Source organism: Pectinophora gossypiella, chromosome 17 (assembly GCF_024362695.1).
Source record: "Pectinophora gossypiella chromosome 17, ilPecGoss1.1, whole genome shotgun sequence".
Lineage (NCBI taxonomy): Eukaryota > Metazoa > Arthropoda > Insecta > Lepidoptera > Gelechiidae > Pectinophora > Pectinophora gossypiella.
In genome coordinates, this window is record NC_065420.1 from 7,986,388 (window position 1) to 8,130,566 (window position 144,179).

At 36.4% G+C, this 144,179-nt stretch overlaps 4 protein-coding genes and 2 long non-coding RNA genes across 6 annotated transcripts; 3 read left to right on the forward strand and 3 right to left on the reverse strand.

The window, feature by feature from the left end:
• Window positions 1–19,912: 19,912 nt before the first annotated feature.
• LOC126374279 (uncharacterized) lies at window positions 19,913–20,667 on the forward strand. The gene is made up of 2 exons (XR_007567424.1): window positions 19,913–20,061; window positions 20,316–20,667. It is a non-coding gene; the product is annotated as an uncharacterized LOC126374279 (long non-coding RNA).
• Window positions 20,668–46,578: 25,911 nt separating this feature from the next.
• On the reverse strand, window positions 46,579–61,091 carry LOC126374271 (uncharacterized). The gene is made up of 5 exons (XM_050020789.1): window positions 59,735–61,091; window positions 55,157–55,258; window positions 48,651–48,872; window positions 47,562–47,718; window positions 46,579–46,896 (listed from the first exon to the last, which is right to left on the reverse strand). Exons 1-5 carry the CDS (start codon window positions 60,705–60,707, stop codon window positions 46,797–46,799), a joined length of 1,554 nt encoding a protein of 517 aa, XP_049876746.1. The 5' UTR covers window positions 60,708–61,091; the 3' UTR covers window positions 46,579–46,796.
• A 3,404-nt stretch (window positions 61,092–64,495) lies between these two features.
• On the reverse strand, window positions 64,496–71,915 carry LOC126374269 (proton-coupled folate transporter-like). Its single transcript, XM_050020787.1, has 5 exons — window positions 70,797–71,915; window positions 70,506–70,607; window positions 69,292–69,513; window positions 66,048–66,204; window positions 64,496–64,642 (listed from the first exon to the last, which is right to left on the reverse strand). The coding sequence occupies exons 1-5, from the start codon at window positions 71,773–71,775 to the stop codon at window positions 64,543–64,545; spliced, it is 1,560 nt and encodes a 519-aa protein (XP_049876744.1). The 5' UTR covers window positions 71,776–71,915; the 3' UTR covers window positions 64,496–64,542.
• Window positions 71,916–82,953: 11,038 nt separating this feature from the next.
• LOC126374270 (proton-coupled folate transporter-like) lies at window positions 82,954–109,919 on the forward strand. Its single transcript, XM_050020788.1, has 5 exons — window positions 82,954–84,160; window positions 97,089–97,190; window positions 99,965–100,186; window positions 105,242–105,398; window positions 109,740–109,919. The coding sequence occupies exons 1-5, from the start codon at window positions 83,176–83,178 to the stop codon at window positions 109,828–109,830; spliced, it is 1,557 nt and encodes a 518-aa protein (XP_049876745.1). The 5' UTR covers window positions 82,954–83,175; the 3' UTR covers window positions 109,831–109,919.
• Window positions 109,920–116,911: 6,992 nt separating this feature from the next.
• LOC126374280 (uncharacterized) lies at window positions 116,912–118,586 on the forward strand. Its single transcript, XR_007567425.1, has 3 exons — window positions 116,912–117,340; window positions 117,973–118,012; window positions 118,181–118,586. It is a non-coding gene; the product is annotated as an uncharacterized LOC126374280 (long non-coding RNA).
• Window positions 118,587–129,707: 11,121 nt separating this feature from the next.
• On the reverse strand, window positions 129,708–133,924 carry LOC126374272 (uncharacterized). The gene is made up of 3 exons (XM_050020791.1): window positions 132,864–133,924; window positions 132,393–132,529; window positions 129,708–130,933 (listed from the first exon to the last, which is right to left on the reverse strand). Exons 1-3 carry the CDS (start codon window positions 133,676–133,678, stop codon window positions 130,758–130,760), a joined length of 1,128 nt encoding a protein of 375 aa, XP_049876748.1. The 5' UTR covers window positions 133,679–133,924; the 3' UTR covers window positions 129,708–130,757.
• Window positions 133,925–144,179: the final 10,255 nt, after the last annotated feature.

The following is a 144,179-nucleotide window of genomic DNA, read 5'->3' on the forward strand; positions in this document are numbered from 1 at the left end:
ATAGGTAAGTATATTTTTCGTTGAATTTATATAAAAAATATAAATAATTATTTATGTTCCCATTTATATTTATCAATATTATATTTACTTTGTATGTAGCTACCTATTTTATTTAGCTAGTATATATATAAATAAAAATGAATTGCAATTTTTATTTATATTATATATCAAAATATAAAATTATAACTAATTGATATTGTTCTTGTATCAATGCCATTTCCGTGTTCTTAGTCATTTTGTTTATAATTAAATATTATCTATTATATTTCTATGAATAGATAATGAAAACAAGTTACAGTCACTTTTGATTTTAAATAATGATGCACTGATTGTAAGTAGTAAGTTAAAATGATAATTAACTGACGGATATGATCAGTTTTTTATTTTTACGACGATATACGTTTATCAGTAGGTACACATAATACAGGATGTTAGTGACATCGTAACGAAAACTTTGAGGGATGATTCAGAGATGAAAATAATTGAAAAGAAACACAAAAAAATAATGAATTGTCCGACAGGAAATTTCACTTGATATCAACTCAGAATCATGGTCTGAACCATCCCCCTCAGTATTCGTTACGATGCCTCTAACACTTATATCTTGTAACTGTCACTTATATTTTGTAACAAGTACATATTGTACGAGGTGTAAGTGACATCGTAACGAATACTGAATAAATTTAAAAAATATAAAATCTCATTAATTTTGCGACGAAAAATTCCACTTGATATTACCTCAGAATTATGGTCTGAAACATCCCTCTCAGTATTCGTTACCATGCCATTAACATTCATTATATAATTATGACACGTAGAATAGGAAACCAACGTGCCTATACATAATTTTAGATTGGTAAATAAGAGTCACAGCCTGTCTATGTAGGTTCTGGGTAGTTTCCAATTAGCTAACAGTCCTGCAAAACCTGCAGAATACGAGTAATCAAACAAAAATCAAAGCCTACATGATTGATTGAATGATTACCCGATTCTGATGACGTCTTGGCTTATGGGAAGCTAACATATGCGGTTCAGTGGACGACAATCGATTTTTCATTTTTTAAATCAATGGGTTTGGAACGCATTTCACTTTCGGTGAAATAATTTAAAGCGGTTTTTGGATTTGAAAGATAGTTTTTCTTATTACAGGACGCCACAGTAACAATATTTAAATAATTAGGGAACAAAATACAAAAAAAAAAAACTTACATGAAACCGTTTGCCATTACTTACATGTTTCCGTAAGATGTTTTCGGAAGGGTTTAGCGGCTATTGTGTGTTAGATATTGCCATCAATTATGTACTTCCATTCACTGCCTTTTCCGTTCATTCTAAAATGGTACAGTTATGAATGCATAAAATGCACCTCAGACATATTATTCACACATAATAGCTATTATACCTGTCATTTTCTTATCTGCAAAAAAAGAAAGGTATTATACCGAACCAGAAAACTGCTTAAACATTTCTACCACAAAATATTATGATATTATTAATGATGTAACATACATCGTGAGCGTTTTTGCGCAAGATGGAAAATGTTCATACGACCATTAAAAACGGTTTACTCATAAGTAGGGTAACTGATGGGCACGACCTACGCCTATAGTCGGATACAAATCCTTCCTTAATGACATTTCGTTATAGCTACGACTGTGGTTTTGTAGGTCGGTATTTAATGCTATTACGTACGTAAGATCACGCTTATTACGATCTTGACAACACTTTCCACCTTCGCCAAAATCTTCATGCATGCTCGCTGGTTTCGAGTCTTTTGCCCTGGCCTTTGTTAAAAACGTCCTGAATTTAATCACTGTATGACTGTACGCCTAGAGCTTCTTTTTCCGATTGTACCACTAATTTATATCAACTTTTTGGCTATATTCATACTACGGGTATTTTGTAGTATATCGAATCAAAGTGTCAGGTGTGATTATTTAACTATATGAACAAGCAATGGGTGCTTTCAAAGGCTGTTCAGTGGTTTGAGCACGAACTTTGATAACTAACTACATAGATACAGATCGTTATGTCTGTTGTTTCTGCCTTGTTTATTATTGCTTTTATGTAAAGTTCGAACGTCTGTTTGCCGGGAAGATAGAGTGTTCCTTATTATGTAAAATATTTGTTACTATCCTTATGGTTAAGGATACTGTGGGTGCCAATAGCATACAATATATATAATTTTCTTGACAAAGAAGGCAGTACATATTTATTTTTGTTTTACGTTTTACTATTTTTCACTGCTAGGCCTGTTATATTTTTCCTTAGATCGTTGTAGCATTTTCCATGCTACTTTATGCTTTTTTTGTAGGTATATTTTAAAATCATGCTACTAATTATTCCCGCGCGCCCATAGATTTCGTTTTAGGTTTTTTCTTCCTTGTAAAGAAGACACGAGTAAGTATATCGTAAAGTCTATAATATTACCTAATATTATTTTTGTTTTTATCTACATACCTAATTTCGTACATAAGTATGATGTGTAATTTATATCAGATTATATTTGTTTCATAATATATTCAATTTTACAAATTCTATTGCGGAAATTTGTCTTATGTTGTGAAAGGAATCGCGTTACCGTATTTGAGTTATTTTTGTTTGCATATGCTCTTTCTGCATATTTACCTTTTCAACGTAATGAAAATTATATTTATTTACTTAGGGCCCGGCTGTTGACGTGTGTCTTCTAGAGGCTCAAAACTCTGGCATGTGGAGTTTCTACGTCCACCAACCCGCAGTGGAGCAATGTCTCGCAAGCCTGTGCCCAGCAGTGGGACATATTATATTATTCGTGTTCTTCTCTACTCATAGAAAAAACAAGTCTTCCTTGCAATCCACGCAAATTATGCGAAAAGCGATTCTAAAACGATACCGTTAAATAAAATATGAAATAAAAATTTACGTACGTGGCCCTGTTATTAAAAGCATTCCTCAGTGTTCGAAGTTACAAGTAGATACGCGTGTAGGTACAAAAGAATAATATTATAGAGAGTGAGTATACAAAGTATAGTTAATCATGTATATATGCATATACGAGTCGAACGTTCAGTCTCCCCTCCACAACGTTATTAGATTTTACCCACCTTTGTGCATTTTATCACATTCAGAATTTTCTAATTTAATTTTCCAATGTTGTCAGCAAAAGCGAATATCAGATTGCTTTTTTATAAAAGTCGTTGTAACTTGATTAAATAAGAAGTAAAACGAAATAAGTCACTTCTCGCCAGGTATGTTTAAGTCCATGTAATAGGGACTTATTGCCATCAACCGGGCACGAATCTTAGAAATCACGTGACAACCAACATCATCATCTTTTTGAGAAAAAATAATGTAATTAGGTACCTTCCTATTATTTTAGGCACCATATTTATTTTTATTGTATGCCGTGTGACCGGATATTCAAGTCGAAGTTCGGTTTCGCCAGCCACATCAGAGCCCACCACATCAAAAACCCGGAATAGATATTTAGGAGTCCCCGTAGCCGGATACGGTTTAGACGACATGATGATTATTGTAGAGTTCGATAGAGAAATCATTAGAAAAAATTAATAACACAAAAGTAATCAAAGTTTAAAACGCGAAATGTAAAAACTATAGTGAATCCATAATACGGCCTATAATCCGTTGGTATTTTTGTTTGAGCAATCGTGAATATAGGTTGAAGAGTAGCAACCGGTCGGTTGAAAATAAATAATGAATATGCGACATAGCGACGGATATACAATTACAAAGAAGTTATTTTATATTTACTAACTTTGAAAGATCTTATTGCATAAGAAAGGACATAGCTCTAGTTTGTATGAGCTTTGGTGCAAATACATCAGGCTAAGTAGTTAATATAATTTGCGGAAAATCTCAAAAATGGTGCAAATTTTAATGCTGCCCATACAGGAATGTGAATACCTGTATTGGATTGCTTGCATTAATGTATGTCAGTATGCCAAATATATTTTTTTACATCCTGCCCGGGTTATAGTCCTAAGCAGACCAGAGGGACATGAAAACGCTGGATCTCAAGGAATACGATGTTTGTAAGCGGATGGCGCCGCATGATTGGGAAAATTGACCCCGCGAAACGGGAAACGGCGAGGCCAAATAAGGGTTTCTGGAAAGAAACATAGTTATATAACTCACTTTGGTATTTAGATTCATGACTTTATACGACATTGTTTTACTATTAGTACCTTTAATATCAAAGGCTAGGTATAAGAACTTATTTATTGTTAACAAAAATATTATAAAAATTGACAAATAGTAATAGATATAAATACATAATATAAAAAGCAGTAAAAGTTACTATTACTTATAAAGTACTTTTTGATGACCTCAGTACTTTTGTAAGAACATAGTAATATTAAGAGCTGGTGCTTATGACCTTTTGTATCATCTCGTTATATCTCCCCAACTTTCGTGGTCCTTATGCGGGTATTTCAACACTCAGACCTCCTGAAAGTTTACTATGTGTATATATACCGGCGAACACTTGAAGATCTTCAGATCAGGGAAGGATGAGGGCCCTTGGAATTCCAAAGCTGAGATGAGATTCCTTGTGTTTGTGCGTAGGTTTGTATACGAAATATTTTATTACTTTTTTATTATTAAATTGTAATAACAGAGTTTCAAACAAAATCATCTAATACGGTGTCTCATAAACAGGAGTAGGTTTTTCTGTACACCGCGGATCGTCTTTTCACTAGCAAGCACTACTTATAACATCTCTAAATATCATCGAATACGCTCACTCATTCAAACTTCTAAGTGTAAGGATATAATAGGATAATTATATAGCTACCAAACTACAACATAAATGAATGGTTCCTAGAAAGCAGTCAACAACAAATTATGTACGATAAGGTGCAAAAGTTCTATCAGTTTCTTGCAAAGTAATAAATTAACTGGTTACACTTAAGAACAAAACCACCTTTACCAAATTTTATAATTATGACAACTAATGGTTCATAATTTCATGTTTACAAATAATTCGCTTGGGTTAGTGACTGCACTTTTACTCTTTGATTGTACCTACTACCGATTTATTTTTAATGTTAGGTAATTATTATATTTCTGTAATATAAGCTTCATTTTTAGATATTTTTATTAACCTAGAAAATAATTAGTTAAGAACAAATACTACTTACAATATTAATAAATTAAATTAAGTTTGCTTTACTTAAGAACTGTATTCACTATTCAAAAATGCGTATAGTTTACGGATGAACTTGGTATTTGAATTGGGAGATACCTAACTTTAGGAAAGCAAGTATCAAGCAAGTAAGTAGCAAGTGTCCAGGAGGACATAAATATACATCAGTTACGATTTGTAAAACACACGAAGTAACTTATTTGTGGCGAGGGATAAAATCACCCCCTAAAAACTTACCACTTACTCCTGAAATAAAGTGTCAACAATCTTGAGATAAAGCTGTTAGGCGCGTGCCCTCCCTCGCCTCTTCCGAGTTACTTACTCTACAAATTAAACCATCCTGTCCTGTTTGCTTTTGAGGACTTTATTTTATTTTTCTGCCTCTCAAGATACAGGTTCCCTAGTTTGAGAGACAGGGTTACCGTCTGCTTTTAAATATAATTTATAAAAATTATTATTATCAATAATAGGAAATTATTGTGTGTGGAAATAAAAGTTTTTTTTATTTATTTATTTTGTTTTTCGAAGACAGAGCTGGTCAGTGTTACGATGGAACTCATAATTATGTTACATGATTAATTTTACATGATTAATTTTACAAACGTTGTTATAATAATAATATTCACACAACTACACACAAATTATATCGGATTAGTATGTAATAGTCGATATAGCTTGTATTTATTACGTAATAAAAACATTAGCCAATATAGTCCTAGACTAACCACTTAATTCGTGATAAACACACACAAACGTACAAAATACAAAAGAACGCTATTAAAATAAATAATTTAAAAATACCTATGAATTAAAGAGTCTTTCTAAGACAGTAGTTTGCGTTTTTAAATTATTATACCCAGGCATAATACATCTTCCATTAATTATTATTCTGATCAAAATAAAGAGAAGCAATATAGGTAGCAACAGAATCTTATACATAATCTGATGCAAATATGAAGCAACATTTATTTTGATATATGCTTCTGCCATTATTTTTGAATAATTATGTACCCGAATAATGAAAAATGTAGGTAAGTGTCACGTTAAATCTGGACAGCGCCATCTATATTGGTTTAGGGAATGTAGCCTGGAAAGTTCCTCATTGAAAAAGTAAGTAAACGTGACTGTGACTCCTACAGTCCTACTCTATGTCCGTCCGACCGTGAGTCCTACTTTTACAAGAACACATAATTAGTATGTCTGTTATTGGGACGGTTATTGGTGTTGTGAACATCGCCGTTGTAAATATCAAAAGCGACTTCTGTGTTTTTTTTATCCTTTTGTCTTAGAAGATCCGAATTCCGCCCACTGTGCCTACACCCATAAAGCCACACAGTAATTGCTCTGCTAACTTGTTTGGCCTACATTGTGAAACGTGCCTGTGGATGGGATCGTGTCCTTTAGAGCCTTCAGGCTTTCAGGTTGCGAGTTTACAAGTCTAAAGCGATTACCAGCCTAGATCTAGACCCAGAGTCAGTATTCCACAACGTATAGAGAATACTTCATAAATTAGTTAGGTTAGAAATAAGGTTAGATTAACAAGGTCTACAATTATTACTTCAAGGAAGTAAATAAAAATTGGCTATAACAGTTATTTATCTATCTTATGTTTTTGTGTTCATCATCATCTCCATTTCGTGTTCATCATCATTTCGTGTCCGCTTACCTAACCTGAAGATTTGACAGGTCCGGTTTTTTACAGAAGCGACTGCCTGTCTGACCTCGCGACCGCGAAGGGAAATCAGCCCAATACAGGTTAGGTCACATACCTTCGAAAATGCATTTCTCGGGAATGTGGGTTTCGTCACGATGTTTTCCTTCATCGCCGAGCACGTGATAATCATTTATGATCCAAACATGAATTCGAAAACAAATTCGACAATCATTGGTTTAGGCCTGTGCTGAATTCGAACCCGCGACCTCAAAGTGAGAGGCAAGCGTTCTACCAACTGGGCTACCACGGCTCTCTCTTATGTTTTCGTATTAAAAGTGCAAATTGTCTTATGATTACAATAGCACTGCCTACTTCGTTATGGATTACGTGGGCGGATAATACATGTACTTATGTTATATTCTACTCTACTGTTGTGTGGGTTGTGAAATCAATCAATTACCTAGGTACCTCATCAGCCCTGCTGTCAGGGTTGCTATTGAGCCGTCAAAGACCTCTGACGTGGCACATCTAACGACTACACACTTACTCACTTAGTAAATTAGTAGCCAGGACTCCGAAGCACGGATCGTCTTACTTTCGGAAAATTTCGGAAAAACTAGGGATCAGAAAGTGATTTTAACGTTATTATATTAATAACTGTATACGCTCGTCTTTAGATCAACGAACGTACTTACATCAGTAAGTAGTAACCGGAATCAACGGCTTATCGTTCCTTCTGAAGCACGGATCGTCTTACTTTCGGACAATCAGGTGATCAGCCTGTAATGTCCTAACCAAACTAGGGTTTGTGATACGTCCTCACCGGGATTCGAACCCAGAATCTCCGGATCGTGAACCCAACGCTCACCCACTGGACCACGGAGGCCGCTCTATACTCCCGATATGGAATGTACATAACAATAATAATAATTCTTCTCGACAAGTTTCAATATCTAGTTAATGTTCATGTTGTTCATTATGTTCTATCTAGTTTATAGTTTCAGTTATATACGAGTAGAATAATGTCTGTTATCCTTCTTCACACACTATCGCGATCGTATCTTCCGTAAATCCTGATAATCCTGGTAATCCTTTTTTGATATAATGTATATTTAAGATCTTTTGTACCACTCTAGAGCGAATAAATTTTATTTAATTTCATTTCATTTCCTTTCTAAATATCCCAGATAAGTTAGATTGCTCATTTTCTGTCGGAAACATCCTAAACCACTATTTAGATACGGAGTTAAACAAACAATAAGCCTATCGAACAATAGTGCGGCGAATGTCGATAACAGGAAAATAGAGTGGATCATTAGTGTTGTCTAAATGTCAATTAACTACATAGTCGATACTTTTGTCGTTGTAACTATTACATAACCTAAGCTTTAACACGCGCGGCACATTTTTTGTCCACCCTACTTTTCATCTCCATAAAGAGTGATTTCCTAGCATAGCGAATAATAGCGATGAAAGTCGTGGGAGTAAACCAATGATTTCCGAATTCATGTTTGGATCATAATAATTGATTATCACGTGCACAATGGTGAAAAGACCTACATTTCCGAGAAATGCGTTTTCAGAGGTATGTGATCTAATCTTTACAGAATTTTCCATCGAAAAGTATAAAATTGAAATTATTAAAATAAATAAAAAACTAATCATTAATTTTGCGACGGAAAATTCCTTTTGATGTTAACTCAGAATCATGTTCCAGTTAGTAATTTCCTTCAGTGTTTGTTACGATGTCACTAACAACCTGTATCTTACAACCCGCACCGATGTTAACCGGCAAAATGAAACAATAACTGGTTTCAGAGACATAGTACTACTACTTGGCCGGACAAATGGGGAGCGCTGAGGGTTCTCACCCGGTACAAAATTTAAGACAACAGGCCTGAGGGTGCCCAGTTGGGCGCGAACTTCGGCTCAGCGAACTTCGGCTCAGGGCGCCGTCTTAGAGGAAGAATATTTGAAAGAATCAATCGACCCTAGTGGGTCGATAGCGATAAGCGCTGCATGACGGAAATCGTCGACTACGCCGGTGGGGTCGGTATCGAGTTTCTGAAGTGTTTGGTGTCGCGAGCTGATTGGCCGCCTCTATGGCTAGAGTAATCGGGTCGTCGGGGTCGTTTATTTCATCCTTCGGACGCCGATACTTTTCAATACCGTCCCTGAATTCGGATGTAAGTTACCTACATAATTAGTTTATGAAGTTGGAGAGTGTAACTTGCTAAACACGTGTTGTTAATGTTACCGGCACAAGCATATAATAATTTTGTTAATTCATCCCCTAGAAATAAGGTCCATAAGGTTCATTATATCCAGCTTACGACATCGTATCAACAGGGGCTGCAAGTTGTCTTTGATTACTTGTGACTCTGCCCACCCCATTAGGGATTACGGGCGTGAGTTTATGTATGTATGTATGCATCCCCTAGAACAGGGGTGACCAACTTGATTAGACGCAAGATTTCTTGTTTACTAACGAAACCCAGTGTCATCTTTATTACATACTTATTGAAACCTGAAATGCAACAGCGTACTCGTAGGTCAGTACCCAATCATGTATATATATTGTGTTAAGAGAGAAGAGTGCAGCAGTATGTGATTGCGTTGCGCAGTTTAGTCTACATAGGCATTTATATTTTTTGCCTCGCCACGACACTGGACTGACAGTAGCGATCGACCGGTTGACCACCCCTGCCCTAGAGGCACCAGCTATTATACTTATCTATGGTTAATTTGATAACGATACATTGTTTACTTTAATTTAGTTCCGGGAAATGGTAATTGATATTGGAAAAGTTGTCAATACTGAATCGTTGGTCGAACAGAAAGCTTGGGGTGTGGGTACTTAGTACCTACTTTATTTTGCGATGAATGTAGTTCTTGACTGCCCCAATTGGGATATAGTCGTGAGCGTATGTTATTATGTGTTTTTTTTTCTGTAGCCTAATTAATGTCCCACTGCTGGGCAAAGGTCTCCCCCTTCTTATTCCAACCCTCCCTGTCTTGGGCATCGTTCCGCCAGGTGTGCCGGAAGGCGTCCAGCTGGTCCCTCCACCGTCGACGTGGTCTACCTCGACGTCAACGACCCTGTGGGGACCAATCAGTTGTAATTTTGGCCCACTTTTCCGGATGCATACGGCAGCCATGTCCCCCAATTATTATGTGTTATCAAATTCAAAAATATCTTTATTCAGTAGGTAACATAGTTACACTTTGAATCGTCAATTTTTACATAACGAACGTCTCATCCGCCTAAAACTACTGCAGCTTCTCACAACCTGTATAGCCGGGGAAAAGAAGCTGCAAGAAAAACCTCGGCACAGGGCCCTAGACGTTCTTTAAAAAAATAAACATAAAATATTGGTATACAATTGAGTAATTTAGCTGCCTAATATCAGTTCTCAGACAGTTAATCCCATGCATTCATATCTTCTAAATAATCACTAACTTTATAATAACGTTTTTTGTAAAGTTTTTGTTTAACTACTGTCTTAAAACAGTTGAAAGGCAAATCTGAATGTCAATGAAAATCTTATTGTATCATTATCAATACTAATATATATTATAGATAGTGTAAATGTACGTTTTTCATAAAGGTAGTTTTTTTAATTATTTATAATTATGTTAGAATGCACTACTAACCCGCTGCTACTATTATATTTGCAACCCTCTTAAAGTTAGTTCTACATCAAACCTCGCTATGGAACGGCATTGAACTAAATAAATAGTAGTATAAAATATTCCAATCTAGATTCCAATACAAACGCCAAACGAAAGGTTTTATTGGTTTTCAGTCCCCAACGACTATTAATTACAAAAAGAGAATAAATTTCCAGTGAAAAGGCAACTTTTTACTTTTACACAAAGAACTTTTGACAATTAAGTGCGTCTCGGTTCACTCTGATTGAATTGTTTTCGTGTCAACCTTTTGCTTTTAATTTGTCGTTTGAAAGACTTTGGACTTAAGATTTAGGCTTTTTACATACTGCTACTTTTAGCAGCTCACAGTCACGATACAATCTCGATGCGACATCAAAACGTCACCCTTTACACGCATCACTATAAAAATTGATCGCAGTGCAGTTTTTCGTCCCCAATAAAAAAAAAAAAAAATAAAATAAAAAGTCACAGTACAGTAACTGGTCGTCTACTTGTAGTGATACAGTGTCGCCAGTGTCGCCACTGCAGATGCGATACAAATTTCGTGCCGCAGTCGCGTCGGCTTTCAAACGCGCGTTTGCATGGCTGCATAAAATTTCAGTGTATAAATAGCCTTAGTCATAAAAAATAATTCTTCAGAGTAATAGGTTTCGTGAAAACGTCTGAGAACAGATTTAAACGCTGTAAGAAGCGATTTATTTTAAGGACTAATTAACGGGTCTACTTAGCCCCTTGCTAGGCTTCGTGTAAATGATGTTTAAATACTGCAAAACAATTTGGACTTAGTTTGTGATTTTATTTCATCAAGAAGTCAATTAGCATTTTTACACGATATACTATTAATACCCCGGTTGGCCCCCGGCTGTTGCGGGAAAATACCTTAATCAAACCGTAATGGAGTATCGTGGTGGAGTATGCTACGCACTCCCTGCAGTTGATAGAGGGGAGGCATGGGCCCAACATTGAGACGAATGTAGACTGTAACATTACCTTTATGTACCTTGCCTGTACCTTTTGTACCATAATAATATTTGTCTAAAGATGCGAATACCAAATGTAAATGCAGACTTTTTTTCAGAGGAATATCATATTTTGTTTTTGTGTCAAAATATCGGGAGTCTCATATTCCTACTTCAAACGCGGTAAAAACCCGTTATTATGTGTTTTAATTATGATAATAACCGCGTAAACTTAAAATAATGTATAAAATCCAACCATTTGAACGTAAGTTCACTAAACTACCAAAATCTCACATTCTCATTCATTGATCTTTATATACATAATTATATATATATATTCACATAAAGGTGCTTCACGTGGACCCTTTCCCAATAATTCCATGCTCTCATGACATATCACATCCTATTATGGCATACTTGACCTTAGAGGTCCGATATTGCGTTTAATGTCCAAAGCAGACCCCTGAAAGTGGGTGCTGATCCAATCCATCTCTGACATACTTAATGAGTATTTTATGCCGTATGGGTATTTTATTTAAATACTTATATTATTATAAATAAATAATTAAACTATTATACACGCACGAAAATTCACACACACACACGCACACACACACACACACACATACACACACACACACACACGCTCACACACACACACACACACACACACACACACACACTCACAAACAATTTTAAAATGTCTGTCTTATGTATCATCAAATCTCATCTCTTCTAATTTGTGTTATATGAACATAAAATAAGTAGCTATAGACACTAATCATCCGAGGGGGGAGCCTGAGGTTCTGTACTACAAGCTAACGCTTCTCACATTTTTTTTTATAACTTTATAAATTACACATAGATTGTTTTACAAACATCGCTAAACCTAAACAGGTTTGTCTCGATGCCTTCTTCTTCGTCCCAGTCTCTCTCACCAACCACTGTATCATAATCTTGTTTTATTGTTAATTACCAATTATCGTGTTGATGTGAGAGTAATAAACATATTTTTATTTTTTATTTTTTTATTTATCAACTAAATAAATACTTCCGTATAATATTAGTGTAGGTATAAAAGATTAAGCGGCCTAGATTAAGTGGCACCACTTCAATTTAAAGACGTGCATTTTATTGTGATTTTTCGCTGATGACATTCACTAATTGGCCGCGCAGAACAGGAAGGGTTAAAAAGGTCGAAGCAATTCATCTAAAAAACAATATTGCAATTTGACATTTGCTCATATAAAAGAAAGTGCGCAATGCAAGCAAATGTCAAAGCAACATTAGTTTTTTAGATGAACTGAATCGAATCGAAGCAATTCATCTAAGAAAGCAATATTGCAATTTGACATTTGCGCATATAAAAGTAACTTGTCATTTTAAACCCCCTGATAACTAAACAAAGACCTACAGGTGACAAAAACATTTTCCTTTTTCTATTTATTTCTATTTTATGATTTTTATTAAGAAAAATTGAATAATAGGTGCGACATTATGTCACTTTTTTCTATTACGTGTAATTTCGTGTTTTGACGTTTATTAAAAAGTAACTGATTTGACTAGTTGGAAACTATCTTATTGCTTTGATGAGGCCTTTTTAACGCTCCTGACGTTGCCACACCTCCGGCCGATAGCCGCGCATCCAATATGTACCTTCCAGGGTATATAAAATAATCGAATTAGTTACAATGTAGACCACCTACGGTGTATAACGTAGAACCCTTGCCCAAGGATACGGGTGAAGACCTTAACGTTTACAGAGGCAGAGATGGGAACCATCGGTACGGTAATGCAGGACGGAAGAGGCAAGTCATAGGGACATTAACCTGGAAGCTGACAGAGGGCAGCAGTAACTGTCAGTACTATTCAGAGGCGGAGCACAGGAGTCCTAGTATGGCTTTGAAATAGACTACTTTGGGCGCTAACCCACTCGCTTCAGACAGAGTACTGCGGGGCGGAAGGCAAGAGGTTTCCTTCTTGCCACTAAAAGCACTGCTCTATTTTTCCTTAAATAAGTAGAATAGAGAATGTTAAACCGCTAAGAGCGTGGCTCTTAAATTAGTGAGTGCCAATGTAAAAAAATACATACATACATAAGATGACACCTATTTCCTGTTGAGGAATTCCACTTCTTACCATACAATTTTCACTTCCTCCACAATCATCCAAATCTCCATGCATGCTGGACGCTTTAGGGTATCTTACCTACTCTAGACCTGGCCTTATAAGTAGATAAAGTTATTAAAAAATACGGAAATACGTATATTTGGTATAGCGGTAGATTTTTACGCACGTTGTTATTATGTATAATAAGTGTTGTATTTTCTATGTGTGTACGTGTGTTGTGTATAAGATGAGTCATTTCGCCAACTACAATATTTAGATAACGATGTCATTTATCACAAAGGCTATAATCAGAAAGTCGAGCTCTTAACACTTACTTATTATGTGTTCGCCTTAAATTTCACAACAATTTGCTAAAATCACACCAAAACGTCACATGACTACGTACTTTGTGGCAATAATTTGTCTGCTAGCTTTTCTATGACACGCGGTACATACCTACACTGTGTCATAGAAAATACTACAATATTTGGAACTTTAGAAAAGAAAATCACATATTAAGCCAATATTTTTATTCTAAATAACAAAAGATATACAAAAGTGTGTAGAAAGGGGTACGGATAATATTCCATGCTGCTGGGGAGCCAGATAAACGTGTCGCTGCAGGCTCGTTTTTTAGAAAATTAGTTTTCCTATAGTGATTTGGGAATCAAACCGGGAACTATAGCTTTAGAAGCCTTTGCGTCAAAGTCTTGCTGGCACAATATAAAGAATAATACAACGTACAGGACGATATCTCTTTGCCTGTACAACTGGGTCGTGTACTAGTTTAAGATAAATTATGAAATTCTCATTACTAAATAAAGATAGATTTAAAACTGTCGAAAAACATTTTCTTTTTTCTATTACACTTATTTATGAATTTTAATCAAGAAAAATGTAATTCAACATTTTATCACGTTTTTCCATATCAGTGTGATTTTTCATACAAATTCCGTAGTAATTTCGTGTTTTGAGGTTTGTAAAAGTGACTGATTTGACTAGTTGGAAACTAGCCTATTCATATCGAGCGTTCACTCCTGGGTTTTACTTTAGTTTTTAATGGCGCTAAGCCGCAAGGAATTACTGAGACTATAGTATGGATTCTGTCTCGCTCACACTTACGCGTTAGGTGAGGTTTTTGTATAGAATGTCCGGGGTAAGCCGCTAAGAAGACTTTCCTCCAATATTCCACAACCCTGTCGTCAGTCCTTCTTCCGTTCAGCCTAACTAGGAAGCATCTAATTGGTAGCACCATCACTGTCATATTTGCATCTGTATCTATTCGGGGACTATTACCACAGTGGTCGTCTATAAACTGAATATACGTATACATAAACACACACGTATACACACATACGTATCCGGTTGATTGAGGGGAGGCCTGTGCCCAGCAGTGGGACGTATATAGGCAGTTTATACGTATACATTTGGAGGTATTGCGATAACTTTGTGCTCTATTTCCACAGTAGTACATGATTTTTTATCTGCACATAAAAAACCGGATCCGACCGTGTGTCCCGTTTATAGCCCGCATCGTGTCAGTTACCCTTTCAAATGCCATTAAATAGATTGCCCACTGATGTGACTGGTACACGGACGAGAGGATTGTACTTATTAGGGTTTTCGAATTCCCGACATAATATTTAGTTTCTCGAGTTTTGAGAATTTTTGAGAGCAATGCTCGACTTCTTCGAGAAAACAATTATCCATGTAAAATACAACATGAAACATAACATAAACAGCCTATTCACGTCGCGGTTCCGGCCTCTCTAAACTCAAATTTAACCAGTATGGAGCGTACTCCACCACACTCTTACTCGAGATCTTGAGAAGATATTTGTCGACTTTATTTGGAGCGGATTTCGTTTTTTTGTCTCCAGAAATCTCGAGCGAAAACCCTAGTGTAGTAAAGTATATAATGCGTAAGTGTAGTAAGTAGTATAGTATATAAGTAGCTGAAAAACGTAACGATAATACTGTATACCTAAAATACTTAATATATTGTTAATAGTCGCAAAAAAGCCTATAAAATATTTTCTAAAAAATAAAAATTTCGCTACGTTGGTAGCGAATAGGAGAAATAGGAAATAATAAATCAATAATAGTTAATATATATTTCCATACACTTGCCAACAATCCAGTCGACGTTTGATCTTATAAATGATTATATCAGATAATATAAGTCCCATCAGTACTCAGAATAGGTTATAAGTTATAACTTCTAAAAGCCCAAGGGACTCCAACTAAGTTAACTACTAATGGCAGATAAATTGTTACACATTTTATTTCAATAGTGATGGGTCACTAGACACCCGACCTGAATAAATGTAGTGATAATATATAAATAAATTTAAAAAAATATTTATTGGTTTTTGAATCATAAATACGATCCATAAAATGAGGTTTGCTCTCAAAATATCGTCATCGCTAGTCCACAAACTGAGATTTTGACGACAGGAACATAATAAAATGAAAAAGGTTCCCAATTATACCGCCCAAATTAAAACTGGCAATAGACGGCGAACATGATCTGTTATCGATTAATAAATAATAATATCATCTGTTATCGTTTATTTAATAACGATAATTGTTGAGGAAAAATGGTGGAAATGGGATACCTTACCTTAGTAACAATTTCAAAAATAAGAAGGAATCTTTTTTTGACAGTTACGTTTATTCTCCCGGCAGACTCAAAACGAAGAAATGTTTGTTTCTTAATCCATTGTCCATTACGGCTTTCAAAAACACTGAACCCCTGTTGTTCGGAAAGAATAATCGCGTCAATCTATAAACGCCAGGAGTGTCACGATGGAGGGCTACATCACACGCACTGGATTTATTTGGGTCAAAAGACAAATAGGGTGGACGCGCGGCCCTTGTCACCGCAATTAGAGTTTCCATCAGGGATATGATGAAGCAATAGTGGTGTGTTAATGCTTGGCTTAGATGAGATAGATTTGGGCATAGTTTGTTGGTGTACATTTACTGGGGATATATAATCTATTCTAACATAACAGAACCTCACGACAATGAATCAGACATACTCACTTCAAACCGATCTTTCTTAATAGAAAGCTCACCGTCTATCATGTTGGTCAGACCGACGTTGACAATATTTATAAGGGTTGAGCCAACTGTGCTTGTGAAAACTGCATTCAAGATAAGTTAATAACTCATTGGTGCAAGTCCGGTAGATACCTGGTTGCGAACCAGCGTTCCCTTTTTGATAAGCAAACCGGTGAATCACACGATCATAGTGACTATAATCTATTCTGATTGATTTAGGGGAGGCCTGTGCCTTACAATGGGATGTATATAGCTATTTATGGTTCAAATTATAATATGATAATATCTAAGTAAACGTTTGAAATGTGTTTATGAAATTTAGAGGACATAATATATCTCGCAAGTCTCAATATAAAAGCCAAATTTGACACGTGTATGTGAAATAGTTTTAGAATTATCGGGGGTCAAACGCTATCGCGTGTCTGGATAAATAATACCTCATTTTTATTAGAAATAAGAAAGCAAGGTGCATCAACCACATCAGTAAAATAAAGTAATGAGATTCAAAACACAACACCCATTTGATTGACGAATACATAGGGCTTACTACGTCGTGTCAAATGCCTCTAGCAATTCCAACGGGGATTAATTCATTGAAATGCCTCTGAGTCCGTAGTGCCAATCACAGAATTGTGGGATTAACAGGTGGCAAAGGCATTGGTATTCGGTGAGAGAGCAACCGCCGGAATAGTTATATGCTAATGTTAGAAGGAAATCGAAAACAGCGTATTTGAACATTCACCCAAGTTAAAAGGTTAGTAAACAATCTGTAACATTGTCGCCCTAGTTTTCGTCCTATCAATTCATTGTTTGTTCCTCGCACCTTATTTGAGTAATTAATAACATAGCTTCACGCCTGTATTCCTGAAGAGGTAGGCAGAAGTGTATAGTGCAATGCACAAATCCTGGAAACCACGTGATTTTAGTTAACATGAATTCAAACTCATAAAGTTGAATTCAGTGGTTTATGGAAAAAGCGTGGCTCAAAAATCACACAAACAGAGCTATCACGGGTTCATCAATGCAAACTTGAGTTTGTAGCGTGGACAGCGATTCCCCGCACGGCGACTGCTTGACATCACATCTGTCATTTACATGTACAGTTCAAAACACAATTTTAATCACGCTACATACAATATTTTTTTCCACTGTTATAATTGCATTTTTGGTTCATTTTTGTTTCATATTTTTGGAAACCTTCCTGCCTGTTTTATAAATGCAGTAATCTTATGGGATTAAATATGTGATACAAAGCTACTAGGTATTTATACTTACATCTTATCTCGATATTTTTTTCGGATGGCTGGTTACTGGCGCCTACTTTCAATTATCAATACAATCTAACCTAATGTAGCCTACAAGATCCGACTGCTGCGCAAAGGCCTCCTCTTCCTCTTCCCATTATCGCGATCCTGAGCGCACTCCGGCCAGTCCCTCCGGCAAGCGTCCATGTCGTTGCGCCATCATAAGACACAACGCGTGACGATCCGTGCGTACCGCTCAGCGTGCATGCGACAAACATGTCCGGCCCAAACTCATTTAAGTCTGTCATTAATACAATACGAAGTGCTTATTGGATACTGAAGAAACACATTATTTAAACAGTTTCAGAGTAATAGTTGTTACAAAAGCGGCCTTATTGCGTAGGTAGAACTTTATACTGTTAGGTATAATTAAGAATATAATTAAGTTTATCAAATAATATATAAATGATAGTTTTAGTAGCAGCAATGATGGATGATGATGTGATAACTTTTAAGAACCGATGTGGAGAGGTTTAAACTAATAAAACACATTGTCACCAATAGACTCTTATTTATACATATAACGTTTTATGTTTTTAATAATTCTTAGTACAATATCTGTGTCTATAGAACAGGCGCACACACATAAGCTTCGACGTCCTTTCGCGTTCTTCTCGTACACTGTGTGGCGTGTTCTCATATCTCTCTAGTACTCGAAGAACCTATAAACTCTGCAGCGGGTTCGCTGGGAGAACATCACCTCGTTAATTACTTATACACGTAAAAATAGATGAATCCCACCTGAAGCACTCCTCAAACAGACGGCTTTACCGTACTTGTTAGGTGCTTGCTGCTATAGGTCCACTCAGGCCCGATATCGCTTCAACATCATCCTGCGCCCACGTGGTTACTCTCAGGCATTGCCTAAATTCTTATCCCGGACTAAGACTTTTCACCTCACTACCTCAGCATACAAGTAAGTTCGCACTAAGTTGGATCATGAGCAATCTTGGTGGCTTTTAACAGATCAATAGCAACTTGTGTTACTAGGGAAGAGTGACACTCTTTATGATACATAACGATGATAAGCAGCAATGATTCGATTATTCGAGTATTTTTATGTAAAAATAAATGAAACTGGATACCTAGGTATTTACATATATTTTAATAGCAAAGGTAAGTATAGCCGAATTACCTTGTTGACAAACCTTTCCTTCTGATCAACTCTGAAATTGGTAAACGGTATTCGTTGTCTTCCAACTTTCGAAAATGTTTGAAAAACTGTTTTATGTACCTATAGGTAACTTTCACATCAGAGAGTAACGTTCTATGAATTTCGTTCAACCTTAGCCTATAGGTAACTCGACCAGTATCGACCAATCTTTTTCTTGATTATTTGGCAAAATTTATCAACGAATAATTCCAAACACTGATAACCAGACAATAGGAGTACTTTGTTTCATCCTTGTTTCACAATTTTTTGACACTTTTATTGAATTTTTACAATGAAATTGAAATTTATTCTATAAAAATAACAATAGACATGACAAATGCTTGACATGACTTGGACATGACAGGAACATTATTTATTATTTCTAATTTTATTACTTATAATATACTAAACAGTCCAAACATACATACCAAAAACTGTAAATTAAATTGAAAGAAGATTACATGATATGATAATTTATTAAAATTGTTCAATTTTATTTGATCCTAACTAATAAATATAACAGAATAAATTCGAAAGTGAGTTTGATTGTGTGTTACGTTACAGCACAGCAATAACTAATAAATAGTACTACCTATAGAAGAAACACTCTCCACGCGTTTGGAGCCAGGGACAAATATTTTAGGTACTTACTTACTTATTAGGTATTACTTATCTAAATCAAAATTCATTTTATATTATTCAGGCAACGGGTTTAATGATTATAATCACGGTACCTACTTAAACATAATAGTTATGTTTGGTATTCTTGTAACACCTGTTTTTAGATTTCCGACAAGGCTGAATCGCATGCGAGTGTGTGCCTCCGCGCTTGGAAAAAGTTGTGTCAAATTAACATTATCGAATGACGATGGCAACTTAAAAAAGATTAAGATGACCAAAGACTAGGCTGTATGGGTTAAGTTCCCTTTGCATGCCTTATGTTTTAAAGTGGTGTATAGGCCACGTCAATGATATTGAAATGATGTTCAGATCTTCTGGTGAGTTTTTTTGTATTTATTATCTCTGAACTTTGGCTAAAAATAAGTTCCACATGTCCATGACAATGGCTTAACCTCACTATCTTTCTTTCAGTGTAAAACCCTCAGAATAATAAGTGTAAAACCACCTAAAAACAATGGCTTAGTACATTGACTATCGATTATGCTGTTATACCGTCACACGTAATGTGGTTTACCTATGTTTCCGCGACTTAACGGGGTAGACAGATCTGTAATATGTCGTTTTGTTCCAGGGTTCAAAGTCCAACTTGGATGTCTATCTTCAAGGGCTACCTGGGGATTTCCCCATTAAGATCATGTTGTGTTTACACTCGGAGTAATTGTCTTCTACATCTACATCATGCTTTTCGTCTAGGACCTGCTATCCAGCGGTTTGCTTCATGATTTTGCCTAAGACCTGCCGTCCAGGCACTTAATATATCACTTTTTGGGTGAAACTTTAGCGTTTAAGTGGTTTGACTAATCTTTGCTTGATTGTAATAACAGGATTATTCCTAAATTTGTGTTATCATGAAATAACCTAGACGTGCTAAACTCTTTCCTGTACTTATAAGAAGAAGTAATGTTAATATACATTTTTTAAAAGTGAAATTTTTAATTCCATCCCCTTTGCTTTGCTTGCAATAGGAGAGTATCCTGTTCAAGGCGCCCAATCCTACTCTCTATTTTTTTGCACTCTATTAAGATCCCTTTTATTCTCTGAGTTCGGCAACTAACACCCATGCCCTGGGACCAACCCTTTCTCAATGCCCTGCCGACGGCGTCCTAGAGGTAGGGTGGGCTCATCCCCACACATAGGCTACGCAGGAAGTTTCATCCTTCGAAATATCCATTACAAGATTTTTAAAGCAGAATTTAACTTAACGAGGCCTATGTTTACGCCGGCCTGTATTTACATGATAAATGTACTTAATTTTTTTTTTCAATATTCTACCCCTTCTATGAAACAGACGTGATGCTATGTTATGTCCTTTATTACCTGTAGTTCTAACTGATCAGTTCTACCGTGGAACTATTGTATTATTTCACAATATAAAGAAGGTATTGGTCTTTTTAAAACAATGTTTATAAAAATATAATTATTATAATCAAAATGGATTTCATTAGTTGCAGCCATTTTCTCCACATACCTATAATTATTTTGTTTCTTAAAAGGTAAGTAACTAGGAAAATAATAAGATGAAAAATAATTGTAAGTATTTGTCTATTTAAACCAAATTATAAATAAAAAGAATAGGTCTAACACTACTACTTATATAAAAACAACAAACTGAAAAGTATAAGAAAACAGCAAAACAGTTTTTACCATAACTGTACAATAACGTCAAAACTCGCTCGACGTAAAGGGAAAACAAGGCCACTCGCCGTAAAGAGAGTCGCCGTAGCGCGGGTCGCCGTTCGGAAAGTCGCTGTCAACGCTACAATTCGTTTCTACACACAGATAGAACGCAATCCCTAAATCAAAAACTGTCAGGTCTACAATCAAACTATTAGACAACTGAATTCTGTCAGAAATCCAAATCGAATTATTTTTTCGTTTGCTCGATTTCTGACGGAAATTATTTATCCTCTGAAGCTGTAATAGGACTGCGGGTCATTCCCATGTTATGTTAAATGTAAAAATAAACTTTTTTCTTTTCAACTAGACAAGACGATGTGAAGTCATGTCATGTACGAATAATAATTATAGTAGCACACCACGGAAGCCGTCATGAACTACTTGTCATCAATTGTAATGAAGTCAATATAACAATGACCACTTACTGTTCAATAAAATTTTATGGTGGTAATATTGTGCCTTCGATAACAGTAATGTACTGGAGACATGCAATACAATTATCTTTAGTACTTGTAAGTTTGTACGTAGTTATTAGTTGCGTAGTGTTGGCATGATACCGACGACTTCGTGATTCAAGTGATTTTAATTGGTAAATTGTTGTGTTGGTAATAATGATAGGATAGGGGACAGCTGATAATGACACATGTTTAAAATGAATCTAGTGCGATAACATAATCAATTCCACTATGTCGATGCAACTATACTTGCTTAAGGGGTGTACATACAAAACTTCACTTTATATACGTATTTTTTAGTAGCTACATTGATTTTGATTTTTTTTTATGCATACCCCATCAAGGGTTTGCTCTTGGCCCCAGACATGCTCGAAGACATTGACGAGGCCTAAGATGGAACGAGCTCGCCCGGAAGGTGTCTGTTCACTCTGGCCTTGAAAACACCCGGGTAATATGCATTCGAAAATGCAGAAGACGGCAGAGAATAATGCAATTATTTGCGTTAAACAACTAGTTGTATAGCTGTTTCTTTTCAGTAAGAATTTGTTAACTTAACGTGAAATAATTTTGATTATTCGATACTGGCAGTTACATAAATATATTTATGTACTTAATATAAATCAACTCCTCTTGCCTAATTTTAAGAAGAGAGTCAAAGAGCACTTTTTATCCATAGAGTATTCGTAGTCTAAGTATATTGTTATATATATAATAGGTATGTATGTAGGTATATTTATATGTGTATATATTTATAGAGGCTTAGGCATATGGTTGTATATATATATATATATATATATATTTAAACGGTTTTATATGTAGATATTATTATTATAATGTATTTAATATATTGCACCTCTTTTTATTCTTCCGCAGTTACTCTAATACTACCTCTGGGTTGGCTGGAAGAGATCTGTCTTAGAGATAAGTCCACCCTTGTAAACGTCCAATTCTTGTTTGTGATGTAACTAGTTGTTAAGTGCAATAAAGTATATTATCAACTCCTCCAAACTAGAGTGTTTGTTTGGTTAACATAATGATTGTTCTAGAGCTCAAACACTGTTATGTATTCTCAATAAAACCTATCAAACACCTTGTTAGCAATAGTACAGTTATGAGCAGGGCAATATATATTGATTTCGGGTCACTTGTCTTATTGGTCTGACACTTACTGCGCGATCTTGACCCCACTTTAGATCAATCGTAATGGAAAGGACATTACGTGTTCATAGGTGAATACTGGCAGGGATTGATCTTAAGTAAAGATACCTAAACGAACAAACGATTTTTTTTTATATTGGCTAAGTATGTTGGCTCAACTATGCCTGATGGTAAACATAGAGAAGCCCTAATTGCAGTAGCAACTGAAAAGCAATGAGTCAGTTTCGAATCAGTTGCGACTACTAGATTTTGATAAACAGTATAACTTGAACTATGACGTCATACGTAAATAAAAGAAGACAAATGTGAACTTAATGTTCTTGATGAGTCGTAGCAACTCGGGAGTTCATAATGATTACATCTACATAATCCGATATCACTGTTCGATGTGGGTGTTATTGATACACTTACAATAACTCTATATCACACACGACAGAAACACATTACAGACAAACATTCAGTACAAAAGACGGCATTACAATTTTCATAGGTACGCTCACGAGTAATAATATGTATACTTACACTTTGAAACCATGTCACATTTACTTTTTTGACAAAGTTACATTTACAGTAACTCTATACGAAAGAAACACATTACATACCTACACAATTACTTACAGACAAACATTTAATACAAAATATGGTCACGAGTACTAATATGTATACACTTTGAAACCCTGTGACATAAACTTTTTTGACAAATTAAACCATAAGTGATATGATAATGCGACAGGGTTCTAAAGTGGGTACATGATATTGCTCATCAAGACTGTACTTTCAATCTTCTTGCAAAGAAAATCAATTAAATTATCTTCGACAAATTAAAGCTCTTATTCGTGGAATGACCTTTTGAGTGCCAGGATTGCTAACGGATCGCGTTGATTGGTCGGATTGTTTGTCGTAGCCTCTGTTTACTAACTCCAGTCAAATAAAATTGAACTCCATTGACGACACAATTAGCCGTACTTCAGTAGACATCCAATTAAAAACAAGGCCGGACTTAATGCGTTTCTATTAGATTTTTGACGAGATTTCTTCTACCTCCTGTTCACCTGATTTTGAGTATTAGGAAATATAGAAAATTTAATTGAACGAAACTTTGATTTAGGAACACTTTTGGAAATGTTGAGTTTTTATTCTTGTTTGGAACTCACTGAAACCCATGTAGGGTTTGGGTTAAACTTCAATATAATTAAAACAGAACCGCAGAACTAACTGGAACTACTGAAAGTACCTAAGTTTTTATGGGTGGATGAAGAGTTGCTGTTTTATCTATCTATCTATCTATATCAACCTAAATTCATATCCAATTTTGGAGGTAGGCCAAGAGGCAACATGGAAGACCATGTTCCGACGATCTTGGTCTTGGGCTACCGACATCCAGCCATATCCGGCGTGCCGCACATTGTCGTCCTTCCATCTCATTGGTGGTCTTCCTCTCGGTCTTGTGAATGCTCGTGGGAGCCACTCTAACAATCGCCGGGTCCATCTTTCTTCGCTCATTCAAGCAATGTATCCCGCCCATCTCCACTTGACGCAATTACTTTAACCACACCACTTTACCACTTTTTTGCCGTTTTATACATACCTATTATTCCTTATTCTACGCCAGAAGTCCTCCCGCAGGAAGGTGTCCAACTTGTTCGTCGGCGATTACACTACGAAAACAATGATGTCTCTGTCGCGACGTAACTCCGGCTGCTACACGTTCAAGAGAAGATTAGCCTTCATCTCGATGTAGGCACAGACGCGACAAGTTCATAACTGTGATCCCGATCATGGTTCTGAGTTGATATCAAGTGGAAATTTCCTGTCGGAAAACTCATGAAAGTTTTAGTGTCTTTTCTAATTATTTTCAGTCCCATATTGTGTTCTAATATCGTAAGACCGAATGTCCTTTTAAAATCCAAACCCCATTGTTTAACTATTGTGTCTGGAAATCTCGGCCGCGACATGTTAAGCTACATAAGATAAAAAAATTAAATAAAAATGAGACATTATTAATAACCATCACTGTAAATCGTGTACGTATAGGTAGTCTAGCGACTGTTCGCGTTACTCGATTTACATTGAAAACTTAAGATCTTAATTAAAAATTTCCGACAAGAAAAACACTAACCATCGTTTTTAGTACAATCAAATAGACGTTCTATTTTTTTCATAACGGTGTCACTAACATCCTGTATAAAAGTATGGAGACTTAAGTATGTGTGTATTTGTTAGATGAACATATTGTGATCTACGGTCTGTGCTCGCTTAGACGACCTCAGGCATGATATTTTAAAAGTACTGTGTATATAAAATTCCATCACAAAGTGAATTTCTAAAGAAAATATTATCATAGAAAGATGTGACGGATAGAATTTCCTGTCATATTTTAGGGTTGCTTTGATTGTTACGAGTACGTTGTGTGCTACGGCTTTACCAACAGGGTTTTCTCAAATAAAGACATGTTTATTTGCGTTTCGTAGATAGCAATAAAATATTCGAACTTGAAGACGGATTTACGATCTCAACGCTATATACGAAGAAGCGGGTTTTGCCTTTATAACAACATTAGCATCTGTATACTGCACAATAAACTCTTACTACCCTGTTTTAAATATAGTATTTCTATCGGACCTTCGATTTGTAATTTTACATATTGCGTGCGTCATTATCTCATTCGAAGAATGGTGTTTCATTCGAGGTAACATTTTATGTGAAATGTAATAATTTATTAATACCTCATAGTTTTTCACGGAAATCTACTAGCATTCTGAAATAGTATGTTTGCTTCACAAAATATATAAAAGTACTTACTGTTTTGAAAGCAAATACTACTATTAATCACGTCAATATCTAAAACAAAATCAAAGCAAATGAGGTAATAGGTGTGTACCGTACATACAACAGCAAGATTATCTAAAACATTTAAGTAGCTTTTTTCATAACATATTACGCAATATAAATTATGAGGTTTTATCATCATCTCCCTTGCAGTATCCCGCTTTTTACAGGGTCCGCTTACCTAACCTGAAGATTTGACAGGTCCGGCTTTTTTACAGAAGCGACTGCCTGTCTATGAAGGGAAAACAAGCCCAACACACATACCTCCGAAAATGCATTTCTCGGGAATGAAGGAAAATATGTGTTGTATAATTTTAAATACCTAAGTCAATCCAAGACATGAGTTGGTTATCAGACACAATATGTCTTGGAACCGCCTAACCGAACGAGTCTCGGCTCAAGTTTTTTATTCTCTCCAATTGATGGGCTTGTTTCTTACGAAGATTTATTACTGGATAAGCTTGATATATCGCCACCATATGAGGATTCTCTTGATGGACATTAGAAGATTTTCTCATTGTTTCGTGAAGTGGTTCCGTCTGAGCGGATTAGGTACCGTCTTTATATCTTCAGACTGTGGATAATGAAATATTTGAACGACTGTTATTGCAGAGCGTGTGTGGGCGAACAAGTTAGGACTTTGTTCTTTCAAAAATACTCAGACAGGAACATAATATTATATTACATAAGGAGTTATGAGAATGTTAAAAAGAGTTAATTGGCGTTACTTGTAATGATATATCTCATTCTAAAAGTGTTTTTGATAGAGATCTCATCATCAGCCTCTTAAGTAGGTGTTTTTTTTATGTATAGGTATAAGACGTGTACATACATACATACATAAACTCACGCCCGTAATCCCTAATGGGGTGGGCAGAGCCACAAGTAATCAAAGACAACTTGTAGCCACTGTTGATACGAAGTCCAAAGATGGATATGATGAACCTTATGGTGATAAGGGATCAGCCTATCGCCCATAACATTAGTCCATCATGTTAGAGGACACAAGACGTGTGTTTGTATTATTTTTAAATATTGTGCGAAAAAATATATTTTTATTGAAAATTCAATTAGGCGACCTCGGTCATTTTCTATGGTTGTCATAATATAGTCATATGATCGAATGTTCGTTTAAAATCTGGAAATCTCGTAACACCCTAGAAAGGTTAAATGAACTTGTTTTGTATATACGTACCTACATCTATAAGTAAATAAAAATATATTATTAACGTTTATAAACACAATTTACAAACCCACTGTAAGCTCATGTTTACAAAAACATACAATCAAATTATCTCACTATTCGATAAAATAATTACTTATGAATTATAATCATGTTTGATTTTACCGAGTAACTCGATTTATTTCAGTAGGTAAATTAACATTTATATGAAATGCTACTAGCAATAAGGTACTGATAACACAAATTGATTTCAATGTTTGTTCAGTCGAATAAAGTAATTGGTTTTTATCTTATATTATAAGGTGTGGTGACAGTTTCATATAAAATAGGTTATGTAATGTATAAGAACAGGAGCTTATTATTCAGTAAATTACATATTTGCGCTACTCATCTACCGCCATCAAGTCAGATAATTTTAAAGAAACGTGACTTATACGAGTACGACTAATTTAGAACTAATAATCCCCATACAATAGCCTTTAGAGATACAGATAATATGGATATACTGTTCGATGACTTTTAAGGAACCCAACGGGATTAATTTTTCGGTCTTGGGACAAGGCGGCCCAGGTAAGTTATGTTAAAATAAAGATAGGCTGTGTACGGGATGTAAGGGGAACCAATATCGGGATGATGCCAAGTGGAAAATGGAGGAAAGCCTGTCAGATCCCTTACGTGTTATTACGGAATATGTTATAGGTCAAGTTTTATAAAGAACATGAGGATTGTCAGATGGAGTTGATTAATTTTATAGTGGACAGCAAAGTCAAAGTATAACAAGCTCTTACCAAGCTCTTAACAAGTTCTTACCTGTAGTCGTTACATGAGCCATGTCAGGGGCCTCAGTAATAACCCTGGCACCGGGGTTGATGAGGTTGATATTCCACCTCTAAACCCACACGATAAGAAGAAGACAAGCTCTTAGATAAAGAAGCCAGCTTAATCAGAATCAGAATCATTTATTCAGCGTAATTATCATGGAAAAACTTGTTGAAGGTCAATGTAAGATTTTTGAATCATTACTTTGCGCTATTTAACATGTATTTGTATTTTTAAAAGTCGTCAAAATTTAGGACTGATAACCAATCACACAACATAACATAGAATCAAGCCTATATCGCCGAAAGGCTAGCTTCCAACTACGTGCAAGTCTCGTGTAATAGGATCCTGTAAACAACATGATAATTATCTATGATCCAAACATTCATTCAAATGACGAAGTGGGATTAGGATTGATACATACATACATTAACTCACGCTTATTTCCCACCGGCAGAGACTATAGAATTCCATTTGCTTCGATCCTGACACACTTATCTTGCTTCCTCCACATTCATCAATCGCTTTATACACGCACGCCGCCGGTTCAGAGTAGATCGCATTAAACCTTTTCACATTAAACATCTCCAATTTGGTCAATGTAAGTCCTTCTAGCTGTATGTCTAGGTATATTAGGATTGATGTAGATAAAGAACAGCGTTTCAGCGTTCCGTTTTCATGGAAAGCTTAATTTTCCGTTATTACTTAAGGCAGCTAATTCGTAGACTACTAAGGTAGTCTGTTCGAAAATTGGAATCCGAATAGACTAATCTTTCCCAGCGGAAGACTTTATAGTTGCTGTGTTTAATGAAGACCACGATCCTTTCGCCACATCACTTAAGCCCGTGGAATCTCTCAGCTATCTCGTGCCGCTGAAATCGTTAAGCTTTGAACTATTTTTAGACTTTTAATTATTTTAAAGAAACACAATAGGAGCAAAAAATAAAGAAAAATCAGAGGGATTTCCCGAGCAATCACAATAAAACAAGCGTTCCGGGGTTTCTAATCTAATCGTTAATCTAAATAATATGGCTGGGTTTGTATAGTGCGCTCTCCGTCTTGCGGCTGTGATAAATGCTGGTTTTGGTCGCTATTGTGCTTAAAATGGACCGGATTGCGGGTGACAGGCCTTTTTATTTTCAGTAGTGAACCCCGTAGCCTAGTTATACCTACTTGTTGAGTAATATCGGAAGCGGTCAGTCACTAGATGGGTACCCTAGCCATAGAGGCGGCCAATCAGCTCTCGACACCAAACACTTCAGAACCCCGATACCGATCCCGCCGGCGGCGTGGTAGACGATTCCCCTCATTCAGCGCTTTATCGCTATCGACCGATATCGGGTCGATTAATATTTTCAAATATTCTTCCTCTCTGACGACACCCTGAGCCGACGATCGCGCCCAACTGGGCACCCTCAGGCCTGTTGTCTTAAATATTGTGCCGGTAGAGAGCCCTCCCGCGCTCCCCATTTGTCCAAGTAATGCCATCTGCGGCAAAATCAACAATAAGTCACGTAAAAAAAAGAAAAAAAACTAGATGGGTACTGCTCAGAACCTTCAATTTCGGGTTCTTCGTGCTTAGGTAGGCACGTAAACATGTTACCATGCGTACCACGTGATTTTGTTCGTATTTTTACAGAACGACATGACTTATTTGGGTTCACAAATTAGGACCAATCGACAAAACGGCATAATTATATCGACAAAATTTTATCATGTTGCGCATATTAGCCCTACTGGGCGTATCGCACTTATTTATATTTTCACTCAGAACCGTAATTTGCAAAAGCGAGATAATGCGACTCAGCAGGATCGACGAGGCGGTCGCGTGCGGTTGCATGGTGCCACGCGCTTTTGCACGCACACTATACTTACTGTGGGAAACCAAATGCCAAGAAATAAAAGTTTAAAAACTAAACTCGACTATAGAAAAATCACGCTCTAAAAAGTATGAAACAACAAAATAGGTATATTTCACTGAAATTTTTCCATTGTTCACATTGAATTTAGCGTCACCTCATTTGTTAAATTCTGACAGGTGGTTTAAAAGTTACGTTAGTACAGACGTGCACACACACTTACATACATGCATACATAGCGGTTAAATACATTAACCTCCTTTTTGTTTCGGCGAAGTCGGGTAAAAAGAACAGCGTACTTACAGCACAGGCGAAGGAGTTAGAACAAATACAGTTCCATGTTGCCCTGTGATTCAACCCTTAATGGCAATAAAATCTCATTGCGTGTCTGTAGTACTGTGCATTTAGTTTCAGCCTGCCACAGGTTGATTTATTTTTATAGGCCAGGCTAATTCATCCGCATTACTCGAAATAGAACAAATAACAGCCTTCGTGTTCGTGGTTGTGAAAAACTAAGATGTTCTCCCCAATTTATATTTACTTGGGAAAGTGTACCTCATTTGTAAAATGATCCGACGATCTTTTGTCTTCGAATTGGCGTTATTTTTGTTCCAAATACGAAAAGACAGTATGCCCAATATGCTGCGTCCTTGACTATAAGTTTTACACAATCATTATAATTATTTTTTTCAAAGAATGTTCATTTTCTTTTTACATCTAATTTTTTTTTAGGCTACAAACTTTATTAGGCTATCGATGAACAATAATAAGCTAAATTAATTTCAATTAATTATAGTTTGAAATAACGTTTAGTATTTTTTTTTTATGAGGAGCTCGGTGGCGCAGCGGTTAACGCGCTCGGTCTGTGATTGTTGAAGTTAAGCAACTTTCGCAAAGGCCGGTCATAGGATGGGTGACAACAAAAAAAAGTTTTCATCTCGAACTCCTCCGTGCTTCGGAAGGCACGTTAAGCCATTGGTCCCGGCTGCATTAGCAGTCGTTAAATAACCACCAATCAGCACTGGGCCCGCGTGGTGGTTTAAGGCCCGATCTCCCTATCCATGCATAGGGAAGGCTCGTGCCCCTGCAGTGGGGACGTTAATGGGCTGGTGATGATGATTTATTTTTATAACACTTCAGCTATACAGCATATTATAAAGCATATTATACATCAATACTCATTGATGTATACTATTGAATATATCGACATTTATTGACATAATTATACGGGTTTTCTTCACTACTTACTGTGTATGTGTGTTTTACTGTGGGTGTATGACTAAATAATACATCAATGGTATGTAAATTCCTCACATAATATCACTTTTTCATTTAATAAATCGAAATGCCTTTCTGACACGTACTTACATTTTTAAAAGAGTAAAGTTCATTTTCCTACACGTAATCCCTTTGCAATTTCCTCCTTTTATTTTACTGGATTTTGCCTGTGACTTTCTTTGCATGAATTTTGTTTATTTAATCATTTTATTTAAGTATATTTAATATAATGGATTTCAGCTAGACTCTGAATGATGAATCGACACTTTCCTTACCTACCGCCACGTGCTACTGCCTAACCAAATCAAAGGTAAATAAAAAATGTAAAATACTAAGTAATTATTGTGATATAAATATTTCTATTAGATGTACATGTTACTATTACATACTCATTCCTACAGACAAACTGTTTAAACAGTTTTGCAGGGTATTGATAAATTGTATATTTAGTATTAAGATTTAAAAAATAATTCTTCTATCGTGTGGGTTCTGAGGTGAATTACCAACCTCATCAACCCTGGTTATTATTGAGCCGCCAAAGCCCCGACAAGGCTCATGTAACGACTACTTACTTACATCAGTAAGTAGTAACCGGGACCAACGGCTTAACGTGCCTTCCGAAGCACGGATCATCTTACTTTTTGGATAATCAGACGATCAGCCTGTAATGACCTAACCAAACTAGGGATCACGAAGTGATGTTTGTGATATGTCCCCACCGGGATTCGAACCCGGGACCTCCGGATCGTGAGCCCAATGCTCAACCATACCACGGAGGTCGTATTTACAGTAATCCTTGCTTAATGTAAAAAAATAAAGGTGATTTTCTCTTGAAGTTTTTCATTTATCATTGTGGCAGGTAAGTGGAGGAAAAAATACGTCTAAAGAAATGGTCCACTATTAAATGTTATAAATAGCTATGAGAAATTTGTTTTTATTTCTCATTTGTCATTCTTCCTATCTCGTACAAGCTAAACAAGCTTTTTTTGAAAAGTATTTGTTGAAAATATAGACATGGACAAATTAATCTCGCGGGCCTCCACATAATGATGTAAGTAAGTACTTGTAATAATCTTCAGGAACTATTTCCTTTCTTGCCCTTGTCCTTTTCTAAAAGAGATGTGAGTTCTTTTGATATTGACCACATGGCTTGGAAGAAGCTCGCCGATGATTAAAATTTGAGGCGTCAAGCTCGCGACGACACCCGGGGCCTATTTTGTAAAACTTACAATTGTAAATTACAATGACAATTTGATGTACATTGCGGAGTTTGTGATCACGAATATTTTACAGTTTCATATTAGCTACGTACTGAACATCAAATTGTCGTTGTAATTTACAATTGTAAGTTTTATAAAACAGGCCCCTGGTTATTGACTCTGCCGAGTAGGAGAATGATACGACATCAAGCTGATAACATTCAACTGTCGGAGGCTTGTCCTGTGGAGGGTGCACGAGACAAGCATCCGACAGTTTAATGTGGGCAGGTGCCCACAGGCCTGTTGTCTTAAACGTTGTACCGAGTGAGAGCCTTCAGCACTCCCCATTTGTCCGGCCAAGTAGTTAATGTCATCTGCGGCAAATCTACTATAAGTCACATCATAATATATATATATATATATATATATATATATATATATATATATATATAATATATATATATAAATATATTGATGTGACCACCTGATATTAACTCAGAATAATGGTCTGAATCATTCCCCTCAGTATTCGTTACTACGACGTCACTTACACCCCGCACAAGTACATGCGGTAGCCATACAAGTAGGTCTGGGTGTTAGTGATACCGTAACGAATACTGAGGGGGATGGCTCAGACCATGATTCTGAGTTAATATCAAGTGGAATTTTCAGTCTGAATATTCATGAAAATTTTTGTGTTTTTTTTAATTATTTTCAGTTCCATACTTTTGCGACGGAAAATTCCACTTGATATCATCTCAGGATCATGGCCTCAATCACCCCTCAAAGTTTTCGTTACGATGTCACTAACACCCTATATATATATATATATTGCTCCTCCAGAATAGGCTTGCAATGAAAAAAAGTTCACAACTTCAAGACAATGATGTCATACTCGTCTACGTCTGAAGCAGACGTTTAAGGCCTATGATTTCCTTTCTTATTACAATCATACATTCACACACACATAATGTGTGAATCAGTATCTAATGACAAGATTTAAGTCATTAGCTCTGGTGGCAAGCGCCTAAGTATAAGTAAGTAGGTAACAATCCAAACTCAATTAATCTTTCGTACAACTTTCTCTGAACTTATTGTTAGGCGCAAGTAAGATCGGCGAACATGACTAAATTCAGACTTTTGGGCAAATTTAATATTACTTCGCCACTTAGAAGTGAGGCACAAAGCCGTTCCTTTTTGCTGTGATGTAGTTTCGAAATAGTAAACTTTTTTACAAAAAATAATTAAATAGAAATAATTGTACATTACGAACATACAAAGAACGAATAAAATTATTGCTATTTTAAAATATCAGGAGAGGCAGTGAACGATAACATCATCTCTAATATTGGGGATGGACTAATATAGAGGTATAGTTCAGGTTAATTATGACACCGAATTTCCACATACATACATACATACATAAACTCACGCCCGTAATCCCTAATGGGGTGGGCAGAGCCACAAGTAATCAAAGACAACTTGCAGCCACTGTTGATACGATGTCGTAAGCTGGATATGATGAACCTTATGGTGATAAGGGATCAGCCTATCGCCCATAACATTAGTCCATCATGTTATAGGACACAGTCCCTCTGTCGGTTTTTACGACATGCCCGGGAAGACAAGCAGCTGAACGTTTTCTATGCTTTTTTTTTACCGAATTTCCAGCCTATAGATATATAATTAAATACAAATGGTTGGCATCTCACTAGACGTGTTATACTCGCTTAATCCTCCGGAACCAAATTATTAATCAAATTGATTATTAACTTTGGGAGCCGTGTCGATGTCTGTCAAGAGTTAGTCCCGTATTATGTTCCGGTATTTATGTCCTGTGAGAGTAGAGCGCGGTATACGGGCTTAGACTTCCGAGAATGAGTTTGGAAATACAAGTTTATGCGAAGTTTACTCACGTTTTAAGTGATTTTAGACATGGTTAAGGATTATAATGAACAAGAGTTCTGTAATTAGTCCCTGCGCAGTAAAGTATTACGGTCAATGGGTACTTAACAGAAGATTTCTGTCAAGGGAAGTGCAATAACTCTTAAAGCAAGAAATGCGTACAGTAACCTAGCTATATTATAACCTATCATCTGTCAGCCGATGCAAGTCGTTTTTGCTAATTATTTTATACAGGAGGTGATAAAAAATATATTTAAAAACTTGTTTAGAATCCGTCTCTTCTTCTATCGCGTGGATTGTGAGGTGGGGAACCAACCTCATCAACCCTGGTGTCAGGGTTAGTATTGAGCCGCCAAAGGCCCCTGTCATCTCATGTAACGACTACTTACTTACATTAGTAGTAACCGGGACTAAGGGCTTAACGTACCTTCCGAAGCACGGATCATTTTACTTTCGGACAATCAGGCGATCAGCGTGTAATGTCCTAACCAAACTAGGGACCACAAAGTATTTTTTGGTGGGGACATCCCCACCGGGAATCGAACCCAGGGCCTCCGTGAGATCGTGAGCATTCAACGACTGGACCATGGAGGTCGTTTAGAATCCGTGATAGCTCTCTGTTTGCTTATCAAAACAATGATGATGTCACTAGAAGCGACTTGATTTTCCTTTGGTTATAGACTAAGTGACATCACACTAAATTCAAAGTAGCGCATTCTAGAGGACATAAACTGATGAAGTTCAAAGAACTATCCAAGAGTATTGTGTTGGGTATTAATCAAATCATGCAAGAACTTAATTAGCAAATTCAAGTAGTAGTAAAATCAAGTAATTTACATATTACTTGATTTTACCCCGCGGGTTTGATTGTTTTTTTGACTAAAAACTACGTAATCATCAGTCGATGACTCAGCTCAGACCTGATCCAAATAGGTTTTGTATCCAAACCTTAATTAAAATACGTAATGCAATCACGTTATCTCAATACATAAGACCCCCAAGAAAGTTTAAAAATAAAGACCGGACTATGGAGAAATTAAGTTTTTTCACGACAATTTGTTTATTTTATAACCTATCCAATAGGTAGGTATTGGTTATAGTAATTTTCAGATGATAGCTGAAATCGTATGCTATTTAACATAATATCACTACTATAGCTATGTCCGTGGCCTCACTCAGCAGGGTCCGCAGAATATCAGCGTCGTGGCTCACGCTGCGACTTATGCTGAACGAGGTCCTTTTATTCCGGCCGGACGCCACCGCACCGCAGGCGATCGGGCTGTCAGTAGTTTAAAAAAAAGGAAAAAAAAAGATTGTATCTCAATTGGGGTAGTCAGAGATACGTCCACAGCAAGAACTATTTACCTGCACCTATGTTTAATACGATCTCTTTAAATTTAAAATATATCATTATGTTCATATTATGTTTTAATTCAATGTACATACCTGAAACTCCACCGAACTTCGTATTTTTAATCTTTACGAAAAAAATTGTCTTATCATAGGGCTACTGCAATACAGGGGAAACCCTAGTGCAGGGCCCGCTTTTAATTTGTGTTAATTTTACATTATTTGGTAAATAAATATTTTTTACTTTTTTTACCTCACTTCGCCTTCTGTTAAACTAAGGTGATAGAGATCGCTTGCTCAACTCGCATGCGAAAGTATATACCTGTCTCATCTTGCAAATGATAGTGCTTCGTGAAATGGGTATATATTTTCGAACGCGAGTTAAGGCAAGCGATTTAAAAATAATGCTCGTGTCCTGCAACGAAGTGTGTAACAGCGATCGATGCGATAACGAAGTTGCTACTCGGATATTGCATCCCGCATAGCTCCGTAAATCAAACCCCGAACCACACGGTACGATTTCTTAACATAATAATAAATAATGTCACGACCATGGTGTAAGAAGACCTATCTAAGAAAGAAACGTTGCTATTTGACATTTGTTTGCATTACGCACTTACTTTTATGTGCGCAAATGTCGCGATTCGCGATGTCTGTGGCCTCACTCGGCAGGATACCAGCGTCATGGTTCACGCCGCGACTTAGGCTGAACGACGTCCTTTTATTCCGAACGCTACCGCAGATTATCGGGCTATCAGTAGTTTAAAAAAAAAAGAAAAAAAAACTATATCTCAATTGAGGTAGTCAGTGGTACGCCCATAGCAACATGAACTACGTAAAAACTCACTGAGCATTCTGTTAAACCAAGCTGATAGATGGTAAGCCGTATCGCCGCCGTCTATGATGATCGAAGCAACTATGATAGTGAAGATTGCACTTAGTACACAGATTAATAATACAAAGTAAGTAATACTATCTGTTTCCTATAATATAATATGTCTTCTATACACCTTTGTGCGCTTAATAAAGAGCTTTGTATTGTGTATCCAATGCTAGACTTATTCGATGTTTCTTAAAAGACATCACTTGCCTTTAGACACTAAAACATGTGACTGCAATTTTATTTTGTAGTGACTTTTAGTCCTAGACTAACTGTTAGTTTTTGTATGTTAAATAACTCACTGCTTTTAAAGTGCCTGTTCAAAGCACCTGTTGAGTTCCAACTTGCAAATGCCTCCGTGTGTGCGTATCGCGACAATCAAGTTATATCTAGGAATTTTATTGGACTAGAAAGTTAATAAGTGACTTGTGAGTGACTGGTTACGTTACTCTGATGCAGGCGATTATAGCCAATTATCGATCGATAAATTCAATTTGCTGGTATTATCCCTTATCCGCGATGAAGAGGTTCCATGATTAATTGGAGGATACCGAGATAACACCGTTAGACAGGGATTAATGAATAATAAACACTGCTGATAAATACGTTTTAAGAACCAAGTTTAATATTGGAACCCGCCGATTATTTATACTTCTATTGCTATTTTGTATATGTCATTTTTGTTGAAATTATGTGTAAGTACTTAATAAAGTGTTTTGTATTGCATTGTACAGACGTAAATTAGGGATTAGGAAACTGGTTTTTATATATGAATACAAGTATTTGTCGGTTCTTATTTTATAATTCCGAAAATTTAGATTGTTGGTAGAAACTAGCGATCGAACATAATAGTTCGTTGGTAGGTTTAGGCTACAATACATTATCTTATGTTCTAAGATGATATTTTATACTGTTACTTATAAATAAATTTCAGGACTGACCATTGAACTTGGCACCCATTTCAATATCACTTCTTTTGTAGTTGAAGTCAACAACCAAGGCATTTATCATAATATTGAACTTGGCTCTCATTTCACATTTATGTTTTTGAATGGTAATATTTTTACAGAATACTATTTTATGTAGATCGTTTTAAGTTATATTGCATTATTAACTTATAACTGTATTGCACCGTCCCCGACTCCACTATGTAGCAAGTTCTTTCACTGTAAGGTTGCCTGGAAGAAGTTGCTATTTATCGATAAGGCCGATTGTGCTTCTCTTGTCACTTTTGTAATTGTTTTAGTGTTGTGTTTATATGTGCAATAAAGCGTTTTTGTATAGTATACTTTTGAATTGATGATATTAGTACCCACGATATTGTTCTAGCTGCCATTAAAAAGCTCCATAGGCATTTACCCATTCTCATTTAGTTATCCACTACCTTTGATAAAATATTCAACTGGTACAAAGATAAATAATAGAGAGATCATTTCAGCATTGGAGTTTACGTAGGAAACAAAATACGAGTAGAACCAAAATAATATTTACTTACTTACTTTTGGGATTCTGTTAAAATCATATTAGATTGAAATATCCTGTATATTATCTCCCTTTGTGAAAGGCATTTCGTTATTTTAGCAGTAGCTATGAATATAATTATATTACGTACAAAATAAGGTTTTAATAATTTCCCTATCACCGTAGAATAAAGAATAATACGATGTGTAGAACGGTAACTCTTCGCCCCCCGCTTCGCCAACCAATTCGTATCGAGAGACGACGTCACTTCCTCTGGGTCTTACTAAAGTTTTAAATGGCTGTAAGCCGCTAAGGAGTTAAGAAGCGCACATACGCGTTAGGCAGCGTGCGATGAGAATGAAATTTTTGTATGCAGTGTCCGGGGTGTGCTACTACTATTTATTTCGATTTCTGTGATACTGAAAACCTCTGCAGGCCTAGCACGCTATGTAAGCGGGACGCGACGCGAAATAAACAAGGTCCTTGATACCGCGACTATCGGAACATCGACGATTTTTTTCAAGATATCGGAATATCTTATTATTATAGTTTTTTGAGGAGCTCGGTGGCGCAGCGGTTAACGCGCTCGGTGACCGAGCCTCGGTCTGCGATTGTTGAAGTAAAGCAACAAGCGACCACAAAAAAAAAAGTTTCCATCTCGAGCTCCTCCGTGCTGCAGAAGGCACGTTAAGCCGTTAGTCCCGGCTGCATTAGCAGTCGTTAATAACCATCAATCCGCACTGGGCCCGCGTGATGGTTTAAGGCCCGATCTCCCTACCCATCCATAGGGAATGCCCGTGCCCCAGCAGTGGGGACGTTAATGGGCTGATGATGACGATGATGATGATGATTTTTTTTAACATCATTTGTGTGACAAACTTTTCATATTTAAGTCGCGAGCAAGTCAATGCGTGAGTGTGGAACCTTAACTCGTCTGTCAAATTTGACAACTCGCGTTGTGACATTTACTCTTAGACGTTCAACTTTGACATTAGCGTGCTAGGCCTACTGTTGTGTGGACAGATGTGGACAGGAAAAGATTATTTTAATTGTTTATTTACAAAAGCAAAATTTACGGGTCACGGAATACTTGTTATTCATAATAATCAACCATCAAGTCACATTACCTCCAAGTTTAAGGGTAAACAAATGAATCTGAATTGCAAATTATATGTAACTAAACACGTAATGCTATTTTATCATAATATAATATAATTATTATCTTTACAAAGCCGTGGTAGCCCAGTTGGTAGAACGCTTGTTTCTCACTTTGAGGTCGCAGGTTCGAATTCAGCACAGGCCTAAACCAATGATTGTCGAATTTGTTTTCGAATTAATATAATAATGTTTGGATCATAAATGATTATCACGTGCTCAGCGGTAAAGGAAAACATCGTGAGGAAACTCACATTCCCAAGAAATGCATTTCCAGAGGTATGTGAACTAAAATGTATTGGGCTGGTTTTCTCTTCGCGGGTTGGGAGGTCAGACAGGCCGGACCAAACGCAAACCGGACCTATCAAATCGTCAGGTAAGCGGACCCTGTGAAAACGGGATAATGCTAGGGGGAGTTCACAAAGCATCTACTTACTTACCTTGTTTAAAAGTATATATAAATCCAGCTTAACAATGTTTCATTCATCGAATTTCTTTGAATCTTGATCGTTCTAGAATATAATTGAGAGCTTTTAGTCCTTTTATGTGTTGTTACCTTTATGACGCGAGACATTGAAGTTCTGATAGCGTATTTATAACATAAATAACGATATTTTCCACGTTCCACCTATAACCATTCAGGTGTAGGCTGGCGCAAGGGTGCTAATGGAAGAGCTAAATTGAACGGAAATGCAATTTCGAATCCCTCTCGACGTCGGTATGAGTACCCTTTCAATAGCTTACACCTCCAACGTCACGATGAAGTAGGGGCAAAAATATGAGAACATTTTTCTATTTATTTTGTTTTTATTGATTGTGTCCTTGTTTTCTGACGAATACGTAATACCTACGTGTATCAGACAAACATCACCACCTATCACGTTGGTCTAACAGAAAGTTCGTTGGTGTTTTACTTAGTTTACCTTGCAATGGATGTACCTCTGACTACCCCAATTGAAATATAGCCGTGAGCATATGCATGTATTAGATAAAAAAGAATCATATTTCTATGCTAGATGCAGTCCAAGGGCGAGGAAAATAATAGAACAAAAGCGCTGCAGTTAAATAGCAATAACATAATATAACATCACGCCTGCTTCCCAAAACGGGTAGGCAGAGGTGTGTAGTATATATAGCCACTTCTCGCCGGCTATGTTTAAGTCCCATGTAATAGTGGTCGAGCCTATTGCCATTAACCGGGCACCAATCCTGGAAACTACGTGATAATATATTATCTAAACATGAATTCAAACTCATAAAGTCTAATTCAATGGTTTAGTCAGGCGATGTAAGGCTTCACGTTCTGTGAACAAGGCTATCACGGTTTCTGAGTATGGGTGATGAGTAGTATTTTTTTTTATAAACATTTCAGTAACGCTCACTAAAATAACGTTCGACTATACTATAATGAATCCTTTTAAATACAAACTTTAGAATTTCTTTAGTACTTGCAATCAGTCCAATCAGTTTCTTACAAAGTAATAAATTAACTGGTTGCACTTCAGACCATCTGGTTACATGTCGTTTCTGTAATATACCAAAAACACCTACAAAGACATAAATTTTATAATTATGACAACTTATGGTTCATAATTTCACCACTGTTTACAAATAATTCGCTGGGCTCAGTGACTGAACTTTTGCTCTTTGATTGTGCATTGTTCTCAGATGTAGTCAGCATCTGTGTAAACTGAAAATTAACGACTAAGCATAATATAAAGTTATGCTCTACTCGTTAGAAGTTGAGAACAGAATTGGGTAAGGACAAAGTTTTAAGTTACAAAGTCACACCGAATTTTAGTTTGAAACAAAGTACCCCTAATGACATATTGAAAGTTATTATCTTCCGCTTCCTTGTTATTGCGTGGTTTCTGCCACGTGCGGATTCAAACTCAAACTCAAAAATACCTATGTTTTTAATTTAAAAATTCACATTTGGAATCGTAAAATTTTAAATACTTTTTCGAACGTCTGATCCGCCTAAAACTACTTAAACTACTACTTCTCGCAGCCTGTAAAGCCGAAGGAAAATAGTTGTATGAAAAACCTCGCCATAGGGCTCTAGACGTTCATAAAATAAACGTTCATTAAATTAGTGGCCTGACTAATAGTTGCAATGCCCTTACCGGGTCCATGTTGATACTGTAATACCATTTTGTACGAACACATGGTCACAATGAAACATTTCTATTTCTACTTGTATTATTTTCACGTGGAAAAGGTTTGAGCTCGTGTAGATTTTGGAAACAATCAAATTTATTTTTTTCAGTGTAATATGTTAGAACGTTGCCTGGCATTGTTTCAAAAAAGTGTTTTCGATAGCCACATATATTTTTACTTACAAGTTTTTTTTTTTGAAAAGTAGTTCTACTACCATAATTTTATGCCATCGCCATGGGCAACAAATTTATTGGCTATTCATTGCCATTCTGTTATATAATTCTTGTAGTAACGAAACGAACAAGCCTCAAATTCTACCTAATACGTAGAGTTTGTAACTTTAGAGTTTGTATAGTTAGGGCGTGTAGAGTTTGGCTCTTGGCTCTACATGAGATCTGATAACTTTTTGACACTGCAATCGATATGACCTCGTTTTGGTAACATATTACAGGAAAATGATAGGTAGTAGGAACTTTTACATGCCTAACATAGCCTAACATATACGCAAGCTTGGATAAATAAGCGGTAAAATGATTATATAAACTTCATTTCACTCCGCCAAAATGTTACGGCTAAGTCAGTTTTAAAGCGACATATTTCCTCTTCAAGGAAGATATCAGTGAAGTTTTTGGACAGAAATATCTCTTGTGCAGAAGTACGATTTATATTGTTTCGTTTGTGAGAGTTTTGTATTTGCAAATTTATTTTCTTCAAACATGAGTCACATTTAACTGCGTTTTTGGCGAGCCTACCACAAAAAGACAAGCAAGATCAAGCCACTGGAAAAGCTTTAAATGTAAGTACCTACCTTATTTGTCTCTTAACCCATTTAATGAAATATTTCGTTACATGCTTGTAATATTTTACATTCGAACCAGTGTCCGTAACGTTTTATCTAAAAAATTCGGTACTAAAATGGATATTATGATTGATAGACGGCTAGAGGACTTCCCGACTTGTAATATCGGGGATTGATGAAGCGCATTTATGTGTCTCTTTTTATAAACTGCGGTCATAGTCGCTTGATCGACCAACTTTCCTTTTTCCATAATATCATATAATATGTCACTGTGTGAAAACCTTCAGAGGGTTAGAGTGAATAAACATTTTATTTTTTTTGTTTGCGTGCATACATCTCTTTTTTGGAGATAAAGGCGCGATTTTATGTTATGTTAAGGCATAGATGTGTTGCTTATTAACAAATAGTCTTTAAATATAAATTAATTAATATAATCTTCTTCTTCTGTCGTGTGGGTTGTGAGGTGGATTACCAACCCCATACTTGGTGTCAGGGTTATTATTGAGCCAAAGGCCCCTGACATGGCTCATGTAACAACTACTAACTTATATCAGTTAGTAGTAACCGGCACCAATGGCTTAACGTGCATTCCGATGCACCGATCAAACTTTCGGACAATCAGGTGATCAGCCTGAAATGTCCTAACCAAACTAAGGATCACAGACGATTTTTGTGATATGTCCCCACCGGTATTCGAACCCCAACCCACGGATCGTGAGCCCAATGCCCTACCATTGGACCACTGAGGCCGTAAAATTAATATAAAAAATAAAAATTGTAACGTACAGTCGTGAGCTATATAATGTACCCACTTTAGGACTCTGTCGCACTAACATATTTGACATGGTACCAAAGTGTATCCATATTAATGCTCGTGACCGTACATGGAAGATCAGGAATCGCAACGGACAACGATGTAAAACTGATTAGCAATTTTATTACTAGGCAATATATTTTTATTTTAGCCCAAGCCTTATACGATTCCGTTTACAAAACTGTCATTCTTAGACGTAGATTGAGTACTAAGTTGAATTGGAATAGCGTAATTCATCAAAGTTTTGTGAAGGTTCCCTCCATCCATCACAATATCTTATGTGGCCTCGGATAACTTCATTATAACATAATTATATATGATACGTTAAAGTTTCGGCCTATTTCACTAGGGCAACATGGTTCCGCCACCAGAAAAATGAATGCAGTTTTTTATTGTGGAACTGTACTTTGTTGCACATTTCACAACCAATTTGTTGCTGGCAACTATGGCGCAATCATGGTGCGTCCGCCAACTGCGTCGGTGCGCGGTGTCATGTCGCCAAGTATCGCTCACGCCCACACAGTTGTTGCTTTAGTAACTAATCCTATCAACACCTTTTTTATATTCAAACTGAATCCAATTCCCACGACTACTTAAGTGCACTATAAATTCGAAGTTATAAATTCATTCCGCCTTATTACAAAATGAAGTTTAAAGATAAACTGGGTTTAAAATAATAATCCCGAAAAAATACGACGGAATTTAATGAAACTAATTGACAAGTCGTAATAATTATTATTCTATGCAGGATCTGCGACAGTAGAGCCGCGCGCCGGCTTCTTTCGTGACACGGGCTAACCTAGTTTTATCTTTTTTCGAGGTTTTGTTAATAACACTGTCGATGTTGAGCGAAGTTTAATCTGTCTAATGCCTTATTTAATTTTCAGATCATTACTTACATCATAGTACCATCACAATAGTAGGTAGTAAAAAAAATAGCTGATGTTAGTTTTCTAGCCAGGATTGCTCAAGCTAAGATAGATTGTCCGGATCTCCCCTGCAGTATCAAGTTACAGGTACCAAATAAACAACTTCGTCGGAATTGCTTGCTTCACGTTCCTCGTTGTCGCACGAACTACAGAAGTAATAGCTATCTGCATCAGTGCATGAGTTTATTTAATAGCATCAATGCTGAGTGTGATCTGTTTTGCGGTACCAGTAGATCTATTAAATCATTGTCTGCCAGTGGTCATTACAGCTCCTAGTTAGGTTTGGTTTAGGTACTTTAGGTTATTTGGTTTAGGTACTTATATTATATTTATTTTTTTAGGTTTGCTTATGTTTTGTTTTTAGTTTTGTTTTATGTTTTTTCTTTTGTTTATATAATTATTATGTAGTGTTCTTACTTCCGTAAACTGTTTTTTTCTATTTGTGGTAGCTTGTAATTAGCCCTTATTTTTTACTAAGATTTAGTCTGAGTAAATAATATATGCTGTAAGCTCTCCGAATAAAATAAAATACTAAAATTTTAACATTCTGTTTGGTTTTTTCTTTGTCACGTGTTTATTACTTAGTAACTTTCTTGTTTTACCTTTGCAAATACCGCTGTTATTATTATTTTATAACACGTTTTTACAGACAAATATTTTACCCTAGTGTCAGTTACTCGTAATTTAAAACGTCATAACTCCATTCGTTTTATTTAAACAAAGATTGTCGTACATTGAACTTAGAAAAGACGCAAACACCATTATAATAAGTACGTCTGTAGATAAAGAGGAGCTCGGTGGCGCAGCGGTTAACGCGCTCGGTCTGCGATTGTTGAAGTTAAGCAACTTTCGCAAAGGCCGGTTATAGGATGGGTGACCACAAAAAGAAGTTTTCACCTCGAGCTCCACCGTGCTTCGGAAGGCACGTTAAGCCGTTGGTCCCGGCTGCATTAGCAGTCGTTAATAAACATCAATCCGCACTGGGCCCGCGTGATGGTTTAAAACCCGATCTCCCTATCCATCCATAGGAAAGGCCCGTGCCCCAGCAGTTGGGACGTTAATAGGTTGATGATGATGATGATGAGATAAAGAGGTGAAATGCGTATAGCAATCCATCTTATACAATTTTTTTGCATTAATTTTATTTGTTCTTCATATTGATAGCTTCCACCCAGACTATTCTACAAGATTGTAGATAGCTGTCAACATTGTCAAACCTAGTCTTTCGACTATCTCTTATCAATCAATCTGCTTTGTAAAACACTGAAGGGAGCGGTTCAGTGGCTGCATGGCGCGGGTAATGCTATCTTACGGTGAAAAGTTGTACAATCTTGTCGCATAGATATAATACAAGCTCACGACTATAGGTAATCCATTGGGTCACTAACAAGTAACACCCTCTATACGTCCCACTCCTGGGCACAGGCCTCCCCTCAATCAACCGTAGGAGGTATGGAGCATACTCCACCACGCTGCTCCACTGCGGGTTGGTGGAGGTATTTTTACGGCTAATAGCCGATACCAACGGCTTAACGTGCCCTCCGAAGCACGGAGTCAACTTATTTTTTCAGACAATCAGGTGATTCAAGCCTGTAATGTCCTTAGAAAACAAAGGACAGTCTCACAAAGTGATTTCGACAATGTCCCCATCAGGAATCGAACCCGGACCTCCAGATCGTGAGCCTCACGCTCTAACCACTAGACCACGGAGGCTGTTCATCCATTGGGGAAGTCAGGTACATTCATCGCAAGATAAACCTCCCGAGCTTTCGACTCAGTTACTATTACAGCATAGAATAAACAATAATACTTCATAATTGTAGAGTGTGTGTGAGAAACAGCTTTCGTGGTCTAGTGGTGCGAGAGTTAGGCTCACCATCTGGAGGTCCGGGTTCGATTTCCGATGGGGACATTGTCGAAATCACTTTGTGAGACTGTCCTTTCTTTGGAAATTGATTGTATGAAAAAGTAAAACTTATGATTCCGTGATTCAGAGGGCACGTTGGTCCCGGCTATTAACCGTAAACTCACATCTACCAACCCGGAGTGGAGCAGCGTGGTGGAATATGCTCCATACCCCATCCGATTCATTGAGGCGAGGCCTGTGCCCAGCAGTGGGACGTATATAGGCTGTTTATGATTATGATAATTGTAGAGTAAAGGCAACATCTTCTATGGTCCAGTGGTTGAGCATTAAGCTCATAATCCAGAGACTCACTTCCTGGTCCCTAGTTTGGTTAGGACATTACAGGCTGATCACCTTATTGTCCGAAAGTAAGATGATCCATGCCTCGGCAGGTACGTTAAGCCGTTGGGAGTAACTTACACTGGGCGATAGAATAAACAAGTTTTAGTACGTAGAAGTTTGTAGAACTTTCCAGCATAAGTTGGTCTGACCCTGCACAGATCCGCTTAACGTTGTGGCGACCCTAAAGGATTAGTGGTATCTCATATTAGTTAGGCTGTTCCGGGACGCTGAAACGCCTATGAAATCACGTTCGTTTGTTTAAACAAAAATACAGCAAGGATACTTTTCGGTAGTCGGGAACCTGATGAAAAAACATAATAAGTATCGCCGCTTTGAAAATGGTTTGTCAATAGATTTTTTGTAGTTAAATACGAGGGACCTATAATGTAGGTAGTAGGTCAATACCACAGGTCAATACTAATGCTTGGTGGGTGCGGCTTGAAACTTGCTACTTACGGAAAAAGAACTGCCCTTTAAAAGACTAAGTATAATATAATTAAAACACATAATAACGGGTTCTTACCGCGTTTAAAATAGGGATATGAGACTCCCGATATTTCGACACTGTTGCAAGTGTCATGATCACGGGATGACTAATGAGATTGGAGTGGAGTAGGAAGAAACCGTTATTATGTGTTTTATTATGATAATAACTGCGTGATCTTAAAACAATGTATAATATTTTGAACAATGTAAAGGTTAAATCAGTTTAATTTCTCATTAAGTACACTTAACTTAAATATGTTAAAAAATCTCAATATAGCAATAGATTCATAAAATATATTGTATACATTCTTAAAATGGTATTTTTATATTTATATAGGACGGCTAAATCTAGATAAATAAATATGAAGTCTTGCGAGACTAGCAAAAATACTATAAACGCGAATGTACCTAAAATCTTGCTACTTCATTGGATCTTGCAAATTCTTCTTTTCTCGCAGGATCCTTAACACAGTCTCTGTCTCTTCTCCTCACTAAAATGTAGACAAATCTGTAAAAGAAGGTTTTTTTTTGAAGGGTTTAGTCAAACCTAAGATAAAAAAAAACGTCGTAAATTCAGTTTTATTAGGCCTGCTACAAAATTGCGGGCAACTACACACAGCTGAGAATTCGGAACACGCGAACGCGGGATTTAATATGACTTTTGTATGAGAGACAAAATTCCACGTTTCAGTCCATTTGACACGTTTTCCTAGCTCTGTGTGAATAAAGCTGCTCGAGTATTAGTTACTTTGTAATAAAAAATATCAAACTTTATTAAGGAGAAGTATTATAAATTAGATATCGAAATTAAAATAGAATAGGCAATAGACTCGCCTCGTGGGATTTAAACAGCTGGCCAGGAGTAGGTGTTAGATACTACTATATACACCTATGTCGACGTTATATTATATTATTATATTAGATAACCTGTAAACTTTCTTCGTTCTTTTTTCTTTAGAGCTATATTTATTTTTTATATACCTACTACTTAGTAGGTACTTACCTAACATAATATTTACAGTAAGTATTAGGTAAAAAAAATGCTATTTCAATGACACTCTACAGACAATAACACTGCCTTAGGTAAATAGGTAACAAAGACCACTGTACATTATAAAAGACAAAGAGTAACTTTATCAACATTATAAGGCAAAGTAAGAAGTTGTAACTTACGCGAACAGCCCCAGGGCAACCAGCGTGAGGGCTGCGTCGAACAAGTAGAACGCCCCGGGCAAGTAGTCTATCGTGGACACGTAGATATAGCTGGAAGTAGGCATGTAGATCGAAGGAGCTAGCGCTTCTGTTACCCCAATTACCGCGTTCAGTTTCGCTGGAAAATACAATACAGTACGGTCACGAGCATTAATATGTAACATACACTTTGGTACCATGTCACATTAACTTTTTTGACAAATTGAACTGTAAGTCTCACTAAATGTCAAATATGTTAGTGCGACAGAGTCCTAAAGTGGGTACATTATATTGCTCATGGCTGTACATCGATATGAGATTTTGAATTTGAATTTCATTCTCCATCCGTTTCCGTGACTGCGTATTAGCCCTGTTCGCGCTTGACTTACATCTTTGTGTCACGTTAACCATTAATTTCGACTTTGTGAGTTTGATTTCCTGTTTGGATCATAGATAATTGATATCACGTGGTTTCCAAGAGTTGTGCCCGGATAGTGGCAATAGGCTCGCCCCTAATTACATGGGACATGAACATAACTTTCGGCTTAGCACCGTAAGCGTGCGACTCTTTCTCGCCTCGACATACGTCCCGTCACTCTCTCACAGAACTGCACAGAAAGAGACAGATGATCTCTGTCGCGGCGAGAAAGAGTCGCGTGCTTACGGTGCTAAGTCCACTGGTGGGGAGTGTCTGTGTATACTACACCTCTAGGAGTGATGCTGATGTTATGTTTTCGAGTGATATCCGAACAAAAGACGATTTTTAGATGACACCCTATACTTATATATATTTTACAACGTAATTATCAAAACGTGTCTATGAAATTTTAGTGCAATAATGAGCAATGACGTCGTCAAATAATCATCAAATGTTTATTATTGTTCTGCTCCAAACCTACAATTGCACATAAGATATCCCATGGCGTCATGATCAACCTTCCTCCGTAAGAAAGCCTAAAACAGATAATAATAAATTGTAAGATCTCCCCGGTGGGAAATAGGCGTCAGTTTCTGTACCTATGTGTATGTATAGGATGACAGACTATAAGGTGTAAAATTGTTTGTGCTTACCAACTTCTTCTGGAAGTACACTCTTAGTAGCCATAGAACGGATGGCAGTCAAGCTGCAATGGCTGAAGATGTTAAACAGAGGGGCCGAATAGAACCAGGGTCGCGTTGGAGCAAACGCAAACACGAAACATGCTGCTATCCTGCTCACACCTGCTAGAGCACCTATTACGCTGTCCTGTACTTGCATTCTCTTGCTCAGGAATGATATGCAGAAGAATGTACCTGAAATGAAAACAGTTCTCATTTAATAATCTTTATCTTTTCTCTCTGTTTCTACCATGTGGGTTGTTAGGTGAATTACCAACCTCATCAACCCTGGTGTCAGGGTTACTATTGAGCTGCCAAAAGCCGACATAAGCTGACAGCCAAAAGCTGACATAGTTCATGTACTTAACGACTAATTACTTACAATAGTAAGTAGTAACCGGGACCAACGGCTTAACGTGTCTTCGGATGATCCTTACGGACAATTAGGTGATCAGCCTGTAATGTCCTAACCAAACTAGAGACCACGAAGTAATTTTTGTGATATGTCCCCACCGGGAATCGAACCCAGGACCTCCGGATCGTGAGCACAACGCTCAACCACTGGACCACGGAGATCGTTCAATTTAAAAAAAGAAGTTTTCAGCATCTATAGATCATCTATAGAAAAAAATATTGGTTACTCTCAGCTGTTTAACGTCCCGCACATGTTGTAAAAACGGACTATGCTGAAAGTTGATCGAAATTCTTCCGCATAGTACACACTGACAGAAATTTCAGTTTTATATGGAACCATAATCAAGAAGAACAAAAAAGGTCGACTTTTGTTCGGTTAATCTGAAAAACAAGTAAATGAATTTTTCAGATAACGTACCATCTAATGAAATGACGCGTCGAATTCTTCTGATAATTTTACGTGTCCATAAATGGCTATAACAAAGAAGGCTTCTGCAGTTCACCACTATAAGTAATAGATGCATAAGTATCATCTCTGTCATGATGTCGAGTTTGTGATGACGTCATAATTACGACATGAGAGAAGCCCCAAAAAGAAGAATAGATTTGATATTCTAGCATGTATTAATATTTGTATCCGAACGTCCAATATTGTACGTACTTACTTAATAACCAACTGCTTCTGACGTAAAAGGTAGGTACTACTAATCGATACTGAAATTAGTTATTGTTTTCTAATGACTTCCATGTCTTTCTAATTTCTCAAAAGAAGGGCCATTTGTGTAGGTACTTATAGTTTGATTTCTAATTACTGAGTGGTACAATGTACACGTGGTTAAAATTGTCAGGTTGGGTATTTTCGTCTGATAGTCAAAGTTATTTTAATTACCTTCACCTCAGGAATGTTACGGATATAAAGTTTCGGATATGAATATTTTGTTTACTTGTAGTGAATACTTATACTTAATAATTCCGCACTATTCATTGGTTTCAGAGGTTCGGTTAGGTAGGAATATTACATTTTTAAAACAATGTAGGTTACATTTGACTTTATTTATGAAATATAGAAGTAAAGTGTACTGTAAGCAATCCCGTAATAACTGACAAATAATGAACAACAAAGCAATAGAAAAAAAAACAATGTATATATATATACGTGTCTCATTTATAATTCCGCCCTAATCCGAAATTATCTGAAACCTTTATTTCGGTTACGGTTTCGGATAGGTTTTTATTTCGGATATCCGATAGTTTTGAATTTCATTTTTCTCTTTAACATCCCTGTTAAATTCCAGAAAACCTAAATAAAATCACATTAAAAAGATTTCTGGTTTGTGGTACCTTCTACTTATGCATTTTTGGAGGAATGTGACCTAACTTGAACTGGGCAGGTTTTTCCTTTACGGGTTGGAAGGTCAGACAGGCAGTCGCTTCTGTAAAAAACTGGACCTGTAAAATCTTCAGGTTAGGTAAGCGGACCTTGTGTTAAACGGGATAATGCTAGGGAGATGATGGTATCTTCTACTTATAACCGTTGGAATAATATGTGCAGTGTTGTATAATAATATTCATTGTAGATAAATGTCGACTTATACAAGAATTCATTTCAAGTTTGGCTACAATACCCAATATCTAAAGTCTTCTACTAGGCAAAACCTGTCGCTATTATCTAGAAAATTGAGCGCAGTAGGTTAATATTTGTAAACTAGTTTGAATTACACTAGTCGCTTAGTAGGTTCTAAGGACCAGCAAGTAGGTAATAAGTGATTTAGTAATTTATGCTACTTGTTTGTTAAGGTCGCACGCACATGTATCAAGTATTGATAGAAAAGCTTAATTACAAAATAATTGCTTTTTCTGTATTTAATATTGGTTCCTACACAGTGTCATCTGTTGGTAGGTTAACGATGTGGCCCAAGATGGGGCACGCGTATCTACCCAGCAAATGCCTATTCACTCTACTATTAGTTGATAATTAAACAATGAAACCATGCGACTAAGGCTGCTTCCTCACGACCTAATTGGATGTCGCATGGGTGTACGATAGGGTCAGGATGCCTGTAAAAGACGTTTGTCAACTATTCGATGACGTCATACATAACTTATTATTTCATAAAAGTTTCATAGACATACATTGATAATTTTGTAAAACTTACATTTTTTTCAAATCGTCGTTTCTTTGGATATGACATGAATTGCATTATGTCATAAACTCGCTAAGGGCATTTGGCATTTTATAAATTAATTTACAGCGCCATCTGTACTCCATAATGGTAAACGATGCGTATTTTGCACATTTTCTGTAGTCTTACATTATACATACATAAACGCACGCCTATTTCCCGCCGGGGTAAGCAGGGACCATGGAATTCAATTTTCTGATTTCAACACTTAGTTTTATTTTTTATGATGGATGCGTGTCCCTATAAATATAAAATTACACTATTGCATGTGTTAGCTTCGTAGGTATGTACTGATCCTTAAAAGGTGTGTAACAAGTATTGAGCTGTTTGATCGTTCTAAACGTATAATCAAATGCTGTTTCTAAGATTTCGTAATCTTTTCAAAGACTTGTATCGGCGTGATCTGGGAAATTACTGATTCTAAGATTGGTACTTAACTGTATAAATCAAGTCATAGAATAAACAATATTACTACGTGTAGAAGAGACAATCTCTGCTCCGCACCAATACGAGCTAGGGGCGAGCTTTATTTACCTCACCCCCGATGGAGGTCACTTTAATGCTGGTTGGTTACTTTAGTAGTATGAGATTAGGTCAGACACATCATCTGACCTCTCCTTCAGTCGTATCGGTTTTCCGTTCCACTGAAGCAAGGAGGGGTAAGACGAGTGTGTGCGCCTGCGTTTTCCGCGAACGTCTGCGCACCTTAATATATCCTGCGTACCTGACCGCTTCCGAGAGGGAGTATGAGATTAGCATTTAGCTGTTTTAAGTTTACGCGGTTATTATCATAATTAAAACACATAATAACGGGTTCTTACCGCGTTTAAATGGAGATATGAGACTCCCGATATTTCGACACTGTTGCAAGTGCCATGATCACGGGATGACTGATGAGAATGGAGTGGAGTAGGTAGATCCATAATTTTCTACGGGCAGACATATCTGTCTACCCTCTTTCTTTGCCGCTTGTTTATGTTTTTGATATCGGTTTTTTGGTTTAAACGCGGTAAGAACCCGTTATTATGTGTTTTAATTATAGCGTTTAGCTGACTGTTAAAAAACATTACCCATTAGCATTAGCGAATGAATTAAAATACTTTAAAAAATATGCGATATTAAATTTTAATCTTTGTATTGTAACGTAATGAGATAGTCAAAAGAGTAAACAATGTACAATATCATTCAGATTGATTCTTATGAATGCAACTGCATCCTTGACCCCTGTTGATAAACTGACTTCACGCTTCAATAGCTAAGGCGGTTAATAGATTCTGCGTATATTTTATGATGTTATTTAAATTAGCTTCAATGGAAAATAATGTACTTAACAATACCATACACCACATTGTCTTTTAGCCGAGTCGGATCCTATTTGGTAAATTATGACAAAACTTAAAAATATTTTCGTAAAATCGTCAGAACAAGCCGGCAGAATAAAATTTCACAGTATATTATGCTGTCTGTTTTTAGGTATTAGTTGATTTCGCTGGATACCTATCGAGTGATAATTATCCAAGAAAAAACCTTCATTGACTCTGTAAGTATTATTTTTTTTTTTATCTTCAGAAGTTATGGCGCACGATTTGCATTTAAATGTTTATTACGAAGATTAAATTATATTGATACCTATACAATATATTTGTGGCGTCTTAAAATAAAACCCACTGATGCATAATTCGAGTAGAATGGTGTGTTAAAGTCGTATCTCGGTCTTGGTATAATAATAGAAAGATTTTGTGTTAGTGCAGTTTTCACTAATACAGTTGGCTCGAACATTATAGACGACGATACGGCTCACTACCACGTTGGTCTAACTGAAAGCTTGGTGAAGCGTGGGTACTCAGTTCATCTTGTGACGGATGTACTTCTGGCTACCCCAATTGGGAAAAAATCGTTTATATATCTTGTGTTAAAGATTCTTTTGTGTGCACAATAGAGATTAGACTACACCTTTTAGGTTCAAACGAGTAATTCGATTTCGAAATAATCGATTTAGTAGTTTTTATGTATTTGTATACGATATACTCTGAACCGTCGTACGTGTATGAAGCGATTGATGAATGTGGAGGAAGCAAAAGAAGTGTGTCAGGATCGAAGCAAATGGAATTCTATAGTTTCTGCTTACCCCGGTGGGAAATAGGTGTGAGTTTATGTATGTATGTGTTATGTATTGGTCGCTTTGTGTTCTGCTAACCTATAAGATCGTAATCTATCGGAAACAATTATTGTAGTTGTAGTAATGTCTATAGAACGACACAGAAGATTAAGTAGCATGGTATGCCCAAAAATAGATACATAAATCTTGGAAGATAGAGTCAAATGTTGTCAAAAACTTTGACAACCACTCTTGGTACCGACAAACGTATAATTGCACTGGGGATTGTACCCTGCCTGTGCTTACTATATTTGTTGTTACTCTGTGATTACTTATACTTATTTATACTGTAAAGACTCAAACTCGGACACAATCGCTAAATACGATTAAGTATACAAAGTATGTTTTAAATCCGTCTCTTTATTATATTCTTGTGGAAACTTAATGGCAATACCAAAAGTCGTATCTTGATTCTCGTTTTTAAAAATACCTTTTGCATATCATTATGAACTGAAGGCATCGCCATCGTTATGTCTGAGAATAATAAGTACCTACAGTAACCAGGTGTGACTAACCAGGCTTTGGAAATTCCTTTACAAAGCTAAGTAACTCTTGTCGACGTCTAATTGTTACCTTGTTTTTTTTTTTCAATATGTCGTATGTTCTTGATGCCTGTGTCATTAAGGAAAGTGTTATTCGTAATACAAGGTGACTGTGTCAAACCTTGTCACAGCCAACTTACCCAGGGTTTAAGACTACATGGAGACATTCGACAGACGACATTGCAAATGACTTTTGTGTGTTTTTTGTTCTTTTTATTCGATCTTGTTACGTTAAATGATTAAAATTTTTCCAATGTCCGTTTATTCGTGGATACCTGACCGCAGATTAGACCTTTAACTTTTTTTGTTTTTTCCTCATACTTTTCGTTTTTCCGTCCATTTAGTTAATTAATAAATAGGCGATGCGATGGTAACCTGTCAATTAACATATAACGGCCTCCTTGGTTCAGTGGTTGAGCTTTAGAGTAACGATCTCGAAGTCCTAGGTTCGAATCCCAGGGGAGACACACTTATCACAAAAATAACTTTGTGATCCCTAAATTTGTTATCACATTACAGGCCTGATTGTTCGTAATTACGATGATCCGTGCTTCGGAAGGCACGTGAAGCCGTAGGTCCCCGCTACAACTTACTGATGTAAATATGTAGTCGTTACATAAGCCATGTCAGAGGTCTTTGGAGGCTTAGTACAATAAATTACTATGGAATTTGTATGAAAAAGCAACCTGTGACGTCATAGAAAAACGTGACAAAATGTCGCACTTATTCTTACATTTTTCTTTATTCTATTTATAAATAATTTAAGTACTTACTTAAATAGAATAAAGAAAACGTTGTTTGACAGTTTTAAATCTGTCTTTATTTAGCAATCAGAATTTCATAATTTATCTTTGACCTAGGAAATTATCCAGTTATCATTATTTATTTACTTACATACATAAACATAAATAGCCTATATACGTCCCACTGCTGGGCACAGGCCTCCTCTCAATCAACCGGAGAGGGTATGGAGCATACTCCACCACGCTGCTCCACTGCGGGTTGGTGATTACTTAAATGCACTCGTCTTTTAAACTTGTACGTATTTTCGCACTTTACACAATGTCAAATAGTATACCTAATTTTTAAGATTTTTAAAGACACCAAAATGCCAAAACAGGACCATTTTGAATGATACCTTATTATATTAATTAGCAGGTTTATCAAATACAAACAACTTACCAATCAACCCGAGGACGATATTGATAGCACCATAAACGCTGTATTCAACTTCATTGAAGCTAAATTTGCGAATTGCATACAAATACCCCACCTGGGAATCACCTGTAACAGAAATATAATATTTACTGTTTAGAAGTAAAAAATGTATCTACTCAAAAAAGTATGAGAGATAATGAATAGGTAAGCAGTGTGTCGTGTAAAACGCCGATGTACATAGAAGTATATAATATACTTAATATATTTCTAGTTTCGTGAATGAGTTTAGTCGGATTATCTTAAGTAATAAGTAATAAAGTTATATTAAGATAATGAGGGACCATCCAGGCTAAAAATAATATTATAGATGTGATAATTACCTATTTTCTCATGATATTTTATTATTACATCATTATTCCAAAATACAATGTAATGGCAAAAGAATAATATATTATATAAAAATAATCGTTGCTTTATATTTGGATCACATTACCTACTTATATTGCTTCCCTTTATTTTGATCAGAATAATAATGGATGGAAGACGTAATTGTACCTGGGTGTAATAAAAACGGTCATCATTTATACCCAAAAACAAAGATAAAAGATGCATAAAATGTCTGTTATCCATGAAATTAGAAGGTTAAACGAAGATGTTTGAGGAACATAGCCTGGAAAGTTCGTCGTTGCTTTGCAAACAGGATCGAGTGAGAAAGAATAACACCACTCTCTCGTACTCGTGCATACTTTAAGATAATATAATTATAATCACCATCATCATGTCTCAACTGCTTTATTTACGTACGTATTTAACAGTTCATTTATACTAGGGACCGCAAATCTAGTATTTACAACAGATTCAGAATGTTCCTCCAAATATTATTTCTTACTCTGTTGGACACTCTTATTTTAATATTATGGAATCGATTTATATTGACACTAAATAATACGGGTACCTACTTATATGTATACAAATGTCTGTATGTTGACAATGAAATATTACTGTACTACTTAATATTTTGTCTGTATTATAAATAAAATTTAAAATAATACAAAATATTTTAGTTTTATTAACTTGATTTTTACTTTATCGAAGTTTATTATTTTAATTATTTATGACTAGGTTTATCCTCACTTTGTTTTTATTTTCCTTCAGATGTTGGTATGGTTAAAGGTAAACCACAAAAGGAACGTGTCGTTTGACGTTTGTAGTCTGTAGTTCAACTTATCAGCGTCTTGTGAATTTTGAAGAGTAGGTTATATTTATATGAAGAAATAATGTGAAAATACAAAATTGGGTTCCGTTGCTTTTATTTTATATTAATAATTTTATACCTGCTTACTTCTTATTTTTTTTCCTTTTTTTTGATGTGAAAATTTTGAACCATTGCCTATTACGTATGATAATTAAATATAGTCATAAAACAATTGTATTATCCGATGTGTAAGATCAGATTTTTTAAGTGTATATCTACACTGAAAAAAGTTTCTCCATCAACTTCATTTTTTTTAATGTTATGGCTTTATCACGTCATACCTACGGATCTCTAACATACAGCCTGTTTACTATAAGGTCATTATTTTTTTATGTCAATGACAATTGATGCGGTCGCCTCGGTCATGGCAACACATTGCTTTTGTTATTAATACGTGTGAATATTTGTGTTAATTCTATAGAATAATCTTTGACCAAAGTGGATGAAATAACCACTTAAAGTAACTACACATTATCAGTTTTTACCTGGTTTTAACAAACATAATACGTCACCGGATTTATAACAAGATATTAAAAGGATCACTTTCTTTTTCTTTTTAATCAATAACAGTCATTTAAAAGCCTTTTTCAAAACCACTTTCACGAAATAAACCGCTATAATATCTTCTGTCCTGTTCTTTTCTGTGTTTAAAGGTATCGATAATTTCTTGATATAACTATTTTTTTTTTATACATGATGCTATTTCTTACCCGTTAGGAATTCCACTAACTAACGATCATAGCTCACAACTTTGGCCATTTTTCACTTTATTATATTTCTTAAATTCAGTAAAGTCATCGTTATTCATTATAATATTTTAAACCTAATAGGTATCTATTCTTAATTCCATATTTAGTTGGAGTTTCCAGCTCGGTGACAAGTTTATATCATAGCTGATACCTAAACAAATTAGAATATTTTTTTGTTTTTATAGGACTTATCCGTACTTAGGGAAACTCACAAAGAGAAAATTTAAATGGAATGAATTTCGAATGCACAGGAGGAGGACCCGGTAGTGTAACAGTTAACACGCTCGTCCCGGCTTGCCAAGAACTGCGAGTTCAGGTGCCGTCCGAGTTAATTTTTTTTTTCTAAATTAGAATTATCTAGAGACGAAAATAAAACCCCGGAAGCGTTATTATCCCAGAAGTACAATCTGGCTATTTCGCAATGTATTCTTTAACAAATTCTTATGATATTTTACGAATTCACGGAAGAGTGGATTTTCCGATTCCACGTTAAGACGTAATTACTAGGAAAATCTTACTAGATACGTTACTATGCATAGTAACCATCAAGTAGGTATTATGTAAGCAAAATCGAATTGACAGTTTGTCACAGTAACTTACGTAAACTTATTTCTATACAGGGTGATACCGTCAGGGGTGTCACCGTAACGAAAACTTTAGGGGATGATTCAGCCGTTATTCGATATCACGTGGAATTTCCTGTCGAAAAATTCCTGAAAATGTAAGTGATTTTTCAATTATTTTCCGTCCCATAATGTTCTTTAAGTTGCGTAGAATCTATATTAAAAAAAAGATAAAGGTGTTAAAAATCAATAATGTACAACACGTAATTGCACGTTGTAGGTTGCATTGCATTGTTCGATTTGCATTGCGGCGCAACAAAATCTCAAAAACTTAATTTAAACATTTCCGACAACAAAACACCAGCCATCGTTGTTAGTACAATTAAGTAGACGTGCGAATGTTTTTTTTTCGTTACGGTGTCACTAAACACCTAAAAAAAAAAGAAAACAAATCAGTATGTTTGTTTTTCGTGTCACTAACGCCCTATATAAGTAGGTAGGTACCTACTTAAATATATTGAGCAATATATATCCATTACATGTGAAGTCCGCAGCTATATGGTATGGAGGCCAATGGTCTAGTTTCTTAGTCCAGTCACATTAATTTATTACGTGATTTTAGAACGCAACCTCGATGGCCTGCGCTGTAGAGCACCGCGGTGAAGTATGGTTTATTAGGTAAGGCAATGTGCTCGTAAGTGCGACGTAATGTAAGGTTAATTTTTAACTACCCAAAAATTTATATTTCTTTTTTTTTTGGATTTTTTTTATTTTTAAAAACCCGTTTTTATGTGTTTTAATTATAATTTTTAACTGTCGCCTCAAGCACTAATTCAGAATATGTTCATTCTAATCCAGTAAATATTGAGCGATCATTTACTGGAGGATTTATTTTAAGATTCGCCTAATTAAAGCTGAGGGATAAAAAGGCCACATCAAAGCACTTGCCTGCATTGCGCACTTACCTTTGTATGCGCAAAAATCAAATTGCAATATTGCTTTTTTTAGATGACTTGCTACGATGTGGCCTTTATACGTTTTACTAAGTAGTGTCATAACAAAAACAAGTAAAAATATAGGTATAACTTAACAGTTACCAGTATACATTGTTTTAAGTTTACGCGGTTATTATCATAATTAAAGCACATAATAACGGGTTCTTACCGCGTTTAAATGGGGATATCGGATATCGGGAGTCTCATTTCCCCATTTAAACGCGGTAAGAACCCGTTATTTTGTGCTTTAGTTACCAATATTCTTTATATAAGTGCATTTGAACTAGGATTATCTGCAACGATGCACCTATTCCACATTGATGTAAGTATTAAAGTAACCTAAAACATAATTAATTCTGCCAGTGTAGGTACTTAACAGTCGTCTGTCAATTATAAATAATTGGCAAGAAATGCGCCCTTACAAGACGAAGGTCCTAAAGAGGTTTACCTTGTATCACGCGAATAGTTTAAAGAGACAATTCATTAGTTAGCTTGATATACGTATATATAAAAATCAATTGCTGTTCATTTGTTTCGCTAAAACTCGATGACGATTGGGCCGATTTTGAAATTTTTGTCATAGTCCATGGAAGGTTTAACCGGTGAGAAAATATGTAAAAGGGTGTTACAAAGTTCACTAGGTTATCTAGTTTTAAAAAATGTAACTTGACACGTACCTGTCACGAAGGTCAACCTAAATGCAAAGTTTTGTAGGTTCTTACCTACCTATTTCTTAATAGGAAACCAGTCGACCTTCATAAGGACGCCAATTACTTTAATAATGTTAACAGTGAGTACTTAATTTTATTACCAGCCTGCAGACTGGATTTATTTTTATTTATTTATTTATCTGTGCATTGTTCACAGGACAGAACATAAAGAAAAAAATCAGCTGAACACTAAAATGTTGTAACTGTCTAAATTATTGTTCTATTCGCATGCCATTTTCTTATGCTGAGATATCTATTTCGAAGTTAAAATAACACCTATTTGTGAAGTCATGTTAAATAATTTGCTCAAGATTAGTAAAACAAACTTACCGTAAAGTGGCCCAACCATGATAAGATAAAGGGCGAGCACGGCGAATATCTGCACCCTTCCTCTAAATGGACGGGGCTTCAGTATCACCAACACAGTTTTCGCCACAAGACCAAAAACTTCACGCAACTTGCTTCTTAGTTCACACCCTGATTTGTTTACACTCGTCTCGTTCTCTACTGGACATACATCTTCAAGTCTAAACATGCCGTAGGTAAAACTTAAACAATGTAATGCTAATATCAAAGAGAACATCCCATAGTACCCAAGAATCCGCAAGAGCGGTCCACTGAGAGCCGTGCCAGCAGGTGTTCCCAAATTGACACAAATAGCAACAATACCCAAACGAAAAGTCCGATTTTTTACCGAAGTCCTGTCGGTCATGAAACTGTACATTCCCATGAACACGAATATGTAGCTTCCAGTGAACGCAGCAGGCAGTGCTTCTATAAGTGCTGTTCCAATCAAAGACAGCTCGTAAAAGTAATATGTAGCAAGCAATAGTCCAATATTAGTACATATTTCTCCTGTCATGGGCAGCAGTATGCAAAATTTTCGCCTTCTGTATTTATCGCTCCAGGCTCCCACAAACAACACCATCACAGCGGGAATAGCCGTCTGAAGCGGGAACTTCCAGGCGACAACCTTAGCAACCAGTGAATGAACTGCGTTCAGTTGTTCCTCAAGTCCAGTTGTATTCCGATCTCTTATGCGATCGCATATTTCATCTCCAAATTGAAAATTTACTCTGCAGGACTTCTCCAAGTGCATATTTTGCACAGCTATTGAAGACAGCGCGATGCATAGTTGGTAAATAAACAAACACGGCTCCACAGTCGTCTCCCGGAAAAAACTCTTGATTTGTTTCAGGACGTTTTTCGAATTTTCCCTCCATGATGTATCAGGTTTGCCGGCGAGGCGTATGTTCGAATTGGTAAGTACGTTAGCACTGATGCATTCAGTGCTCGATGTCATGATCCGCACAAAAAGTGAGAGTCAGAAAAAGTAGCACTTAGGTTACGTTCGTATTACGACACACGCACTGAACTAATACTCGTAAGCATCGCTGGCGCCGGATACTGACTAAAATCTTTCTTTTCGAATGTTACCAAATGAAGTCAGGTAGAGTTGTAAATGTCAGGCTGTAAAATGACGAGCGATATGAGTGCGCGGGCGCATACGAGGCGCTCGCATCTCGGCTGCGACGATAACAGAGGTCTCTGCCTCGACGACACTACTTTTAATAAATGACTTATTTATCTTGAGCAACTTGAGTTACGCGGGTTACTTTACAAAATACTTAAAACAATAATAATTGCTAGAACAGCTGTGTGCACTATAAGAGCGACTCGTTTGAGAAGCAGAATGATACTGTTATCAAGCTAAGTACGTCACTAGAACTACAATGTCTTTGCGGAAAATATTTTTTTTCTGCATAAATACCTACGCATATATTATGCCTGTGCAATTTATGTCGTGGCTACAGATATAGATATATATTAGACATGGCATAAATCATACGGTTAATGACACAGCAATTCTGTTCAAAATTCAGCAAACAAAAGGATTGGTTATCTTTCAAAGATGATTTCAGTTAGGTGTGACGTCTGTTGGTACTCAGTTTAATATTGCTTGATTAATTTGGCTCTTAAACTGTATGTCTCTTTCGCACTAGGTTGCACCATTTCTGTAATGTTGTTCAATAAAAATACGCTATTATTATTTATTTAATATCGTGTATGTATCGTGTTAATAATATCTTTTTCTATCGTGTGGGTTGTGAGGTGGATTACCAACCTCATCATCCCTGGAGTCAGGGCTATTATTGAGTCAAAGGCCCCTGACATGGCTCATGTAACGACTACTTACTTACATCAGTAAGTAGTAACCTAAATTTGATATATCCTTTTACAACTGAAGGAACAAAATCTTTGCTAGGTCTTTAAAATGTTAGTGGTATCTTTTCTTACTATGTATGTAGACCTTCAGAAAAATACGGATAAAAATCCTAGCTTAGCTGGTATCAGCAATCAGACCCTCACAATCGTGTTATCTCGGGTGTATAGGGATAAATAAAACAGCATGAAATCATGGCTGTCTGTTTAAAATATGAATGTAAATGGGCAATATACCCAGTAATTTTGGATAAAGACCCATTTATGGCTGAACCATAAATATTTACTTCCTTCATTATGTATGACCACATTTACTACAATAAAAATTTCATTTAATTACATAATGTTTACCTTCCTTGCCCATCTAAGATGGACAATCTATATACTTTTTAATACAGATTTTTTTTTTCAAAATTCCAGGTAGATTGTCGTTCTATAGTTATGAATCAATGACGCTGATATTTTTCATTATCAGACTATCAATAAATAAATACATAGAAAGTGGTTTTGAAGAGCGAGGCCATCTGATACAGGTCTGGTATAACATATCCCTAGTCTATAGATCTACTTTTGTAAATTATTGAAAAAACATGTTTTAATTTTTCTTTTATTTTTGAACGTTGAGTGACTATCATTCAGGACATGTCGTAGTAGTCAACTAAGGATTGTTTCTTCTCCAACACATGTCATCATACCTATCCGTAATTAGGAATTCAATGACTTTAATAAATGTTTACGGTATACCTACCGATGTTACATAATTCATCATTATAGCGTTATCCCGTTTTATTTGACAGTCCAGTTTTTTACAGAAGCGACTACCTATCTGACCTTCCGATCATAAGATGACACCAGTGCGCAATTACATTAGGTCACATACCTCCACATATTTCTCGGGTATGTGGGTTTCCGATGTGATGAGATGTTCTTTACACGTGGTGTGTGTAAAGAATAGCACATCATAGATACAAAAAAAGGTTTACGAATTTAGACGTAACATAAACAGTGAGATGTGGTGTAAAAGACGATATAATGACTAAGATTGAGAAGAGAATGTTAAGTTGGTTTGCACGCGTAGAGCGGATGAAGGGTAATAAAATAAAGGATTACAAAAGAAGTGTAAAGCTAAGGTTGGTGGTAGGGCTGGCTGAGGAAGACCTAGAAGGACGTACGTCGACCATGGAGATGTCCTTAGAAAAGGTTCAGTACGATCTATACTGAGCCGGCGCGGCGTGCGTGTATGAAACGATAGATGAATATGAAGGAAAAAGAGAAGTGTGTCAGGATCGAAGCAAATGGAATTCCATAGTATCTGCTTAACCTGGGTTAATAGGCGTGAGTTATGTGTGTATAAACAGTGTTGAATACCCTGTATTATGTACCACTGCTGGGCTTCCCTGAAGCCAAGAAGTTAGTGCCTATGTGGCAAATCTACTATAAGTGAGGGGGAAGAATGGAGCATATTTCACGACGCTGCTCAATAACAACCATGGAAATGGTAAGTTCTGGTCCATTTGTCATGGCAGTCAAAATTCCAAAGATTCCAAAGGTGCTGCAGGAAGAATAGAATATAAAAAAAGTTTACCTAATTGAGAAAAGTTTTTACACACTACAAGAGTTTTTCTCATCATAAATAGGCTGTTTAATTTAATCTTTTATGTAATTTTTTCATGTTTTTTTCTATACCTTCCCGGGTTCATAATATATGTGGCATTATAATATTTTTTATAATGTCGCGTTTACCTCAAATATGCAATAAACAGGTACTTTGACTTTGTAGAATGATAGAGGTGTTTAGGCCAACCAAGTCAGTAAGTAAGTAGTCGACCTATAAAACAATTCTTTGTGTGTACTGAACCACAGACCTGACGCGCTCTTGACCGGTTTTATCATTATTGGTCGCACATTAACGTCAGAGGAGTGAAAGTGCCGGTTACGTAAGCTTTCCAATTTCGGGTAATTTTGAGCTCACACATTGAGCAATGGGGTCAACGGTTTATAAAATGGTGTCCAAGAAATTTCAAAATTATGCCCGTAATCCCTATCGAGATGGAGAGAGCAGATGATAAGCCATCAATAGGACAATGCAGCCTCTACTGACATTCGCTTTACGATGGATATGATGAATCTAGTCATTAGTATTGCCCGATAAACGACTGTATGTCGATTAATAATCGATTAGGTATTTTCTAATTCCCTAAATAATCTAAATATCGCTATGCCTATCATTAGTATCGATACTATCGATATTGAAAATTCTACAATTATATCGATTATAGGTAAGTATATACCTATGTACGTAAAGAGATTATTTTTATCCCAAGTTGGCCTGACCATTATCGACGGCGATATGGCGCACCACCTATCACGTTGGTCTAACATAAAGCTCGATGAGGAGATACTTAGTTCATTTTGCGATGGATATAATGTTATGGCCCAACTCCCAACCCAGGTAGATACATGTCTCATTAAATATGCGGGAAGTAGAGGTCTATAGTTTATACCTGGTCAGTTCATGCCTACAGCAAACTCGGCAAAGTACGATTACAGATAGATGAGTAGGTAAACATACAGGTAATCCACCGTTCTGCCCACGTAAAAAATAGCCCATCCTATGTGTTGTGTTTATATGTAATAAATGCCATCCAAGGTAAATCTACGACAAACACCGTTTTATTCCTATTAATGGAACTTTTTTCGCGCCTGCTATGCTAAGAAATACAACTAAAAATTACATTGCTAATATAAATTAGTAGGCACTTTGAAACAATTTTGACGGAACTAGGTTTTACTATTGACGATCAATGTTCTCTCGTTTAACGTGGTTATTGATTAAATATTTACTTATTTATTTAAGATACACCATCGTTAATTATCTATATATTATTTATTGATGTATATAAAAATGACGTAATTTATAATGACGTAACAGCATTTTCATGGGCGTGTTTCTCCTTTTCCTCTGGATTTTTGACCACGTCTCTCTGTTGTCTTTTGTACAAGACGTATAAGATTCTGAAAATAGAAAAAAACTATGGTAAGTTAGGTTACTTAGACTGGTGAAATTGTTATAAGCAATTGCAGGTAGGTGAAATAGGGTTCGTTTCTAAAAATAAACGCACATCCTACATGCGGAAATACTTCTATGTCTCCGTCCCTACTATGAAATAATAATTTTATTAAAGATAGATTGGGGTAGGCAGAGCAAGTTTTCTATACGATTAATTATGAAACTTTTTTTTGGGCTATTAGCCCAAGCGCCTCCACCAGCCCGCACTGGAACAGCGTAGTGTAGTACGGACCAAACCCTTCGCCAGTTGATTGAGGGGAGGCCTGTGCCCAGCAGTGGGACTTATACAGGCTACTAGCTTTTGCCCGCGACTTCGTCCGTGTGGCGTGTTATAAAAGAAAGATCTTTGTGTGTGTGTGGGAGTGCATATCAAATTTCAAGCGTCTAACTTAAGCGATTTAGATTTTTCATACAAAAGGATTTTCACGCTAATTCCCGTTCCCGTGGGAACTCCGGGAATCCCTTTCTTAGTGCATCTCTCCGGTACCTATGCTACGTCCCTTCCAAATTTCAAGTGCCTACGTTTAGCCGTTTAGGCTGTGCGTTGATATGTCAGTCAGTCAGTTTCTCCTTTTATATATTTAGATTTCATATTTAATTATTTACTTAACAACGAGAAAAATTCAGAATGACATAGTGTAGACAAAATTGGAGTCGTAACCGGAAATGTACATACTGAGCTAATATCACTCTGTGGTCTCAGAAGAGCCTTTTATTTCAGACTTTCATTTCTTTAGTTCTACTTCTTTCATTTCATAAACCAAGTCGCATATTCATGTATGAGCTTTTAGGTTTATCCTTTCGGTTGTAAAATTATTGTGAACACAGTGCATGGGTAGCCATTTTTTATGAAAAAAGCATAATAATGAGAGTACACTTTTGTTTTTCATTCCTTTAGTGGTTATAGAAAGTTTAAACGTAATAAAGTTTATAAAAACATCATGGTTTTCATTGAAATATCCCAATTTATGTTTGTATGTAGAGGAGCTCGGTGGCGCAGCGGTTAACGCGCTCGGCCTGCGATTGTTGAAGTAAAGCAACTTTCGCAAAGGCCGGTCATAGGATGGGTGACCACAAAAAAAAAAGTTTTCAGATCGAGCTCCTCCGCGCTTCGGAAGGCACGTTAAACCGTTGGTCCCAGCTGCATTAGCAGTCGTTAATAACCATCAATCCGCACTGGGCCCGCGTGATGGTTTAAAACCCGATCTCCCTATCCATAGGGATGGCCCGTGCCCCAGCAGTGGGGACGTTAATGGGCTGATGATGATGATGATGAATAAAATAGTTTTGGGTGCTTACGTACGAATACCAGAGAGACATAAACAAATGGTTACCTATTTAATAACTTACATGAATATAAAGAAGGCAGGTATGGTCATGGCCCCACCAACTATGTAGAAAGTTCCTGGGAACGTCTCGATCGTTTTGGCATATATTTTGCTGTATATTGGCGTATAAATCACTGGAACTATCGCCTCGATAAATCCGATCAACGAACACATTTTTCCTGTAAAAATAAAACGGTTGGTTTAAGTACAATACTGTTACAACCGTACAATTAGGCTATGTACATCGTACACCTAACATCTTCGAATGAAGTTTATAAAGTGCTTTGATAATATCGATTCGCTTGCGATGCTCATTTGGTTTTCATCCGGGTCTGCATGACAACCGCGCCGCTCGCAGCGTGAACCAATAAACGTGTCGAGCGCTTGGACCAATAAACGATACGAATGCCTTCTACGTAGATGGACGTCAAACGGCTATTGGTCGAAGCGCTTAATATAATTCGCAGTTGTCATACAGACCCGGCTGGATAAGTATTCGATGGTTAGTCTTGTCCTCTTTTGAATATTATGTTAAGTATACAGTTCAGACTAAGAATTAACGTTATATTGGTGCTAATTCCTGTAAATACCATCTAATTTTATTTTAAGTTATATCTGTCATTTTCTTATCCGCCGAAAAGGAAAGGGACGGGTAATTGACAAGCATAAAATTTATGGAACACACGTCAATTTTAAGCACAAATCTAAACCAACCGTCTAAAAATTTTACATCAGTCAATAACCCGACACATTCATTTACTCATTCTTCCTAAAATTAAGAGCTGTGAATCATCCGTCCCTTTCCTTTTCGACGGATATGAAAATGACGGATATAACTTAAAATAAAATTAGGCGGTGTTTGCAGGAATCGGGGCCAATATCCGTTAACGTTATACCGTTGTTCTTCCTACTAGTCCTACATCTACTAATAATATAAATGTGCGTATGTATAATGTTTGTGGGATTATAATGTATATGTTTATTTTTCCTGTTTCTGATTGCTTTTTTGTATAGCACCATCGCCCGCTCCAATGCGTAAACTTCTTTGAAAAGGTTGCCTGGCAGAAATTAGATAAAAGCAATAAGACCAAGAGAAGATTGTGCTTACTTCCGGCCAAGTAGTTGATGCCATATGCGGCAAATCTACAATAAGTCACGACAAAAAATGTGCTTTTTTTATTCGTCTGTATAGTCATGAGCAATATCATCTAACCACTTTAGAATCCTGTCGCACTATCATATTTGACATTTAATGAGACTTACGGTTTATTTTTTCAAAAATGTTAATGTGACATGGTTTCAAAGTGTATACGTATTAGTACTCGTGACCGTACATGTTCTGAGTTTATATTTTTTTTGGGCAATTTACAATTATTGATTGATTCACTGATATGTTTGTATGCGTGTGTGTGTGTGTGTGTGTGTGTGTGTGTATATTCACAGTAAGTAAGTAATGTAGCTGATACATCAAAATAACACATCGGTTATAGTTGTAATGTATGTGGGTATCTTTCTGTTGTTGATTATTATGATTGTTATGAGGGTAGTTTTCACTTGCTCTCTCTCCGAATATATGGACGTATTTCATTGTGTTCTCCTGTAACCCAAACTTGCAGACTTTACAATAGTTTATGACCGTTCGGAAGAACGCTGGTTTGATACAGTTCTAGTGTGGTTTTGGTAAAAATGTACATCCTGGCTGGAACTCTGATATGGATAGTTATTCTGCCATCACCATCAGTCAAAACGGAAGATTAATGTTTAATCATTAGATGGGTTCACCCTTCCACAAAAACCTAAAGGGTGAAAGCCCTCAGCCGCGGGTGAGAGCCGGCCAAGTAGTCAATGCTATTTTCCGCAAATCTACAAATAAGTCACGCCAAAAAACAAAAAGTAGGTATAATCATCCAGCCAACACAACAGCAGCCTCCGTGGTCTAGTGGTTAGAGCGTTAGGCTCACGATCTGGAGGTCCGGGTTCGATTCCCGATGGGGACATTGTCGAAATTGGTAAGGACTTTTCAGGCTTGAATGACCTGATTGTCCGAAAAAGTAAGATGATTCCGTGCTTTGGAGGGCACGTTAAGTCGTTGGTCCCGGCTATTACCCGTAAAAAACACCTCCACGAACCCGCATTGGAGCAGCGTGGTGCAGTATGCTCGATACCCCCTCCGGTTGATTTAGGGGAGGCCTGTGCTCAGCAGTGGGAAGTATATAGGCTAGTTATGTTATGTTATAATCATCACGTTTTTTCAACTAGTGCGGCTTCATAGATCCGGTTCCATACAGTATTCGTAAGAAATCCTAAGGCGAGGTTGATTACATCAGTTAATGATAAAAAATAAGGTAAACTACATGGTTACGATTTGATGCGGTCTTGTAGACCCAGGATATGATATTTTATTTGTTAAAATGGTTTGAGGTGTTATTGTCATTTCAACTTTAACCTGTTTGTTATTTTTACCCGACTGCAGCGAAGCGAAAAGGTGGGTTGTGTTCGTGGAGATCCATGTTGCTCTATGGTTCCAACCTAACTTTTAACTTTTAACCACCTGTCAGAATTTAACAAATGAGGTGTCACTAGAAGCGTCTTGATAATCCGGTGGTTATAGGCCATGTAACGTCACGTTATACTCTATGTGGCGCCTTCTGGAGGACATAAACTGAGGACGAAAACAATTTTTTTTCGAATGGTATTGTGTTGGGTATCAAAGGCGGGTTTGCTTGTATTTACTCGATAATTACGTTGGATTGATAATATAACTGCTCAGACATGTTCCGCTTAGGTTTTATCTCCAAATCTTGCATTAAACACGCATTAGAAGCACTTTATCTTAATAAATATCACCCCAAAATAATATAAATACAAATATAAGTTTAAAAACTAAAACTCGACTACGGAAAAATCTCATAAAGATAACTATTCGGAAGAATTTCGGAGGAATACTCGTATAGGTACCTATTTTCGATTTTCATACTTTTTAGAGCGTGATTTTTCCGCAGTCGGGTTTAGATATTTTACATAAAGATTTCGATGTGATTAAACTGGATAATATAACGAGATATACCTAATGTTACTACATACAATTTCACAATCAAAAATAACAAATTTTTCAGGTTGTCTGGAAGAGTTCGCTCTTGTAGTCATTAGTTTTTTTCCAAAGACTCAAATATTTTTCGTACAACCGTAAATCTATGGTTTTTCCTTGTACGTGTTGACTGTTTGCACGCAATAAAATGTTTATTCATTCATTAAATTTCACTTACCGACTTCATTAGGCTTGACAACTTTCGTGCCGAGGGACCTGATGGCAGTTACTCCCGTGTTTCCAAAGAAATCGAAGGCTGGTCCGGAGTAGAACCATTGCTTGGTTGGAGCCAACCCGTATACGAAACTAGAGGCGACTTTGCAAGCAGTGGCTATGACACCCAGCACAGCGTCATGCATCTTCATCTTCTTGCTGAATAATGTTACTGCTACGGCTGTACCTGCAAAATTAGTTTAATTTGTTTAAGTTCTGGTTGCATGCATCCGGAACGATGGGCAAAAATCACGCACTGGATACAACAGGACGGACACCGTAGACGTGGTAGACCCCGGAAACGATGGCGTGATGATCTCGTCGGTTATCGGAAAGACTGGATAGATCTCGCACAGAACCGGGATACTTGGAAAGACATGGGGGAGGCCTTTGCTCAGCAGTGGGATCATACAGGCTAATATAATAATAATAATAAGTTCTGGTTGGGAGGTTCTTAGACATTGGCACAGAAAGAGAGGGACTCAAAGCCCTTGAAATGTGGTGTTGTAGCAGCATGGAAAGAATAAGTTGAACAAAAAGAAGTGCTAATAGTAGTAAAAAGAATGAGACAAATATTAAGAGTTATTGAGGACATAAGAGGCAAGTACTGTATAAGTACTTATAAACGGTTACAATTAGTTAAAAAAAATGTTTACTTATTACGTTTGAAAACATTTACTAGATAACATCTGATGCACTCAGAATAAATATTATTTGGTAAGTACTTAGGTTTTATATAATTGAATATTTTAATATAATTTTATCATTTCAGACAAAAAATAGTTTGATGAGTTTTTGCTGCTCTCATCAATAGATGAGAGACATGATTCAATCTCATTAGCATTTGCTATCAACCTAGTAAACAGGTTTTATGGACAGATCTTACAACCAAATATATAAGTTACATTTTTAGTACCTATTTTGAATATACTGACTGATACTGCGCAGTATTGCACGAAATTTTATAGTTACAATAATAATTGACAAAAAGTAAAACATTTAGAAATATATAAACGTTTAAAGTGATAATTTTCACTTATTGAATGCACATAATAATTATAATCACTATATCTAAGGCCTTATTACGAGTAAATTCTATGATATCTTGAAGTATGGGTAGAGCATGTTGCTAAAGTTCGATTTTTTTATTAGAAAAAATAATTTTGTTTGTATACTTACCAGCAATACCCACTAAGGTAGAGTATGTGGAGAATAAGCTGAACTCTATAATATCCATGCTGTACTTTTTCAGTGTGTAAAGATAAACGAGGTTCGCCTCACCTGCAAATAAATACAACACAATATTTTATGAGCCGTCCTTTGAAGCGGATTTAAAAATAAATTTAGGTATAATATTATTCACATAACAAGCAATCAACTATCAGACGGCGTGGGCGTAATTACAAGCAATATCTTTTTGCGGCTGTTTGCAATTTAAAACATAATTGTGCCTATGGAAAATTATCTCACCAAACACAGGGCCAATGAGTACAATATGCGCCCAGATGATCAACAATATTTGTGCTAATCTTCGACCACGAGCCATTATCACCAGTGAAAGAGTATCCCAAACATTTCTCGGGTGGAAGAACTGAACAAGTTTGTCCCAAAATTTTCCCTCCGTTTTTGTTTTTCTTACGTCATGAATTCTGTAGTATGTATGCACGAATCCAATGAGATAAAGAACAAATCCGATTCCAAATATTCCATAGTAGCCAACAGCTTCGGTTAGTATTCCGCTTATGGAAGATCCCAAGGGAATACCCAGGGTGACGATAACACCAACGATTCCAATTCTAAATGTCCGTGAGTCAACTGAAGTCACATCGGCTATGTAACTGTAAGATCCCATAAGAGCTATTGAAATTCCTCCACTTAAAGCAGATGGTAATCCTTCGATTAATCCTGTAGCCCATAATGGCCACTCTATAAAATAATAAACAGCTAATATCATCAGAATAGAGGTAACGAGTTCTCCCAACAATGGTATAAGCATCAAAGCTTTTCTATTGCCTGTTCTATCACTCCAAGCCCCAACAAAGAGGATCATTATAGCTGGGATACCACTCTGCAAGGGCTGTCTCCAAGCCGTCATTTCAGCAACCAGAACCTGGGCGCCATTTAAAGCATCAGTTGTAATATTGTCAGAAGCATCACCAGATATCGCTTTATCACAAATATCTTGAGAATAATTTAAATCTGCCAGACATGCCTTCTCCATATTGAGTTTGTAAACAGCTACGGATGAAATTATATTTGGCAAAATATAACACAATAAGAAGGGTTCCACTGTAAAGAATTGAAAAAACTTTTTTGTATATGACACTGCCTTTTCCATTGTTGATAAGTTTTCTTGTTCTTTTTGATTCCTGGTGTCCGTAATTTGTTGGCCGTTTGTCTCCATTTTGGTTACTGAAAGTTCTGTTCCATTTTTAGTCTCAGTTGTCATCTTCTTCCGCTTGAAATTACACTTTTTAAACTCACTTAGGTTATTTTATTATTCATTTGTGTGCTTTTATTTGTAAACACGAATGTGGCAGATCGCCGAACCTTCGGGTGGTTGGGCGGAAACTAGTCTTACAACTCACGGAGATGATACGTACACAGAACTCGTCCTTAACGTGGACGCCTGCGGAATGTCAAGGCCTTCAAATGACCTAACACCACACAAAATATCAAAACTAAAAGTTGTATTGTAAATGAGTGGTACATATTCACCTAAAATATTGTTAGAGGTACTTAAGTACTATTACATAAAAATGTTTCGTTGAATGTTGTTGTTTTCGTGTGTAATTATATTTAATTTTGAACATGCAAAGATTTCTAACGACATAATGATTCACACTTCATAATGTCGGGACTAACGTAAAAAAATGTCGACTAGAAAAAATCTATCAGGCACTCGGATCTGTCTGGCAGGGGTTCTTATTTTTTTTTTTTTTTTTTATTATGTCACGAAATATCTGCGACTGTTACTTTGGTTTGTAATTAATTTCTCTGAAAATGTATGAACCTCTATTATTGTGCAGCAGTGCGTTTACAACTAGATGAGGTTTATTTGACTAGATCAATGTTATTGCCACCTCTTACGCCTCGAAAAAATAAGTTCCTGTCAGAATTATTGTACTTACAATGCTATTCTGTTTTGTTTTTTTGTAAGTATTAAGAATAACATAACTATATTCCAAAACTGAAGTAGAGGTACACATCCATCGAATGTATAAGTTCCCGCGCATTATGTAGCTTTTTTTTTTAGGTAAGTAAGTATTATATCCGACACGCGGTAATCTAGGGAATAACAAAATCTAATATTTTTGTCTAAACATGACTAACCCGTTGATGAACTTACCCATACTACACCAAATGTCAATAGAGCAGGATAGGAAGGTCAATCCGTTAACTGTAAATAATTTTAAATAAATTATTTTAGGTACGCAGGATACTTGAATCAGCGCGTTTTATAAGTATTTTATATTGAAACTGAAATTGAATGTTGTAATTGAAACTAGACTAGCAATAGTCGTATCAAAAGAACCAAAATGTTCATGTAATATTGCATTGTATTTATGTGTGTTATATTGTTTTTTACACATAATGCAATGGTTATGCAATAAATCCTATACATCAGTCTTCATATTTATGTAATCAAAGTGTCAGCATTCAAATTTCAGAATTACAGTTCCTACATTGTTAATATGAAAGGGAAGTGACAGAGCATTGTTGAGTAATACATAGCATAACTGTAGCAGGAATTGTATTGTGTTTTATGTAACGTTTGTCTGTACTGTTCAACTTATTAACGTTGAAACATTTTGTTGAAAGAGCTAGATACGTTAAAACTAATTATGTACTTTATATACTTTTTGCTTTTACATAAGAATATTTGCAGCGCGCCTAGCTATTTGATATAAACGAATTGTACATCGTGACTTTTGCTTTGCGTTTATAAGCAGGCGTGAATTCATCTTCAGGTGTCTTCATCTTAGTTGTTTTGATTTTGAAATGCTAATGAAAGGTAAGTAAATGATTTTTTTGATGTAACAAATGATGATCTAACTGAATAAAGATTTTGTCTATCTAAATGACTTTTAGTAGGTACTACTTTGCCTGATCTTGTCCATAAGCCTAACCTTTGTTCAAAAAACTTTGATCCTATACTATCCTCGTAAGGCCCGGATTTCCAGACACAATAGTTAAACAATGGGATTTAGATTTTAAAAGTACTTTGGGCCTTACGACCCTATTTTCCTACGGAATTATAGGTCTACCAGGATATGATGACATAAAAAAAGTAAAAAACATATTGTCACTTGTCTAGTCAAAGTACGAGTTTTGTCAACAATACTGAGATCTTCCACAGATACCTTGAAATTATTCTAAATTTCAACAAACTTTTTTTTAAATAGTATGTTGTAAAACGGTTTGATGCTGAAATATTTTTCCATCAAACGTTATTAACGTAATTATAGCTAATATAATAAATGACGGTACTTAACTAACATTGTTTGTTTTACAAAAAAAAATATCATATAAGTAATTTATAACGTACAAATATTTTTAAACATCTATCTAACTAGATGCACATCAAGCAAGATAAGAAAGATGTCGGTGTCGGAACGAAAGTGTTTGACAATGAACTACGCACCTAGTTATATTACGGGAGTTATTAACACGTTGACAGTCCCCATACAAAATGTTTTGACTTCCTCGTGAGTCCCGCATATTACTTCAATTTTATACGTCCTGTTAAAAACGTAAATAACAAGTGGATTACCCGCCCTTAGTGCATACAGTAACACAAACTGTTAAAAATATAGTCAGAGCCGGCGCAGTCGTTTGAAACTGCATATCGTTATTGATACACTACACCTACATAATATTTAAGATCACGTCAGGGTAGGCGTAATTTTAAAGTGGTGTTTAATACCCTAATGGGAAACGTATTTCCCGTTGGGGTATTCACACCCACATACACACATCGGGGTATACCCCAACGGGAAACGTATTTCTCGTTGGGATACACTTCGTTTCTTCCACACTCATCAATATCTTGAATTATATTCGCCATTTTAGAGAACTCTTGACTTGACTTCAATCCAGTTCTCGACCAAGATCTGAAAGACCTGAAATACTCTTGTAACTAGTGTAACGATTGATTGGAATTAGTAGAGTTTATGAACTCAAGACACACAACTTACGCCGGTATGAATGGTATACACACCAGGTTCACGATCTGAAGGTCCGAGTTCGATTCCCGATGGGGATACTGTCAAATAATAATTTATGAGACCTCTTTGTTTGCACTGGACATTGCAATCACCTTATTGTCTAAAAATGTAACATGGTTATGTACTTCTGTACGAACACGTTGTTGGTCCCGGGCTACTGGCCTAAACGCCTCTACTAACCCACACTGGGGCAGTGTGGTAGGAGTATACTCCATACCCCCTCCGGTTGATTGAAGGAAGGTAAAAACAATAACTAAATAGGAAAATAACTAAAACAAAAAAATAACTAAACAACAACAAAACAATAAGGGAATAACTAAATAGGAGACAGTAGGACGTAAATAGGCTTTTTATGTTATGTTATGTAATGGGTGCATGTTTTTTCCACCTTCATGTATGATGTGGAAACATGGTGTCTAAAGAAAAAGGAACGCAATAAGATCCAAGCTGTTGAAATGTAGTGTTGGAGAAAGCTGCTACGCATTCCTTGGACAGCCATGAGAACCAACGTCTCCATTCTCAATGAGATCAAGGTCACCAAACGTCTGCTTACCACATGCCAGGAGAGAGTCTTGAGTTTCTTTGGGCACATATTGCGATCATCATTACACTGTCTAGAAAAGCACATTATTCTGGACCAGATTGAGGGTAAACGTGCCAGAAGAAGAGCGTCGATCAGTTGGATGGACCAGGTCATGCAGTTAGCAGGGGGCCCTATACAAAAAGCTGTACACACAGCTGTGTGTAAGCTGTGGCACAGGACCGAACCCAGTGGAGGAAGATCACATACAATCACGATCCTCAGCAGTTAAGGAACGACAAGAAAGAAATAATGTAATAGGTATATTGAATTTGGAGGTCTATATCAACTCTTGTTATAACCGGACATTTGTTTATTGTCGTGTCGCGCCTTATCTTAGATATTTAAGTGACGTATATCTTAGTTACATAGCCACCGGATATGAATATGTGCGCGAGCGATTAGTCTATTTAATGTTTTCAGCAGAAATTCATGTATAAAAACCTATAGAGAGATGCCATAATAATATATTTGGAGGCGTTTTGCCTGATCGGAAATGACTCTTTGGGTTTAGAGATTTTATAAAATAGACGCCCTGAGCCGAGGTTCGCGCCCAACTGGGCACCCTCAGGACTGTTGTTTTAAACGTTGTACCGGGTGAGAGCCTTCAGCGCTCCCCACTTGTCCGGCCAAGTAGTTAATGCCATCTGCGGCAAATCTACAATAAGTCACATCAAAAATACTCGTAAAAAGGAAATACTTAAAGACTTTCGGTTACAAGGGCAGTGCCAGGACACCCCGGACACTTCATACAAACAACCTCGTTTTATACAGACATTACACATTGACGTTTTTGTAGATGCGCATCTGTGTGTGTGACGTCTGACGCCATACGATTCAAGTCTAAACTATGTTCGAGGGGGATGAGGTAAACCTAGCTTAGCCGATGGCGGGGAGCGGAGAGTTGCCGTTCTTTATTCTATGGTGCCAGACGAAGTGTCATGGGTTATAAGCACTTTGGTCCTGTGCTACACCGCTTCTCAACCGGGGAGCGCCGATTCTAACCCCGGTACGGGACTTGTACCAATGAATAATTAATTTATCTTATGCGCAGTTTTCACTAACACAGTTGGCTCGACCATTATGGACGGTTATACGGCTCATCACCTATATTATATTGTTCAACAGAAAGCTCAGATGATTACACCTCTGACTTTGTCCGGCCAAGTAGTTAATGCCATCTGCGGCAAATCTACAATAAGTCACGTCAAAAAAAAAATACACCTCTGACTACCCCAATTGGGATATAGTCGAGAAGTTATGTTGTATATCACCTTGACAACCAAATGAAACAAGGGTCAAAACAAATCCCGAGTTGTGATCTCTCCAACCAACATTCATTTGACTAAGCATATTTGCTCTTATCACCTCATTCTTGTCCACACTAATTAAATAAATCATATCTAATCATGTATATCTTAGTTAATTTTAGCTACATCTACATCTAAATAATGTCAAATAGTAACAATGTTTGGCGACAGGATATAAGCGAGTCTTGAAAATTCGACTGACTAATCTTCCTCTTTCTTCAATTGTCGTTTGACGTTACAGTGACTCAGGCATTGACTTTACTGATGCTACTATTCCTTAGACAAACAGTCAAATAATATTGTACAATATATGAGTATATGTATACATAACATACATAAACAGCCTATACTTACAGGGTATTAGTGACATCGTAACGAAAACTTTGAGGGATGATTCAGACCATGATTCTGAGTTGATATCAAGTGGAATTTTCCGTCGCAAAAGTATGGAACTGAAAATAATTAAAATACTCTAAATGTTTCAGGAGAACTAAAGTCACCGACATAGCTCGAAGAATTGCAAAGCTGAAGTGGCAGTGGGCAGGACACATAGCGAGGAGAACCGATGGCCGATGGGGCGGAAAGGTTCTGGAGTGGCGACCACGTGTCGGACGACGCTCAGTGGGTAGGCCCGCTACAAGGTGGACCGACGATCTGGTGAAGGTCGCGGGAAGCCGCTGGATGCGGGCAGCGCAGGACCGATCGTCGTGGAGATCCTTGGGGGAGGCCTATGCCCAGCAGTGGGCGTCATACGGCTGATGATGATGATGATGAAATGTTTCATTACAGCCTCCGTGGTCTAGTGGTTAGAGCGTTAGGCTCACGATCTGGAGGACCGGGTTTGATTCCCGATGGGGACATTGTCGAAATCACTTTGTGAGACTGTCCTTTGTTTGGTAAGGACTTTTCAGGCTTGAATCACCTGTTTGTCCGAAAAAGTAAGATGATTCCGTGCTTCGGAGGGCACGTTAAGCCGTTGGTCCCGGCTATTAGCCGTAAAAACAACTCCACCAACCCGCAGTGGAGCAGCGTGGTCGAGTATGCTCCATACCCCCTCCGGTTGATTGAGGGGAGGCCTGTGCCCAGCAGTGGGACGTATATACGTAGGCAGTTTATATAAATGTTTCATTAAATTTCTGACAGGAAATTTCACTTGACATCAACTCAGAATCATGGTCAGAATCATCCCCCTCAGTATTTGTTAAGGTGTCATTAATACCCATACCTACTTGTACGGGGTGTAAGTGACATCGTAACGAATACTGAGAGTGTTACGATGTCACTACCACCCTGTAGGTATATATTTTATTCTTATTTATACTAATACACATATACGTATATATGACTGGTATATATTGTGACTAAATAATAATGATTGGACTAAGCTATCAGCACCAAAAATCCAGGGTTGTCATTAGTATATAAATTTTAGACTATAATACTTACCTTCATAAACCTAATGTCATTTTATACAAATCCTTCGTCCGTTTATGTAAATGTAATATGAAAACAATAATATTAGATCATTATGTAAGTCAGGTATAGGACGATCCCTAACCTTGACCTGTTATGTTCTATGACCTGGATTACCTGATCAGATATCATCCTATATCACACATCAGATATGAAGAAAATGAAAGATTGAGAGGTCTTTTAAAATAAAATAGGTTCATTATCCACAATCTCTCGCATTAGTAAGTGTAAAGGTGCAACTTTTTGACCTTTATTAAATGCATTATACGCTTTTGCTTTTAAGAGTGTGTAGTATAGAAGCACACTTACCTGGAAATCAAGGAAAAAGTGAATTTAATTCTTTAAATATACCTATTCTCTATTCTTGGAATTTAAAGTTACATTCATTACAATTTGAGTCATTTGGGAATTGAATGACTCATTTCTTCTCCAAGGAATTCAATATTTTCTTCTGAGATCAATGCGGCGTAGTATACAATGAAACATTCCTGAGTCGGAAATTGCTCATCCGTTGCCATCGAGAAATCCGGAGTCTTTGGCCCGTTCCCAAAAGTGCTTGTAAACAAATTATTATTCGAACATTGATCCTATAATACTATAGATTTCCCAATGAAAACAACCCGTTAAAAATGAGCAGTTGACTATTTCTAGTTTCTGCATTTTGCTCTGTAAGTACATTGAAATGTGATTCTAAATAGAGACATGTCGCATTTTGACTGCGCCCTCATTTCATTCTAAGAGTACAACAAACCTTTCGAGACAAAGAAAGCTCGAGTCACGAAAATTATGTTGGTACACGTTGCAAAAAATCTGATACCAAGAAGTTCCGTACCAAATAAGAACAAAATTCATTCTTAGAAATAAACACTTAAGTGGAAATAATTTAAAAAATATTTGTGATGCGATGACGCGACGGTGGCGTCGGAAAAACAGTGAATAGTGTGTTCGATGTACGTCCATTTATACAAATTAATTTTGTAATTTCCGAATAAGCTTTGAATACAAATTGGTCGATATGATTAAATGTCTTCCAAGTAATTTTCAGCCAGGGCAGTAAATGTAGAACTTGTGGAATATTATACCCATAAAATGACTTTGCTTAAAATAATTAAAAACACAGTAGTTTCTAATTACTACTTGCACAACTTTGGGCAATGTTGGGCGAGATACATTCCGTAATAGTGTCTTATTTATCACTCTAGATAGATTTAAAGCAGACAAGTTTTGTGCAATGAACATAAGTATTTCATTTCCATGGTTCTGTCTGTGAGATGTTTATGTCTACATTTAGTATTACACTTTCTGTCCGGCAAGGGACCTAATTACATGTGCAAAACTTCGCTAATGTTGTCAAATATTAAAGTGTTTTCGAAAGTGTCGTACTTTTTATAGGTCAATGTGCGTTGTCTGCGGTGGCACATGGCGAGTAAGGTCGATGTCTGACCGATTTTAACACTTTCAAGATTCAAAAATAGCTTTCATACAAAACACATGTATATAACGTACACTATGTTTCTTTAGCCTAGTTCTTAAAATAATCTAAAATTATCCTAGTCAAATATTTTTCCTTCACGTACCTGGGTATTAGCGAGCGATATTGAGTTATTTGTTGGAATTTAGGAAGATGTTTCAAATTGTGTGGTAACAGTGTTATTATTCAATTAATTTTGGGACATGGTTAATCACAACCTATTCAACCATTAGCCAAGGTAAAAGAAAAGATAGATGTAGAAAAATATAAATCATAGTTCATAAATAAAAAAAAATACAACACAAAAATCACATTGAAATAAATACATAGAATTCCGAGTTCGACACAGTCAAATAGTAAATAAATATACCTACTTTATACGTATCATAAAGTAGCGTAAAAAGCTGATTGAAATATTTAATTATATTCATTACTGCTTCGACTTCTGCGACCTTTTTGATTTTGATTATCTTGCATCACTTTGAAAGAAAGCATCATCGTTAAGTATTTTGAACACGGTATATTCTAAAACTGAATAAAATATATAAGTAGTTTGTATTCGTATTAGATTGGGCTAATTGTCATCTACATACGGCCATGAGGCGTTATGTAAAATTATCACCCTCAAATAAATTATGATTTACAAAAGGTACCTACTGTAAATCCCAGTTTTCCTTAAGTGGAGTAACATTTACGTATATATCTAATCTATTTTGAAATATATATATATATATCTCTTGTTCAGTCCGGAGTACCCTGAGCAATACAATACAATACAAATACACTTTATTGCACCAAAATAAAAATAATTAATTACAAAAAGTCTCTTAACTAAGTACATGGCAAATGGCGGCCTCAACGAGCAACGGAGCAATCTGTAAGAATATTGGTATTTTTTGTAACTTGCAAATTATTCCATCACAGGATAGGTAAGGATATTAAAGATACATGCCACCGTTACAAGGAGGATAAGTTTAATGCGTTCTAGTCTACTTGCCCGGGTTGTTAAGAGCAGTTTCGATCATTATAAGTTTGTTGTCAACGCGCACATAGTTATCGCACTTGGAGCATTAATAGTAAACTAAAAGTTATCTTAATATTCCATTACCTACTAGGTAAAACCCAATCTTCGGCAATCAGAGCAATCAACAAATGGTATGGAATGTTTTCTGTCTGTGATCTTCCACTGTGGGATTAGTAGTTGGAATGAATAAACAAAACAGCTAAAAGAATGATGGCAATATAATAATCAACATTGTTAAATAAAAATATTTACTGTCAAACTGGAAAAAATATTTATTATTTCTAGGTAAGTACCTATTCTAAAAAACCTTGTGGCGTCAAGTATTGAAATCAGGACTACTGCGTAAAATTTTAATATAAAGTATCTATTTACCTATTTAATAGACGAGATCCATTACAGATAGCGATAGGGTCTAATAGACCATCATATCGCATATATCGTATATTATATTTCTTTCTATTAGAAAGCTAAGCGAGATAGATAGCTAGATAAAATACTTTATTGAGCACAATGGACACAAAATACAGAGATAAGGTCAACATATACAGAAAAGCACAACAGGCGGCCTTATTTGGCGAGGTGACGGTACTTAGTTCATTTTGTGCTGGAATTTACCTCATCATTTTTTAATTCTGCGGTTAAGTTATCTGTTTTTAAAATTAAGTGACGCAAAACATTTGACGTCTAGCTTTTCCACGAAATTAAGAAGTAGGTAATTTATAATTAATAAGTTATGCAAAATCAACAACCTTACAGTCCAGACGAGCGAAGAAGAATGGACAAGTTAACACGTACACTGTGTATGAACCACATATGAGGCAATCAATTTGAAACTCATACGTGCATGACCCATATGTGGGGCACTAGGGAAAATGGGAAAATCCGACGAGAGGTTTTTCAGATAGTTTTTTTCTTGCATAGTGTGTCTATATACATAAACTCCAATGCGTTTATCGTAAAATAATATTGCACGGGAGGGGTTGATATCTAATTGTCACTTACACAGTGGTCATGTTAAACATAATTGTTAAAAAAAGTAATTAAAACTTCAAAATCTGTCTAAGTAAGAAATTATAATATATTTTGTAGAAAATAATGTTTGAATCTAAATTCAGAAGTCGACGCAGGTGGAAAGGCAGTCGAACAGCAAGTTCCATCCTATGACCGCCAGCATCCACACCAGCACCAGCCTCCCCAGCATCGACCCGAGTATCCCCCTCACGAGTAACCCTCATCTACACCAGCAACTGCATCCTCTATTTAATCGCCTCTGACGGCTTCATGCTGCTTACTATAACTAATAAGGGCTTCTTCAATACTAAATCATCAACGAGATCTTTCTCTTTGTTCCATTATAATGTTTTTTTTTGTCCGTAACTTTAAAACTTCTTCGCCAATTTTGATGAAACTCACTATTCTCTAACTTGGATGATACTTTCTAAATCCAATTAAAATAATTGTTGTTTTCATACGATTTTTAGTTTCTGAGCAATGCGTGGACAAACATATAAACATACACTGGTGAAATTTGGCAGACGTGATTAGAAGAATATTGTGCAATTCCAACGTATGTAATACTGGTGAAATTGATAACCTCCTTTTGTTTGAAGTCGGTTACAAAATAACACTAAGTAGTAATATTTTATTTAATATTTTGAAGGAAAAATTGAAGGGAAGAGAGGAAGGGGTAGAACTAGGATAACATTTATGAAACAAATAAAAGAGAAGGTGCAGGTCGTGTCGTATCGGGAGGTGAAGGTTTTGGCGGAAAGAAGAGAGGAATGGCGGTTACTCCACCGACAAGAGCGCAGCTCTTAAATAGAGAGAGAGAGTAATATTTTATTAATGTTTGTAGACGGTTTTGACTTCATTGAGTACACAACTTAAATAAATTATATTTAAATGTTTTAACGTACGTACATAATTTACCTAATAGACTTAAGTTTAGAGCCTTGAGACAAAAATTACAGCTTGATTATGACCTACTTAATTGAATATGGTATTTTGTCATTGTCAATGGCATCCAATTTATATTTGTTGTGTGTAGGTACCTATGTTACGCAAATTTTTTTCTTGACCGACATTGTGGAAATATGGAACGCTTGCTACGTGATATTAGGATCAATGACAATAGACGTGACCCAATCGTAATAACAAATATTTTCAATAATTGATTAAAATCGTGCAAATAATTCCAGAGGTTTGTACTCGAATCCAACAATACCTAAATGTTTAGGCTGAATTGCATTACGAAAATATCTAGCACTCGTAACTAGAAGAATACCTGAGAATGAAGTATTGACATTAATTTTAATTTTAATTTTAAATTCGTGATGCATGATCTTATTTACTAACAAAAATAAGTAACAAATGTAACTAGTGACAGAGAAGTTATTAGAAAAAGATCTGCCGATATTTGTTACGTGGATGTTAAGATGAATCTTATGAGATTTGAGAACACGAGGAAATGACCAACGGGCCATTGCAGCCACGTGATAACAATGATAAAGTACAAATTAAACAGTACCGGCGGCCAGCTGATAGGCAGTAGTCGCGTTATAGTCACCCGCTCCACACGCTGCTCGCGCGCAGTACACGACGCGCGCGCCACCGACCGCCCGCACGCAACCGCAACGAATGTTCACTACGATCAATTTACAAAAAAATTCAAATCTCCACACTAAATTAAAAATAAAAACTAAGTTCAAAATCTTTTCTAGCATGCTAAAAAACAAATGAACCTTATAGTGGACATCAGTCAAAATGACGTTACGGGTCGAAGCACCCGGAGAAAAAATCGTGAGTGTGGAACCATGCAAATGCAACAAATCATACAGTGCCGAGCTGAAGAAGACAGAGATGAAGTTGAGCAAACGATTAAAAGAATTTCTAAAGGCAGCATGGGGAGTTAGATCGAAAATAACGGTGGAGCCTTTTGTTATTTGTTACATACTCCCGAGCGTACTTGCCGGGCTTGCTGTACAGAACCTTTGTTTTGAGAAATCATGTTTGGTAAATCTGCATTACGACGACAGAATATGCAGGCACATAATGCAAGGGCGCACTGCCAATTATACAACGGAAGAGAAAAATGTGCAGACACTAGTGACGGCAATGACAGCGTGGAGCTTCCCGCTACAGACAGCTTTGCCTGGGATACTGGCCCTGTTCGTAGGCGCGTGGAGCGACCGCACCGGGAACAGGAAGACATTCATGGTGCTGCCTATTCTTGGGAAACTGATATCGGTTATCGGGATCATATTGAGCACGATATTTTTCATGCAAGTGGGTATGAACGAGACGGCTCTGCTGGAGGGCCTGCCGCCCGCATTGGCCGGCGGCCGCGTCGCCATGACCATGGCAGTGTACAGTTACATCACCGATATCACCAGTGATACCGAGCGGACTTTTCGGTTAGGGATAATAACAGCAATATTAACTCTTAGCAGGCCCATAGGGCTCGCTCTCAGTGGAATCACCACCAAACGCTTCGGATACTACGGTGTGTTTATGGTGGCGTGCGTATTCTACTTGATGGGTTTCGTGTATATAGTAATAAGACTGAAGGAAAAGACTAAGAAAACAGTAGACAGTGAAAAAGAAAAAGTGCAGACATTATTGTCCATGTTCTCTGTGAAGGACCTCACGGCGACAGTGAATGTGGCATTCAAGGCGCGGCAAGGGTCGCGTCGTATTCAAATAATGCTTATATTATTTGCCTACATGCTCATCGTTGGACCAGTTCTAGGTAATTTTTTATACCTTCTTTCATCATTTAGTTACCCATCATAATATTTAGATTGTCAAGACTGTTGTTACAGAAAATTACGTTTGATCGTAAAACCACCATATGCGGTCATGTCGGTAGATTTATTGTGATTTTATGAGCACATAAGAATTTAAATTCTTTCTTTTGATAGGTATTGAGCCCACAAATATCGCATTCGGACGCATTGTTAGCAGCTAGCGTCGAGGCGCGTGTTTTATGAGCCTTGTTTGGTTTCAATTTCAAGGGATCGCGGAATTTCCTTTCGGTTGCTATGTTTAGTAAAAATTGCCTGAACCGTTAAGACAAACAATTAATCTTGTTTACATATATTATTAATTTGACATAACTCGTCCCGAAGTTTATTCGAATTCAAGTATCGATGGAAACTATCTAAGATGAGTCATAAAACCGGTTTGCTTTGACAATGCGAGTGTTTTAATTGCATAATGCTGCATTTAATCAAAAACAACATCGTGTTTGAAGCAAATATGCCAACTTAAGTAAACTAGCAGGTATTTTTTACAAACAACGTTCCATCTTTAGCAATCTGGTATGGTCTTTGTGTTTGTCTAACGCTTTAATTGTAGATCTCTTGTTGATGGCATTGTAATTGAAAAACAATAATAAATAATCGTGAAGTAAACAAAGAAACTTTGCCATGTTATTGAACAAGGTAAGGCATAATCTATGTATATGTTACTATAAAAATAAGAAATTTCGGTACATTTTCAATAGGCAATCGCTTCTGAGAAAAATGAAGCCTGTCAAATCTTTGGTTTAGGTAAGCGGACCTTGTGAAAAACGGGATAACGCTAGGGAGATGGTACGGTAAATCTTATGATTTGTCAATAAAAGCCCAATTTGTTCATTCGTGAGTAGGCTCTTCGTTTTCTCTGTTCTATATAATAATGTTCAAACTATTCTCGAGAATCACTAAATGGATTCACAAACAGTTTCATAGTTATCATCAGTATTTATTTATGAATAATATAGGACAAAAATTACCAAGCGAAGCCAGGTCAGAGTCGCTATTAAGAAATGCTTCTTTTTACGTGACTTATTGTAGGTAGATTCCCGCAAATAGCGTTAAGTACTTGGTCGGAAGTAAGAATTGAGAGCTCAAATAACTTCCACGCAAACAAAGTTTCGGGCATTATGAGAGCACGTTCTGGGGAAATTGTATTATGTGCCTTATTTCGCTGGATTTCCAAAAAGCTAAAGTGAAAAGAACAAATAGTTCTATATTAGCCCAAAATATCCATACTAATATTATGAAACCTGTAACTCTGTACGTTACCTTTTCACGCCTAAACGGCTAGGCCATGCTTATATACATATACATGGCATATAGTTAGAGGGACATAGAGTAACTTTCTAAGGATATTAGTAACTTTCTACTTAAGAGTAAATCCCAACGATGGACTTAAGGGTGCTTACTGCGTTAATATACTTATATCAACGGACGAAATTCGCGGCGCTGGGGGAAAGTTCAGTAGTTATTGTACATCTGGTTACGATCAAATGCAAGATTGAACTCCAACTCAAAAAAATATCCTTACTCGGCGAATAATATAGGTCCACTTTAAATTGACAGTTTTTACATATAGGACTCACTTGTAAGAAAGTTGTTTATAAATATTTTGTTGAGAGAATTGTTTACGATGTTACAATTGCACATTTGTAACAATTATGACCCTGACACCAGGGTTGATGAGGTTGGTATTCTACCTCACAACCCACACGATAAGAAGAAGATTGCACAATACCTTTGTTAAGTAACATGTGAGAATATTATTTAACATAATATATGTAATTATAACGTATTGTTTACTGATATCATAATTAATACGTCACCTCGTCGCCGTTGGTCCCGGCTGCATTAGCAGTCGTTAATAACCATCAATCCGCACTGGGCCCGCGTGATGGTTTAAGGCCCGATCTCCCTATCCATCCATAGGGAAGGCCCGTGCCCCAGCAGTGGGGACGTTAATGAGCTGATGATGATGATGATGATGACGTCACCTCGTACGGAACTTAGGTACCTATTAGCAGCTGTGACAATCTCTGCAGGATTAGTCGGGATGTGATTTCTGATCGAATTATTTTCGTGCTCTTCGATGATGGGCTTGATGGGGCTTAGTTTGTCGTAAGTTAACTAACTTTAATTTAGCGCCTTTATGCTTGACTTCTTCTATCGTGTGGGTTGTGAGGTGGATTACCAACCACAGCAACCCTGATGTCAGGGTTACTATAGGCCCCTGACATGGCTCATGTAACGACTACGTACTTACATCAGTAAGTAGTAACCGGGACCAACGGTTTAACGTGCCTTCCGAAGCACGGATCGGGTAATCAGCCTGCAATGTCCTAACCGAACTAGGGATCACAAAGTGTTTTTCGTGATATGTCCCCACCGGGATTTGAACCCGGGACTTCCGGATCGTGAGCTTGACTAAAAATTTGGATCTTAAGGCATATTATTAAGAAGGTGATGAGTATGAATGTGAATAGATATTATTATAGAGGTAGGCAATGATGAAGAATGTGTAGATAGTGTGATGAAAGGTAGGTAAGTATTATGTGTAAAAGGTGCGAATACAGAGAGGACGACTGACATGTTTGAATGGAAGAATAATACACGTTGTTCCGAACGCATTTGGGATAAAAGCAGGAGAATGATAAACAAATGACTCTCAATTTGAAGAAAAAATGTTGAAGGTCTCCAAGTATGCGATTTGAGTTAGGGCCCCTGAGAGGATTGCGGATTGTATGTGTTGCGAGTTAGAGGTGCGTTTCCTTTGACAGTCATTTCTATTAGTTACCTAATCGATCTTTCGACGAATTGAAAACCTACTGTAGCTAGATTCTATCTATGACTACATCATAATCGTAAATAGGCTGTTTACGTGAATTTATTTGGTATATGCGTCGTTTTTGTCCGTACTTCTTTGTGCATTTAATATAATTATATAGATAATTTACGTCATTTGACCTACAAGCACGTAGGTAATACATTTATAATAATTAAAATGGACTACGGAACTTCATATCATAACCATAGAATAAAGAGTAATACTACGTATAAGACGGTACCTCTCCGCTCCCCCCTTGCGGCGGAATAGGTTCACCTCACCCCCTCGGTCTTATTTTAGCCATCAATCGCATGGGCGCCAGACATCGCACACACAGGTACGCGTGTACGTTAACGCCAACGATGTGTAGTGTCTGTGTAAAACGAGGTGCGGGTTGTGTCATACACGACGGTACTGAAAAGTATCGGCGTCCGAAGGACTTAATATACGATCCCGACGACGCGATTACTCTAGCCATAGAGGCGGCCAATCAGCTCGCGACACCAAACACTTCAGAAACCCGATGCCGACCCCGCCGGCGTGATCGACGATTTTCCTCATACAGCGCTTATCGCTATCGACCCACTAGGGTCGATTATTTCTTTCAAATATTTTTCCTCTCAGACTACGCCCTGAGCCGAGGTTCGCGCCCAACTGAGCACCCTCAAGCCTGTTGTCTTAAATTTTGTACCGGGTGAGAGCCCTCCGCGCTCCCCATTTGTCCGGCCAAGTAGTTAATGCCATCTGCGGCAAATCTACAAGTCACATCAAAAAGAAAACTGGGCACAACTTAATATCGGAAGGAATTATAAAAAATGCAGGTATTCGAGGTAACTGATAGCCTAAACACCATATCGCAGACATTAATTCGACAATAATTGCATGTGGAATTTTGCTTAATGCCACAATACAAAACATAACAAATCACGCATAATTATAATATTACATACCTAACTAACATCACGCCTATATCCCCGAAGGGGTAGGCAGAAGTGTATAGTACTGTGTTTAAGTCTCATGTAATAGGGAGCGAGCCTATTGCCATAAACCGAGCACAGATCCTGTAAAGTACGCGATATCAATTATCTATGATCCAAACATGAATTCAAACTCATAAAGCCGAATATAGTCTGATAAGAGCCTCAGTTGGGATACGAACTTTTGACTCAAATTCAAATTCAAATCCAAAAATATCTTTATTCAGTAGGTAACATAGTTACACTTTGAATCGTCAATTTTACATAACGAACGTCTCATCCGCCTAAAACTACTGCAGCTTCTCACAACCTCTACGATGACCCCTACGATGTACCTAAGTCTCGCGAACAGGGCTATCATGGATTTAAGCGGAATGTTTTTTATTTATATTTACTTTTATAATCCTACAAGTATTTTGCAATATTACCAGTTTGTTAACAGACTTTGCTAAATATATAACCTAACATCTAAAAATATAGCAAATATAACAAATTCATAAGTGCCATTTATATTTAAATTCACACAAAAAGTTTCTGACACCGAAAATAAGAAAATGGTGTCAAAACCGGTACTCAGATGAGTATGTTTTGTTGTAGCCTGTGTTAGTATCAATAATATTTTTATTTTACTTTTATAATCCTACAAGTATTTTGCAATATTACCAGTTTGTTAACAGACTTTGCTAAATATATAACCTAACATCTAAAAATATAGCAAATATAACAAATTCATAAGTGCCATTTATATTTAAATTCACACAAAAAGTTTCTGACACCGAATATAAGAAAATGGTGTCAAAACCGGTACTCAGATGAGTATGTTTTGTTGTAGCCTGTGTTAGTATCAATAATATTATTTTCATTTTTAAGATTAATATTAGGTACCCCCTCCGGAAAAATGAGGGGACGCCTGTGCCCAGTGGTGGGACCTGTATAGGCTGTTTTTGTATGTTATGTAAGATTCTCCATAACAAGGGGTGCATAGTCAAGGTTAAGATAGCCAAAGCAATCAGAAAACGGAGCATGAAAACTTTCGTATGTAGTATGGATATTCTGTATGGATATGAAACTTGGAGACTGACACAGAAAGATAGATATAGACTCGAGCCCTTTGAAATGAGGTGTTGAAGGAGCATGGAAAGAAAAAAATTGGACAGAAAGGGTTACTAATGAAGAAATGCTAGTAAGTGTAAGAGGAACGAGATAAATATTGAGAGTTATTGAAGTCAGAAGAGGAAATATGATTGGACACTTAATAAGACGCGATGAATTCATTAAAAACATCACAGAAAGGAAGCTACAAGGAAAGAGAGGAAGGGAAAGACCAAAAAGAGCTTACATAGAACAGATTAAAGAGAAGGCGAAGGCGTCTTATAAAGAAGTGAAAGAATTGGCCTTTGATAGACGAGAATAGATAATGCTACCCCGACAAGAGCGTGGCTCTTAGTTAGTGTTAGTTAGTGGGCTCTGTTTTCCGCATTTAGACTCTAAGATGGCCCATTATGCGTGTAATTGTTGATTGCCTCCTAACCTAACTCCTTCCAGAAACTCAGAAGCCTCCTGGGGTTTTCACAGGCTTCGCGGAGCAATCCCATTCCTTTGAGGATTTTTACCCGTTGTGCTGACACTCCCCTGCATTCCAGGATTACATGGGGGGTAGTTTCTTCTGTTTTTTCTTCTGTTTCATTCAGACAGCCTCTACAAAGTGGGCTGTCCGTTATCCCTAGATTAAATAGATGTTTGTTGAGTGGGCAGTGATCCGTAATGCTGCCCACTACTATTCGGAGGTCGTTTCGGTTTAAGCGAAGCAGTCGGCGGGTGAAGCTCTTGGATATCATAGGCATGATATCCTTCGACTGTCTGCATGTGGGCAGCTGTGCCCATCAGTCGTTGTGTTGTTGCTGGGTATGGTCCCGTACCCACGAGCGTAACTGACTGAAGGGTATCGGCAGAATTGTTTCGGGTCCATATAACCTGGTATCCAATCCTCTCCTTGCCAGTTCGTCGGCGGCATCATTGCCTAGCGATCCACTGTGCCCTTAAATCCACTGCAGGGTAACCTTGTTAGTCAACGCCATCTTCTGTAGTTCTCTGTGGTACTCGTATATTAGCCCTGAGGTTATATTGTCACTATTTAGGGCTTGTAAGACAGCTGCGCTGTCTAAGAGGATTCTGATGTCATAACCCTTGACCTTTCTTTTCCTCGAGGGTGGCTCTTAAATTAGCGAGTATATTTGGTTACGATTGTTGTAAACTTGCTTTTTGGTTGCCTTGAAAAGTATGAAAAATAAATGCCATCCCGTTACTAACCGAACAATATCCGCCAACAGGCAATAGAGCATAATGGTAGATTATGCTCAATATGCCTACGCGTTTATGTCCAACTGAAAAGAGACCGGTGTATTTAGCAGAGAGACGTATAATGGCTGTTTATAATAATATTTTTATTTAGCGACTTGACCTGCCATGGTCTAGGTTTTTTTTCTATCTTTGCCTTAAAGATATGCAAATTACCTATAATAGTATAAAGTTTGAGATTACACCGAATAGACACCGGACGGAATTCCTTTTACACATTATGTTGATGGTTTTGAATAAATAATTTTTAATCTTAAAACACTTGGAGTAGACTGTAGCATAGCTTTTAATTGGAATTCCAAGTTCGTAAACTCTCGTCTGTTCGTAAAAAATAGAAAACGAAACATTAAAAAAAAAACTGAAATGGCAGAATATTATTTTGCATGCACTGTTATTGTCAATGTCTGTTCCCTTTTTTAAGAATTTGATTTCTCAATTTTAAACAAATTGCAGAATCCGTAACTAACTAGGGTGGGCAGGGCTACTAATAGTCAGAAGACAGGCCGTGAAGTCCCAGAATGAATATTTTAAAACGACTACGATGACAGGTGATAACGATAATATAATCGACCATCTTGATAGAAAGGACGCAGTCCCTATTTCCCAGAAAATAAACAGATGAATGGGTTCAATGTTTTTTTATTCGCTCCAAATCCAGCACAAAAACAACAAACAATAACACGTTATATTAATTTCACATTATTATTTTAAATCCTGAAGTCCCACGTTTATGTTTGCATGGTAACCAATAATAGGTACGGATTTAATAATTTAAAGACATGTGAAAGTACGATAGATAGGTAATATATAATATTAAATAATTACCTTTATTAATTTAATAACCTTGGCACAATACATAGGCATCATCTTCAGTGCATCATCATTAATTTAAGAGCCACCCTCTTGTCTATCGAAGACCTCTATTCCTTCACCTCCTTGTAAGACACGACGTTCGCCTTCTACTATGTTCCATGGTCTTCCCCTTCCTCTCTTTCCTTGTAGCTTCCCTTCTGTGATGTTTTTATAAAAATTCGTCGTATCTTCGTGTGTATCGAGACCAACCTCTGTGGGTTAACGGCACCATTAAAACCGTTCAAATGTGCGGTCCCTAACTAATATGTATACACTTTGAAACCATGTCACATTAACTTTTTTGACAAATTAAACCGTAAGTCTCATTAAATGTCAAATATGATAGTGCGACAAAGTTCTAAAGTGGGTATATGATATTGCTCATGCATGACTGTACTTAGATTTAGGATTTATTGAAATAAAATTTTAAAAAAGAACCTAATAAAGAATAGGGTATTAAAAATAAAATAGGACTGAGAAGAAAGAGGTACGTAAATTGGGTAGGTACTCGTTCCCATCGGATTAAGCAGAGACATAAATTGATTGTGTGAATAACTCCACAAATGAAACTTTACTGGCTTGTAAAATATATTACTGACAACCCTAATAATTTAAGTTACAAGTTCCTTAAATTCTTTTCTTACTTTAAATATTTTTTTTTACTGGCTGGCTCATGTCACCTGTCTGATTACACGTATCCAAAATAAAAACCTTAAAAAGTACGCAAAATTTTATTTTACTTTTAAATCTTATGGCTTTCCACTTGATTTATTTGACAGGTTACAAAAGTTCTTACTTTTTAAGCTTTCGAAAGACTTAGTAATGATTTAAGACACTAACAAATAAGGTACTTAGCAATCTAACACGAAAAATAAATCAGTTTGCTTACTTTTATAATAACAATCGTATTTGGATAAGTTTTATCGATCATTGTTTTATTGAATTTACTTCATGAGGAGTTGTCTTTGATTACTTGTGGTTCGGCCAGGGGCCAATGGCGGCTCAATAATAACCCTAACACCAGGGTTAATGGGGTTGGTAATACATCTCACAACCCACACGATAGAAGAAGACTTGTGGTTCTGTCTACCTCGTTATGGATTGTATGAGTTTACGTATGTATGTATGAAAGTCACAGCCTAGTGACAAGCAGTTAGCGTCTACAGTGCAATATTGTGATAATTTTGCATGTTCATTATGACTGTTAAAACGAATTTTATGTGCTACTACTAACAAATAACAAAAACTACTACTTATTAATTATTTGTTAAACTGGACCATCTTTAATAAGGTCTATTGAACATTTTAAGAGTCACGCTCTTGTCGGTGAAGCATTCTCCATTCTTGGCTATCAAAGACCAATTCCTTCATATTCTTTTATGACACCACGTTCGCCTTCTCTTTAATCTGTTCCATGTAAGCTTTTCTTGGTCTTTCCCTTCTTCCCTTACCTTGTAGCTTCCCTTCTGTGATGTTTTTAATAAATTCGTCGTGTCTTATTAAGTGTCCAATCATCTTGCCTCTTCTGTCCTCAATAACTCTCAATATTTGCCTCTTTTCCCTTACTCTTACAAGCACTGCCTCATTAGTAACTCTTTCAGTCTAAATTATTGAACATTATTGTCAAAAGCCTCCCCCGTCCTCTTTTCATTATATGATTATTATTTTTTTATTAAAAAAATAAAGCAGCATGTTAAAACTACATATTATATTATGCTGCATGTCATATGCAATTTAAAATGTTTGTTTAATATAAGTAACAGGCTCACAAAGGTACAGCATCGTATTATGTACAACTGTTACCCGCTACTTAACGAGCTTTGTTAGACCAACGTAATACGGTGATGTATTGTCGTATGTAGTTATCGATCGATAGCCAAATAGTTTAAGGGACTATAGTTTTTATAAACGAGAGTATGACGGTTTGTCCCATTCTAGGACTGGGAATTATTCCAGCAGTATAATACTACGAAAAGTCATACAAAACAAGTATCAAAGTGGCTATCATGTAGATCGATAAAATATCGATATATCGGAAGCAATCTACGTGCTTTATCAAGGTCTATGGCGCGCACCGCGAGATGTAAAGAATTTCACATCTCTCACGTTTTGACGCGTGCTCCATGTGCTATTGTTGCGAAATTGAAAATTAATTTCATAGTAATAATTTATAATGTAAATTTACATACATAAAACTGCATTTAACATGGAATTTAGAAAAATATGACGTTTGCCGTCGTCATAGTCCAGTGTAATGTGCGTTTGTATTGTGTAACTAATAATTAAAAATTGTAAAATATTTGTAAAAAGATCGAACACGTTATAACTTGAACTCCCCTCCGGTTGATTGAGGGGAGGCCTGGGCCCAGCAGTGGGACGTATATAACTTGAACATTGGACTGAACCGCCATCCGTCATGTTTCTCTTCTCATAATACTTACACTTACTTTACTTATCTGCACCTAGTTTCATTGAAAGTTTGCTTGTGTTCCATAAGTAAATGCTGAGAAAATGCGAATGATAAATATTCTGGACTGGCAGCGGATAAAAACACGGAACAGTTTCGGTCTGCTTATCTTTCCAGCCATCATCGTAAAAGCGGGTTAATCACTCGTCACCATACGGTTCAATACATGCACTTTAGGACAACAAAAAGTAAGCAAGTGGTCTTGTGATTACTATTTTTTTATAATTGCGGTAACTATAAGTACCCACTCACCGAACTTTCTGTTAGACTAAATAGCTCAGCTATTTGGAATTACGGGCATGAATTTGTCTGTTATCCATACAAAACTATTAATGACAGTAAAATCAATAAGTAAAACCTCTAGTAAAATACAAAGAAATGCACAGAAGTCGCTGTTTGTCCAGTTTGCAGTTCGGTAACCGCTACTTATAGAAGCATTGTTTTGTACTAATGCTGGTACCACAAGAACAATGGAAGGTTATGCCACATTAAGTAATACCATAACGCATGCGCCTTTTTATTAACATCTCGGATTCAGGGTGGATTTTGCAGGATTTGATGGAAAGAATGGACTTGAGACTGGGCATACATTTAAAGTTGTGGAGCGCCACTATCTATGTGGTACAAAACTGTCTATTTCTCCCACCAGGTGTCGCTATTGTTGAGTGAAATTTTGACAGTTTCTCATACTATTTGAGTAGACAAATGTACTGTTTTTGGATTATATTTCACACTATATAACCCTTTGTGCAGTGTTTAACTGCAAAATCATATTGTTGTATTTATTCCCTAAAGATCGATCAAAATGCCCTTTTCCAGTTGACTGCTTTTCTTTTACCATTCAGACGGGATACACTCTACGTTGCTCCACATTTTATAGCAATTTATTACGAATTTTAGCTGGACAGTATGGAGAACTGTCAAAATTTAGGAACACTCAACAATGCTGTCACCTACATTTGAGCTTCTAGTTTTATCCTCATTCTCTAATTAGAAGGAATAGGCAGAGGTGTATAGTAATACAGTCATGAGCAATATCACGTACCCACTTTAGAACCCTGTCGCACTATCATATTTGACATTTAATGAGACTTACGGTGTAATTAGTCAAAAAAGTTAATGTGACATGGTTTCAAAGTGTATACATATTAGTACTCGTGACCGTACACTCGCCAGCTATGTCTAAGTCCCATGTAATACAGGACGAGCCTATTGCCTTTAACTGACAACACGTGAGTCGATTATCACTCGTGCCTAAGAGTAGGTAATTTGCTTAAGTATTTTTTTACGAAGGTAAGTTTTTCGTTGGAGCTTCGGCTCCATCCTCAGTACCAGACTTGCACCAGTAAATTATATTTTTTTCTAAAGCACTTCTTCTTATCGTGTCGATGGCAAACTACTAAATAGTATCGGCCCAAAACTTGGCAACAAGTATGGCGCTATCTGCAGCGCTCATCAGATCCTCCTGCGTGCAGGTGCCCGGGCACGCAGGACATGATGTAAGATGTTCCATCGTTTGGGGAACAGTGCAGCACTTGCACTTTAAGTCCGAGCCATCCGAGAAACCCCACCTGAACAAATTGTCCTTACTTCGGCCCACCTAAGTCCGAAGTCTATTTAGAGACTTCCAGGTAAGCCAAGGCAAATCAAGACCTAGCGGAGGTCTCTCGGACGGCGAAACAAAAGGTTTTGGGAGGTGTACCCGTTCCTGCCAGATCCTGCATCTTTCCTCTCTCCTTCTAAAGTACTAACACGGTTGCACTAACACGATTGGCTCTTGATTATAGAAGGCGATACGGTTCACTACCTATCACGTTGGTCTAACAGAAAGCTCAGTGAAGCGTGAGTACATAGAACATCTTGGAATGGATGTACCTCTGACTAGCTCAACATACTGTCAGTTATCAACGTTGTCAAGCCTTCAGAAGGCCTTTGACACTTCTTCATTGTTGTTACTTGATAAGAACCTAGACAGACGGTCTGTCACCGGTCAATCATCCTATTAGTGGAAATAGATGAACGCAAACACAGTACAATGTAAAGCAATCAAAACAAATACAAATATGAAGACAATGTCAAAAGTACAATAAATACCTGTATTACGCACTTAACAGCATAAACACCTATAAATATTATGTCCTACCACAGAGCATAAGCCTATCTATCCTCATTAGTTAGTTGGTGTTACGCAAGTTCTACGATGCTACGCTGCTACATCAGTATCTAAGCAAAAGCAATTCTATGCCAAATTATCTTCTTTGACTTTCAATTTTTGAACTGCTATAAACCATGGAAGTTTTGCATCGACTTCTATGGTTCAGAGCATTTGTATAGGTACCGTCACAAAGACCATCCAGACATAGTAAAACCAATTTTAAATAGGTACTTACTTGGTAAGACACTATCAAAAACTTTATTAAAAAGATCAAACATTGAAGAAGAGGAAGAAATCTAATTTTAGATAGCTACCTTAAATATTATTTCTAAGGCTTCTTACTGTTCATAAGGAAAAAAATACATTTTAAACGGCGTACTAAAAGATGTATAAGTACGTTCTAAAAAATAGCGGTGTAATTTGGAATGGGAATACAGTTGTTTTAAAAACATCTGATATTTCAAATTTAAGAGAATATGTTTTTCAATTTATTATTTTGTGTAAATAAAATATTCAACTTTCTTTCGGTAACGATCAATCAATTTTAATTAATTTATTACTTACTGGTCAGAGTTAATTGATTTTGTTTTGTAAAAATTTTGCCAGCGAATGCGATGTCAAATGGCTCGACAAGCGATCGGTCGTTTGACAGTTTAAATCATAATCGATAAATCTTTAAGGTATTTTAAATAATAACTGTACATTTTGCGCATTCTCAGAATAACAGGTTTAGCATCGGCATTCGTTGGGTATTGGCGATGTTAAACTACTTAAGTGTCTTAGAATAAAAAAAAAACTTAATAATATTTACTTTCGCAGTGGTACAGCGTGGTAAAGTATGCTCCATACCCTCTCCAGCCTGGGAAGCCTGTGTCCAGCAGTGGGACGTATATAGGCTGTTTATGATGTTCTAATATTTACTTACTTAAGAATTTGCACTGTAATATTTTTGTATGATTGATATTATTGTGCATTTAAGAATATATGGGGATGGTCACTGCATAATAAAGCAGCGACCGAAAGTAATGGGCAGTAAATTAATGTCAAGAACCTAAAGGTTTGAAAAAGGCTTAAAACCAGCAGTGGGGCTGCTATCTGGAGTTATTATAAGAATATAGCCACCAGTCATGAAGTAGGTAGTTGGAAAGAGACAAGCGCAGGTGGAGCGTATGACTCGTGGTGTTTTGCAGATGGCCGACGCCTACCGGCTTCAGAGGCTTGACTAATAGATGTTTCGTTTGGAAAGGTGAGGCGCAGATGACCTACTGGTTCACTCGGTACAAGTTCAAATTCACCGAGGTCGACTACAGCCTATTCCTCACATACTCCGTCCTAGTCGGAATCGTTGGTAAGTTTTTAATTCACATATTATTTTAATTTAAGTACTTTTATAAGTTTCTTTATGCCATGCGAAGCTGAATTTTTGAGACTAAGTATAATAATCATAATTTTCTAGAGTGTGATATATTGTGTGGAGAAAAAGTGACTATTTTGTTGCAATCCTTAAAAGAATATATCAAAGGCAATTGGCCTTTATCAATCGTAAATAAGAAACCGTTAATACCAGGAAAATAAAATAGACAATCGAACGTTGTGCCAAAATAGAGTGGTCATGGATTTTCACTCGGTTGCCGAACTCAGTTGAAACGTTCAGCTTCGTCGACGCGAGGCTATTTTAAGTATTAGTACTATCACAGTTTGCATCTAAATATGGTATCAAATTAGTATACTTACTTAGCTATAATTTCCCAAATTCATACATGGAGCTTTAGAATACGCAAGAACTGTTAAAATGTCGATAACAGCTAAGAAGGATAGTTACATATGTGTTGCTCATGCTTACCTAATATTTGCCCAAAAACCTTGAAATGTTCTATATCTGAACAAAAATTTGAATGCTAATAATTTTGCTACATAATGCCTCGTGTTTTAGTTCTATCTAAAGTAAAAAGTACTCCATATTGATATAACATAATATGCTCAAAATATTTCAAAGAATATTCGTTTTTATTCATATAAAATTCCAATCTAAAAGCATGATATTGAAGCGTGGTAGTAGATTTACGAGCGACAAACCTTTCCTTTCAATTGGCTGAATACAGCGTCAGATGTTTTTTGTTGCCAGCCTGTCACTTGGACAAAAAATAAAGTTGAAAGTCAGAACAGAAAAAAAAACAGTATTATTTTAACTCTTTGTGCAAAGATAATATTTTAATTAATATAAGTAACGAAAATGCTTTTGCACTAATAATTAATTATTTATTATACCTATTGAGAAGTCAAGCTTCAATGAGATGGAAAATTGCTTTTTCTTATATTGCATAATATTACAATTATTATAATATAAACAATCCAGTGAATATATAATTACTATTTAATACAAAAATAGTACATTGAATTTTTTGATTAGTAATGTTGCCATTGAAACATTATGGAAAAGTTAGTGTTGTTAAAAAACAAGAAATCTACCTTTTATCGTCATGACTGACGTATCTTCAATTAATTGACTAATTTTCATTTGGCATCAAATCTTACAGCTAGTTGCAAAAGGTTTTTTGCCCTCCATTTTTTGTTCGCGGAGATTTTTTTGTCGGTCTTGCAACATTTACCTGTTTTTTCTATTCACTCATCACGTTTACTAAAGGCTGAAAATTCAGTTTCATTCACGGCTAAAAATAGTGAAACTATAGTTTATAGTTTGTTTTTTGTTTTTAGTTTTTTTATAATAAACGTTTCTTTCTTTTTCTTTCTTTCTTTCTTTATTGGGGATTCACGGAGACTTTGAAATTTGACGTTTTTATTTTTTTTCTCGACGTCATTCTGTCATCTCCAACAGAAAATTTACGAAAATAAATCTTAGTCGCTGCTTAGTAACAGATTTTGTAAGTCTAATACTGGGCACATGGCAGATGTATTCAAATAATACATTTTTAAATAGTAAAGTATACTTAAACAAACTCAATACCTTGGGTAAACAAGAACCAATTAATGTTATCAATTTGTTTGCAATGTGTCAAAATGCGTAAAGGTTGATACCTAACTTAAATACACTTAGTACGTAGTTGATCAAATAAACAATGGATTCTCCCATTGATGAATGGCGAGACAAGACAAAGAATAATATCATACTTACAATCAAACTTTTCCGTTGTTTGATCGCAGCTAGAAATTTCCTTTCAGAATTACTGAAATAGCATAAATTATCTAATTGCCAAGATTTAAGTAAATATTCACACGCGCTCGAAAAATATATGTTTATGAAACACAAATATTATTTCATAAATAGTGTTAAATTTTAAACAAATAACTGAATCATCATTTTTGATACCACCTTATTGTATGTAGTCAGTTTTCTAAATAACTATGTTATCTCTTCTTTTTCTCATGGAGTCAATAAAAAATAGTAAATATTTGTCACAACTGACAGGTATATTAACAACCTAATCTGAGTACGTAATAAAGTTAGGGAAGTCTGCACACAATTTACAATATTTAATAAAGTTACTTGTGTTAAAATTTTCCACACAATTATTACCTTTGAAGATAAATAATCGTTATCATGTTTGAATCCAATGCGCTTTATTTAGTTAAACCAATAAAATGTCTTGTCAAGTTTAACAACATATTTGCTAGGAAAGTTTTCAAACCTGTCATTGTTGTTTTGAAGGTTTTGAATTTTCCAGCGTAATATTTGATCCCTTAATATTTGAAAGAGGGAAGTTCAATGGCACTATTAATCAGCATGCAAAAGCAAATATAAAACAGTTTTTCGTCAATTTGGAAAATCTCTCTTTTACTATCCAAACTTCCCACTCAATACCGAAGGTCTATTCCGTAACATTTTCCTATAAGACTCAAATTTTTCACCCACAATTTATTTAACTTTTTAGGGCAGATGTGTTTAAAAAACGTATAACGTTTTTTATGAAAAACAATAACAAATTTTCGAGACTTTATTCTACGAATGGACTCTATCTGACTATTGAAAAACCGTCCCTTAGGCTACAATATTAAATTGTCCAGAGGGATTACGGTTAGGTTAGGTTATACAGTCAGTTAGGTTAGGTTCAGACGTTCGTCCCTTTGGTATACGACGTAAAGCAGCATGTATTTTTTGTACAGGTTCCTTCATAACAATATATTTGTTCAGCAAAAGATGGAAAGTTGACGACTGCGTGATCGGGGTGGTGGCGTGCCTGAGCAGGATAGCTGCTAGCGTGGTGTACGCCATGGCCCCATCGAGGACCGTGTACTTCCTGGGACCACTTCTGGACATGTTCAGCTCTGCCGGCGCCACGTCACTCAGGTCCATCGCGACTAAGCTCGTCAATGCCGATGAAATTGGTAAGTGGCATGTGTGCCTTTTTTGTCAAATTTATCTTTTAGCGTGTAAATGTGTTGGGCGTAATATTTTTCTAAACATATTTTAGGTATTGTGGTTGCGTTCCATAAGGCTTTTTGGACCTGTGACATTATATATTATTATTTATTTATTTAATGGATCACTTACAGCTATGCACATTATAACATTTCTAGTTAAGACATAATGAAACAAAGTAAAAAAACAGTACTATTCAGTAGATACAGGTACTTTTTTAACGGTTGATTACTTATTGGAAACTTTGTTTACAAAAATGACAAACTTGTATAAAATAATATCTCACTATAAAATGTAAAATTCATTCAAAGAACCTGGTTAGGAGTTATTTGCACAAAGTTTTCGGTCGACAGTACATTTACCTCGTAAAACGTTGTGAAATTTGAACCCTGTATCTCCAGTTTAAGAGTAATTTCGTGACAACTTTTTTTTTAATCAAATTAAAAATCTTAAAAAGTTGCATTCTATTCAATTATCCGGCCAATGTATTAGTTATCATAGTTTGTTTATTAATCTATTATGTTTACTAACAAATTGAATTCAAACTAAAAATTACAATAGTTTTTTTGTTATTGATATGATAAACAAGGATATCATTGCAAAATAGTATTTCCCATCTGACTATAGAGTAAAATTTGTAAATAGGAAACAGTCCAAATGTAGCAGGAACTAATCAGAAGTAGGAAGGTGATACCCTCAATGGCCGTCGTCAATGGAAAACTGATGGTCTGACGAGCATGCAGGATCTAAATTGCTTATTTGATCCATGAAGCGATACAAGCATTGACGAATGTGTCGGTATCACGTGACGTACTTATGTAACCAAAAGCAGAACCAATCGGTTTGATGGTCGTTCAAAAGAAAGACCATTTTTTGCATCCATAAAGTATTCCGAATTCAAATTAATATCTGAATTACAGTTTGTTTATACAGTTTGTGTATAAACGGCTTCTGTGGCCCAGTGGATGAGCGTTGGACTCACGGTCTGAGGTTCGAATCCTGGTGGAGACATATCACAAAGATTACTTTGTGATTCCTAGTTTGATTAGGACTTCCTGAATGTCCGAAAGTAAGATGATCCGTGCTTTGGAAGGCACTTTCAGCAGTTGGTCCCGGTTACTACTTCCTGATGTAATCGGTATATGAACTATGTCATGGGCCTTTGGCGGCTCAGTAGTAACCCTGACACCAGGGCTGACACCTCATAACGCACACGATAGAAGAAAAAGTTTGTTTATAGGCAATCTTGAGTCTAGAAGGTTGTAGTCTTGAATACAACTTTGTTTAGGATGATGCGAAATGCTAATTAATGTTTAAGACAGTCAGGAAACATTTTTCTTTTAATACATTAAACTGAGAATTAAAGTCAAGGCCATTTAAAACTAAACGAGGTCAATAAATATTTTTGTTCTTTAACTTTAATTAATAATTTCCGAGATAGATTGAGAAGGTTATCGTTATTCCAATTTTTTCACATTTAGCTGTTTAAAATTCTTATAACTTCTGAAAGTTGGTCTTTGTAAAATATAAGATTAAAAACTAAAACCTAAACCTACTAAAAACTACGGAAAAATCACACTCTAGACAGTATTATAAAGCAAAAAAATATATTCTTGTCAAAATTCTTTCCAGACAAAATTCTTTAGTTGAGAAGATAACCGTGGTCGTATGCCGTAGTAAGCAAATTCTTTGGACAAATTGGCATTGAATTTGACATGGCCTATAACCACCGGACAATCAAGACGCTTCTAGTGACACCTCATTCGTTAAATTCTGACACGTGGTTTAGAAGTTAGGTTGGAACAGACGTGAAAGCACACATATATACATACGTAGCGTTCAAATACATAACCCCCTTTTTGCTTCGCCGCAGTTGGGTAGAAAGTCTTTTTACGCGTTAAAAGTAAATAATTCTTAAAATATTCTCGGCACGGTTCGGATGGTCCCATGTTCCGTCTCATCTGTATGCACCTAGCTTTAATGAAACAACAAACACGTTTTATTTTCACAATAATCTCGAACTTCCTTGAGATCTACGTACTCTGCAATGCTGTAGTTTACTTCAGATAAGATGTAATTTCCATTCAGAAACGTGTGTTTATTTAAACGTCGTTATCATTTATTTATGGTGAGTTCGGCGAGGTTACAGGAAGTTATTTTCTTTTTTCAGAACAAACCAAAGCATACCGACTCAAATATTTACAACATATGTCATTACATTCATAAAGAAAGCAGGCAAAAAATTTAAAGTGATCGCAGACTGCGAAAACTACGCAGTGCGATGAGAAAGCAAAGAATAAAAAAGTACCTAAGTAAATAAGATAAATAAATAAGTAAGTAAGTAATTTGTCATTCCCTCAATCAGGTCAGGAAAACGACGATAATAATTAATTAATTGATGACATCGTTGCTTCTATAAAAAGCTGGACCTGCCAAATCAAACAGGTGAGCGGACCTCGAGACCACGGGATAACGCTAGGGAGATAATGATGAATTGATGGTATCGTAACTTCCGGAATCCGTGTTTCATCAATATAACTTAGAAATAAATTATATTACATCTCATTAGATAGATAAATCATTATGTCGTAAGTCCTGGGAACTACAAACATTCACAGACATCGCACAAATATTTATTTAAGCAGGCTTTCATAAATTCTGTTTCCATAGTTTAGTTTAACTGAATATACGAACACATCACAACATTGTTATGTAAATTATTTTACCACCTTTTCGTATTTTATGTGTTCTTGCAAATCAATTGATTTGATATAAATAATGATGGTTGTCAATTGTACATTTTAAGCCACTTTTAAGGGAAATGTTGAATTCGCCGATTGTTGTCCGTTGTAAATTATTTTTTTCCGCTAAACGTTCATTTTTATTTTCTGCTTTCCTTTGAAATTTTAATCCTTTGTGGGAACGAGTAAATTTTCTTTCAACGATTACAAGTTATAAAAAAACTGACTAGCAGATAAAATACATTTTATCTGATTGAGTATTTTCCATAGACAGAAACCTGCATGCAACGAACGTGAGATTAGAAAAAAAACGGTAATAGTTACGAGTAAGTAACTATAAAACATGTTTTAGTGTACATATTTGAGCTTTGACTTTTTGTGTCCGGAATGTCTGGTTAAATTTTAATAGCAACATCATGTGCTTACATCAAACTGTGAAATGTCAATTCTCAGAAATGATATAAAGCTTTCCTTCCTATGCGAGCGACAGACCTACGATTTTCTGCCATATTATATTATGTTAGTTTCTCTCCACGAATGTTGTGAAAATGAAGTTGATATCGGTTCCGTACACAGCTTATACATGTAACTACTACGTACTTTTATGTACCGTCTTTTTCCCTATTAGATTTTATGTAAATTAGCCGAGTTATATTAGTTAAAATTCATTCATCAGACAAATTAGAGTCTGTTAATAGCCATCGCACAACATATCTTCTGGCAGCCGGTAGTTCGATTTGAATTCATCGATGGTGATTAAGCTGTCTGCGTTTGTTTGTTAGAATGTGGGTCGTGTCTTTGTGATAATTTGGTCGTCCTAGTTACAGTAATCAGTTCAACGCGCTCTTAAATAGGTCCGTACCATTTACGAGACCGGTCGATTTATTAGTTGATCAAACGTGTAAAGCTAAGGGTATCCATTTGCCAATACGAACATCGCGTCCGAAGTAAACACGTGCCAGGGACCACATCACATAACCGATCTACACGGATCACACGGATATGATAAGTAATAATAATGTTCGTATCAGAAAATTGCTACAAATATGCACTCAGCTTTAAGTACGGATTTCGAACCACCTAAATCCCATGGTACTTGTGGCTTCCGAATCCATCCCTCCCTAGGGTGGATTAATTCTTTCAAATATTCTTCCTCTCACACGACGCCCTGAGCCGAGGTTCGCGCCCAACTGGGCACCCTCAGTCCTGTTGTTTTAAATTTTGTGTTTTTTGATGAGAGTCCTAAGCGCTCCCCATTTGTCCGGCCAAGTAGTTAATGCCATCTGCGGCAAATCTACAATAAGTCACGTCAAAAAAAACATCCCGCTTAGGGAAGGTTCTGCTGAAAAAGATCGGCGCTCAAAGGACGTAAACGTTCCTGATGACCCGATTAGGTACTCTAGCCATAGAGGCGGCCAATCATCTCGTGACGATAAACACGCCAAGACCCCGATGTTGACCCCGCCGGTGTGGTTGTCACTTTCCCCTTTTCCAGCGCTTAGCGCTATCGGCATACTAGGGTCGATTGTTTCTTTGAAATATTATTCTCTCAGACGATAAGTACCTGATGACCTTTATTCGCTAGCAGTCGGCCAGCTACTTTAAGTAACTCTTAGAAAACGTTAAATATTATTAGCATATTAGGTATGCCAATTTATTAAACCGAATAATAAAGTGTATAATGCATACATCTATTGTAATTCCGAATTCAATTTACTTACAAGTATAATATTAGTTTTATTTTATTTTTAGTCATTTAATGGCCAGATTCGTTTAGAACTACCTCTATATTATGAGTATTAAGTATTCGTATTTACTTCACCCGATTTAATGGGCGAAAATTATAATGGACCACATAAATTAAACCAAAGTACTTCGATACGAGTACGCTTTTAACTAGCGCGATAGATAATGAAGCGATTATTTTAAGAATATTGTTTTATTCTAAAGTATGGGAGTGATAATATCACAAATATCTATATAACATATTATATTATATAGATAATATATTATAATAAAAAAATATATATAAATATATGAATATATTATATTATATTATATTATATTATATTATAATATAGACACCTACTTAATGTATTTTATTGCTATCGATATACAATAATACGTTCTATTTACTAATAATCTGTTGAAGCAACCATTATGCAAACGGCTGAGAACCACTTTAAAGTTGGCTTTCAGGGTGGGTTGCCTCTAACAGTTGACTGTTCAGTAATTACCTTAGTGATAAGAGATTTTCAATATGTATGTCTTTGTTTCTAGGTAAGACGAGCTCTCTTATCAGTATATCGGAGGCGCTGGTTCCCGTCATATACTCTCCAGTCTACAGCAAGGTGTACTTGAGTACACTGTCGTACTTCTCTGGAGCCTTCTACCTGATTAGCGCCGCGTTGGCTATACCCGCCATCGGGGTCTTAATGTAAGTCCTGCAATGTTTATCGTATCCTAGTACTAGTTAAAACTTTATTTACACCATAAACAAAACAGTCACAGAACAAAAATATGAAACAAAACAAAAATAAAATATCCAAATATCCTAGTACTTCATTCCCATCAAAGCCACCACCATCCATCAGGCGTGGGTGAAGGAAACCACTGCCCAATTTTTCCCTAAAAGTAGCATGGAGGATGCTACACCGACAAGAGCGTGGCGACAGGAGCGCGGATTAGTGATGAGTACGGTCACGAGCATTAATATGTATACACTTTGGTACCATGTCACATTAACTTTTTTGACAAATTGAACTATAAGTCTCACTAAATGTCAAATATGTTAGTGCAACAGGGTCCATTATATTGCTCATGACTGTACCTACTTCATTCGTAGTTTTTGAATCGTAGAACATTAGCATCATTATTCAATCCTATACATTTTTTCTATAATTCTGAATTATTATTGCATTACAATATTACATAATAATATATATTTTATTTTATTTATTTGGGAAATTTACAGCGTCTTAATAGTATTAAAAAAACTAAAGTACTTATATAAATTGAAAGGCCATTACAAACTTCTACATACAATTATAAATGTAAACAGTAAATAATTAGAATAAGTACTGATGATTCTGAAATTAAGTAGTTGTTATACCTCTTTTAACGTAGCATGACTATAATAACAGCAGGACAGAGATATATAGCCTAGAAGAAAGAGACTAGAGATATGACTTTTTCGCACTAATGGTGAAAAGCTTAGTACGAAAGAGACATGAGATATGTTACTGTAATGATACATAAGGCGAATTCGGCAGAAATTCGCAAACAAAGATAATTTTGTTTGCACATTCTTGAAATATCTGTCACATCTATTCAGATCTGACGAATAGTGTCAGAAATTGCGTATTGCGTTGTGTGACGTAGTATTTGATACGTCACGTTTGTTTGCCCATTGTTGGCGACTTTCACAAATTGAATTGTAGGTATGGAATGTTATCTCTAACAAAGCGAATACGTTACGAGGTGAGACGTAATATAAACAATTCTAGAAATAATAAAATTGTAAGTACATAGTAATATTGCGTTTAAGTAAAATGACGCCTACTTTAAGTGGAAACGTCAAAACAGAAATTTTCTTTGGAGTCTGTATGGAAATACTGTCCTGTGACGTCATCAATAAAAGCGGACAAATATCGTATTAATTGTTACTTAATTCATTAATAAAATTCGAAAATAAGAGTGGCTTCTATTTCAAGATTAGCATTTTATAATCTATCTATAATATAATATATTAATATAGGTAATTATAATGTCAAATACCCTATTATCTAGTTCTAATAACTAAGTACATTATGATTAATTCACAACAACGCGTAATTACGTCAGTTGATGTCTATCCTGACGTCACTGGTCAACTTTATTCATAAATCGAGAACGGCCAGTTTAATCCCAGAATAGTATTCTAACTCTTTACTCAACAAAATAAAATAAAAAAACAATTCGCATATTTCCACGTTGCCCAAGCTTTGTCGCGAGGTAGAAGGTATTTCAACACCCGAGCAAAAAAAGACCTTGTCTATCGAGAGTTCGCCCTTACAGTAATTTTGTCATCACAAGCCAATGATTAGAAATCTATTTCTAATATAACAATCGCCTTGAACCAAGTTTCTATTTGTGGGTAAGTGCGTGGTAGATCTACGTACTTTGCGACCTTTGCGGTTCTCGCCCTTAACTGGTTATGGGGTTTCTAAATTCGCAATACGTTGGGAAAGAATCGTTTCTATTTAATATTGCAAAAAATTTTGCTTGACACAATTTTGTACCGGTACGTGATAAGGTTGTTTATCGTATATTGAACAACCATAATTAAGGTTTTTCAAAAAGCGCCATTCTCATTTTATTTTAATTTAAATTAAAAAATACTTTACATTGAGATATACAAGAGGTTAGTAGATATATTGTCTAGTAGATACTTAAGAGGAAACCTAGGTGGCACTTTACAAATTTTTGACTGAAAAGTTATGAATTTCATTTTCAAAAATAACAAAAGTGTTTAGAGTTTGAGGTAGACAGGTGCAAGTAGAAATAACTCGCCAGTTCCATTCATTATTATTGCCAAATTTAGAATGAGATATTATACGTACATTACTTAGATGCATTTATTTGTTTCAGTTTTATGAAGAACTGACAATCTGTACGTATTATTGAATGAAGCAGTAGGCATTAGGTTGATTAGAGATACCTATAAGTATTGCTTTTCTGTCTCTATAAAAGGGTCACTTAAAACGAATTATCTATTTTTAGCAGGAGTGGTTTAGATAACCTTTGAGAGAGCAGCGGGGTTAAAAAGGTCATATCGAAACTAGTCATCTAAAAAACAATATTGCTATTTTACATTTGCGCATTTATATTTGTATATAAGTTAGAAATGTCAAATAGCAATATAGCTTTTGATGTGGCTTTTTAACCCCCCAGGCGTCTGTTCCTACTGAGTTCAAGACTCGTATTACAGATCATGGAGCTTTAGTGGTAACTTTTAACTTAAAGAGTGAATAGAAAAATAATGAAACCATCATAATGAGTGTTATTTGATAAGCAATCATTCGTTTCCAAGTAAGCCGGTTACAATTATTAGCGAGTGTACCAAATTAAAATGGTCGTGTCCAAATGCGTTATGCATGGTCGGTTGGTGACGAAAAGAAAAGTTAGTCTTCTAGTAGATACTTAAGGGGAAACCTACAAGAAAAAAATAATCTTTTGTGTTGCTTATCATCAGGAGACATGTAGTTTACGTTGATTAAGGGGTTACTTTGTGTAAAAAGTAAGCGGGTAGAGCCCGTAGCGCCCCCATTTGTCCGGCCAAGAGTTAATTCCATCTGCGGCAAACCTACAATTAGTCTCGTTGTCTTTTATATCTTTCCACTGCTGGGCAAAGGCCTCCCCTCGATTCTTTCATTCTTCAACCAATCACACCGATAAGCGTTGAGGTGATCACACCATCAAAAGTTAAGTCACGTCATACAAATAAAACATAAAAATGCCTACCTATTAACAGTTGACAATATCTATTTAGAGAATAGAGATTGGACTGATCCCTTATCACCATAAGGTTCATCATATCCGTCTTAGGACTTCGTATCAACAGTGGCTGCAAGTTGTCTTTGATTACTTGTGGCTCTGCCCACCCCATTTGGGACTACGGGCGTGAGTTTATGTATGTATGTATGTAATAGAGGTTGGAACGCCAAATCTGTTTATGTTATACTTACCTTACATGCCTTATTAAAATAAAAATAATTTGACACTGTTGCTGTTACACTAACCAATGGCCTATCTGTCGGATAATTATTTGAGAGCAGTATTAAAATTAAAAAAAAAAAATACATAACGTATTTATTTTTCCCTAAAAAGTAGCATGGTGAGGAATGCTACACCAACAAGAGCGTGGCTCTATTACCATAGCGCAACACGGACCTCCGCGGACGGATTTTCAGAGCGGTGGCTCTTAAATTAGTGATGTAATTAAAATCTGTCGGATCAGTTATGAACAGGCTTTCTGACAGTTAACATCAAGTTCTGTAACAGGCTCTTATTTGAGTAGTATTTATCACATTTTCGACTAACTCACCGTAACCGTAATTTTGCACACTCGCTTTTCTTCACAATCTTAATTTTTCCAGTTCTTATTTCTGCATATTAGTAGGTACACTTGTTGTCAGCAACATAACTCGTTCGATATTTTTTTTAATTTTCACACCTCATTATCAGTTGAACCTACAATATAAATAAAGACCTAAGTAGGTACAAGCGAATACATCAACAGCTCGACTTTACAATTATCATAATATACAAAAAATACACAAAAAATATTTAACGCAAATACCTATTTAACTTTTCTTTCTGGTTGTACATTGTAGAATTGATTACTGAAATTAGAAATTCGAATGTGCAAAATTGAAAATGTATAAAAATATTCTCTTTGAGTTTTTTTTTCACGTAATCTATTTGCGCTCTCCTTAAACTCTCTCACCAAACTAGAAGGAAAATTGCCTAAAAAATTTGTGCCTCAATTCTGTGAGTTTCCCGTTCCTCCGTTCGAACGACCGATAAATCGATCCAGTAAGACTTTTTTCCTTTGCCACTAATCTAACACCCGACGGTTAAAAGGGGATTAGGAATCCCAATAGTCTGATTAGCCAATTGATTAAATACCTAACTAGGCATTTTTTTAAATTAAATCTGTGTGTCCTGTGTACAAAAGAATGCTTAAGTATTAAATAAATGGATGAAAACATATTAACGTATTTCTCTTTTTTTTCAGATTACTATTAGTTCTGCGAAGAAAAGATGATTGTGATACTCCGACAGCCGCTGAGGCTAAGCCAAAAGAAAATGAAATAACTCGTTTTTGACATACAATAATTTATTGTTATACTTTAATAATAAAAGTTACCAATTACGTATACGAAAAAATCTCAATAAATGTAAGTTTTTATTGAAACCGTGTGTTTATTAGTACCCTCACATTTACTACGTCTTCCTATAGTTCACTTAGGGTCATATTTTACTAGGACAATATGGCGGCTCAAAGTTCAACACTATTTGTATTGGAGTACAATACTTAAATATTAAAAATACATTATTATAACTAGATAGGTAGTACAACGGGCAGCCTTATTGCTAAAGAGTATCTACTTCCCTATAACATTAAATATGGTATCAGGTATATACAGGGTGTTAGTGACATCATAATACCCATGACTAATACCCTGTATAGTGACATCGTAACGAATACTGAGGGGGATGATTCAGACCATGATTCTGAGTTAATATCAAGTGGAATTTTCCGTCGCAAAATTCATAATTTTTTTTTAGTTTTTTGTAATTATTTTCAAGTCTATACTTTTGCGATTGAAAAATCCACTTGATATTAACTCAGAATAATGAGCTAAATCAGCCCCCTCAGTATTCGTTACGATGTCACTTACACCCCTTACTAGTACATACAGGTAGCCGTATAAGTAGGTATGGGTGTTAGTGACACCGTAACGAATACTGAGGGGGATGATTCAGACCATGATTCTGAGTTGATATTAAGTGGAATTTCCTGTCGGAAAATTTGTTTATTTATGTTTTTTTAAATTATTTTCCGTTCCATACTTTTGCGACGGAAAGTTCCACTTGATATCAACTAAGAATCATGGTCTGAATCATCCCTCAAAGTTTTCATTACGATGTCACTAACACCCTGTATATAGTAAAAAGTCGGTTTCTTCGCTCGTAATCTTTTTCGTTGTGATCAAATACATCTTGCAGCTACACTTGGTGTTAGCCTCCTAGACATAATAAACGGTCAATCGCCCGTACAGATTCATAGTTCAAACTTTGGCGTTGACAGCTATTCTCGCTACTGTTTCTCTTGATAGTGAGTCACTTATATTGGATCATATTGTTTCTTTGGAACTCTGTCGCATTAACAATAGAGAGGGTGAGACTTACCCAGTTCAAATTGTCATAGAAGTTGACGTGACATGGTACTAACGTGTACCTAAGGGTACGGCAAACCAAAGATGCAAGGTTGGTTTTTGAATAAAATGCCCCTAATGATGGAGTGCGTCTCTAGAGTGTAATGACCCCGGGATCGTCTATGATTAGGTATCTGTAAGTATAAACATTCTAATATCAATCGTAATCGTACCAGCAGTAAGTACCTAGTTAGTAAGGTTTTAGAGAGAATAAAGTTGGAAAAATTTAAGTAGGTCCGGCATAGGGTTGCCAAACTGTAAAATATATCTGGACTTAAAAATGTCGGGATTTTTGTCTGGAAAAATGAAAATAATTGAATTCCAATTTTGAAATTTTATACCTTCTTTGTTTTTTATAATAAATTAAAACTGTTAGGTCAAAATTACGTTTTGTTTGCTACGAATAGGTAGGTTGGCATTACTTTATCTCACTCCATCAGTTTGGAAGTGAACCTTGGGTGGTCGGTCAGACGAACGTAAGTGGTATACGCGCTGGGCCGCGGACCCCTCACGCCCAAGGCTCGTGCCGTTTTCAAATTATTATTGTGGTACAACATGACGATAAGCGGTTTGCCGGGAGATTTTGTTATTAGTCGGGAGCCTGAACATGACATGAAATGTCGGGAGAATCGAGAGAATATGCCAGATGGCAATCCTACTTGCTACTGGAATATGAGTTTCAATATGTGGGTGAGTGGGTGTATTTTACTACACACCTCTGCTTACACAGACAAACAGACGAAAACCTACAATTATGATCTATATTACAACTCTGTGAGTAAAGAAAAGGCATATAATGCGTACTTGTCATCCTGTAAGCTTGTGCCCTCTGCTTTGCTCATGAGCCGCCATAGGCCCCTGACATGGCATGGCATGGTACTTAGGTAAATAGTAGCTGGGACCAGTCGGTCTCAGAAAAAGGTTCGATAAGCAGTCGCTTATAGCGTTGGTCCCGGTTACTACTTACTGATGTAAGTAAGTAGTCGTTTAGATGAGCCATGTCAGGGGCGGCTCAATAATAACCCTGACACCAGGGTTGATGCGGTTGGTAATTCACCTCACAACCCACACGATAGAAAAAGAATTAAAAAAGAAAGATAAAAAAAACACTTTTACGATCGCTTTTAGCGATAAGGCCGCCATTTGCCATCCGCTGAGGCCCGTGTTGCTCTATGTTTGCCATATACTTATTAAATCACTTTTGTAACCATTTGATTTTATTTTGTGCAATAAATTACTTATAATCATCAACCCGCAGTGGTGCAGCGTGGTGGAGTATGCTCCATACCCCTTCCAGTTGATTGAGGAGAGGCCTGTGCTCAGCAGTGGGACGTATGTATATATAGGCTGTTTATGAATGTGTAAAGTATATTTAAACTTATTTGTTGAAATGCGTGACCTAAACGTTTGTTATACAATTGAATTTAATATTACCCGCTGGGCATAATTACCTAGGTACAACATACATTATTTTCCTCTAGAAGTTACATTTATTAAATTGTGATAGGTCTGTTACATAAACAGCCTAACTAAATACCTACACAGATTCATTACCTAGTTGAAGAGGGTACAGACCCTATCAAAAGTTTTGTTTGTTTGTATTCTCTTTATTGCTTTAAAATACAAAGGAAATTGACATATAATTTATCGTTAGATAAAGCATAGGCGAGCTTATCCCTAATTGGGATTTCTTCCAGCTAACCTTGGACAGCCTGAGAGAAACTCAGTGGGCCGGTGTTATCACGCAATAAATGAGTTGATATCCATGAATTACAAGTAAACTAAATGTATACTTATTACTAATATTACTATACACGTATATAGACTACTTATCATTAATTACATAAATAAGTATATTACATGATATATACATATATAAAACAGATATATTATATACATTGTTTTATGTTTACGCGGTTATTATCATAATTAAAGCACATAATAACGGGTTCTTACCGCGTTTAAATGGGGATATGAGACACCCGATATTTCGACACTGTTGCAAGTGCCTTATCCCCATTAAAACGCGGTAAGAACCCGTTATTATGTGCTTTAATTAAGATATATTATAATATATAGAATAGTTTAGCTCGAAGTCAATGTTCCAGAAAAACGTTGTTTCCGTAGGTCGGTGGAAGTGTCTGAGCTATTAGCAAACTAGACTTAATTATTAAACGCTAACATCCACACCAAAGTGGTCTATTTAGAAACTTATACTGACCTTCACCCTATGAAAACTTTGCCGCGCTCATCGAAGTTTTGATTCAATCGCTCTCTACTGACGCAGTAATAATTACATAACTTAACCCCAATTATTATTATCCCCAATAGGGATATAGTCGTGAATAATCTTCTTCTATCGTGTGGGTTGTGAGGTGGATGGCCAACCTCATCAACCCTGGTGTCAGGGTTATCATTGAGCCGCCAAAGGCCCCTGACGTGACTCAAGTAACAAGTACGTACTTACATCAGTAAGTAGTAACCGGTATCAACGGCTTAACGTGCCTTTCGAAGCACGTTACAGATCTTCTACTTCTGGACAATCAATTTCAAAATTAACAATTGTCAATCAGCCGTCCTTTTCCTTTTCGGCAGATAAGAATATGACGGGTATAACCTAAAATAAAATTAGGAGGTGTCTGCAGGAATCGGGGCCATTATTGTCGAATTTAAAGTTTTACCTCGGAAACTTTGTACTACAGTCCTGTATAGAACATAATAAGCAACAAAGCGATGATGAACGGACCGAATATATACTAGTGTCTCATCTCGAGATCTGAAGTGGCTGAATATTGTTTTCGGACGCCATGGTGACAAAGGGCATTATGAGAATCAATTTAAACGTATACTTAGGTTGGTAAGTAGGTAGATGTTAATTCGTTTTTTTAAATCTTTTCTTCATAGTAAAACAAATGGAATAGGGTAGTTTCCAACTAGTCAAATCAATTACTTTTTACTAAACGTCAAAACACGAAATTACTATGGAATTTATATAAAAAAGCATCATAGAAAAACGTGACAAAAAGTCGCACTTATTATTATACATTTTTTATAAAATTCATAAATAAGTTAAATAGAAAAAAGAAAATGTTTGTTGTCACCTTTAGATCTGTCTTTATTTACAGAATTTAAGCCTTTATCTTTGACCCAGGATACCACACAAGTCTCTTCCACACAAGTCCGGTAGGATGTATAAATTTGAACAAAAAATAAATAATAGGTGTGAATTTATGTAGGTATGTATCTTTTCTTCATAGTAGAAGTTCGTTGTACATTTTAGAAACTTTAAACAAATTCAGAGGTTTCAGAGGTTAAGGGCATGTGCCCATATAGAAAGCCGCTACAGTGACCTTTAGTGTAAGTACCTACCTAGTAACTATTACGAAATCTGTCCTTTAATGTACAAGGTTGTTTCTACTAAGATATTACACAACTATCTATAGGTACGTAATTTAATTTTCTTATATCTTCAAGTGTTGTTTATGTTCAGAGGAAAAATACTGTTGGATTGTTGGTAAATGAGGTTAATTAAATAAATAATAAGCTGTATTCAAACAAATATCTCGCAAATGTAAATATACCTACCTAGGAATTAACTGAGAAACTAATCTAATCTAGCCTCAGGAAAGTTACTGAAAAAGTACGAGAATATTTGTTATTTTTTCTGTTCAAATTTACATTTCTTAAAAAATAAATAATGACTTTAATAAAATTATATTATTTTATTGTTGTTACAACAACGAAAAGAATAAATATTAGCTGCATACATTATTCATAACGAAAAACATAATTATCGTATTTGTTACGGAAAAAAATTGTTTCCAACTCGTTGTATCCAGTTTCAGTGAAAAATTTCCTTTCTTGCGATGTCAATTAGCACCTGGTAGGTCACAACTTCACAAGTACGTTTACGGAGGCAGTTGGCAAAATACAATGAGCTGAGCTATTTGAAGAACGCAAATCTTCGATACGCATGAAGGCGTGTTTGCTGTTCTGCGCTAAGGCAATAGAAGTTTACAAGCCAGCGATAATATTTTGCCATTCAACGAATCAACGCGACACAGTTAATGTTTATGATTGATCGTTTCACGTTTACTGATACTGTACCGATAATGTGCGGTCGAGTGGGTTAGCGGTGTTTCGCGGGTCCTGTAATCCTGGTAGGTCAAGAGCTTCTGGACTTATGCTGGAGTGAATAAAGATCTACAGAACGCATTCACCTGCTCATCTTTTCGAGTATTTCGTGACGTATCGCAATGCTGTCTACGTGATAAACCCTTAAAATATGGGTGGTGGGATGATCACCTATGTCATCATACGGTTCATGTACTAGTACGAGATACATCTTATAGGAGTCCACTCGTAATTAATTGGTTTTCATTAGAGAAGCACTCTCGGAAGGATTGCACTAATAAGTATAGTGCAAATCCGACCTAAAACGATTCGTTTTAAGCCGAAAACTCCAATGGAAACCAATTACGTGTGGACTCCTATAAGATCTAGCTCGTATTAGCGCACTCGGTACGAGATTGCTCGTATAGTGAAAACCCAGCTTAACTAAGTAGAATGAGGATCTTAGTAAAGTGGTCTGTGTTCGCAATTTCGCATGTGCAGTCCCCTTTAGGTATCCGAAGCTAAAACTTTCCAGGGTTAACGAGAGCTTTAAATAGTTTACAAACATAACATAATATCACGCTTCTATCCCCGAAGAGATAAGCAGAGATGGATAGTATAATTATACACACACCTCGCCAACTATGTTCAAATCCTATGTAATTGGGGGTATTGGGGGAGAGATTATTGTCATTTGATATAGAATAACAGATAGGTATTATACAGGGTGGCCTAGAAGTTCAGGTTCAAAATGAAAAATTAGATAGAAGGGCTCATTAGCTACCAGAAACACCCCCATGTATGTTCAGCAATTCATTACGGTTTAGGAGATATGACCCATTTTGTACCTTTTTCTAGATTTTCTACCTTACTTCAGAAATAATCATTTTGTCGCTATCCCTTTCTTAATATTTTTTTTATTTTACTTCACAACTATGCCTAAGGCTGTGTACCGCTCAATCAAAGATAAATCAAAGTCAAATCAAGTATAAAAAAAAAGTTATCGGAAGTCAAAGTGAGAATTCGACCAAAATTGTTACAGTTGTTAATACTTCGCCGAAGAATAATAAACACATGAGATTGTCATGGACCCTGAAAGTATTTCTAAAAACTGCTCCATTTAATAGGCTTTTAGAAACATCCAAAAAAAGTACCCTTAATATGGGCAAAAAACTAAGTAATTTGACCTCAAATATTGCAAGACAGACAGATTTGAAGGAAATTTTGACATTCTCATACAATGTAGCTGCTTCTTTCTAACGTTGTTAAAGGTGCTCAAAGACAGATTTTCAGTTAAAAGTAAATAAAAATGAAATGGTCGATCATTTCATGAAATGGTCAATTCTATGATCTGGCCACGACATATCCACGACAATTTCTATTACATGTATACAATTGTGTACATATTAAAGAAATTGTCGTGGATAATTTCTGGTTTTGTTTCGATTATATTTATGTGGAATAAATTATACCCTATTTTGACACACTTCAATGGTTAGATAATTTGTAACAAATTGTCGTATACCTACTTCTTTCTAGATTGCTACTCTGTTAAGATATTTTAGAAAATGTAACAATGTTATATATTATTGCTCGTGACTGTACACATCATCTAAGTTTATTTTAAGTTATATCTGTTATTTTCTTATTCGCCGAAAAGGAAAGAGACGGGTATTCGACAGACATAAAACTTGTGGAACACGCGTCAATTTTATGCGGAAATTTAAAAAAACCCTCCCAAATTTTTATATTCGCCAATAACCCGACAGAATTAAGTTGACATCACACGTCATCATTAACCTAACCTTAATTGGATCGGTATCTCAGAACAATAACTAAAGCATAGAAGGAAGGCTAAAATAAGAATTCAGAAACTATAAACCGGCTCTCTTCTAGCTTACGACACAAACTATGAGTGAGAAAAGGACAAATGATTCGCTCTTTGCTTCATTTTTTCCGAGGTTGTCACAACATGAAATGTCATTTGGACCTATTGGACTCATTTTAACTCGGCCAAATACATAGTAACATACATAAGAAGATTTTACTTATATTTACCGAACTATTTGACACGGTCGCGTCAACTGTGTTTACGAGTGTCTTGTGTTCAGATTGTTTTAAGTGATAATTTAACAATATTTTTCCAAATAAATGGAAAGAAACTTTTATTTATATCAAATAATTGAGTGTCTCGACTGTGTGACATTATGTCTTGTGTGGTATGGGGCTGCAGCTCACATTCAGGAAGAAAAGAAAATAGCCAACAACTTCTGTCGTTTCATCGGTAAGTTTTTTGTAATTTTCTAGTGAAATGTGAACTGCTGAACAATTTTAGGAAAGTAATATGTTTTGCTGAATAGATTTGTAGCATAAAATATTTGAGATATCCATTATATTATACGTTTCATCGATGAATACGGAATTGATTTGAGGTTATGTTGATTGTCCATAGTGATGTACTAAAATTATCGATACTTTTAATTTTTAGATTTCCTGTAGACGATAACAAAGAGAAAGAATGGATAATTCGCATTAATAGACGAAATTGGATTCCAAATAAGTACAGCCGTATTTGCTCGAAACATTTTACTGCGGATTCATTTATGTGTGTTCCTAATTCAAAGTGGAGGCGTCTTCGAGACGATGCTATTCCTACATTGAACATTATAGATCAGACAGATGAAATGGTGTTTAAATTTAAATTTCAGCCTAGCCTGCATCATCTCACTGCTGGATAGATAGATAAGATATTTGTATCATGTTATCACAACACGTTTATACTATCTATCATTCAACTACATATTATTATGTACTTAATAAACTTAGTATATACTAAGTCTGTAGTTGTTTTATGTCTAAACAATTATGAGTTGTACACGTTTTATATAAGTAAATTATTATTATCTTTGATTTCAGATATTAAATCCAAAAGTGTCGACTGGATTTACATGAAAAGGTATATCAAATAATTTTCTTTTTTTATATTTTTAACATGATATACATATATAGAGTGTATAATTCAACCAGCTGCACAATGCACTTAAATCAGATATATTTTACTTTTATTTTTATAGATTATTTTGTACATATACTATTTTAACATTATTATTAAACTTTATTTCAGTCAGTTCAAGAAGACGAGATGAAAAATTTAAAAGAAAAGCTGAACAAGTCCCGCCTCAAGATCAAACGACTTAATGAAAAAAAAAAAACAATGTGACAGGGTGTCACAAAGACAGTTTCTAAGCAAATTGACACTGTTTAGAAATTAATAAATTTGTATTTATTGTAAATATAATGTACATAATTAATAACGTGTGAAATAAATACTTGCTAATGAAAATGAACAGATTTACGATCTAATTTATATTTCATTTTACCTCCTGTTCTTATTTACTCCTACTCCAACACTCCAGGTTGATACGAACTGCGCCCAATAAAGAATGTAATGAATGTTATAGATTTGTGTAAGCGACTTAGATAAATCTTGACTAAACCTTCCTTTACAAATACAAATATACTTTATTGCACACAACATACAATACTTACAAGTTTTACACGAAAGATACAGTACACCACCTACCTACATTTTACTTTCCCTTTCTGTTCTCTTATGAATACTTGTATGCCGTATTTTTTTAAGTATAATGCTATATCTAGTAGGTACGAGTATGGTAATCCTAGTATTGAAACAGCTTGTAGCCCTAGTAAAGACCGCCATTTTATGTTTACAGAGTGGCACGTTTTTTCTGTAGGTATTTCCAGTCCATACTCTTTTCTATGTCTATGGCGTGACCCCATCGGGCCTCTTACCGTCTGTGCGGCTTAGACCCGGCGGCGGCGGTTCCAATTTGCACGGCACGTCGATCGACACCAGTGCACGGCGGATGACATCATAAATAAATTCGAATATTACAAAATACTTACCGATGAAACGATAACAGTTGGCTATTTTCTTTCCTTCCTGAATGTGAGCTGCAGCTCCAAACTAATATAAACCAGACAATATAATCCAAAAATGGTTAGATACTTACCTATCAGAGACAGAGTCTCCTTTCATCAAGAAGAAGATAATTGCATCCTACAAAAAGAAATCTTGTAAAAAAAATTTATCGACATTAATTGTAAGTAAATTTAATTTTATCGACATATTACTAAAGTGAAACCCAACACTAGGCAATGAAAAACTTGTGACAACCTACGAAATTACGAAACAATTTTTGTATATGCGTCTTTGTCTAACATTACGCCGGTTCCGTAAGATAAAGTAGAGCAGAATTATAGAGTTCTGTTGCTATTTTAGCCTTCCTTCTATGCTTTAGTTATTGTTCTGAGATCGGTATCCTCTTCGGGTAGGAAAATCAGAAACCAAATCAAAAACCAAATCTGTCATTACATTCAGGGTAAGATGTCGGCGATTACTTACCTGGTAAGACGAAGCCGATTCAGATTGGAGCAAATCGAACATAGATTTGATTCTGTCGTACCGCGTAAGCAGCCAAGATGGCGACCCCCGATTCGTGACGTCACATGAAGTTCGGCAAGTCCATTGAACGACAAGTTAGGTAAGCCAGCGTAAATCATTATTATTTTTCGGCGATACGGCTCACCACCTATCACGAACAGAAAGCTCGGTGAGGTGTGGGTACTTAGGTCATCTTGTGATAGGTGTACCTCTGACCCTGTGCCCTACATATATATAATTTTAAGTCCTTCGAGTAGCTCGATAGAAAAAAGGGGCAACATAGAAAAAAAGGCGGATTTATTTTGTGGCACGATATTTATTTTGTGGCCCAAAAAAAACTATTGTAGTACAAAAATGATTATGGTTGACTTGGTCATAAACAGACCCCAATTGTAATATAGTCGTGAGTTTAAGTATTTATGTAGGTAAGCGGACCCGGGAATAAAAATTGTAAACGCTAAGCATCTGCTGATATAGCTACTTAGTTCAGCATCGACCAACGAACATAATTATTTCGTAGGAATGTACTGAGTAGATACATCTTATCACGCTAGGAAGTAGGTACCTATTGGCCACTACTAGCATCCACGGAAAGTACGAAGCTGCTGATAACCCCAGGTTGTCTCGGGTTCGATGGCTCTTGTAATTATAAACCAGTAATAACAATATGACGAATAATGTAAATTGCTCCTTATCAATATTGTTTGAGGTCGTTAAGCATACCTACTACATTTGGATTAGATATTTCGTTAAAATATTACGTTGGTGTTTTTTTCTTTAAATTATGAGGCATCTAATATAATTCCTCAAGCTTTTATTGATACAATTGTGAGTGAAATTGAAGATTACTATAATTTATGTAATCTGCAAAGCTTGAGGCGGTTATATCTATCTATTTACCTATCAAACGCTTCGTTATAAAGTAGGTACCTAAATTACTTACTATGAACGTGTGGTGATTGCTTGTTCATCACTAGTTTAAGAGCCACGCTTTTGTCAATGTTACATTATCCATGCTACATTTTAGGGAAGAATAGGGCAGTGGTTTCAATCTTGCTTTCCGCCCGCAGTACTCTGTCTGACGCCTGTGTGATGGCACCCAGAGTAGTATATTTCAAAGCCGTACTAGGACTCCTGTCCTCCGCCTCTGAATAGTATTGTCAGTTAATGCTGCCATCTGTCAGGTTCCAGGTTACAGTCCTTGTGACTCGCCTCTTCCGTCCTGGTTGCCTGTTACCAACGGAAAATTGTACTTTCGAAGTGCTATTGTTTTCTCCACTAAATACTTAAGTATATAGAATTAGTTCAGTAAATAATCTTTAAACGTAAAGCTTTACTTATAATAATAAAACATAACTAATTGACAATTAAAGAAGCAATATATTGAACATTCTTTGTTAACTAGTCAGGTTTTGTATGAAATATCATTACTTGACACAAATAAACACTTTTGTGTGTTCTATTCAGGATATGTAGTAGTATAGTAAATAAGGAAAAGAAAGGAACGATAATAGTCACGATAAACATTTCCGGTTATAGGTTAAGTGTGAAATATTGGGCAATATAGTGTGAGAGAAAAATTATAATCATAATGAGTAAAGGCATCTAAGTCTAGCTGCGATTACGCACTGTCGCTCAACCGGTAAAAATATTCATGTGTTAGGATAAGAGGACGACAACCTCCACATCGGCAAAGACACATGCTCTACGGACACTGAGGTATATGATGTAAAATCTCCCTCACACGCTAAAGGTTCTTAAGTGACAAAAGTGCATTTCGAAAAAAGAGCAAAAAAACCTTACTACTCTTGTGAAATGTAGGATTGGTGGGATGCCCGTATATATACATTGCACAGACACTACACACATCTTATTTGCGTAACAGAAGTCTAATGTAGCGAATTGTCGCCTTTTAGCTTATGCTGTCAAAATTATTAAACTATACCTATACCTATCTGAAACTAATAAAGATAGAACTATACCGATCAGATGGGTCGACGACTTTACTGAATCTGATGGTATCATTAGTTCAACAATTGCCAAATGTCACTTTGTCAAACGGTTACGCACAAATCACGAATACGACACCCAGTTGCCCGATCGGTACAACAAATACAAATATATTCTATTGTACCAAATAAAAGAGACTTAACTAGGTACATGGCAAACGGCGGCCTTATTGCTTAATGCGATTTCCTCCAGACAACCATAAGACGAGGAAATATGTAAAAATTCAAAGTTTGCGGGTGAAAACTAAGTACAACTTACCAACCTCGTGAAAGAACAGGAAATTTTCGCGGCATAGGCTTCAATTATGTTAGTTGATAAGTACCTATTACAATTAGAATATGTGTCCTCTGACGCAAATTATCACTCAATGATAAAAGCGTGTAGGAGAAAAACGAGTAGGTAAGCAACCACAAACCGTTATTAATTTCATACATTGCGATGTTAGTGTGTATCTGACAGTTTTAAAATAAATACGATAATTGCTTATTATTACTCAGCAAACCGTACGACATAATGGGGACATTAAACGCCTAATATAAACAATATTATCACCAGAAGAACGATGCTAAACTATCTAGCAGGACAAATGATGGCCTCTTTCAAGATTCTCGTGTACTTAAGATATGACAGCTTAAAGGTCATTGGTACGTACCCTAATTTAGGGAACAAGAGATTAGACGGACGTTACAAAAAATAAACTTAAGTATATTTGTAACACCAAACTATTATTGCTAGAATAACTTACTTTCGAAACTCATACTTAGTAGAAGTACGGCGCGCAGGTAAGGTACCTACTTAGACTTTTTTCGAGCCTACGCTACCTTGCGCAATCTGCAAAAACATAAGTAGGTACAAAATAGATTTCACGAACCCTTTCACTAGTTCGGCATTAACGACCTAGTGGTTTAGTGGTTAGCGTTGGCCTCTCGATATGGAGGTCTCGGATTCGATTTCCAGCGACATATCACAAAAATAACTTTGTGTTCCCCAATTTTATTCGGACATTGCAGGCTAATCACTCGATCGTCTGAAAGTAGATTCGTGCTACGGAGGTCACATTTGGTGCCGGCTACTATTTACTTAAGTATGTAGGTAATTAGTCGTTACATATACTTAGCTATGTCAGTAGTCCTCACGGTTCAATTGTAAACCTGTCATAAGGGTTGATCAGGTTGGGCAATTACCTCACAATCCACTCGAAGAACCAGTTCACCACAATGACAAAATAATGTCCCTTGTTAGCTACATAGGTCGAGTTAGACATGGCATCGATAAGATCGGAGCTCGTATTACCCGAAAACCTTAAGACCAGAGTGAACAGCAACATCTTCTGGCCAGCTACAGCATAAGCCTCGTTACTTGTGCTTAGGCTAGACTGTAAGCAAGAGTGAACCCATCAATTATAAAAATGAAGAAGGTCCTCCAAGTTGGCAATAAACTGCTAAACCGAACAGAAAATATTAAGATTAAAATACATAATAACGGGTTCTTACTGCGTTTAAATCAGGGATATGAGACTCCCGATATTTCGACACTGTTGCAATGCCTCATCAGTCATCCCGTGATCATGGCACTTGCAACACTGTCGAAATATCGAGAGTCTCATATCCCTGATTAAAACGCGGTAAGAACCTGTTATTATGTGTTTTAATTATGATAATAACCGCGTAAACTTAAAACAATGTATATGATTAAGATTTACTCCTGTGCAATAAGGTATATTCACAGATAGTTATTCTGTATGTTTATGTCCTTTATATATGTTGTTGTGCAATAAAGTATTATTGATTGATTGATTGTATATTATTTGATTTGATTTGAAAAGAGAAGAGAGATAGTAATGAAAGAAAGCATTGACGTATATGTTGGTTAACCTCATTGGAAGCTATCCTCTTTAACACGTTGTTTACAGTTCTTTACTATGTTTGGACACATATTTTGTGTATAAACGGATGTAACCGTTCTGTCGGCACAAGTATCGATCAGTACCTAAATACATAGTGTCAAAAACGGCTATAGCATCGGTGACGTTTTACACAGAAACAACTTGTGTTATTAGACAATAGTGCTAATTCCTGTTAATACCATCTAATTTTATTTTAAGTTATATCTGTCAATGGCCCCGATTCCTGGAGACACCGCCTAATTTTATTTTAAGTTATATCCGTCATTTTCATATCCGTCGAAAAGGAAAGGGACGGATGATTCACAGCTCTTAATTTTAGGAAGAATGAGTAAATGAATGTGTCGGGTTATTGACTGATGTAAAATTTTTAGACGGTTGGTTTAGATTTGTGCTTAAAATTGACGTGTGTTCCATAAATTTTATGCTTGTCAATTACCCGTCCCTTTCCTTTTCGGCGGATAAGAAAATGACAGATATATCTTAAAATAAAATTAGATGCTATTTACAGGAATTAGCACCATTTTCATGTGTCTACACTCAGCGGGATCCCCTGTCTGGGAGACATAAGAGTGATGCAGAGAATTAGATCTGGATTTGTTCTACTGAATTATGCTGAAAACAGAATTTGTTCCGTTAAAAAAACGGAAATATAAAGTTTTCTAACCGACCTCCAGCCCGCGGGATATTTACCAAAGTTAAGTCTGATGAAGTATAAATTGGTATTGTATTTATTCTGTTCAACAAAACAAAAAAAAAAATACTTCTGACATCCTTACTTCAGCTACAATCAAGCTGCAATGAAACCTCCAGTCAGCGGACTTTTTCTCTCAATGACATTCTTTTGTAACTTTTACACTAAAATAATAAAAATTAACCTATTTACGACTATAATTTCACTTAAATTACCTATTCGTACATCTAGTGCTTAAATTAAAAAGTATAGAATTTGAAAGATATTATGTGGGTAGAATATAAAAAAAACTATGTATCAGGTACAAATTGAAGCTGTGAGAGAAAAAGTCCGCTGACTGGAGGTTTCATTGCAGCTTGATTGTAGCTGAAGTAAGGATGTCAGAAGTATTTTTTTATTTTGTTGAATAGAATAAATACAGATCTAAAAGTTAATACCAATTTATACTTCATCAGACTTAACTTTGGTAAATATCCCGCTGGCTGGAGGTCGGTTAGAAAACTTTGTATTTCCGTTTTTTTAACGGAATAAATTCTGTTTTCAGCATAATTCAATAGAACAAATCCAGATCTAATTCTCTGCATCACTCTTATATCTCCCAGACAGGGGATCCCGCTGAGTGTAGACACATGTCATTTTCTTATCCGCCGAAATGGAAAGGGACGGATAATCGACAAGAATAAAATTTATGGAACACACGTCAATTATAAGCACAAATCTAAAACAGCCGTCTAAAAATTTTACATTGGTCAATAACCCGACAGAATTAAGTTGACAGCACACGTCAAACGGTTTGCATACCAGCGAGATACCTTTTTGATTCGCCCGGATTATTCATTCATTTACTCATTCTTCCTAAAACTAAGAGCTGTCGATCATCCGTCCCTTTCCATTTCGGCGGATAAGAAAATGACAGGTATAACTTAAAGTAAAATTAGGAGGTGTCTGCAGGAATCGGGGCCAGTGTTAACCGTTCAGTCGTTACAGCAAAATATAATACAACGTGCATAACAGTTCTGTCAGATTTAGTACGTTAAGTACGACGGTTATGACCTTTCTGTCCATAAACGTGTTAACCTCTTTGTCTGTTTCGATAAGCTGGGCTAGTAAACAATATATAGGCAAAGAAAAATAACCTTCTTAACCACTAGGTAAAGGAAGCAGGTGTATCGACCGTGGGTAATCGAAACAATATTTTTGAAATTTATCTATCTGAAAGTTTTATGTAAACTGACGTTAAACTTAGGGTCATATCTCACTAGGACACCATGGTGGCCCATCACAGTCGCCCCACTAACGAAATATGCTGTTATTGTATTTATATTGTATTGTATGTGTATTGTATACTTTAGATAACGAATATATAAACTGCCTATATACGTCCCACTGCTGGGCACAGGCCTCCCCCCAATCAACCGGAGGGGTGTTTAACTTTCGATAGGGTGCTGGTTAAAATAAGACAAAAGCCCGAAGTTTAGAGAATCGCGTGTAATGAAAAAGAAAAAGGAGAGTGTTACAGTATTGCCATACTTAAATAATAATTAAAAAACTAAAATGTTGGGGATGCTAACAAGGGGGTATGGAGCATACTCCACCACGCTGCTCCACTGCGGGTTGGTGGAGATAACGAATACTTAAAGAAATAAATAAATGTTGTTTTAAGTTTACGCGGTTATTATCATAATTAAAGCACATAATAACGGGTTCTTACCGAGTTTAAATGGGGATATGAGACTCCCTGAGTCTCAGTATTATGTCTCCCGTTATTATGTGCTTTAAATAAATGTTGTTTGTGATTAAAATATTTGGGCTTGACAAGCCAACTTATGTCAATCCCATACATATTTATCACTGTCGCTGTCGATTGTATTAATCGATTGCTACTTGACTAAACAACTTGGAGTCTTGTTGATTGCGGCGCCAAGGTGTTCTAGTGAGATAGGGCCCTTATTGTTGCAAAAATGCGATTTTGTCTATAATATTCGTATCAACAGTGGCTGCAAGTTGTCTTTGATTACTTGTGGCTCTGCCCACCCCATTAGGGATTACGGGCGTGAGTTTATGTATGTATGTATGTCTATAATATAAAATGTACCTCGACACGACGAGGAGGGCACGTTAAGCCGTTGGTCCCGGCTATTAGCCGTAAAAACACCCCCACCAACCCGCAGTGGAGCAGCGTGGTAGAGTATGCTCCCTCTCCGGTTGATTGAGAGGAGGCCTGTGCCCAGCAGTGGGACGTATATAGGCTATTTATTTATGTTATGTTATAAAATGTACTTAAGGCTTCCAGAGCTCGTAGCGCCACGAACGAGGTGTCTCCAGAAAGGGGGCGAGAAGAACATTCGAATGGTGTAACAAAATGGGGACACGCCCATACAAAAAGTGTTGGGAATTATGAAAAAATTAAATCTGACCCAATTTGTATGAAATAAAAATATTTAAAAAATGCAACTATTGTCCAGGGAGTCCTGGAATTTCACTGAAACCGATCAAATGGGATAGCAACGACACACTGTAACCTAGTAAGTAGTTAAGTAAAAGTGTCAGAAAACACCAAAAATTATGAACTTACTATGAAAAAATATTACTTAAGTAAATTTAAATTTATCTGAAAAGTCTCTGTAATAACGCAGGAAGCGGCGGGATTATTAGAACAATTATTATTTAAACGATTATAACGAAAGTTTGAAAAAAAAATACGGAAAATATCGCGAATTTTCCGTGGTTACTTATTAAATAGGTATTTACCTACACCAACATTTAAATTAGCAGCACGAAACTACTTAGATTCCTACTTACTGAGGTACCTACTTAGGTACCATAAGCATCTTATCAAAAATCTATTGTCAATTAATATTATATTATCATACACCTAGGTTTATTCCTCATGACTGTGCATTTTATTCACTTCACACATGATTTTCAACTCATGCGAATAAATACTATTTCATACTATAAATAGCCAAGCTTACCTAAAGGTTAAAATCCAAAAATTTACACTTCGATATCTTCGTACACTAATTATTATTATAAAGGCGTAATAATCTTCATGCTCGAGGTATAATCGCTGTGTTTAACGTAGACATAACACGATCGACGATTGGTGTATCACATTTATAGTAATTTCACTTCTCTGCTCAAATAAAGGCGACAGACACGTATTTACTGACTGAACGTAACACATAACATAAGCTCAAGACATCCCAAATCAGGGTAGTCAGAGGTACATCAGACACCTCGCCGAGTTTTCTGTTAGACCAACGTGATGGTGAGCCGTATCGCCGTCTATAATGGTCGAGCCCACTGTGTTAGTGAAAACTGCACTTGGGTCATTCTTCTTTTTTATCGACAATAAAAATACATTTTCTCGATATATCGGATTTAACACCTTTAAAATTATAACGACAATAAGTATTTTAAAACATCATATAAAAATGTGTCTATAGAGGACTATTTAGAGTTTCTCTTTATTTTGTTAACATACTTTTCTTTGCAGGGGCATTCAAAAAAAATTGTGACAGAGTGGCCCTTTTCATCGGAGACAGCATTTTGATTTACCACTCTGTCACAGAATTTTGTGAAAAACAATCAAGCTAAGTTAATCACTAATCAAGGGACCGATTAGTATTTTGCTAGTATTTTGAGTATAATAAGATTACCTATATTTTTGGACAATGGAAAGATTAAACAAAATTCTAAAACATATAACCTATCAGAACTAAGTACAGATCATTGTCGATAAAAAAGAAAAACGACCCACTTAAGATAAATTAATAACTCATTGGTGCAACTCCGGTACCGACCCTCCCCATTTGAGAAGAAAGCTGGAGTACCTGAAGGATTATTATATCCAACGTTCATTCTCTTAGTTGTTTTTTTTATACCTTATAAAACGTAACATGATTAGAGTGACATATCTCTCACCCCTTTCGTACTACGATGTACTAAACAGTATGTGCGAAAGAGACATACTTATCTCTCGTCTCTTTCGCACTAAGCGATGTACTTTCTCGCAGTCCTGATGACATTTTAATCATATTTATTACGTTTTACTGGGTTTGACGAGGAAGTTTTTGTCTTTGCTACCCGTCCATCTGTGCATTCCTGGTATTTCTTGGGGGGTTAATAAGGCCACATCGAAGCAATTCATCTAAAATTGCAATATTGCAATTTGTCATTCGCGCATATAAAAGTATGCAAACAAATGTCAAATATTGCTGTTTTTAGATGAATTGTTTTGATGTGGCCTTTTTAATCCCCTGGGTATTATTAATTACTGTGGCGAGCTACGACGAAAAAGTCCGGGATTATCCCAAATTTCCCGGACACGTGGTAACCCTAACAAGCAATCAAGACCTTTGAAAACCTCACAATACATGGCCGCGCCCTGATGTTTGTAATTTTAAGATTTTTCATGACTCATATTAATATCACTGGCTAATTTCCGACTCTGGCTTCTGATTCATTTGATATGAAAATTGTTTGATGACTAAACCTTCACATCGAATTGTTTTAAAACAAATGTAGGTACAGGACGTTGCAAAACTTTGAACAGCTGATGAAGCCACGATGGTATATCTACCAAGTATAACGAATCCTTATGTTCTGATTATTGTTTTTCAGATTCTACCTCTTGGTCTCCTATGCTCCTGCATTCAAAGAAAAATAATTCAACATGTGAAAACCTGCTCCTGTTAACTCGACCATTATAGACGGCGATACGGCTCACCAGAAACCTTGTTGAAGCGTGGGTACTTTAGTTCATCTTGCGATGGATATAGGTACTATATCTAAGTGTCAAAAGTCCATTCAGATTAGAAATATAGTCGTGAATTTATGTTGTATGCAGGTTTTAAACTACGCGCAAAAGATAATCTTTAAACTTATTCCTGATTCTGTTTCGGTAGTCTCAGCTACTATTTATCATCCCCCTAGCATTATCCTGTTTTTCACAGGGTCAGCTTACCTAACATGAAGATTTGTCAGGTCCAGCTTTTTACAGAAGCGACTGCCTGTCTGGCCTTCCAACCCGCGATGGGAAAACCGGCCTAATACAGGTTAGGTAAGTCACATGTATACCTCCGAAAATGAATTTCTCGAGAATGTAGGTTTCATTACGATGTTTTCCTTTACCGCTGAGCACGTGATAATCATTTTCAAATTCGACAATCATTGGTTTAGGCCTGTGCTGGATTCGAACCTGCGACCTCAAAGTGAGAGGCAAGCGGCCTTCTAACTAGGCTACCACGGCGAAGCTACTATTTACTTAAAAGAAAATTAAATCGAAAAAATCTGATCCGGACGGGACTTGAACCCGCTTGTCAAGCCGGTCTGAGCGTATTAACCATTACACCACCAGGTCCTTCTCTTGTCCATGCGAAATTTTCGATTTATCTTCTCATTACTTAATGACGCCGCTATTTGCTTTAACAATAAAGGCATGACTTGGTGACGACGGTCATTGACTTCACAATCTATACGACAGAAGATCCCATTTGTTAGTCGTCCACAGTCCGCAACCACAGACTTGTTAATTATGAGTATGAGTTTTAAAGACATCAATAAAATATCGAGTATATAATTTAAAAACCCTATATTTGTACATCTATACAGTCTAATAAATACAATATTTACAATAGTACTTATGATTTGCCTATTTGACAGTTGTAATAATATGAAATATGTCGATAATTATACAATAGGTTTTTTATTAAGATAATTTTTACAAAATAATGCAATTTTATCTGTGCATTACAAGACCCAAAACGCGGGCGGCCATGATTAAGCTTTGTGTGAGGTTACACAAACACTATCTTTCAGGTTTCAAGTCACTTGAAGTGACGCATAGTTTGCCAGCATCTTTGTTTATTAAAATGTGACGTCACCGGGCAAATTTCACGTGAGCAACCGTTTTCGCGCGAAATTGGAAATTAAAGAAGAAAAAAATGTTTATTTCTATTATATATAAACCTTTTTCGAGAAAATAAAATATTTTAAGAGGCATAAAATAAGCGTTTGTAATTTTTAAAATACTTAAATATCTGACAACTGTCAAGTAGGCAACTATAAGGCCAGTCAGAGTTTGATGCGGGTATCTGAGCTCGCTGTGATGTGTACAGATTATGAGCAATATAATGTACCCACTTTAGGACTCTGTCGCACTAACATATTTGACATTTAGTGAGACTTATCTTACTTTGTCAAAAAAGTTAATGTGACATGGTATCAAAGTGTATACATATTAATTAATGCTCGTGACCGTACACAGTAAAGTGATTTTGTATGAAGAATGCGACTCGCTATAAAGCGTTCTTACAGTTCTCTTTTGGCGATAATAAACACACAGGCGTCGCATTTTATAAATCTTCGTCATTTCTAATTATCACTTTGTTCACGGGAATCCATACTGACTAGAAGAACGATATTAAGCTCCGCTCCACACTCATTTTACAGTCAATCAGATCATTTCCCCTGGGGTCATGATGTAAATTAGATCTTGATCCAAATTGCGAATCATGGATCGTCAACACTACTGATAACTTTAGATTTTTTATATCAGTACGCATGTACCGGCGTCAAACAGCTGCTTACCTAACATAAGTAGCATAATTAATACATATACAACTTCAGAATTTGAGTTTAAAGTTCTTAGAACTGGGTTTGACTGTGGTCGTTTTGTCACTCTGTTTGCCGTCGATGAGCATTTTGATGTATCTCCCTTGCTGGTCGGACGGAAGAGCTATGCCCAGGACCTCACAGTTTCGGATGATCTCGGTGCAACCGCGGACGTCTCGCTTTCTCACTGGAAGGAAGAGAAATAATAATATATTAGACACGCTTATCACCAACGCTTGCAGAGGCGGAGATGGGAGCCATCGGTTCGGCACCGCAGGACAGAAGGGGCAAGTCACAGGGACTGTAACCTGGAACCTGACAGAGGGCAGCAGTAACTGTCAGTACTATTCAGAGGCGGAGAACAGGAGTCCTAGTATGGCTTTGTAATAGACTACTCTGCGCGCCATCGCACTTGCGTCAGATAAGAGTACTGCGGGGCGGATGGCAAGAGGGAAACCACTGCCCTATTTTTCCCTAAAAAATAGCATGGAAATGCCGCACCGACAAGAGCGTGGCTCTTAAATTGATGATGATATTATAGAGGTATGTTTCTTTTTGATACAGATCAAGATGCAAAATATTATTTTTTACTGTTTGCTTATATCTCGCAAAATAATAACATAAGTCACAAGACTATCCTTATCACATTGATAGGTTCAAAAAGGAGGTCGTAAATAGTAGTGCGTGATGCCATTAGGTCAATTGATTAATGTAATTGGTTAATGTACTAAACTAGCTGCCAGCTAGTTTGTAGATCAATATTATTATCAACAATATTATCGCATGTCAATAAGGTAATACGTAGGTAGGTAAGTTGTTTGAATCGCTAGATTCGGTTCCACCTTCCTCATGCGTACTGCTAAAGAATGGAATTCTCTTCCTGCGCCATTGTTCCTACATATAATTTGGGGATTTTCAAGGCAAGAATGAATAGGCACTATTTGAGTTCGCGCGCTCCACCTTAGACCACATTGCTGTTTAAGACAATGCTGGTTCGTCGTCAAACGCACTCAAATCTTTTGATAAAAAAATAAAATATAACATACATACATACATAAACTCACGCCTATTTCCCACTGGGGTAAGCAGAGACTATAGAATTCCATTTGCATCGATCCTGACACACTTTTCTTGCTTCCTCTACATTCATCAATCGCTTCATACACGCACGCCAGTTCAGAGTAGATCGTACTAAAACTTTTCTATTGGAGATCCATTTTAATATGAAAAATAAAATAAATATCCAAATAATTTACTCTTGTGTCACACCTAGGCAAAAATCGAATTCTTCATGTGTGTCGCCTTACCGTAATTTGCGTTAGTGCGAGCGAGATAGAAAGTCTCCACGCGTTCCATTACATCTTAACAGCTTAAATAGACAAAAATGGCTCTCATGAGAGGGGGTGAGGTAATTCAAGTTCGCTCCAAGTTCGTATAGGTGGGGTGAGGGGAGATTGTCCCTTCTATATGTAGTATTATTGTTAGATAACTGGTGCATTGTATGGTTTAATAACAGATGGGATAGTCCAACAATATAGAGCACATAATGCTTTCACCATTCATTTCTAAACTTACTATTTTTCATTATTTTATTATTGAGGATATTTAACTCCAGTAAGAGTTCCAGTAGACAAGTTTAAACTTACATTTATAACCAAACAAGACTTGGAGGACTTTAGCATACTCTGTCAACATGTCATATTTGAGCAGAGACTGCAACAGACGCACCACCGCATCCTCGTTGTACTCCTGACGCAGAATGCTGATGCTAAACGCTGTTGCCCTGGAATTTACAATAAAATAAAATCTTTATTTAATATAAACCAACGGTTACTAGCCCAAACACCTGCACCTCACATAGAATTATGCTCCATACCCCCTCCAGTTCAATGAGGGAGGCCTGTGCCCAGCAATGGGGCATATATCGGCTGTTTATCTTATGTATAAAATTTAATAGAAACAGTAGTAAGACAAAGTCACATTGAATTCCACCAGATAGGTGTATTTCTTATTTTTATTCCAATGAAAGACAGATTATCAAATTATAACAGATATACAAAATCAATTTAGTCAATCTTTTTGGTAATATAAATAATTTATGAATTCAAAATACTCACTTGTCTTTCACAATATCTTGAAGTGTTGTTGAAGTTTCTAGCAGTTCATTTGCAAGCATCTGGTCAGAGAACCAAGAGCTGGACCAACAAAGATGCCAGAAACAAACCAGAGGGTAATGGTCTCCCATCTCTTCACTGAACATTGTAACATATTTCTTAAATATCACTAGAGATGCTTCCGATCTATTCAGCACTGAATCTTGTATAAGTTCTCTGAATATAACTCTATAAAAACTCCTTAAACCTTCATTCTTTTTATAGCAGCTTGTTAATATTGAAAGTCCTTTGTCTGAATTACCCTTCATGCATTGAGACTTCGCCAAATAATGCATGAATTCTCCATTACGTTTATAAACACACGGATCTACTTTTACGCAATATTTCTGGAGAATCTCCACTATGTCAGGTTTTCCAGCTACACTGTAGTGTCGGAATACTTTTTTAAGAGTAATATCACTTATGTTCTTATGTGCTTCAGTGCATTCTAATATAAACTCTGTCAACTTTTTGTCTTTGTTTTTAGACACAAGTACTAATACTATGGCATCCAATTCTTCAACAGTCATCTTGGTAACATCTTTAGGTGGGTTTTCTGTATCCATAAAGTATCTTATTGATAAACTGTTGATGTCAAAGGAACTTTTTACCTTGATTCGATGTCGCTGTAATAGTTCTATTGTAAAGGCATCCATTGCGTCAACTGTCGTTGTATAATAACTCGAAGGCCTTAAGATTGGCGCTATTCTCTGTGCACTGTATAAAAAACGAAGGTAAAAGAGAGGGTTTTTCGTGAAATTCACTGCCAGCTTATTCATTTTGGCTATTTGGTGGCTATTTTCGTTGCTTGAGATAATAGGTTACGTACGATCACCTTTTTATAATCATTCTACTTATTTACTTACTAGTCGCTGCACAAAATGCGCAGTTGGACTAGATCTTTGTTTTGCAGGAGGTTTATTGAACCTGTTTATAAGAAATTCACTGTATTCCTGTACATCATCCAAGGAAAACAAGGAAGCTTATCTTCGTTTTGTCCAAAGACCTGGTTTTGTCCGACAAAACCAACAAAATTTGTCGTATAGTGACAGTAAACGTCAAAGTGGCATTACAAATTATATTTGTAAAGTATACTTAATCTGAGCAATGTTATATTATTTTATTATGAAAAATAATAATAAAAATTGTAACGCTGATTCCAAAATAAGTTTATTCTATACAGAAATTGCAGAAACCACAAAATAAATAAAACTTAAACACGTACAAAAAGTCTTAGCTTTCTTTATAAACAAAGTGCGTTACGTTCCATTACAGCTTAAAAAAAAATATTTAAAAAATGCACAAAGATCCCTGTGTGGAGCACGAAATGGAACGTTTGTTGTACACTTGTGCGCCATCTATTGCCGAGTAGCTGTACTGTTTCATAATAATTATACTTATCTTACTTCACTAGAGGACACTACATGTAAAATTGCATAAGTTTAGTTTTCTCAAAAGAACATTTTAGCGGCGGTATCGACTAACACTACACATTACTTAGCATAAATGTTACTTTTATCAGAACATTTTAATTAAATAAACCCTATCTTATTATTATGCAACAAAATGTGTAGGTGCCAAACAAAAACAAAAAAACAAAGCCGAAAATATTCTTGAGTTTCGACTTTCAACATTCAATACGCGGAACGGATTACGAATTTTATCTCGATACCTATCGTATGTCACTGTAGTTTTGTGCTTTTTATTTTAGAAATGATTGCTGACAATGATGTCTGTCGATTAACATGCGGTATAAGTTGTTAACGCCAATAGCCCAGCGGGGGGCGTTCGAGTCAAAATCGGCCTTATAAACATCCTTATAATTTTTTTAACCGATTTCAATAAGCCAGGATGAATGTGGCTTGGAAGTTGGAGTATTACTTCCCTCCCTGCTATGAGATTTTGACCGATTTTTCCTAAAGAGAAGGTTCTCTATTTGTCCCGTAGAAGGTAGAGACGGATATTTGATCCGATTGCAATAGCTAGGTACCTACCCACCTAGTACCTATTCCGAAACTACAAGACCGATTTGAATGACCCTATATTGGAAGTTGTCGGAGGCATGGTATAACAACACCAGGTAGGTATGCTCAAAAGTGACAGCTAACATTTCAAGGTTAGCCCAGTTGACGTCATCCCACCCTGCGTTGCCCTGTATTTTATTTATTTATTTTATTTATTATTATTTTTATTTCGTAAAAAATAAATATTACTCACGACCAATGTTTATAATTTACTTTGTAAAGAATTTTGATCTTTTAATAAAATATTTACTTACAGTTTTAATGATTTTTATATGTATAAGTGACAAGTAATAGTAATTAAATACATCGCTAAGTAATTCAGTGAATTTTTAATAATAAAATTTACGTTCTTGGATTTTTGGAGATACCAATTTAATGGCAACACTTACGTCATCAATAATGGCGGCTTGTCATAGGATTGAGCTTACCTGGTTTTCTTGCACCAATGGTTAGAGGTAGGTTGTAGGTACCATACCAATGTAACTTGCAAGTCACAAGAAGACCTTGCAGGAGTAAAAAGGATTATCCGTACGACGACAGTTCACCAGTATCATTTTGTCCATCAATCATACAGATAGATCATCGTATCACCACAGCAGTGTGCTGCTGTCCCACTTTGGGAACATTCCCGGGAATAGCACATTGGCTACTTTTCTTTTTCAAATTGTTTATTTATTTATTTATTTGTACACAATAGAACACAGAAAGAAACACACAAAGAAATCAGACAGTACAGGTAAGCTTATCTCTAAAAAAGAGATTGTTCTCTCTTATACTTTGGTCTTATTACCTAAAACTCTTTTTACATAAGTTTTGCGCCTTTTTAATTCTGTGAACGTTTCCAAAGTGCTTCATCACATTGGCGAGGACTCGACTTGGTAAGTTATTGAAGTTCTTTTTTTTACTTCTCTTCTTATCGTGTGGGTTGTGAGGTGCAATATTAGCCTCATCAACCCTGGTGTCAGGGTTACCAATGAGCCGACAAAGGCCCCTGATATGGCTTATGTAACGACTACATACTTACATCAGTAAGTAGTAACCAGGACTAACGGCTTAATGTGCCTTCCGTACTTTCGGACAATCAGATGATCAGCCTGTAATGTCCTAACCAAACTAGGGATCACAAAGTGATATTTGTGATATGTCCCCACCGGGATTCGAACTGGGGCCTCCGGATCGTAAGACAAACGCTCAACCACTGGACCACGGGGGCCGTTACTACGTTTTTTTTACTTATCTTGCCTCATACAGCACTTACTGCTTGTCCCTACTAAGTGTATTTGTTAAACAATCCATAAATATTACCAACAACCTCTTTATTTACCGCACGTAGGGGAACATTACAATTTATGGTCACAATATGGAAATTATTCGTGGGGCACCGGAGTAACATGATTATTTGGTCAATTTAAACGTTATTAATACATTACCCTGTTTGTCGTCCTGACACGTGCCTAATTAATTTACAAGCTGTTTTTTAATGCAATCGAAGTTTTTATTAGGGTGTATTCGAATCGCGTCTGAAATTAATCGAATGTCGCCTACTTTCGGAATAAGGCCGCCTTTGTCCACTTTAGTAGGGAAAAAGAAAGTAAAGTTAAAATTATTTATTAACTAAATATATTATAGTTTTAACTACAAGCTACAAGCTAAAAGGAAAGAGAGGAAGGGGAAGACCAAGAAGAGCTTACATGGAACAGATTAAAAAAAAGGTTAACGTCGTGTCTTATAGGGAAGTCAAGGAATTGGCCTTTGATAGACAGGAATGGAAAATGCTACACCGACAAGAGCGTGGCTCTTAAATTGATGATGATGATACTCATCGCACCAGGGTTTCCCTTGTATCGCAGTAGCCCTATGATAATACAATGGTGCTGATTCCAGTAGACACCATCTGTTATACCTGTCTTTTTCTAATCCGCCGAAAAGGAAAGGGACGGATACTGCCTATACTGCCTAAATATTAAATAACACTTTATTTAATATTGAATTCCAGTTTTTTGTAAACTTATTACTCATCAACATCTCCTTAGTATTATCCCGTTTTTTCACAGCCCCCGAAGATTTGACAGGTCGGGTTTTTTACAGAAGCAACTGCCTGTCTGACCTTGCAACCCCAAGGGAACTAGCCCAATACAGGTTAGGTCACATTATCACATACCTCCGGAAATGCATTTCTCGGGAATGTGAGTTTTCTCACGATGTTTTCCTTCACCGCTGAGCACGTGATAATCATTCCGTAGACTTACCTATTTCCTTCAAAGACAAAGTTCAAAAAACTGGTCCTTGGTAAACGACGACACCCACTCTGAATCACCTTCAATTAATGTGGCAATTAGTCATATTAAAATGGGATTAATACTTTCTTTGGCGTTACTAAGAAGGCATATCTGCTTAGGGCGAAGCAAGAATACTCGTCTTAACAATTATAAAGGGATCTTTGTCATTATAAGTAGTTCGAAAAGTTTGGTAGGGATTCGTAATAAGTCTGAGGTCAGAGTAAAATGGTTAGTGTAGTATAGTAAGATGGGCCCGCAGGCGTTCGGTAGTGGGTTCTTAATCGAATGAGTTATGCTTCGTTTCACTCCCGAATGCAGTTATCATTGTTAACAAAAATTTCGGGTCGAGATCGTCATTAATGAAAATGTTTGCTGTCACCACCCTACCATTATGATGTGTCAAGTTTAAATACTAAATTGTGTGTTACGAATCATATTTATAGCGCTAATGTCAGATAAGGATTATTTAGTTTTCTACTTGTTTTACAAAAAAATGAAAGTTCAACCCGTCATGGGATGGTGACAAAGATCCGTGGTTATCATACCATCAACCTATCTTTGAGACAAGAACCAAAGGTGACGTGGAAAGTGGGGAAGTGATATCGCTTTTCTTAGCTTTATGCCTAGTCTTATGCCGTTGTCACTGGGTCCGCTTATCTAACCAGAAGATATGACAGGTCCGGTTTTTTGCAGAAGCGACTGCCTGTGTGACCTTCCAATCCACGAAGGGAAACCCATACAGGTTAGGTCACATACCTTCGAAACGCATATTTCGGGAATGTGTATGGTATACAAATAATACAGGGTGTTAGTGACATCGTAACGAAAACTTTGAGGGATGATTTAGGCCATGAGTTGATATCAAGGGAAATTTTCCGTCGCAACATTCATATTAAGTATTTTGAATTATTTTCAATTCTATACTTTTGCGATCGAAAATTCCACTTGATATTAACTCAGAATAATGAGCTGAATCAGCTTCCTCAGTATTCGTTACGATGTCACTGACACCCTGTATTAGTACGGTCACGAGCATTAATATGTATACACATTGGTACCATGTCACATTAACTTTTTTGACAAATTGAACTGTAAGTCTCACTAAATGTCAAATATGTTAGTACGACAGAGTCCTAAAGTGGGTACATTATATTGCTCATGACTGTACCTACCTAATAATATGTAGAGAATCTTTGACTAACGACGATATTGTTTGCAAAATCCCTCGCGAACACTTTTGTTACAACAATAAATAGCACCTACCATGCACCTAGCTGTCACAACTGAGAGCGGAATCATAAAACTCACAATAGTCCATCGATAAAATCTCAATAGTTGAATGCAATATCGATCCTCGATCGGTCCGTATTACTCTTATTGTGCTGTCCTTACCCCTATCATTGGGTGATGCCACAGATTGCCATCTATAGATACCATAATATATATTTGGGTGAATATCAAAATGTCTCACATTCCCGAGAAATGCATTTCCGGAGGTATGTGATAATGTAACCTAACCTGTATTGGGCTGGTTCCCTTGGGGTTGCAAGGTCAGACAGGCAGTTGCTTCTGTAAAAAACCGCACCTGTCAAATCTTCGGAGGCTGTGAAAATAGGGATAATACTAGGGAGATGATGATGATGAGTAATAAGTTTACGGAAAACTGGAATTCAATATTAAGTAAAGTGTTATTTAATATCTAGGCGGTATAGGCAGTATCTGTCCCTTTCCTTTTCGGCGGATAAGAAAAAGACGGGCACATTTTGAAATTCACCCATTTATTATAAACGATCGTGTCACATAACATTATCTATGCGCTATTATAAAACACCGCTTAACCACTAGCAAAATATTCTTAGTGCGAAGTTAGCAGAACGCTTGCCTCTCACTTTAAGAAACCCACATTCCCGAGAAATGCATTTTTAGAGGCATTAGACCTAACCTGTATTGGCCAGGTTTTCCCTTCGCGGGTTGGAAGGTCAGACAGGCAGTCGCTTCTGTAAAAAACGAGACCTGTTCCGGTTAGGTAAGCGGACCCCGTGAAAAACGGGACAATGCCAGGGAGATGATAATGAATTGGCCCATTACACTTATCGATTTAGTCTTGTTTTGTTTTAGATTTCCGTTCTGTCTAATATGATGGACTTCTTGTAGGCGATGGGCTCTACTCACTAATGCTTATCTATATGCGTTCAGTAGGTCTGTATGTAGCTAGGTACATGTTTTTCACCGCAACTCACATAATTTTGTAATTTATTCGTTTGACATGGTATCTAATAAGAAGTAGTCTGTGGGTGATGGTAAACTAGCCGTGTGGAGTCACAAAGGGCTTTATTCCACGCCTGTCCGACGATATTATACCATAGACAGGACTCTATGGCCATCCTATGACGGTAATTTATGTCCAGCCATACGTGAGTTTGAATTCGGGCGCTAAGGACCTTGTTTGAGTATTTATGAGATGATAAGTATTTAATTTTCCTAAAACATATTGGATTGCTATATCGAAAATGATGGTGTTTACTTACAATCGAATTAGAGCTGTGATGGGTGATTTGTTGGTTCCTCATTCCGTGGTCATATCCCGGCAGGCAGGCATTAGGCAGCCAAATTACTAAATTGTATAACAGTATTTTATATATGCTGCTTCTATGCTGTTCTGGGAGCATATAAAACACATAGAACACGTTCAGCTGCTTCTCTTCCCGGGCATGTCGTAAAAACCGACAGAGGGATTGTGTCCTCTAACATGATGGACTAATGTTATGGGCGATAGGCTGATCCCTTATCACCATAAGGTTCATCATATCCATCTTTGGACTTCGTATCAACAGTGGCTGCAAGTTGTCTTTGATTACTTGTGGCTCTGCCCACCCCATTAGGGATTACGGGCGTGAGTTTATGTATGTATGTATTTTATATATGTTTTTAAATGAACGTCTAGGGCCCTGTGCCGAGGTTTTTCTTGCAGCTTCTTTTTCCCGGTTATACTGGCAGTGAGAAGCTGCAGTAGTTTTAGGCGGATGAGACGTTTGTTATGTAAAAAATGACGATTGAAAGTGTAAAGTAACTATGTTACCTACTTTTTTGAATTTTTTTTTTATTTATTTATTCCAAAAAAGGTACAATATTTCTTAAAAAAATAATTTCGCCAAACTTATACCAGTTTGTTGGCGGGCGCTCTTATAACTAAATGAGTATGCACCTTTTGTTGCTTAAAAGAAATTGCTAAATACTTAACAACTATTACAATGGTTTGATAATCGACCTTACTACCCACACGATAAGAAAAAGATTACAATGCTTATAGCGTTTATATATCGATAATGAAAAGAAATAATAGGTAAAAGATTAAAGCAAAGATTCCTGTCTAGCCCTACGATCCGAGGGTCTTGGGATCAAGTTTAATTACATATTCTTAATTATGTACTTGCTAGACAGAGACAGTATGTGTACCTAATAGGCACATTGTATGCGTGTGATTTGAAATTGTGTCTTAATCAAGTTTGAGAGGAGGTGGGCTTTTAGCTCAGAACTTGAACCCGTGACCTTCGAAGTGCAAAACCTACACTAGGCGAAGTGGGTGTCAAAGAAAATCCCCATTTCGTACTTTAACTTTGAATGATAGCATGATGTGTATCATTATGGCACGTCTAACGATAAGATCGCGCACGTCAGCGATCGGTCGTAAGTAGAGTCAGCTTTGGCTATCGCGCGACCATCGCTGGATACCACAGATAGTTACAAACAAGGTGAAAATGAGCACTAAACTGACCCAAGGGATTATAGGCAACTATAGTTAGAATTTTACGGTTTGTACCTATGATCTGCTTCAAAATTTTACTAGTATTTATTATTAGCCTACTATAATTTGAACCCACTGTTAAACCATCAAGCCATCTTTTTCAGGATCTATAACGACTACGGTGTCCATCCTGCGGTACCCAGTGCGTGTTCTTAGCCGATCGTCTCACCCCAGACACTTCACACAACCTTGTTTTACACAGACACCAACATTGACGTTATCGTACACACACATCTGTGTGTGTGACATCTGATTGAAGACTAAACTATGTCCGAGGGGGGTGTAGTAAATCTACCTCAGACATTGATGGGGAGCAGAGAGTTGCCGTTCCATAGGTAAGTATTATTCCTTATTCTATGCCATCTAGACACACATGTCCAGCCCAGTGCCACTTTAGCCTACAAAATATACTTATAGTTTTTGAGCACAGAACAGTGTTTCGATTATTCATCCAGTATAGATAATTATGTTGATATATGACTCACACTCCTACTCCAGTCTATTCGACTCTACCCGTTGTCTGCTCCTCGCCAGTGCTCTCTTCTCTCCGCCTCAATCCACGTCTATTCGTCTCAACTTGACCTTACCGGTCTCTTCTCGCTTCTACTTGCCTTTGCTCGCATCTCTTTTCAACTAGGCAATTATCTAAACATTTGCCAAACCAACCAAAACTGTACGACTTCTATCACCGCTTAAAATTATTGACCCTTCTGACTTAATACAGCTGCTATTATGATCCACGAGAATTGATATCAATTTAACACAAATAGGTATTATTTGCTCTAAATCTTTCACTTTACAAATATTTAGTGTAACATAATTTGATTTATAATGTTTATTTTGAGCACACGCCATTGACGACCTAATGTGTCGCGATTTTGGACCAATAACGGGGTCTTTGACCAAAGAATTCTTTCAATTCACATTCGCAGCTCTTTTGAATAGCATGACCATACAAAAGTAGCATCTGGACTTCCGGAAATTAATCGTACAGTCATTCCAGGATTGGAACTATGTTATATTTGCATCTAAATTCTTTAAATATCGTTCGAATGTGAACTTTATTCAGTAACTGTTAAAGGACATTATTTTTTCATGTACTTAAAGTTTGTTTTGCTAAGTTGATGACACAATGATCTTTTGATAATTCGAAGGGCGTATTATGAATGGATAGGTGTATCAGTTATTGTTACCAAATTATTATTAATTTAGAAAATATTTCGAAATTGCCTATTGTACAACTTGATATGTATAAACTATTATTTAATTAATTGCCGGTTTAATGATTTTTTTCATTGATAAATTCTATATTTATGGACAACAATGGATATTTTGTATCAGAAACATGATAGAATGTATCATTAAATAATATGATACATATATTTTTAAGTTTAAAAAGTTACGTCTCTGCTTGTCATTTCATGAATAAAAATGACCTAATAACAAACATAGTACTTAATATATTATTATGAAGATTCAAATGGAAATAATCATTGCAATTAACACAGACTACATTAGTCATTAGACATGATTGTTTGTGACATTGCTGTAGTCTGTCTAGATTCAGACATTATGAATTAGTACTTATTTAGTGTAGAATTCCGGCTTTCATGGTCCAGTGGTTGGGATCCGGAGGTCCAAGGGTCGAATCCCAGTGGGGATCACAAAAAAATTGTGATCCCTAGTTGGGTTAAGACATTACAGGCTGATCAAGTAAGTAAGATTATCCAGTCTTTGGAAGGCACGTTAAGCTGTTGGTCTCGGTTACTAAGTACTTACTGATGTAAGTATGCAATCAAGCTAAGGGGCTTTTGGTTGCTCGGTAGTAACCCTGACACGCAGGGTTGATGAGGTTGGCAGGTAAACTACCTCACAACCCACACGATAGAAGTAGAAGAAGTGTAGAATAATATCACTCGAATTCTTCACTTTGACTGTAAAGAAAAGGTTGTTTCCTGTTTAAAAAACAATGAATTCAACAATCTATATTAGTGTCGGAATGTGTATCGATTGGTATCGATAGTGCACGGATCCAATGTCGACTGAGGTCAAACCTCAGTAGGTTGTGGTCGGAAGAGAACGGAACACAAGCTTCAGTCCTAGATAGGTATAAAGTTAATCAACCCGCACATGTAGGACGCACAGTGTCAAAAATTAAAATTTATTTATTTATTTATTTATGCAATTAAATGTCACTTTCACTTTGTTCTGATATAAAATACCATTTCTAAAAGTGGTAACTAAAGTACCATGGACTGTTGAGTTGTAAAACGGTTACGAGTTACTAAAACATCACTTTAAACACAACAGAAAGTATTAGATTATATACGCCACGGCTTATGCTAAGTAAGAATCATTTATTGAGGACATCCACTGCCGCCATATACAGAGTGTTAGTGCGAGTGACAGGTGTTAGTGACATCGTAAAGAAAACTTCGAGGGAAAAGGGATTTTCCTTCGCAAAAGTATCGAACTGAAAATAATAAAAAAACACTAATATTTACATGAATTTTCTTACAGGAACTTCTACTTGATCAACTCAGAATCATGGTCTGAATCATCCCCCTCAGTATTAGTTATAGTGTCACTAACACCCATACGTATTTGTATGACTACCTGTATGTATTTGTACGGGGTGGAAGTGACATCGTAATGAATACTGAGAGGGATAATTCAGTTCATTATTCTGAGTTAATATCAAGTGGCATTTTCCATCGTAAAAGTATAATAGAATTTAAAAAAAAAGACATGTATTTAGCGACGAAGAATTCAACTTGATATTTACTCTGTATAAGATCATTCCGACCAGCATCATTGTATTTTTTTAATTAAGTATCATTTTGTGTAACTTTCAAGCCTGGCGTTTTTGTGCTGTTTGTGTTCTTTCTTTTTTTCATTATTCTCCACCAGCTTCACATCAAATTATCCCCAAAACTTTCATACGCGCAGCGTTATTAAATGCACCTCATAGTTTTCCGAATTGAAATTCCAAATGCCGTCACGTTCCGAATAGCCAATTAACCGAATACCGGACAGATCATAGTCGCAAATAGCATTTCTAGATAGCACAAATTTATCAAACGCCATTATTTACATTATCACTGATTTGGTTAGCGTCGCACTGCAAAGGCGCCGGTGCATATTGGCTGAGAAAGGCGACCGCCCGCCGCGC

What these genes read in the sequence shown, in the direction of transcription:
- LOC126374269 (XM_050020787.1), bottom strand. Translation starts at nt 71,775, where the DNA reads ATGACAACTGAGACTAAAAATGGAACAGAACTTTCAGTAACCAAAATG. An exon ending in ACTCATTGGCCCTGTGTTTG is followed by an intron (nt 70,608 to 70,796) that starts GTGAGATAATTT and finishes ATTTATTTGCAG; the next exon opens with GTGAGGCGAACCTCGTTTAT. An exon ending in TGTCAAGCCTAATGAAGTCG is followed by an intron (nt 66,205 to 69,291) that starts GTAAGTGAAATT and finishes TTATTTTTACAG; the next exon opens with GAAAAATGTGTTCGTTGATC.
- LOC126374271 (XM_050020789.1), bottom strand. Translation starts at nt 60,707, where the DNA reads ATGACATCGAGCACTGAATGCATCAGTGCTAACGTACTTACCAATTCG. An exon ending in TGTACTTCCAGAAGAAGTTG is followed by an intron (nt 47,719 to 48,650) that starts GTAAGCACAAAC and finishes TGTATTTTCCAG; the next exon opens with CGAAACTGAACGCGGTAATT. An exon ending in GTTGCCCTGGGGCTGTTCGC is followed by an intron (nt 46,897 to 47,561) that starts GTAAGTTACAAC and finishes CTTCTTTTACAG; the next exon opens with ATTTGTCTACATTTTAGTGA.
- LOC126374272 (XM_050020791.1), bottom strand. Translation starts at nt 133,678, where the DNA reads ATGAATAAGCTGGCAGTGAATTTCACGAAAAACCCTCTCTTTTACCTT. An exon ending in CAAGATATTGTGAAAGACAA is followed by an intron (nt 132,530 to 132,863) that starts GTGAGTATTTTG and finishes TGTAAATTCCAG; the next exon opens with GGCAACAGCGTTTAGCATCA. An exon ending in AGTCTTGTTTGGTTATAAAT is followed by an intron (nt 130,934 to 132,392) that starts GTAAGTTTAAAC and finishes TCTTCCTTCCAG; the next exon opens with TGAGAAAGCGAGACGTCCGC.
- LOC126374270 (XM_050020788.1), top strand. Translation starts at nt 83,176, where the DNA reads ATGACGTTACGGGTCGAAGCACCCGGAGAAAAAATCGTGAGTGTGGAA. An exon ending in CGTCCTAGTCGGAATCGTTG is followed by an intron (nt 97,191 to 99,964) that starts GTAAGTTTTTAA and finishes TTTTTTGTACAG; the next exon opens with GTTCCTTCATAACAATATAT. An exon ending in CCCGCCATCGGGGTCTTAAT is followed by an intron (nt 105,399 to 109,739) that starts GTAAGTCCTGCA and finishes CTTTTTTTTCAG; the next exon opens with ATTACTATTAGTTCTGCGAA.